Source organism: Microtus pennsylvanicus, chromosome 18 (genome assembly GCF_037038515.1).
Source record: "Microtus pennsylvanicus isolate mMicPen1 chromosome 18, mMicPen1.hap1, whole genome shotgun sequence".
Taxonomy (NCBI): domain Eukaryota; kingdom Metazoa; phylum Chordata; class Mammalia; order Rodentia; family Cricetidae; genus Microtus; species Microtus pennsylvanicus.
This window is the reverse complement of record NC_134596.1, coordinates 5,273,847-5,411,156: the sequence shown is the minus strand read 5'-3', so window position 1 is coordinate 5,411,156 and position 137,310 is coordinate 5,273,847. Positions and strand designations below refer to the sequence as shown.

Genomic DNA, 137,310 nt, shown 5'->3' with positions numbered 1-137,310 from the left:
GCACAACAGTAGAGCTCTCCCTGTTCTTTTGAGTGCCAGTGAGCCGGACCCGAGGGCATAAGAGCAGAACTGGCCCTGTGCTTTGATTCCTGCAGCATTGTTAGAGCTAGCAGAGAAAGTGCTCGAGCGCTCCCCCAGGTGGTGACAATGAGGGAACCAACCGAGCAGCTGTAGCTCATCCATGTTTCCTTGTGGACTTTAGATTGTGTTCTAGGGTTTTTCATAGGAACGCTGTTATCAACACATCTAATCTAACCTGAAGTTTAATTTTAAGGCTTTGTTTCAGCTATGACGCACACAGAATCTGTAAATGCATTTTTCAACATGAAGATCAAAATAATTTGAGCAAACCTTACTCCTAGGGACTCAATTGTTTTCCTTAGTTATTAAATTGAAGTGAAAACTATGCAGCACCAAATGTGACAATTGCTTGTGTATTTTAACCATCAAAACTCTATTTAAACTAATATTGTTATTATCAATAAGACAGTACAGTCTAAAAAGAAATTATTTTCGTAATAGTCCACAGGTAAATTTTCCTGGTAGAATGGGATGTTTTCATGAGATAAACACACGACACAGCAGAAGAAAATGACATTCTGGAGTCTGTGTTCTTGGAACTTGCCTGTCTGAGATTCAGCTATCAGGAATTCTCCTCCTGGTTGGCGGACATCCTGATGTCAATTGCCATCTGCTGCTCCTTTGATATGGCCACCAGGATGTTTTCTTGGACACAACCTTGTAAAAGGCACCACTCCCATTGGGAGGTGAGAACCCTACTCTCTAGGTAAAACCCCAGAGTGAAATACACTTAATTTTCCTATCTTGCATGACTTCTTCTGTTGAGTAATAATTCTTTTGTACACTCTGACTATGTGTTTCTCTCATTGTTATTAAGGGGCTGACTGGCCAATTGGCCAATAGCTAGGCTGGAAGAGGGCGTGAAGGGAAATCAGACTGAGAGGATGCTGGGAAGAAGAAATATGAAATCACACAGAGTGGACAGTCAGAAGCCTAGGATGCAACAAATGAATATGTCATGTGGAAAAAGGTACTGTCATGGGGTAGAGCATAGATAAAAATTATGGGTTAATTTAAATTGAAAGAGCAAGCGACTAACAAGCCTAAGCTATTGGCCAAATAATTAAAATGAATAGTAAGTCTCTGTGTGGTTATTTGGGAGCAAACTGCCAGGATGAAAACCTCTGCCTAAATTTTTCTTTGGCGTTCAGATCACCAAGCAAAACTTAGTGACAATGATGAAGAACAAATTAACATGGAATAAGCCTTGAATAAGCTAATGGATTCCATTCTTTGTTGGTTACTTCTTTCCCCAATATTATTGGAGATGGAATCCAGGGCATCCAGTATACTTAGGACATACTATACACATGAGTTTGCCCCAGTTCTTTTTTTTTTAATCCTTTCAAGAGTCTGTAAAGTACATAGTATTTGTATCCTTAGATATCAGATAAAAAGGGACAGGATGATCAGCATCCTCAAGAATAATAAATGATCATGTGGCAAATATGAGAAACTTAATTTGTGCTGCCCACTGCTTCCTAGATACATGGTTATTATGGATTTCCAAGAAGGTGAGTGATGAAGCTGAGTGTCCATGAGGGTCAGAAGAGATGATAAACCTTATTAGCTCTATGTTCTCTCTGGGAATATGGCCTCGATTTCTTGACCATAGATACATATACAAAGCAGAGATAAGTCCTATTTATGGGAATGCAACTATATTCAGGGGAAGAATGATATTTCCTTTAATCTAATAGTTGTTGGTGTGAACATTCCAATTCTGAAATGAGAAAAATCAGACTCATAGTCAAGAAGACATGCCCCAAGGAAGGCAGTCCCAAGAAGCTTCACCAAGTGCCCTGTACTGTAATTCCTGAAATCATGCCTGGAAAATCCTGGTCTGCTAAGTGGACAGGGAAGAGGGGTTGATTGTTTTTGTCCTCTTGATTCATAAAGACCAAATTATCTGAGTTTCTCTCAAGTACCTCTTAGCTGGTACCTCACCAAGGACAAAATCCTTTATTTATCCATGTCTAGTTATACCTGATGTCTAAGTAGTAAACATCCCAAGCTTTGTCCTTCAGCTTCTAACCTATCTCTGCTTTCCTCCTGCCAACAGTATACTCTGATTCCACTTTCACCAAGAGTTTCCAGGACTGCTTCAAACATCAGTTCTACAGCCTCTCTGGGTTCAATCCTGCCTTCAATCCTGCTTCTGGACCTGTGTGATTTCTCGCTATGTGAAGAGGACTCCCCTCTTCCTTTCTGATATGATTCTGTATGTACTGCTGTCACATTTTCTTACCCCTCATTCCTTCTGTCCCGTGCCTGCATAACTGGCTCACCAGACATAAACACACCTCAGAGTGGGCATGAACATTGCAGATGTTAAGGCACATAAGCCAGATGTAAAGGTCAATGTCTAACAATAGCATTTCAGGACACAAGGGGATAACTCTAGAGGAATCAAGGGAAAGATGGATATAGCAAGAGTGGATCAGTCTCAGAGGAAGGAAGTTGGAAAGCTGGACCAGGCTTCTGGAAAGTTCCTGTTTTCTTCTCTAAGTAGTGTACGCACATAGATGTTTCTTTAGTGAGTCATTAAACTACATTGTCCATGAGTGTACACTTACAAGTAAGAGATTTTGAAATATCAAGCATTTGTAAAACTAAAGGAAGTCAAAGAAAAAAAAGTAGAATCAAGAGTAAAAAAAAAAATCAACTAGACAAAACCATGATCAAACCATTTCTCAGTTCCAGTACATCTCAGGATTCTGTTAACACAGATCTTCAAAGAGTGGGCTCATCACCCTTCTTTCATCTAGGATTTAGGGCCTAGATATAAGCTTCAATATGGCAGTCCTGAAAGAATCCACAATAGCCATAAATTCATTAGATGATTATTTGTTCTCAAGCCATGGCCTTCCTGTGTAGCACAGGCTAGTGCCAAAGTTACCATCCAGCAGCTCCACCCTCCCGAATGTTAGGATTCCAGGACTGAGACAGTAAACTCAGCTTTCTATGGCTTCTTTAAACCTTGCAGTCTATGACCACCATGGCCTAAAACTCATTAGCTTAGATCCTAAGTGAACTGCAATTCCAGCATGAGATTGGAATCCTCTTCCTGCCTGTCGCTAGGTCAGATGCTAAACCCATTCTCCCACTATTCCTAGTGAGTGGCTTCTGTGAAAACGATAACCAGTTTGCGGGCAGCCTTGTGTCTCTGTCATCCCCCATGTGTTCCCACTGTCCTCATTAGATCTCCTTCTCAGTTGTCATGAATCACTTCTCTTGCATTGAGCACTGACAAATCACCAGGTTTTCTGTTCCAGTTCCAGGAAGAATCATCCCAGGTCCCTCTCCGGTCTTTAACTTGCTCCCCTGATTCTCACAATTGCTGGGATATCTGAAAAGTCCCTTAAATTCCACAAGGTAGGACTGAACTCCACTTGTGAAGTCAGTCTTCTTTTAGGTGCCATACTCATGCTTATGAAAGGATCCCTGGCATCTCCCTGAGCCCAAATCTAGGCTTTCCCTGTTGCAGAATAAACACCCTCTCTTCCTCAGCTCCTGGATCTCTGAAATCACACATTCCTGAAAACAGGGCCTTCACCCTCTCATCATCTTTGGAAGTTAACAGTTCTCAAACATTAACTGACTTCCCAACCTCAATCAGCCTTGCAACTTCTTCATTGTACCTTCTGGAGTCTGACTTCGGTTATATCATTGTTCTATTGAAAATAACCCGAAGAGCTCTTTCTTTAGCCAGATGCAGCACCGTTCTTCCTTCCCACACCCAATAATTGAGAGCAAGGCCCTGTTTTTACCACTGAAGAATAGAGGAGATTGCACTCTGCCCCATTGGAGTTGGTGCTCCTTTTTGGTATGATCTCCATTGATGTCCTTGCACAAAGGCTCATATTTCCAGATGCCATGCTATCTTATTGTTAGTCAAGGGAGTAAGAATTTATGCAACTGAAGCTTGAAGACACGGGAGAGTGCCTCAAGCATCAGTATTCCCAAGCTCGGAGTATAAAAGTACGTGTGATCTCTCAAGACCTAGAAATGATCATCTGAGTGTGGCTTACAATTGTCCCATTCTAAGAAAAGCTGATCGTCTTGTGAGTTTGAGGACTCAAAAATAAGAGACTCATTCGGAAGCACTCTCTAGTGAAAGAGATGTGTTTATGTGAACATTACAACAACTCTGCACATCATGTTCAACCACTTGAAAACCCTGCGTGAAGGAGCTCTTTGGGTGTTCCCAAAGAAAGGACTTCTTCATAAAGACAAAATTCTAACATTAGAAAGAATTCTCTTGACTTGAATTAGTTAAAATACTTTCATTCATACAACTTTTAGGTACATGGTCTCTATACCATGTTCTCATACATCCTAGGGAAGCTACCATTCTCCATCCACTCACCAGGAATTGAAACTTTGAAGAATTTCTTTGAGTAAGAGACAGAATTAGAAAATCTGGAAATGCACCAAGAAATGTGCCTTTGCCTCAACCCTGGCACACTAGTGACTGCATGTGCTCAGAGCTGGATGATCTGGAATGGATTGACTCTGTGCAGAGAAGGATGTAGGCAATGCACTGAGAAGAGGAGCCTGGAAATACAGAGGTCAACATTCTTATATGAATCCAACCTAATGTTAGAAGGCCCAGTTCTTCTTGTAATAATAAAAGTTCTTTCTCATTTTGAGCTTAGCATCAGCCTGGTCCTCTGTTCTGCAAGGAAATTAGTATGTGTTCATTTACTGTCTGCCAAGAGAAAACAACTTGGTGCAATTCCCTGGAATTGTCAATCCCATTCTCTCATAAACAAGAAAGTGAAACCCCCAAACCAGTGAATGACTCTCAGCCTCCTCTGTTACTTCAGAGAGGTACTGTTGGGGTACTGTTGAAAAGCACAGGTGATGGGATGAACCTTAAATGTATGTCCCTCTTAGCACATCCTGGGTCTAGGGTATTCCTGCAAAAGCCAGTTGGTTTGCTCAGTGGTCTTGAGGTGTTTAATTCATATTCCAAGGCTTACCAGACAGTAAGTACTCAGACCAAGCCACAAAACTGTCCCCCTCCTTTTAGAATTAGTCAAGGTGTGTGTCTCCTGCCTCAATCTTACCCTCTATCTGCTGCAAGAAGTCCCATAAAAGACCACCAGATACATAAGCAATCTGCAATACCATTTAATTCTCTGAGACAAAAATTTCAGCATGCAGATATCAAACCATTTGACTGAGTTGCCAAATAGTGACCCCAAGAGAAACTTGCAAACTTCTTTGAAGCACAGTTAGGGGAATTCCAGCTGTGCTTAAGTGCACTTTGAAATAATTTGGAATAGATCCTTCTTGGTACAGAAATCAATTTGTGATTGGCTCATGACATCTGGACAGCAACTGTGGATGCAATGTCAGAGGTTTGTTTGCTCTTCTAGGGGTCTGTTTGACTGAAATGAGCAAAAACAATTCCTTCTTGTGGTCAGGTATGACCCTGACTGGCTATGAGATTGGATGTACTTTCTGAGGGTCTGATTGAAGACAGACATAAATCAACATAGGATATTGTGATAATATGAAGCAGTGGTCTTAACAAACTGGCACCTGGAAAAAAATCAACTGGCCCTATGAGGGTCAGTCCTGTTATAAGTGGATGGCCACATCAAGTATTACCTCAAAAACCATCTTCACTTTGAGAAATACCAAGAATGGAAAGTAAAAAGAAGCATTTTAAGAGTGTCACAACCTGAGATTGCAAACTGTGGTAACTGATCTCACTCCTAAACCTGTGCTGAATCTTCTTCTGTGGATCAGGAAGGTGATGTGCCTACTCAGCACATGCAGTCTTCTGAAGATTAAAGAGCTCCTCCACAGTGCCTGAGATCCTTAGAGTCACATGAATATATCTGTTTTGGTTCTGTTTCACCAAACTCAGGGCTAGATATGACTGGTGAGACATTTACCATCATTCCCTGCCTCAAACACAGAAAGATTTTGTCATGGAGAATATAGGAACCATTCCCTGGTGACAGTTCTGTAGTCATGTATTTATTCTTCCTACCAAATTATGATGAACAGCCTATTGCCTGTGCCGTGCCACATTGACCCTAGGTAGTCCACCTCCGTCTGGTGATGCTGAAGCTACAGGATAGGCTAACCTCTTCCTTATAGCAATCAATAGAGATGAGAAGAGAAATCTGGGCTCTGCTAAACACAGCAATAATCCTGTGACTGGAAGCCTGGATCAAGAGAGAGAAATCAACAGACTCAGCAATGCAGAAATGTCCTGTTTACCTGTCAACTATTTGTCTAAAATGGGTGCCATGTAGGGACAAGCTCAAGAACTACTTCTCACTTCTGTTATTGATACCAGCACCTTTGGTCCTCAGGTCTTTGAATAACAATGAAAAGCATGTGTGTGAGCTGCCAGACATCTGAATAAATTATGTCTTTGTCAAATTCCATAAGGCCAGCAAGGTTGAGAAGCATGAAAAGGGGGACAGGGGGATGGAGGGATCAGTCACAGAAAAGGAGATGAAAACTGCAGGTTCTCACGTTAAAATTTATGGTATGTTATCAACGCTTCTTGTATGAGGCCCTGTTTCTCATAGTCCTCTGCCATTTGAAGGATGTTCTTCTTCAGTTTGACAACGGGGAGTGGGGACAGGTTTTCACTGATCCCAATATTTAGCCCTTAAAGAACTTAAAATTTGGAACCTCTCTTGTGGTGGGAAAGTTATGTTGTCAAGTCTGCTGATGGTACTCCTGTTCTGAGACAGAAAAGAGAAAATGGGGAGTATCAAGTCTCATCTCCTGCCATCTTGTCATCCAGCCATTCTCTCATCCTAGTAGTCTGGAACCCCCTCCCCTACACACACTTTGTGTGTGTGTTAGAAACCTCTTCTTAAAGGAATTGGAGACAAGTTTGTTCGCAGTCCTCTGGTGATAGTTTAGCTGCAGGAAAGGCTAACCTATTTCCTATTCCAATAAATGTGCTACAGGCTGAAGAGAAGAGTTGTCTGGGCTCTGCCACACACAGCAATGAGCCTGAGGTTGGATGCCTGGGTGGAGATAGAGCAGTCAGCACTCTTACACATGCAGACACCTCCTGTTTACAGGCAAACTGTTTTGTGTAAAAGCTGGGCCATTTAGGATGAAGCTCAGGTACTACTCATGAAATCCCTTATTGGTGATAACACAAATTTTTCCTCATGTCTTTGAATAGCAAGGGAAAGCTTGCATGTGAGTTGCCAGACACCTGATGAAAAGATATCTTTGTCAGGTTCCATAAGGTCAGCATGGGTGAGAAGCACGAGGAAGAGGACGGCATGATTGAGGGGTCAGTCACAGACAAGGAAATTGAAACTGCAGGTTCTCTCATTCGATATTTGTGTTATATCAGATGTTTCTTCCGCGAGGCCTTCTTTCTGGATGTATGCTGCCATTTTTACAAGGCAGGTCTTCAGTTTAGTATAAGGTTTCACGGAACTTTATTAGTGATGTCAATATTCCGTCCAAAGAGAGATTAAAATTTGGAACCGCTCTTGGGGAGGGAGACTTACTTTACCATGTCTGCAGCTAGTTCTCCTGTTTTAAAACAGGAAAAGATGGGGAACATCAAACTCCATCCATTGCTATTATGACATCCTTTCTTTGTAGCAGTCTAGAACACACAGTGTGTGTGTGGGAGGGGGCAAACCTCTCCCTAGAGAAATTAGAGCAAATGAAACATCTCCTGTGGTGATTCAGCTCAATAAATTTATTAAACAATCCCAGAACAGGATCCCCTTATTATTGAAGTAATGTGGTAGAGGAGTAGGCATCCCTGTGCCCATTTAAAATAATGTTGCTGCTTGGTGTTGGTACACACATTTAATTCCAGAAGTCATGAGGCAAGGGTAGGTAGATCTTTGTGAGTTTTAGTCCAGTCTTGTCTGCAGAGCAACTTTCAGGACAGGTCCCAAAGCTACATAAAAAAAAAAAAAAAACCTTGTCTCAAAAAAGATCAACAACAACAAAAAAGTGAAGGAGCTCTTGGGTATCATTGAACTTAAGGGGTAGATCTTACAAGCGGGTTATTTATTGAGAATAGCACTGGAAGACTTGACATACCCATGAGTTAATGTGCACACTTCGGATAGTTGTGTATAATCATAAGCTTGACAGTCAACACATAGGTATCTCCTGATATCACCAAGCCAATTAAGGAACACCCCAAATTGGAGGAAGACGTACTCATGCCTCACACAGTGCAAACCCACCTAGGAACTAAAGGATTAGTGATGGGATTCCCTCAGTATTTAAATAGTACCTATGATGCTCAAGGCTTCAAGAGTATTTGAGTGATAATCAGCAAGAAAAACTCAGTTCCTGCTTTTTGAGAATTTCAGGAATTAAGACTGAGAAGCAACAGATGGAAATAATCCTATATGGACCACAGTCTTGCACATGCCAGTCTCGAACATTTTCTAGAGATTAGGGTGTTTGAGAGCTGGAGTGCAATGCACTCTAATGAAAAACTGCTCACAGCATTGAACTATTTTCTGTGACCCCACTGCTAATTGTTAAGTAAATGTGAGACATGATTAGTGGGGAGAAAAAAATAGTGAGTTTCACTCATTTAAACATAGAAAAAGACACCAGACTTTTTAATTTTGCTAGATATAATTGCATGCAAATAACTTAAGTTTTCAACTGCAAATAGACTTAGCTCTTTGGGGAGCTCTAGCAGGGATATGTCCTCTATAGCTCTGACAGATCTATTGGTATGGTAGATGCGGTTTCAAACAATCACCTTTAACCAGATATACAAATAGGAAAGATGTGGTGTGATTCCCCTGTGAATATTTTAGTACAATTGGTTGATAAAGCATATGGTTTGGCCTATGGCACAGCAAAATATTGCCAAGGCTGCAAGAGATATATAGAGAGAGTAGGCAGAGTCAAGGAGAAGCCATGTAGCTGCTGAAGGAAACAGATTCCCGATCCTTACCAGTAAGCCACAACCCCATGCTGATACCTAGATTAATAGAATGTGTTGATTCAATTCAATACGTAAAAGTAGCTAGAAATATGCCTGAATCATTGGACAAATCATATATATATGCTGGGATCACACAAGCAGCCTCACTAGTATATATATATATATATATATATATATATATATATATATATATATAGATTCTGTGTGATCATTTGGGTCTGAACATTTGGTGAATAAACAAGCAGTCTCTACGTACAATGATGTGGGATTCCCCTCTCTATATTTTGAATGTCATTGGTTAATAAAGAAACTGCTTGAGCCAATGACAGGTGGGGAAAACTAAATTCTGGGAGAAAGAAGGCAGGGTCAAGGAGAATCTGCCAAGGACAGAAGCCAGAACTTTACCCGGTAAGACACAGCCACGTGGTGACACACAGATTAAATGGAGATGGGTTAATTACCCGATAAGCCACAGCCACGTGGTGATACACAGATTAATGTAGATGGGTCAATCTTAGCCAATAAGAAGCTGGAGATAATGGGCCAACCAGTGATTTAATTAATACAGTTTCAGAGTAGTTATTTCAGGAGTCTGGGCAGCTGGGATCACACAAGCAGCCTCACTACTATATACAACCAGATCCTTTGCTTCTCCAATAATCAATGTTAATGCCCACTATGTCCATGGAGATATAGGCTTTTAATCCTGCAGTTTAGTAGCTGAGGTAGTTGTCATGATCTGATTTACAGAGTGATACACTTCAAAACAATATTAAGTGGAAAGATGGGATTAAATTTCCTCAAAAAAACTAATTTATAAAGGAGATTGATTCAAGATAACAGTGACTGCTGGCATCCACAGAAACACGGAGCAACTCCAAGGAGCTTGAGAGAGCTATGGGGGCTCATAGCGAAGATGAGGTGGCAGAGGATGCGTCTGCAGAGTTCACAAAACCTCAGCAATAACTAAAAAAAGCAATTCTATTGGGAAGACACCTTTTAAAAGTGCTCTCATAAAACTGAAAAATAAATGGCGGAGGAGAGCTCCATGCAAGGATCAGAGAGAAGGGAAACGAGAGCTGCTGAAGCTCACACTAACGGAGGTGGAGGAGAGTTCCTCGAAAGACCTTCATGATCTGTATCAGGAGGTCATGTGGGTGCCCTCGGTCCCTGCTGCCAACAGAAACTATCTGTGCTGTCATTGTCTGTTCTGCCAAGGAAGTTTCTTTTGCTGTCCTATCTATGACTGCAGGCTGAAATCTGGAAAACTCACCTATACACAAATTGGCCAATAAATTACTTTGTTACCCAAGTTAACATTTGAGAAAATAGACATTGGTGATTGATGGAAATATGATTTACTCTTCAAAAAAGATTTTTGGACAGCATATTCTGACAAGAACCAAATTAGAATTAATTTATCTAATAAGAGAAAAAACTATATAAACTCTTTGGTCATTTTTGGAATCCTGGGAATTACTCAAAGAGATTCTATATGTGAGGTAAATCTCGCACCAATGAGCCACATCCTCCAAAATTTTTTATAATCTACCTCATTTTCTTGTCTTTAAGTTTTACTTTTATATTTTTCATATTTTAGTAATAGACTCTTTTCTCATCTAATGAATCCTAATTGCAGTTTCCCCTCCCTTTACGTCTCCACATCCCTTGCATTCCTGTTCCCTCCTGAACCAGCCCTTTTCTGTCTCTCATTAGAAAAAAACAGGCTTCCTACATATAAATAAAAATAATAAAATATAAAAAGAAAAAAAACAAAACCCATCACACTGACGTTAGAAAAGGAAAACTAACAGAAGTAAAGGAACCTATGAGAATCAGAAACACATCTATTCACAAACTCAGGAATTCAATAAAAATAGTAATCTGAAAGTTAGAATATGTTTGGGGAGGATCTGGTATAGCCAGAGCAGGTCCTATGCTTGCCTTTTCCATCTCTATAAGTTCATAAGAGCTATATGCTCAGTTGATTTAGGTGGCTTTGTTTTCCTGGTATCCTCCATACCCTCTGGCTCTTAAACTCTTTCTACCTTCTATTTTTAAGGGTTCCCTGAGTTCTGAAGGTAGGGATTGCTGAACATATCCCATTTAGATTTGTGTGTTTCAAGTCTTCTCTTTGACTGCATAATGTCTGACTGTGGTTCTATGTATTTGTTCCCATCTGCTGCAGGGAGGAAGCATCTCTGCTGATGGCGGAATGATGCTTATGCCAATTCTTTATTGTCAAATAAATAAATTTATAGCAGATGTTTTCATAGGCCTCATAGCTCCATTTTACTGGAAAACTTCCTTGAATTTCTTAATGGAAGACTATTTGGCTCACGTCTTATCATTCTTTTATATTTGAAATGTTACCTTCTGTCTTTCCTTCAAGAATAACTTTATACTATTTTTATCAATCAAAAGGCTTTTTCCTATCTGTTTCAGCGCTTTCATTCTGTGACATCTTGGCAGTAAAAAAGTTCCCACCTCTTTCTTTCTGCCAGTTATCAGCTGATATCTCTGTGCTACTGAGCAGTAATGAGTAGGACTGGGATTGTACTCATCTCCCTCATTCTGTCTCGGAATAATTTGGAATATGATATATAATGACTACATTGCCTGACTTACATAATCTGTAAGCATAACATCTATCACACTTTTTTTGTGGTGTTTAATCTCTCTAAATCACCTTCCCATTGATCTTCTTCAGCATCTTAGTATTCCTTGGAGTACTTACATTTTGTCCTTTTGATGGTCCTAAAATGTGTATACTTATCCCTTCCCTTACCCTTTCTCTGGGAAATTAAGCCAGATCTTGCCACAACTTTCAACCCTACCAGAGCTGGCAGGTTATGATACCTACTCCCTGGTTCTAAGTCACTAAACCTCTCCATTTTTGCCCTCTCTTGTTATTTAAAAACAAACATTATGCCCATAGCCAGAAAGGTATTGTTTGTCTTGTGTCACTTTTCAAATCATCGTCCCTTGCAGGTTCTACCCAGTTCTCTACCATGCATAGTAATTATCAGCACTTTGATGTGTTCCTGATACAATGGACTCAGTGTGTCAGTTTCACATGCTTCAAAAACTATGCAAATCTGGTCTCTATGTTCCTGTACCAGTGCATAATGTGGGCACTCTTGTCTCAATACACCAGTCATCAACTACTACAAGGTAGAAACACAAAGACAATGTTTCCTTTCTGTTCCAACAAAGAAGCTTTAGGATTTTATTTTTATTTTCTTTTGTTGTTGTTGTAAGTAATCTTAGGCAAACTTTGCCATTTGGAATAAACCACTGACCATCATGGACCTTGAATCTCCAAAAGCATCTCATACTGAATCAAACCAACACTTTAGAGCATACATTCCTCAGAATGCATTAATATAGAGCTTCTCATTTTATCCATTCTGCAATTCTAACTAAATCATTGAGAGCCCTGCTATTGAGGAACTGTGGAGTGGTGTTGACTTAAGAACAAGTGAACTTACAGACTGGCTGTATTCAAAAGGGAGATGGGTAAAGAAAGAATTGTTGAACATGTGGGAAGAGCTGATGGGACTGGAGTTATTATCTAACAGCATACTGGCTTTGAGATTTTGCTGGAGATAAGAATAAATACATAAAGAGTTCCTGTGGAAACACAGTGTTTTCATCAGCAAAGAAATACGTTCTTCTTTCAGACTCATAAGACACTAAATAACCCAAGTTTGAGATATTCAAACAGCAAACCATTATCTAATTGATTATTTATTAATAAGAAACAAAGAGGCAGACTAGAGGTGATTCAGTGGCTAAGACTCTTGCACAGGACCTGAGTTCATATCCCAGCACCCACATCAAGAGACACTCAACTACCTCTAAGTTCATGTCCTGAGAATCCAGTGTCCTGTTCTGACCACAGACATTGCACTCATGGGCAAGTGTTAACATATATGCAGACATACACATAATTAAAGAAAAAAGTTAATCTAAAAGAAAGAAACAGAAGCAGCGATGATCATGATCCATTACACTTGTTGTAGTCATTAGAATACAAAAGCCATGGATCTGATCTTGGCATTTTCAAGCATCTGCACCACAAATGCTCTCATAACCCATCTTTAATGGGTACAGGTGAGAAGCCATGGTACCCACATGGTAGGCTTCTCCTGCCCCCAATCAACCATGGGCAACAAACCAATCATGCCCCAGGACAGCAAGGGGACCAGGGAGATAGCAAGTACCAGGCTGATTCATCTCATACAATGCAAACCCTGTAACTCCCCTCTCACTTTGAGGTCTGTCTGGACTTGCCCAGATATGCCCAGACAATCAGAAATGTATTTACTCAGTCAATCAGGTTTGTTGGGGGTGGCCTAATTTTCCCTGTAATTCCCCTAGCTGTATATAAAAGAAGCCTGCTAGCTTCTCTGGGGGTCACCACCATTTTGTTTTGTGACTGACTTCAGTATGCTGGAAATAAACTCTCTTGCTGATTGCTTATATGATTGGTGGTCTTTGTAAGGTGATCTCGGGATCTTAACACTTTACTTTTAATGAATTAATAAGAACCGGCCTACACCTGTAATCAGATTGGTGACTACCCTAATTTTTATCATAGAGCCTTCATCCAGTACCTGATGGAAGTAGATGCAGAGATCCATAGTCAAGCACTAGGAGTCTAGTCAAAGAAAGGGAGGAGGTATTATATGAGCAAAGGAGGTCAAGATCACGATGAGAAAACTCACTGATGAGATTTATGGCATGGGGGACCCTGGCTGTTCCTCCTGCTAGTGTGGGGGACCACATGATGGGTAAGCGACAGATACATAAGCCATGCAGAGAAAGCATGGGTATGGAGAGTTTATTTACTGGGTATTGGAGGGTTTAAGCATAGTGGGTATGGAGGAAGAGAGAAGGAGTACTGGGGGAGATGGGAGGTAGAGGGCTGGCACCTCTTCATAAGAAGAGTGGGCAGAGAGAGAATAGACAAGAGAATGGAGACCAGCTTGCCTCTGCAGGGAGGGGAAAATTGGGAGTGTCGAGAGCATGTCTCTTAAAGGCACGGGGTACCCAAGTGACAGGCCAGGCCATGATAATTGTAATTTTAGTATTTCCATCCTTTTCTTATAATAAAGGCAAAAAGTTAGGCATGGCAGGTTAAAAGGATGAAGACACCTGGTTCTTGAGACTGCTCTCTGCTGATTTGTGAGCATCAAAGTCTTGGGGAATTTAAGAAAGCTGGTATGCTGGCTACATCCTAGGGTAGCTGGTTGCTTTACTCCTGTCTAGGATGTTTGGTGTGGAACTGTCTGGTGTCTCTTGGACCTGGTGAGGTTTTGGCAGGGAAAAGGACAAGGTTAAGTTTAGGAATAAAAAAAAATTCTTTAGGACCTGGTAATTAAGGTTGAGGGTGTCAGTACCAGGGAATGAAGAGATGGGTTTATCTGACATGTTTACGGTGAATCCTTCAATTTCGCTCCCTAGAACTCACATAATTTTTTAAAATGTGTGAAAATAAAAGTTTCAGACACATACATATATTTGTGTGCATATATATATATATGTGTGTGTATGTATGTATGTATGTATGTAATTTGTACAAATGTATGCATAGCAAAAGCTATAGTAAATGTAATAACACAGTACTGCCATAAGAACAGAGACATAGACACTGTAACAGAATACAGAACCAGAATTTACACAGTATAAACACCTGATATTTGAAAATACTACCAAGAACGTACACAGGACAGACAGACTTTTCAACAAGCAGTGGAAGACAAATTGGATATAAATTACCAGGAGAATGAATTTTTCCTTATCATAGTACATAAAAACCCAATAAAAATTGATTGAAACTCCATTTGTAAAATCCGAAACTATAAAATTACTATAGATAATTCATGGAAGACACTCTAAAATTTTGACATAGGCACAATGTTTGTGTAGGTTTCCCAAAACAGAAGCAACAAAGGTACAAATGAACAAATGTAATCCTATCTCAAGCTCAGAGCGTATGCCATGCAAAAGAAACAATCAATAAAGCTTTAAACCTACACTCCTCACTCATGAGAGTGATACACTCGAGAGAGAATACACAAAGAACTCAAGGAAACAAGAGCAAAACCACAAGTGCACAGAAAACAATGGGCTAAAGATCTGAATAAGCTTCCAAAAGATGATATTCAAAGAGTCAATCGATAATCCTGGAAATTAACTCTAATCATCAGGGAAACAAATCCCACCCAAATAAGATAACATCATTCCCAGGTCATATCACTCTCATCTCAATTACTGAGATAACAAATATCAGGAAAGAAAAAGAAATGATGAACTCTTCTGAATTTTAGACAGAAATATAAACAAATCCATCTATTATGGAAATAAGTATGGATAATTTCCTAAACATTAAAAATACAAAAATATATTTTTATTATGCTAAATGCATTGACATATATGAGTAGGTCATTAAGCCAGAGAGATAATGTACCCCTGAGGTTGTTTGATGTGGAAGTCCCTCTGTGTACTGTGATTAGCATTAATGAACAAAGAAACTACCTTGGCCTACTGATAGGGCAGAACTTAGGTAGGCAGGGAAGACAGAACTGAATGTTGGGAGGAAGAAGGGTGGAGTCAAGGAGAAGCCATGGATCCTCTGCCTGAGATGGATGCTGGTAAGAATCTTGCCGGTAAGACACAGCCACATGGTGATACACAGATTAATAGAAATGGGTTAAATTAAGATGTAAGAGTTAGTCAATAAGAAGTTAGAGCTAATAAACCAAGCAGTGGTTTAATTAATATAGTTTCTGTGTGGTTCTGGGTGGCTGGGACAAACAAGCGGTTCCTTGCAACAGCTATTTCTCCATTGGTCACATTAGCTAAGACCAGAAATTAATCTTGAATTTCATCACTGAGTATGTAATTTGAGTCACATTCACATTGGGAAAAAATAATAAATTCTTTCATTTGCAAAAAATAAGAATGGAACTGTAGGGTGTGATATAAAGTGGTCTTAAGAGACAGAATCTGAATGTAAACATTAGTGTCACCGAAGAATGCAGTTGAGCAATGGTCAGGAGAGACATTAAAGGTTCCAGGGAGAGGAGACTAGCAGTGGCTAGATAAGAAACATAAAAGCAAAAATAGGAAGAGTAATTTCCAGTTTTCTCACCCACCAAAGGACAACCACTGTTTCAAATAATCTGTGATCCATTTAAAAATGAGTAGAAGCATCCAGAATTTCCAACACATAAAATCCAGAACACCTGAAAAGATAGGACACCTTCTTACTCCGGGACCCTATACCTGATAGACATGTGCATTGGGCTGCAGGAATGTACTCAATAAGCACACATGTTACGTTTCAATTACAGGGAGATCTAGAAGGCAGGACAGATTGGCTTGCTATATACCGTGTCACAGTTTTTCCCTGTTCCCCTGGTAAGAATGATAGTCACCTGCACTGGCTAATTGCTTTTTATAGATGACATAATAAAACCCCTGCATCTTGATGGATACAGATCTGAGCAAAGTGATTAGACCACAAGTCTAATTACACAAAGAGGCAAGCATGCTAGCTTCTCTGATTCTTGTTTTTGAGAGTGATGAGCCCAGTGTCGTAAGTAAATGTTCCTGGCTTGTCCCAGGGATTTCTTAGGGTTCGAAAATATGACATGGGAGAAACAGGAACAGAAAGTATTTACAAACTCATTTCTCATGAGATGTTTAAGAAAGCCATAGAAGAAGAGACTTTTAGTCTTGGCAATCTGGACATCTCTACAGAACTTCCCATAGAACTATGACATCAGGGATCAGATGAAGACTGGTTTCACATAGGATCTATAAAGATGGAACTTGCCCCTTGTTTCTTCTGATAACATTTTCACAAGACAGTCATCTGAGTGTACTTTCTGGCACTTTTCTCTGGGGGCAGATTCCTAGACAACTGTTATATACAGAGAGATTTTTCTAATTTATTAGATTTCTCAACAGTAGGTACAGTTCTTGCCCCCAGAGAACAGGCAAGGAGCATCCATCAAACGGATATGAAGAGGCCCTGTGTAAGACATCTCCAGAAATGCTGCAGTCAGTGTTTGTATAAAACGTTTTGTGCCACTCAACTTCCACAAAAATGATTGTTCTTTTTAAAAGCTAATTGAAGTCAGGTGACAAATTACCCAGGTTATGAAAATAGCTCCCACATAAATAAAAGCGTTCTCTCTCAAAACCTCTTCTCGCTAATCAGAGCATCTCTGAGTTGCTACACTAGAGTGTTCACAGTTCTTCCGGCTCTCCTGAAGAGCCCCTGTCTCCACCTTCCTCCTCCTCAAGAGTGTCCTGCAGGTCTCTCTGTAGAAATAGCTTCAGAGTCTTCTGCTGATACCTGCAGTGCCTGATGGAGCCAACAACAAAGTAAATGATGCGGTTTGTACAGCTGTTCACACAGGATAGGAATACTTTGAAATAAATATTACAAACTTTAACAAAAAGCAAATACCCAAACTGCTGCAGGAACTCCTGCTCCTTCAGCCAGTCGCCTTTAAGATACCAGCTCAGTGGGGCAAGGTCTCTTATACTTTTAAAAAGCAGCAGGAACAGAGCATTCTCTTTCTTGCTTATGGCTCCCATTCTGGTGGCTAGGCTCTCTGTTTCCTATTTGCAATGAGAGGACTGATGTTTGGGATGGTGATCTGCAAGTTTTTCCCCTTAAATAAATAACCCCTTTTATTATCCATAATTCTTAACTGGTGTGGAATTGTTTTCGTTGGCTTCATCTGGAGCCCAATGTTTGGGTTTAGAACCCCCTGCTCTACTGCCCGTTGTCAGCCTGGCTCAGCACGAGCCTTCCCTCAGCAGGCCTCAGCCTGTGTGTGGAGCCAGCAGTTTAATATAGAATCTCGCACAGCATCTTTTCCACAGATGAATCAACTGCAGTTCTTTTCTCTTTACACACCTCAGATTGGCTTTAAGAACCCACACACCCTACCATTTGCCTCCCACCAGGGTGCACTGCAGACATTTCGGTGAGATGCAGACTTCCCCCATCTGAGCCAGCTGTTCTGCTGCATTCTAACGATTTCTTTGCATTTGGCTATTCCATTGCTCTAGACATCCAGAGAGCACACAGTGTGTGATTTATCTTTTAGCATTCTGCTCTAAAATCAGATTTCAGACCGGCCACAAGTGAATTCACGTGGACCATTATGCCCTGCTGGATTAGTTTTGTAGGTGGCCCACAATGCCTACTGGTTGGTAGGTTATGGTTATTGCACCTAATCCAGCAAATTGAACCACAGGTAAGATTTAATAGCCTAACTAGAGAGTGTAAGTTACTAATTTAAAAGGACAATATGTCAGACAATCTAACCATCCAAGCTATCAATAGCCTCCTTAATTATACCATGTGTGAGGTTTTTTCAAGACTTATATGATGTCTTGTTTGCATTACTATTTTTGTTTCTGGGGATTAGTCTTCTCAATATTTTTTTTCTTTAAAAGATGGTTTGAGAATAGAGCTACAAATCAGGCATTTTTAGAAATGGTATAATCTTTTCAGACTGAAACCACATTTCTCGGGAAAAAGATTGGAAATCTGAAGATGGATACAGCCAATTTAACTGACAAAACTCAGTCAGGTGAGATACTTTTGGAAATGGTACAGACTGATAGAAATTTATTTAAGGAAAGATTCAGCACTCTAGAGAAGGAAACAGCCGATTTGGCACATAAAACGCAGTCAATGACAGTGGGTGCTGAAATGTTATTTGAGAGAATTTGCACTGTTGAATGTCTTAATCAGACTCTGTCAAAGGGGTATGTCATATTGATTGATAGAATGTCTCTCCAGGAAGGTAATATGCATGCTATAAAAATTATGTCCAAGGACGAGACATTATCTATACTGGACAGACTTTATACCTTGGAATCCTCAATGAGGAGATCCAGACATTACAAAAGACAGTGGTAAACAGATTTGAAAAGATTGAGGAAATTATTGAATTTGATGACCAGGAACAAAAAGTAAAAAAGGCAAAATTTAACCTTGTTGGTATGTAAAAATCTCCAGGATAGCTTCCCCACAGTTCTGCCTGCCTTTCCAGTAATAACATTAGAAAAAGTATCTGACTCCAAGTACCCTAAAGTCAAGGATATACATGGGAGCCCATACGTATGACTGATCTAAAAGAAATTAATCAAGCAGTTGTAGCTTATGGACTACATTTTTTTCGTTAGGGAAATGGTCAAAACATGGGCTTTCAGTAACAAAGCCACACCTCAAGATTGAGCTCAGTGAATCTCAGCATGTCTAGAAAGTGTACCACAATTACTTTGGAGGTGCTTTTTAAAAGAGAAAAAAACAATTTTAGAGCAACAAGAAAAAGCAAACAGACTTGAGATTTCCCTAGATCAAATTCTAAGTAAAGGGCTTTACTCTGATCCTCAGGATAAAGCTCTTTATGATGAACACACCTTGTCCCTATGTAGCACAGCAGCTTTAAAGGCTTGGGACAGGATTCAGGAACCGAGAAAGAGCGCCAAATCATATCTTAGGCTTAAACAGGGTCAGAGAGATCATCCTTTTAGTGACTTTTTGCAAAGACTAACTAGAGCTGCACAAACAGGGGTAACTGACCCAGAAGCTAAACGTATAATAATTAAATTTTTGGCTTATGAGAATGCCAACATTGAGTGCAAACGGATCCTTGGGCCTTTAAAGATCATATCAGCACCCATGGATGAATGGGTCTTGATTCAATGAATGTCAAGACATTGACTATGGTACTGAAGTGTGGGTAGGAGAAGCAATTTCCAATGGTAAGAGATGACGTCAGAATATCAGATGTTTTAATTGTGGTAGAATAGGACATATGAAAAGGGATTGTAGACAATGGATTCCTAGGAATAATACTTCCTCTGGGAATGGCAGAAATAGGAGGATTCAGCCTTCAGGTATATGTAGGAGGTGTGGCAAAGGTCGACATTAGACCAAGGAATGTAGGTCAACAAAAGATAGACAAGGCAACCCATAACATTGGGAAATGCCATGGGGGGGGTCTCTCACAGGCCCTCGTGGCGAGTGTGATCCAGTAATTCCCAGTTACTGCAGAGAACATGTCTTGCCAGGAAAATTAAAAAATCCAACTGTGCTCTAAAAAGCAATACTGGTCTGAATGATGGGTTAAATGTGAAGGATGAGTCAAAAACTCCAGTGGGACAGAGGAAATGTATATTTTGGCAGACTTCTATAAATAGTCAAAGACCAAAGCTAAAGAGTTTATATAAATGGCATTTTTATTGAAGGCTTATTATACACAGGTGTGGTTGTAAGTATCATTACTCCAGAATCTTGGCATCCAAATTGGCCTCTTTAAGAAGTAGATGTTCAGTTCCTGGGGATTGAAACCCTATCTTTGGTAAAACAAAGCATGAGATGGGTTGAATGCATAGAGCCAGAAGTACAAATAGGAAGACTAAGGCCATATATAGCCAATATTGCAGTGAATTTGTGGAGTTGTGACCCATTGCAGCAATGGCATACTCAGATTAACATTCCTGAAGCCCCCAAAACTTATGTTTCTGAGGAAAATATCAGAAGATATTACAAACAACAGACACCAGGCATTCAGGTTGTAGAAGAACACAAAGCAATTGATAAACCGTCAGAGCTACCAACCGCCCTACCTTTAAAATGGTTAACTGAAAAACCAATATGGGCTAAGCAGTGGCCTCTAGCTGAGGAACAGCTGGTACAAGAGCAACTAGATGCTCAACATAGAGCAGAATCTACTAGCCCTTGGAATTTTCCTGTATTTGTTGTTTAAAAGAAATCTGGAAAATGGAGAATGGTGACAGATCTAAGGGCTATCAAGAAGGTTATTCAACCTATGGTCCTTTTTACAATCTGGAATTCCTCTGCCTTCTCTGTTACCAAAGGGATGACCTCTCATAGTTATTGATTTAAAGGATTGTTTCTTCACTATACCTTTACAAGAAAAGGATAGGGAAAAGTTTGCCTTCACAGTGCCTACTTATAATAATTCTCAGCCTACTAGGTGATATCAATGGACTATCCTCACATAGGGAATGCTCAATAGTCCCACCCTGTGCCAATACTTTGTCAGTCAGCCTTTGGAAATAATTCGTAAGCAATTCCCTAAATCTATAAGCTACCATTACATGGATGGCATTTTGTTATCTGATTCAAATATGGATACTTTAGAAAGGATGTTTGAAGAAGTAAAGAAAGTCTTGCCTAAATGGAGATTACAAATTGCTCCTAAAAAAGATTCAAAGAGGAAATTCTATTAATTACCTAGGTTACAGAGTAGGCTTACAGAAAATTAGAACACAAAAGGCACAAATTTGGAGAGACTGGTTGCAGACTCTTAATGACTTTCAAAGATTATTGTTCGGATAACACCTGATCTTATAATTCATTTAAACAAAACTTTAGATGATGATAAAGACTTGAATAGTCCCAGAGAATCAACAGCTGAAGTGGAAAGGGAATTGGCAATTGTTGAAGAGAAATTGCAGGAGACACATGTGGATAGGGTGAGACCAAATCTTAATTGTATTCTAGTCCTATTGCCTTGCGGAATTTCTTCTACAGGAATTTTAATACAGAGGGACAATAATATCTTAGAATGGATCTTTTTACAATATAAATCAAGTAAAAAATTAAAAACTTATATGGAAAAAGTATCTGAATTGATTATAAAAGGTAAATTGAGACTTTGTCAGTTAGCAGGTATAGACCCAGCAGAGATTATAGTGTCTTTTACTGCTGATAAAAAAAATAATAGGAAGACAATGAATCCTGAAAAAGGGCTTATGCTAATTTTTGGGAGTGATTAATAGCAATTATCTCAAAAGTGATAGACAATCTTATAAAGAGAACTTCTTGGATTCTTCCCTGAATTGTATGTGATACACCAATAACAGAAACCTGTACATTTTATACTGATGTGAATAAAACAGGGAAGGCTAGTTACAAATCAGAAGAATTAAGTAAGGTGGAACAATGCCCTTATAATTCTCTCCAGAAGGCAGAATTATATGCTATTCTTATGGTACTATGGGATTTTAAAGAACCTCTCAAAATAGTTACTGATTCACACTATGCAGAAAGAGTTACTGTCTTACATATTGAAACTGCTGAATTTATACCAGATGATACGAAATTGACTTCATTATTCATCCAGGTGCAAGACATAATCAGGAAAAAGCTTAGTCCACATAATACACATCTGATCCCATAGAAGTCTTCCAGGTCATCTAGCACAAGGTAATGCAGAAATTGATTAATTATTGATTGAAATTGTGTTCCAGGCCATCTGTATAGCTTTCTTTCAAATTATAATAAAACATACACAATTGAACAGAGTCTGAATTCAATTGTCCAGATTTACCACATCCTAATCCCATGATCTAATTACTTTTATTAGTAGTATCTCTGAATACAAACTTATTTTGCTTGTTGATATGTCCATATGAAATGGATCTACAGACTGTCTAAGAAAATGCAGAATCCCACACATGGAACTCATTCTTCTTCTCTCTCATTCAGGAAACTTGTTCTTTACTTATGTTCTTATAATATACATGCTCACAGATCATTTTCTATGATTTCTACTTTTGTTCTTAATGCTACAAACACGTTAGATATTTATTGTTAATTTGAAACTTAATCTCATAGGAAATGTTCAAGGGCATCAATTTGGTGGGTGTGGTGACAGTATCCTGATTTGAATTTGTTTCCTCCCCTATGCTTCAAGTTATTTGTGCTTGTTTCTCAAGGTATAAATATGGAAATTTTGTGTGAGTTTTATTATTTTTATTTATTTATTTTTTGAGTATAATAGAGGGTTATTTTTTGGGGGGTAGACTCACAGATCATAACGCTCTGCTGGAAAGGGGAAAAGCAAGCAAAATCCCACAGCCTGGAAAGAGTCCAGATGCACGCTTTAAGTCAACATATATAGTATAGGAGGCCACGCCCAAGTGGGTGGGTAACTTAAAGGCTACTGGTGGTAGGAATTCCTACAGCAGTTTGATTTGCATTTACCTGTCTTATTGCTCTAGCTAAGACTTCTAGTACATTTTAATATGTATGAGGGGAGTGGAGAACCTTTTCTGGTTACTGATTTTAGTGGGAAGACTTTTACTTTATTTTTGTTTAGGTTGATGTTGGTTATGACCATGCTACAAATCACTTTTTGGCATTGACATATGTACATTGTATTTCTAGTGTCTTCAGGACTTTCATCATAAAAGGATATTAGATTTTATCAAAGGCCATTTATGCATCAAATGAGATGATTGTGTATATTTTTCTCTTTCAGTTTGTTTATGTGGTGGATTACATTGGCTGGTTTTCATATGCTGAATCATCTCTGTCCAGCTCAGATGAAGTTTTCTTGATCATAGTGAATGATCTTTCTAATGTTTCTTTCTAATATTTCTTGGATTTGGCTTGGAAACATTCTATCAAAAATTTTTGCACCTATGTTCTTAATAGATATTGGCTAAAAGCTCTCCTTCACTGGGTTTTTTAGGTAGTTTATTATCAGGGTAATTGTCTTATAGAAAGGCTTAGCCCTGTTCATTCTGTTTCTATGTTGCAGAGTATTGGTGTTAATTCTTATTTGAAAATTTGAAAGAATTATTCATTGAATTCATCTGAACTTATTTTTTGTTTGTTTGTTTTTGGTTTGGGTTGGTTCTGTGTTAGGAGTATTAGTTACTGTTTCCTTCTTAGGGGTTATAAGTCTATTTACATAGCTTACCTGATCTTGATTTGAGTTTGGAAGGTCTTTTATATCAATAAATTTATAAATTTATTTTAGATTTTCCTATATGCTAGAGTATAGTATTTTTTAATTTTTATTTTTTTACAGTTACAATATTTATATTTATTTTATTTTTTACTATAATTAAGGAAAGCTATAACTATAACCATTTATTCATCAACTCCATCAAAGACTCAAGAAGGATATAATATTACCTAATCAAACAGGAAGTACATTGTAAGCAACTTTCAAAACTCTAGAATTGTCAGAGACATCTCACTATTCTTCCACACAGTTGGGGCATCCATCTTTGTCCTACAGGCCCAAAGTGTCTCTGTGGGTCCTGTATGTCCAGTTTAGTAGTCCAGGCAGGAGCAGTTTTTTGCCAAAATTGCTAGCAAACTCCATAAGGAGCCTCTTTGATGCCCATATTCCTCTTGAAGTAATTGGTGCTGCCAGGAGCAGATGTGTCTCATTGTCCTAACTTATCAAAATATTTTTATTTTATTTTATTTTTTATTGAAAATTTCCACCTCCTCCCCTCCCCTCCCCCCACTCCCTCTCCCCCTCCCCCTCCTCCTCCCTCTCCACTCCAAGGAGCAGTCAGGCTCCCAACCCTATGGGAAGTCCAAGGTCCTCCCTGTTCCCCCCAGGTCCAGGAAGGTGAACATCCAAACAGACTAGGCTCCCACAAAGCCCATCCATGCAGTCGGATCAAAACCCAGCTCCATAGTCCTTGGATTCTCCGTCAGCCCCCATCGTCAGCCACATTCAGAGAGTCCGGTTTCATCTCATGCTCCATCAGTTCCAGTCCAACTGGCCTTGGTGATCTCCTATTAGATCAGTCCCACCGTCTCAGTGAGTGGACACACTTCTCGCAGTCCTGACTTCCTTGCTCATGTTCTCCTTCCTTCTGCTCAGTCCAGTGCTCCAATGTGGGTCTCTATCTCTATCTCCATCCATCGCCAGATGAAGGTTCCTTCTGGATGGAACTCCTCAGCATTGAAACAGGGATACCTGGTAGTCCAAGGACACCACAAACAAAAGAGTAAAGGTGGGGGAAGGGCAGGGTCGAGTGGAACACAGAAGACCCTGCAGCAGGAGCTGGTAGGTGGGGGGGGGAGGCTGTGCTCTTGTGTGAGTTTTAATAGCCAAAGCTTAGGGGATGCCTCTGGGAATATTGGGGCCATAGTCTCTGGTGTCAGTTTGGAGAGATGGCTCACTGATTTAAGTGCAGACTGTTTTTGAAAATGAGGCCTTGGTTCATTTCCAAGCATGCATGTACAGCAGCTCACAACAACCTGTAATCCAACTGGAGAGGATCTGATGCTCACTTCTTATCTCATTGGGCATTTGCACATACCCCCACACATATAAATAATTTTAAATGAAACATGTCTTTTATAAAGAAGATGTATTTGGCTCAAGTGTGCATAGAAAAGAATTTTCAATATTATGCTATAAAGGACTGAAAATTAAAGAGAAACACAATGAGATACCAGAATATGTCCACTGAATTGTAAAAATATCAACGACACCAAGTTCTGGATAGAAGGTGCAGCTGGAGTTCTCAAACATAGTAAGTGGAACCAAGTCTACAGAGACACTTATATGATCAGGTAAGATTTCCTAACAATAATAATAGAGGCTTATCATTGGAATTATCAGCCAAGCTCCTAAGAATTCATCAAATTAAGTTAAAATATACTGCCATGTAATTTTCTACACAAGTACCAGGAGCTAAAGCCCATTGACAGAGCGTTACCTAGGAACTTACTTAGCATGCTTAAGGCCCTGGAATCCATCATCAGCACCTCAGAAGCATTATTTTAAAAGTTGCCACCTCTTTATTCCTTGGCCAATCTAGAAGTAATCAAAATGTTCCACACAGGTAAGTAGATAAGTACATAATGGAACATCTACATAAAGGAAAGATCATTTACTATCATTAATAAATGAACACACTATGAGAAGTCATGCAAGAAGCCTAAACAATAACAGAATGACATTGGTCTAATACAGCATGTAATCTTTCAATTAAGTAAATGCTGTGAGACAAAACTCATAGCTGTGGTTGGCAACCTGTCAGCTGGAACCCCTTGGGATGATGTATATCAGATATACTCCAGATCAGATGTTTACATTACAAATCATAATAGTAGCAACATTACGGTTATAAAGTAGCAACAAAATAATTTTATGGTTTGAGGGTCACCACAACATGGGGAACTGTATTAAAGTGTGAAAACAATAGGAATATTCAGAAGCACTGCCCTATCGTGACAGCAAAATGGTCTTTTCTGAGAGTGATGGCAGGAAATGAGAGGACACAGGATGGATAGAGTATCATCAGTGCTAATATACATATGAGTCTGAGAACAAATGCATGCATTTGCTTTTGTCAAATCTATTGAACTGGATTTGGGTCACCCAAGCCCTGTGGTGTCTTGTCAGGTACTGTTGCCTTCTCCCTGGCCCTCTCCCTCCCTGTGAGAATCATATCTCAGCCTGTTCCCCACAAGTGACTGTCTAGTCATAATGTCTGTCTGGAAGTTCAAGGCTCATCACAATTTTCACACACATATAACCTATAACATCTTGATATACTGCTTCAATTTATGTCCTGTGGTTTTTAAGATTTTATTTTTAGCCATATGTATGTGTCTCTATTCACCCATACATGTGGCTGCCTGTAGAGGCCAGAAGATTAGCAGATTCCCAGGATCTAGAGTAGCATGTGTCTGAAAGGAATCTCACATTAGGTCTAGAAACCAAATTTCAAGAGATTGCAAAAGAGCAGTAAGTGTTTCTAACACCTGAGCACTCTCTACAGCCCCGTATACTGTTTATGTTTAAAAAAATAAAAGGGGAAAGGGCAAATCTATAATGCAAGGAAAATGACTAGAAAGGGCAATGGGAACTCACAGAACCTTAAAAGAAGAACTTGATATCTCGTTTTGTTTGGAGTCTCTCTTGTTTGTACTTCAATTGATATTCTCAAATATTCCAACATTTAAAGTTAACATAGAATTCTATAGAAAATATAATTTAAATATAGGTAATCCACGTATTAAAATTTTGAGTCCCTAAAAACTATGTAAATGTGACAAAAGTTTTGTTACAACAAGAACAAATTTGACCTGAGGTACCCGATTCCCCAGAGATAAAGGAAGGGGAATGAAGAGGAAAGACATGTTATGGGATTATAATCAATGCTTTGAAATGGAGCCATGGGAAGACAACCCACTCACACTTCAACTGGGCTCAGATGTTGGACTTTAAAGTAGAAACTGAACATTTAAAGTATTGAAAATTTTCAGGAGTTTTGGACTTTTAAGGCTGGATTTTTTATCGTATAATGTTACTAAGATATTTTAAGGACAAGAATGGACAGGGAATGATTTAACAGTGAGTAACAGTGAGATTTTTTTTTATTCAACACTGACATTTTATTTTCTGAAGTTTATCATAATTTTACAAAACAGAACAAAACAAAAAAACAGGTATCAAAAACAGCAGTTTACAAAATTTCTACACTGGTTCTCACCTCAGTCAGTGACTCTGGAACTGGTGTCTTGTGTAAAGACTAGCCAGGCTGATTCCCTCTCGAACATGTGCGTTCACGTGATTGCTCTTGGAACTGCTTCATAATAGTAACTTTTTACAAGCACTGGTCATTTTTGAGAACCAATTTGGTTTGTCCAACAAAGTAAACACTTTTTTTTTCTGTGTGGCATTTTTCTTTCTTAAAAAACACGGAGCTGAAACACAGAGTTTGTATTTGTTTGGATCAGAACCAAATTTTCTGAGCTCCCCATTACCTCAAGAACACTGAAGACATCACTGGGCATATGAAATGACAGTGAATACCTGTGGAAATGTCTAAGGCCTGAAGTTTCTGAAGAAAGTAGGGTTTCGTCCAGAGGCTGATCGAGTTTGAATTACATCAGTTTCGATGTCCTTTCTCTGACTTGGGGTGGTTTCCCCAGACAGCCTTATTATCAGAAGGAAAATGTGATGCTTGTGTCAAAGAGGCGCTTATATTTTGCAAATACATTTATGTAGAGCAAGACTACTTGCTCTGGACCCCGGGTCACCACAAAGAGATTGAGAGGCCATGATAATCGGAGGCTAACAGGAAGTAGCATCATCTGGAGGCAAGCAGAAATATAGCTGGAAACTGGTAGTGGGGCTCACCCACTACTTGCTCTGGAAACACATTTTGCTTAAATAAGGGAAGTGTGGTCCAGTTTTGCAATGTTAATAGCTGCCAGTCTCTCATTTTTAAAAATAAAGATCACTTTCTGACTAGCATGAGTTAGGAAACCGGCCTCAAATTTGATCATATCGCTCAGTATTGGTTAAAAACAAAGTAAAACCCTTAAACTAGCTAAAAGAGTTAAAAATTGCACAAACTTGAATATAAATTACAGAATGGTATACATATTATCCACATGATTATGAAAGGATCAAACACCCGCATTAAAACAAAATTTTCTCCACATTATTTCAATTTTCATTAAGGAAACTGATATGTAACTTTCTTCTTTATAGATATGAAAAAGGAAGCAAGAAGGCAAAGCCGAGAGAAACAGATGCTACTCACAGAGCAGCGGTGCCTTTTGGTTGTTTTGGTCTTTGTACCAGCAACTCCCACTGCTGTGGACGCCGTCCAGTTCCAGCTGGAGGATTACACAGTTTTTCTTGCTGTCAAAGCACGAACGATGGACCCTACTCCTCCAGCAGCAAGTGCCTTTTCATGCCACTGTAGCAACAAAGCACTGCTATTGTCGGATGGGCTCTCAAAGCCTTTATAAATATACTTCATTAGCAGGTCCACACCATTCTTGTCCAGAGACTGAACGGCCTTTTCAATATCATTAGCTTTAAAAGAGATGAGCATTTTTAAGACAATGCTGCCTGCCCGGTCCTTCACGGCCTGATTCTTCGTGTTGATAGGGGGGGTTTTCAGAGCTGCCTGCAGCGCGGCCGTCATTGTTTCCTTGTCGCAGGCATGAGTTCACCTCAGCCTCGTTGGGCCCGGTTTGACCATTGCCGCCGTCCTCCTCGTCCACAAACTTGTTCTCATCATATTCGTCCACGTCCACCTTCCGGAAGCGGGCAGACGACACCGTGTTCTTCAACCTCCTGGATTGCGACGCGACGCTGGCCTCCCCTTCGCTGTGCCTCTTCGCCTTTCCCAGTGAGATGTTTGTATGTCAAATTGGCAAGAGATTAATTTTCCTAGTGAACTTCAATTGTCAGATTGATACAACCTAGATTCAACTGAGAGGATGCATGTCAATTAGCAAATTACTTAAATCAGATTGGGTTATGGACTTGTCTTTGGGTGGGTGGCCCGATCCCCTGTGACAGGCATGATTCTTAAGCTAGAGCCCTGAACTGTATGAGAATGCTAGCTAAGCATGCAGGAATGAGCTGTAAGCAGTCTTCTCTGTGGGTGCTGCCCCAGGTCCTGCTTGAGTTTCTGTCATGACTGCCTCAGTGATGGACAGTGACGTGGAAGTGGAAGACAGACAAATCCTTTCTTCTCATCAGCTGCTTTTTATCAGAGTAACTTACCAAGCTACAGTAAAAGAAACCAGAACATTATCCAAATGACTTATTTAGGAAACATTCATTAATTTTCAGAAGCACTCGAAAGACAGCTAAAATGTAAGAAGATCAAGGACATGGGATATACTATTCGGTTGTTCTAATGCAATGACACAGGTGTTCACACGGGATAGAAAAAGTTTCATTTCATAAACATTGAAAGAAAATGCTATAAACATTAAAAATCTCATCTAAGTCTCGCCAGCTGATCCCATACAACAAGCAAAAGAGTAGCAAGACCAGCACAGTTAGTGCAGTGATCACACACAACCTGGGCACCTTCGTGAATCACAGAGGACCCTGGAAAGCAGGGCCAGGCTGGACCCTGAAAGAAGCACAAACACAATTAAACAAGCAAAAATGATGAAATCTAGGCTCTTTTGCCTCCCAGACCAAAACCATTAGAGAAGAAACCATAAGACTTCCGTTCTTGGATGCCCATTGAGGGATTCATATGGCAGCTGGTATGTGTCTCCAACATCCTCAGAGATACCAGATGGGCCACATAACAGACAAGCGGCACCTAGCACTAATAATGTCAAGCAGGTTCAGACCTGCAAGGTAAGAAAAAGTGAACAAAACTTTCAAATAATTGGAGATGATGGTGTAAATCAGAATTTTCTTTCAACATTTGTGAAATGAAACTTTTTCTATCCTGTATTAACACCTGTGTCATTGCATTAGAAGAACTGAATAGTATATATTCAGTGATAATATATATTCTGCAGTGAATACAAAGTCTTAAAACAGAGAAAGGAGAAGTTGGCCCTGACCGGTCGAAGATGTACACAGATAAGGCATTCCTGTGCCTGTCGAAGCCCAGAAACCACAACATTGACATTTCCTGCCACCCCCAACCAGGGAAACGATGATGACGAAAAAATTCAGGGTAAGTTCCTGGTGTCACAAGATGTGGTTAGAATGTAGTAACTTCTGTTTACTGTGGTAATATCAGTCCTGCAGGTTGGGCTAGTGGGGCCCATGCTTAAAAACTCTCAATTAAATCTAGTGCAATGTAACCTCCTTGGAATCTATGATAAGGACCCTAGTAAAACCTCCTAGTAATGGCGAATATGGAGCCTGAACTGTTCCTCTTCTGTAACCAGGCAAGGCTTCCAGTGGTGGTACTGGGACATGAATCCAGTCACAAAACCTTCTACCTACAATTTGTCCTGCCTGTACAATATTCTGGGAGTAAAGGTAGCACAGAACTTGTGTTTGTGGCCAATCAATAACTTATCCAACTTGAGACTCACACCATGAGAGGGAGCCATTCTTGACATTGTCCAGATGACCAGAAAGCAGAGGTTGTATACCCTAGAGACTTAGGATAGAACCAAAGGCAAGTAGAAAAAAAAGCCAATGAAACATTTCCTAGTGACATTCTACTATACTCAGAGACCTGAGCCTAGCATAATATTCATCAGAAAGATTTCACCCAGCAACTGATGGGAACAGATGCAGAGACCCACAGTCAAACATTAGGCAGAGCTCAAAGAACCCTATTTGGTAAGTGGGGAGGAAGGATTGTAGAAGACAGAGGGTTTGAAGCTATCCCAAGAACACTCTGCACAGAATCAATTAAGCATGACTCATAAGGGTTCACAGAGACTGAAGCAACAATTAGGAAGAACGTAAGCTATGTCTTCTGCATATATGTTATGATTGTGTATCTTGGTGTTCTAATGGGACTCCTAAAAGTGGAACCAGGAGCTCTGAATCTTTTGTTTGATTTTGGTACCCTTTTACTCCTAGGTGGTTGCCTCAGTCAGCCTTGATATGAGGATATGAGCCTAGTTTTGGGGAATGGTTTTATGACAGGGTTTCTGAGCCTAGTTTTATTATAACTTGTTATACTGTGCTTGGTTGATATCCCTGGGAAGCCTGCCATTTTCTGAAGTGAAAAAGATTAAGAGTGGATCTGGAGGAGAAGAGAGATGAAGGGCAGGAGAAAATAGGAGGACTGGAACAAGGGGAAAGTGCAGTGGGGATTTAATATATGAGAGATTAAGAAAGGATAAAAAAGAACTTTCCAGTAGTGTTTCCCAAAAGAATATCAACACAAGAGCACATTTTCTGTATAATCTGACTTGTAGTACCACACTGACTGGTGGAGATGATTGTCCCTAATTCATAAACAAGGAAACCAGGAATGCAGAAATTAAGAAATTTATAAAACCCTGAAATTACTTCAAATTTCTTTCAAATCCAATTTAGATTGGACTTGGACTTTATGCAAACCATGTCTTCTACTGTAGTAAAGACTCCAGTGTAGCCACTCAACAGCTGAGAATGAATGAGAAGGAAACAGGACTCTGAATCCAACTTTCCTTTTCTCATTGAGCTCAGGTTTCTTCCCTGGTACAGGTGTATGGAATTCCCAGCATGACCAATGGCTGTCCTGAGTCACTGTGATAGATATCAAATGGGAAAATCAATGGTAATATTTTGTGTGTGATCTAACAAACAAGGCTTACTTGAAGATCAGAGTGTGCAGCTAAGCCACTAGTTAGGTGTAGAGGCCAGGCACTGGTGGTGTACACCTTCAATCCCAGGACTCAGGAGGCAGAGGCAGATGGATTTCTATGAGTTCAAGGCCACCCTGGGCTACGCTAGATTGATCCAGTCCAAAAGACAAACAGAGCTAGGTGGTAGTGGCTCATACTTTAATCCCAGTACTTGGGGCCACATTCTTTTAATCCCAGCACTAGGGAAGTGGAGACAGGAAAGGATATGGCTGGGCAGAGAGAGGAATATAAGTTGGGAGGAGAAAGGAGCCCATGGCATTCAGTCTGAGGATTAGTGGAGACAGGATCTTTCCCACTTTGGTCTGAGGTAAAAGGTCTCTCAAATGGCTGCTCCTTTACTTCTCTTATCTTCCAATATTTATCTTCCAATATGAATCCAGGTTTTTATTATTTAGACAAATTAGAAATTATGTAACAAAAAACACATGAAAATCCTTAATGAGAATTATATTTTTTACTTTTCTGTTGTGATGAAAGGCAACTTGTGGATGAAAGGATTTAATTGGGTTTATGCTTCCAGAGATATACAGTCCGCCAGTATGGGGAGGCAAGGCAGCAAGCAGCAGCCATGGAGGTAGGAAGAGAAAGCTGATCACTCACATTGGACATTCTTATTTAACTGAGACTTCTTTTCTCAAGAGAGCCAACACTATGCCAATATGACAGTTTGATTTCTAGAACACTGCACCACTTGTCAACTTGAAACACAATCACCTTACCTTAAGCTATCCTCTTTCAATTCCTTGTCCCCGAGATCTCATGTTAACATGATTACATGAAACTTAGCTAGATTTAAGAGTTCCACAACATCTAAATTTTTTTTTTTTTTTAGTTTTTCGAGACAGAGTTTCTCTGTAGCTTTGGAGCCTGTCCTGGCACTAGTTCTTGTAGACCAGGCTGGCCTCGAACTCACAGAGATCCGCCTGCCTCTGCCTCCCAAGTGCTGGGATTAAAGGCGTGCGCCACCACCGCCCGGCAACATCTAAAAATTTAAACATATTAAAAGCCCAAGGCTCTTCAAAACTACAAAGTATTTTAATTATGGGTTCCTCTAAAACTAAAAACAAATTACATGTCTCTTATTGCAAAATGAAAGAAGATAAAGTTTGTAGAAAAGCAACTCCAAATCCCACTGTGTAAATCCAATTTCTGCTGCTCAATATTCATCATTTGGGGCTTCTTAGTGGGTAATCTATCTCCAAAAGGTTTAAGCCGTCTCCTTTCTCTAGTTCTTCCATACAGAGAACACATGACTTGGCTCCTAGGCTCATGCTACCTCCACTCCACATTTGCCACTGCCCTTTTCAGAAATCCCATGGGCCTGACATCTCCATTTTGCTGGGATCTTCATTAAAATTAAGGTTGTAACTTTCCTAATGCCACACCTGATCTCACCAAAGAAATGTCCGACTGCCATGTAGTACCAAGACTCGGTTCCTATCCATGAATCTATTCAATCATGCGTTTTTTTTACACATTCAAAACTGGTATCACTTAAGAGTCTCTTACACATCACCAAGATTGGCTGCCAGATGAAGATTCAGCCTTGGTTCTCTTGGACTATAACTCCTGTCAGCTGACCCTAAGGAAAATGCATTCCTAATGCCCCAGTAGTTCTGAGCTCTTATTATTCACAGCTGATTCTTCAGTACCTGGTGACCAACACTCTTTTTGTTCAAGAGAAACACAGGTTTATCCTCAGTGATTCAGACCTAGTTTTAATCACAGCTGATTGTGAAGGCCCAGCTGACAACCAGCCACAGACTCTTTTTAAAAATTTTATTTTATTTAATTAACAGTTTTTTTGAGTTATTGTACATACCAACCACAGTTTTGCTTCCCTCTTCTTCTCCTTTTCCTCACACTCCCATCTGCTCCCCTCCCCATTTACTCCTCCTTTGTCTCTATTTAGAATGGGGCAGGCCTCCAAGTATGTGCTTGGACAAAGCATGGCACATCAAGTTAGGTAGGACTGAGCTACTCCTTCTGCATCAAGGTTGGCAAAGGTAATCCAGGATGGGGAATAGATCCCAAAAAGCCAGCTATGTGCCTGAGACAGGTCCTGATCTCACTGCTAGGAGCCTTACAACCACACCAAGCTACACAACATGCAGGAGGGCCTAAGTCAGTACCCTGAAGGTTCCCTAACTATGGGTCCAGAGTCCATGGTACTCCACAAGCTCAGGTCAGCTGTCTCTGTGGGTTCCCAAATAATGACCTTGACTCCCCTGTCTTACACAGTCCTCTGTCTTTCTTCAGAAGGATTACCCAGAGCTCAGCCCAGTGTGGCTGTGGATCTCTGCATCCAGTCACAGACTCTTAATACAAAATTTCACACAAATGACCTCTGGCCCGATTCTTAATTAAGTCCTTGTTCTTTCTGAAACCTCCAAAGTTCATCATCTAAGCTCTACAATAACTTCTTATTAAGCTCTGAAAATTCATCAGAATTCCCAACCAAAAGTTCTAATATATTTAAGATAATTTTCTTCTGCTTCTTCCCGGTGATGGTGATCAGTTCTTCCTGTTGTATGACCATGTTTCTTTTTAGACTGTTGAATGAATTTTTACATTGGCACCTACCCATGTCTTCCTCAAATTGGTGCCGGCATTGTCTTTGCTTCTTGATCCAATCCTTGCAGTTGCTGTTTGTGTCTTAGGGAGCTGCTGATGTCTCTCTTGGCTCACTCTCTTGTTTTGCTCTGTGCAGTTGCACCCTGTGCTTCAGAGTTCTGAGGTCGCAGGTGATAGGTGGGTTTAGGGACAGAGTGGACCTTGTAGCTTACAGGGTCTGATCGATGGTGGGTATTGGAGCAGCCTACCTGTAGGAAGCTTGCCTGCTGGCTGGCTAGTGAAGCTGAGGCAGGTGGGGGAGAGGCCTGGGGTTTTGCCCTGGTATTAAGGCTCTAGAGAATAGGGTGCCCAGCCGGCTGGCCGATCATTCACCTCTTGGTTCACTGTGACTATTTCAATTCTAAAGCTTCAGTATGTGATAATCTCAACTGAAGCAGAAATAGGACAGCACATTGTGAGCATATCAAGGGAAAGAAATCCACAGATTTTCTTAAGTTCATGTGTCTATAGGACTCAGAACCCAGTCAAGACACAAATCATTCTCTTACCTCTTTAAATATGCATCTCCCTTCCAGGCACAACTTTTTGCTTCAGATCACTGCTGTGCATATTTCTGTTCTAAACTAAACTTTAGAGTTCAAATTGAAATTGTATAGCATAATGCTTGATACACATGTGGTTAAAGGGTTGTTAGAGTTGAACAAACTAACTGATATATTATCTCATATAAATATTCAGATTTTCACCTTGGAGCAAAAACTTCAAACTTAGAAAAATTCCCAAGTGCCATCTACTGTTATTACAATGAGATCCTATGTTGTTTGTTACGGTTGTGGTTTGACTGAGAATGGCTGCCATAGGCTCATATGTCTGGATGTTTGAATTGGCATAACTGTTTGGACAGGGTTAGAAGGTGAAATCTTTGTGCAGGAACAATGGCATTAGGGGTCATCAATGGGGTTTCAAACACTGTAACTATTCTCAGTGCCCACACCCCATGTCTTGGATTAGATGCAAGCTCTCAACTACACCTCCAGTGCCCTGTCTGCCTACACATTGCCATGCTTCCTATCATGGCGGCCACACATGTTCACTCTCTGAAACTGTGATCACCCAAATTAAATGCCTTCTTTCTGTAAGTTGCCTTGGTCATAGTTTCTCATCACAGGAACATAAATGTAACTCAGACAGAAGCTGGTTGCGGAGTGTGCTATTGCTGTAACCTGCCTAACCATGCTGCTTTCCAAGGAATGCAGCAGATTATGGAAATTTGGATTAGGGAAGTAGTTGAAAGTTGTAAGTGGGGCTTATCAAGCCATTGTAGTGGGAACTTGGATGACAATTATGTGGAGATCACTGTAGACTATGGAGGCCCAGCCTAAGAGTTTTCAGTAGGGAACAATGTTAGCAATTATGCTACAGAACATTATTGGTATATTTTGTAAAGAATGTTGCCTCTTTTTGTCCTGTCTTAAGAATCTGCCTGAGTGTAAATGGAAGAGATTGGGACTAATTTTGTTTGCAAAGGATATTATGTCTACAGTGAAAATGAGTAAACAGGGCAAAAAGAATACAATTGTAGAGAAATTGGTCACCAGGTTATTTAATGTTGGAGCTAAGTCTTGTGCTTAGGGTAGTCTAAAGAAAGCCCTGATGTGCAATGGCATAAAGGAGTGCTGCTCTCAGGGCAAGAACTTACCCAGCTAAGGTTCCATCTCACAAAATGGAAATGCCTAAGGACTATCCTAAAACAAAGAAAAACTGTTCAACAATGAAAGCAACACATTAAAGTTTATGTAACAGTTACTCAAGGAAAAGGTCAGGCTACATACTAAGCAGAATATAGAACTTGGCAGTATCATCCATGTGGTTCTGGTCTTTTAGTCAAGAGGGACTGAGGAGTAAAGTCGCTGTGGAATCTTCCCTCTAGTTTACTTTCTCTCATAACTTACATTACCATCTAAAACTATCATAACTTACATTACCATCTAAAACTATCTCTCAACTTTATATACTTTACATTACCTTAGTGAAATTCTTTTCCAAGTCACATAAACAATGAAAACTATAACTCTCTAGTCTACAATTACCTCAGATACCCAAGAAGGAAATAATATTAACCGAGTAAGAAGAAATTTTAAGCAAGCGACTTCTAAAAATTGTGAGGAATGACAGAAAATGTTGGGTGCCTGGGCAGTCAACCAAAATTCCTCTGCAACTTTGGGGCATCCATCTTCAGCCTATTGGCCTAGAACATCTGACGAACTTTTCTATGAAGCAGAGTTTTTGAAGGACTGCCCTATCTTATCTGGGCAAGGTTTGGCAGTCACTCTCTTTTGTGTCCTACTTGTCCCACTAGGACAGCATACTCTTAGCAGTTGAGGCGAGGGTACTTTCTTGCCTAGTGGCTTACTTTTGCCACAAAGAAAGCAACCTCCATGTAAAGATTCTTCAATGTCCATTATCCTCTCTGAAGTAGATTGGTGTTACCAGGACCAGACATGTCTCATTGTCATTAAAAAGAACCCTTGTTATTAAAACATCTTAAATACCATATTCTGTAATTCTCTGAAATATTTGAGGATGACCTGTCTGTTTAAAATATATCTCTGCTTGACTCTCTAATGTGAGTCTACAATTTTGAATATAATAGGTAATTAATCACTGACCTGTATTTTCTTATTATCCTAAACAATTGGTAATAATAATTTTCAAGGACTAGACATTTGCATTACATTGTTAAATGAGTTGTAGAGGTACAATACCTTGAACAAGAGTAGAAATGCATGTACAATATGTTTTAACAAAATTAATCTCAAATTTGTATCAATATACAAAATTTGTATACAATATACAAAAGTCCAATCCAATGTAAAACATTTAAAACTAGTAGTTGTTTTCTAAAAGTAGATTTAATAATGCACCTTTTTATTTTATCATATTTACATCATTCCTTTTTTTCAAAGTAGATTCTACCCTTTTATCCTATAATATCTGTACCCCCTTTTTTCTTTTCAAAACAAGAACTTTGAATCTAATTTCTTTCACTTAGCTTTTTTCCTGACCATTGCCAATAACAATTTGTATGTAATCAATCCCTATAAACAATGACAATATTCATAACACATTGAATGATCTAAAACCACCCACCCTACCTTTTGGGGATGTAGGCATTGTGTTCTTAAATTTACTTCTTGCTGTATTGGGGCAATGGTATCTTTAGGGCATCCTGAAAAGAAAAAATTGCATTGTCAGATCCTGGGAGAGGTAGCTTAATGGGGGTTTCTGAGTACTATCCTCAGCACTCCATTAGGGTTCAGAGCAGGATGTGTGTAGCAAGTGAAACTGGCTAAGATATCTGAGGGTAAATAAAATAAATTAGCTCACATAAGTCTTTTTTTTTTACCATGCCCTCATTTATTCTTCCTATGCTTTCCCCAATGCTCTCTTGATGTTTCACTATCAATGGTTTTCCTTGCAGTTCCTTGCAGTACCCTTATTGAGTGCCATTGACAGCTCACCCTTGTTCCAAATTTGTGTTTTACTACTAGAGAGTCTTCATAACTCAACTCAGCACATAATCCTAATCCTAATTCCTGTCTTAAACTATTCCAGGTGACTATTATGACCATATATTCACTGGTAATTGCAAACATGGCAGCATAATCCCTATATGCTGGCATAAGTAATTTTTCCTTATGAACAATTGTTACACTGTGTATATGTATTTCTGCTCTTGCTTAAGGTATTATGTTTATACAACTCATTTAAAATGTAATGTGTAGGAGCTGAATTATACAGGCCAATGTTTCTACATTGTCTGGTGGTCAGAAAATTCTGAGGGACCTACAAGGCACAATTTGCACCTGCCACACAGAAGGTGGTCACTGGGCTTTTAATAGTAAAACAACCTGACACCATCTTAAACAGTTGATCAGGATATGCTAACGTCATTCTGCTCCTTCTATTGTAAACTAGGAGGTCACCTGGGGAAGAGGTGTTTTTTAGTACATGAAAAAAATGGACATGGACAGGACAATATTTATTTATGTGCTGGCTCAAGGAAGAATGTCTTGCATCCAGCCTTACAACCAGGGTTTAACTATGGATTTCACAAGGTATCGTTTGACCTCCAAGCTTTATCCATAGTATCTACATGGCTGAATTTTAAAAACACAAAAGCTTACACAAAATAAATATTTAAAACTTGAATTATTTATTTATCAACCTAGAGTTTTTATGACTATTTGAGTTCATAAAAATGGGGAGTTAGGCAATCTTTTAGCTTTGCTCAGTATGATTCTGAGTGACCATTTCTTCACTGTCTGTCACATGAAGATGCACAGCTATTGCAACATCTAAGGAAATAGGTAAGAGGCAAGTTTCTCATTGTAGTATGATTAAAATGTAGATAACATTAATGTAGATGGAAAGGAAAGAGTTGCTTGTAATATTTCTTCCAACTCTGAACACCATGATTTGTACAGGAATACAAGCTTGGGGAACTGACAGAAAATTAAGTCTAGGCTTTGATTCAAAGGCCACTACCAGATCTGCTTTGTGAAGTTCAGTGTTGGATAAAGACCCTGCTTGACTACCTCCAAATCTATGTTCACAGGAGAGTCACTAGAGCAGCACTAGCAAAAAGAAAACATCTCATCTTCCAATGGTGTGTGTTAGACTAAGGAAGGAGTAAGAATTTACCTGCTGTGCAGATGGCAAGGAGAACAGCAGGGAGTTTTATTTAGAGCTCAATGTCAAGCCTTTCAGAAAATGAACTCACACTAGCAGAAGAGAAACTGTGAACACAGATCAGGACTTGGGGAGAGCAGCATAAAGAAGCATCCCACTGTAACCTATGCACTCATTGGACAGGACTGGGTATCTGCAAATCATACTGTAGGTACATGGTCCCTTACAAAGAATGTGCATATTGCTGTGATTCTGAGGCTCAACACATAAGCTTGTTAGAAGTCTTGGTTTCCAAGGGAGTGTCACCATTACTTGCCCTCCATCTTTGAGTAACACAACAATGACCAAGCCAATGGTCTATACAAAACTATAAAAATGTTTTCAACCAGGCTGAAAACTCTGCTCCAGTAATACAGATCAGTGTTTTGATGGTCATCATCAACATGTCTCCTTCAAGATTTGGAACAATCCCGAGGTTCTTAAAATTCTTAAAGCTTTGGAACTCAGTGCCACTTTACCTAGAATCTATCTAGGAATCCAAGGCCACTTCCTTTATTAATAGTACATAAATCTTTGACTACATAGTGTGTGGTAAGGCCTAATCATTGGTTTAAGAAGCAGAACTCTTTGTTCTGGAACATTGTACTGAGTAGATAAATTTTTATACTGGGAAGATCTGTACTATAGCCTAAAGGATTATATATTACATTCAGGTAATAATAACTATTTTAACCAGTGCTTAGTGAAATATGCTGGGGTCACAACTCTGTCTCTACGGTATAACCTCACACAGTATGCATTTCTATTCTATTTCAGAACTATGCATATTGTGATAGGCTGTGAGTTCACATTCTGACAAGCTTGGTCTCACTCTAGGCCAGTCTATGCTCAGAAATGACTCGCATATCCAGGACTATTGCCAACCTCTCTGACTATAGAGCTGTTCAGGGCCACCTGTGTGAGACTGCACTGGTACTAGAAAGATGCTTGTCCTTCTGCGGGAAACTGTAAGACATACCAACACCTGCATGACATTGTAAAAGGCATGCTAAATAGTGAATTTCTGACACATAACTAAATCAAAAAAATCAAGACTATTTTTTCATAAAAAATAAAAGTTACCTATTAGGGGCAGTGGAAAAAATAAAAGAATTTGAAAATGGAGTGGAGTTTAGTAAAATGCTGCCCACTGACCATGGTGTGACCATTAAACAGTCACTATGAAAATCAGTATGGAGAATTCTCAAAATCCTGAAAGTAAGCAATTATATGGCTCAGCAAAACTACTCATTGGCACATTCTCGTAGGAGTTGACATCCTACTCCACAGATAATTTCCCAGTCATTTGCACTGACTCTCAATTCACAAGAGCTAGGAAATGGAAAAGGCCTAAATGTTCTTCAACTAAAAAATAGATAACACACAGGTGGAGAGTGTTCAACTAGGAAGAAATTGAAGTCATGAGATTTGCAAGTAAATGAGTGAAACTAGGCAGAAGAACACTATAAAATAGTACAGAAGAGGAAAGCTAAACACTACATGTTATTCATATTTGTGGATCCTAACTCCAAATCTTTATATCTGAGTATATAACCTGAAAGAACCAAAGAGCCAACATGTCCTAGTTTGCTTTTTATTGCTGTGATAAAGCCGATGTCCAAAAGTGAATATTTGGCTTACATATCCTTTGTCTAGTCTATTGTTGGAAGCCAACGCAAGGACTCAGTACAGGAAGCTTCACTTCAGAACTTAAAGAGAAGGCATGAAGAAGTGCTACTTGCTGGTTAACTCTCTATGGTTTTCTCAGTTTGCTTAGTTATATAACACAGGAACACCTGAGTGGAGATGGCAGTGTCCCTAGTAGTGGGGCTAGCCTAAATTAGTGATTAATCAAGAAAATCACCTGAGATGTTACGAACCAGATTGATAAAATTAATTCCTCATTTGGGAGAACTTCTTTCAAGATATGTCTATGTTTGTGTTTACCAATACTGATTCACAAACCAGAGTACTATAAAGAAATCACACCATTATGGCAGAGAAGGGAGTTAAGACAGGTGGAATATAGAACACAGGTTCTTTAAAGAGGAAATGAAAAAATAGAAGACTTAATTGCAGATGAAAAAAATTGTAGAGAAAATGGAGAGTGATGAAGAGAGGTTAAAAAACACTATGGATATTTGAAAAGGCAAAAAATAAATATCAGTTTATCATCATTCTTCAAAAGTATATTTTAATGGAGTTCCACTATATAGGATGATATTGCTCCTGTCAAGAGCACCAGACTCTCTTCCAAAACTTCTAGTTCCAGGCATGTGATACCTCTCTTTGAATAATTGGCCCTGATGGTCCAAGAGACTACCAAAATAATACAGGCTATTGACATTACCATGAAGTTAAGACCCTATTGGAAAACTTCATATATTTCAGACATAGGGCATTGAGGAATCAAGCTGGAACTGACTTGTGTGCAATATGAAAAGCTGAAAATGCAGAGAACCAAAACATTCTCTAAGTTGTATAATTCTGCTCCCTGTTTATCAAGAAACCAACCAACCAATCAGTGTAACACACTAACTCAAAAACCCAATGAATAATTCCATCACTTAAAAAGTCATTCATCTTAAAATAGATTGGGAAGATAAAGTTGGATTTTGTAAATTATAAAAATGTTTCTAGATAGTCCTGGAAAGATGGCTTAGGGGGAAAAATATTTGTCCTGAAGTTGTAAGGGCCTGATTCAAAATCCCTATTACCAACATTGATGCTGTTTAGTGGTCTGCCTGCAATTTCAGCACATGAGAATACCTAGAATAGATAAACTAGTATAAAAGGTACATCTTGTTTCAACTGAAACTAAGAGGGTGGGGAAATCTAAGAATAGGCATGACCAGGGGATTAGAGATAGGATCCAGATCAACTGTCAAGAACAGTCTCGTGAAGAGCGTGACTCAAAGGAATGATGCTCGCATGACACTTCAGATGCAAGATCCAAGTACAGGAAACCACAGTTCTCTCTGCTCTATTTATCAGCCTTTCTCAAGCACCAATTTCATTGCATTCTCCAGGCTACAGAAGTCTTTCATGGAGATGGCTGACTAAGTGGACACTTCACTTCATTACAGACCAGCTTGCCACCTCCCATATGAAAAATGGAAAATAGGTAAGAGGTTTTTTGAAACCTTTCTCCCAAAGATTTTATCTCTTTTTTTTAGTCTGTGACCATATAACACCTTGAGGTAAAGAATCCAAAAAGCATAGGTGTTTCTTAAGAATCAGAGTTACATGCAGGGATGGTAATGCCTCCAAAAGTTCCTTTATTGTATAAGATTATTTTGGCTATCCTGGGTTTTTGTTTTTCCATATAAAGTTGATTAATGTCCTCTCAAGATCTGTGAAGAATTTCGATGGAATTTTAATTGGGATTGCATTGAATCTATAAATTGCCCTTGGTAGAATTGCCATTTTTACTATATTGATCCTCCCAATCCAAGAGCAAGGGAGGTCCTTCCATTTTCTGGTATCCTCCTCAGTTTCTTTCTTCAAGGACTTAAAGTTCTTGTCAAATAGATCCTTCACATCCTTGGTTAGAGTTACCCCAAGATATTTTATGCTATTTGTGGCTATCGTGAAAGGTGATGCTTCTCTGATTTCCCTCTCTGCTTCCTTATCCTTTGTGTATAGGAGGGCAACTGATTTTTTGGAATTGATCTTGTATCCTGCCACGCTACTAAAGGTGTTTATCAGCTGTAGGAGTTCTTTGCTGGAGTTTATGGGGTCGCTCATGTACACTATCATATCATCTGCAAATAATCCATAGATGATATTGACCCTGACAGGACCGCAGGCCAGCTGCATGATATCAGGATGGTAGCAGTAGCAATGGGATAGAATGACACCCTTACAAAATGGCAACCTTTTGAGCAGAATGGGCAAGGGTATCATTAACATCACACCCCTAACAACAGCTGCAAGTCCCATTCTGATAATCCAAGGGGATGTTAAAACCACAGTATAGTGTAATGGATTACTAATAGCAAAGAAACAGTCAAAAGCCATGGCCAGTAGGATGGCTGACTCCATGGAAGAGAAGGTATGAATGAAGAACATCTGTGTCAAGCAAGAGTGGAACTTGATTGCTCTGTGATCCAGGAGGAAGACATTCAATACTGTAGGCAGAGTTGATACAGACAAACCCATGTCTGTAGCTGCCAGCATAGACAGGAAGATGTACTGAGGCTCGTGCAGGATGGGGGTGGTTTTGATAACAAAGAGGATGGTGCAGTTTCCTAGAAGGGCAATTAGGTACATGACACATAGGGGGATAGAGAACCATATCTGCACATCTTCTAGCCCAAGGATGCCTATAAGAAGAAGGGTAGTGGGTTGGAACCAGCTACTGTTTGTATTCTCCATGAAGAGATCCCTAATCCAGCCTATGCCAGCTTCCAAAGGTTTCTGCTGTAAAGACAAAAATGGTAGATTTTAAGATAAGACATAATTCATAATGTTCTCTTGAGTCAACAATAATTCTGACATATTTATATGAAAAAAGTCAGGTTTCCAAACCTATCTGAAGAACTGTCTGCAGCTTGGAAAAATGATAACTGCTATTATATGTAGGAAATAATATGATTCCCTTGACTTAGCACACTCAATCTAATGACAATGATTAAGTATAAATGAAAATTAAGGGCATAATTTATTGTGTCTCTCAATGGTAATATCAAAGTAGTCTCAAAATCACGATTTGATGTTATGTATTTATGTTTCTGTCTGCTTCATTTGCACTAAACTTATCAGAGTTCTCAAAATAATCCTTGTACCTTCCCACATATCAGCATCATATTTGGCAACACTCCAGTCTCTAGTAACATGAACATTTTTTTCTGATATTTCTTCTGAATAAATAAAATGCAGGGTTAAGTTAATAACTATCATAATATATTTGTCATTGACCAACTTCAAAAAAAAAAAGAATCAGAGTTCCAAATGCTACTCTTTAGCATCGTGTGCTAGTAGACATGACTTCAGGAGATTGGAATCCTATGAGTTAAGGCAGTGCCCACTTCTTTAATTTCTCCTCATCTCAAATATATAAATATTCTGTTATTGTGAGAATTATGCCACATTCCTCTACTTGGCAAGCCATATACTTACAGGCACCCTCTATATAAGCCAAGTTCTCTCAGTAACTCAGCCACCTGTGTTTCTGGAAATGGGAAATTTCATTTTGTGTGTGTGTGTGGAAACTCAGCTCTGTAGAACACAGATGGTCTAAAACTGAGTTACTTAAAAGAACATAATTAAGTATAGTTTACTGATAATATACATATTTATAGAATATAAAACATGATGTTAAACCCAACTCCAACCCAAGAACACATGGAGTATGTAGATGTACCAACAGTAATAAGCATCTGAATCAAGTGTTGAGTTCTACTATGGATGTAGGTGTAGTTGTGCTAAATCAGATATATAACTAATTTACTAATCTGAAAATTTGATTTCTGTGTACAATGTACTCTTACTACCCTCCCCTCTCCTCTCTTACCTCCATCTGATTCATTTTAACTTCCTTCTCCATCCCTCCTACACCCTTTCCCAGATTCATCACTTTTGGTCTTGTCTGTAATATAGCAAAAGACAAGAGATATGTACTTAATGTTTCATACCTGGAAGGGTGAGCAGTTTGATTGGAAACTGATTGCTCTCAGGACATTAAATACAAGTTTCCTTGGTCTCCTCGTTTTAGATATTTTCACATACGTGTGCTATTTATATGACAGATTTAATTTTTCAAGTAAAATAGCACATGCCCATTCAGCTCTGACCATCAGAATTCTTCATGTGCCATCTGCCCTTGACACTTATCACTACAGTTTGGTGTGTATGGGTTCACTTCTTGTCCTGTTCATTTGGAACTCTTCCTCTGTTTGAATGTCTGTAACCTTCCAGAGGTCAAGTAAAACCAGCATTCTAGTTCACAGAATTAGTTTTCTGATCTTTAGTCTGTTTCTCAGACCTATGCTTTGCATTAGGAATTTGTATGTTTGGTCTATAAAGTGAGTCTCACATTCCTTATAGTTTTCTTTTTTGTGCTTGCTTACCCTTTCCCACATCATGGGCATTTCTGGACTCACTATGTATCTCAGACTGTCCTAAATCTTACGTAATTCTTTCTTTTTGTTCCTAGAATACGGGTATTCCACAAATAAGGTAACATGGTTGGTAGAAGAGTTTCTATTACCTCCACCTGGAGACCATCTTTGTCTCCAAACCCTGTAGGAGAACCTATGTGTCACAATACCCTCTACTTAGCACAGTTTCCACTTCTTTCTTTCTCTCCCTTTCCCCCATATTAAAATTTGTACTCATGAAGAATGGTAGAAATTCAGTTCATTTCATAATTCTATGCCTAATTCTTCAAAGCCAGAAGTTCTCAGCCTTCCTAACGATGATACACTTTAATACAGTTCCGCATTTTGTAGTGACCCTCCAAACATGAAAATTTTTGTGTTGCTACTTTATAACTGTATTTTTCTACTATTATTAATTGTAATGTAAACATATGATTTGAAGAATCTATTTTTCACTTTATTTTTTGAAAAGCTATCTTTTCTCATTTTACACACCAAACTAATTTCCTACTTCAACTCCTCCTGCCCTCTCCACCTTCTCCCATCCCCATTCACTCCTTAGAGAGAGTTAGACTTATCCTTGGGGAGTAAACATTATCTAGGACGGTTTTTTTTTTTTGAGGCAGGAGCAAAGCCTTCCCCATTATATCTAGGCTGAGCAAGGTATCCCTATAGAGAATAAGTTACAAAAAGTCAGAACAAGAATCAGGAATAAATCCTGGTCTCACTTCCAGTGGTCCAACAGTGAGCCAAATCCATACCAGTGTCACGCACATTCAGAAGGCCTAGTTTGGTCCTATGCTGCTTCCCTTATTGTGAGGCCAGAGATGGAAGGCTTCCATTAGCTCACATGAGCTGTGTCAGGATCTTGACCTCTTTGCTCATATTCCCACTTGAATCATTTTTTTGACTGGACTTTGGGAGCTCAGCCCAATGATCCACTGTGGTTCTCTGCATCTGCTTCCATCACTTGCTAGATGTAGGTTCTATGATGACATTAAGATAGTCATCAATCTGACTACAGGGTACAGATAGTTCAGGCGCCCTTTCTACTATCATTTAATATCGTAGCTGGGGTCATCCTTGTGGATTTCTGGGAATTTCTCTAGTGCTAGGTTTTTTCCTAGCTTCATAATGGTTCCCTCAATCAAGATGTCTCTTTCCTTGTTTCCCGTCACTTTTCCTTCCTCCCTCTTGACAATGCTCTTTCCTCTAGTTCTCTAGTTTCTCCTCTCCTCTCCTCTTTTTCTTCCCTTCTCTCCCACCCCACCTTCTCAATTTTCTCAGGAGATATTGTTTATTTCCCCTTCTAAGGGCAGATCTATGTATGTTTCTCTTAGGGTTATCCTTGTTTCTTAGGTTTCTGGGGTGGCGGCCTTTAGGCTACTTCTCCTTTGCTTTACAGACAATAATTGCCTGAGTGTGGGTACATACCATACTCATCTTTCTGGTTCTGGCTTTTTTCACTCAGGATTTTTTTTCTAGTTCCATTCATTTGCAATGCAAATTGCAAGATGTCATTTTTTTTATGTTGCTGAGTAGGATTCCATCGTGTAAATGGACCACATTTTCTTCATTCTTTGGTTGAGAGACACCTTGGTTGTTTCCAGGCTCTATCTCTTACAAATAAAGCTACTATAAACATAGTTGAACAATTGTCCTTGTAATATTGTTGACCATTCTTTGGGTACATGCCCAAGCGTAGTATTTCTCAATATTGTAGTATGTTGTTTTGCAATTTTTTTTAAAAAAAAAACCCTCTATACTGAATTTCAAAGTGGTTGTACAAGTTTGTAATCCCACCCGCAATGGAGAAGAGTTCCATTTACTCCCCATTCTTTCCAGCATATGAAATTATTCATGTTTTTGATCATAGCCATACTGATAGGGGCAAGATGGTATCTCAGAATTGTTTTGCTTTCCATTTCCCTGATGGCTAAGATGTTGAACACCTCCTTAAGGGTCTTTCAGCCATTTGCAGTTCTTCTGTTGAGAACTGTTCTCTGGGGCCCAGAAGGGCTGTTGACCGCTATTGAAAAATCCCTTCATGAGCAGATGGGTCAAAGAAATGTAGTAACAATATGCATTTCATTGGTGTTTGAACATGATAGTGACCATATGAAATTCATATTATATTTTAAAAATTTCATTTTTTATAAAAATTTTCTCTCAGTGTTTGAAGGGTTAAATAGGTACATTTTATAATCCATGTTCTTATTAATTTCAGTTTTAGACAATTTATGGAGCAGTAGTTTTTCTTAGAAGAATTGCTTAGTAAACAATTATACCTTCCCAAGATAAGTATTTTTGTCTCTCTCTTCATCAAATGGAGTCTTAGTTCACTGGGTCTTTTTCCACAATTACTATTAGAAGATTATTGTCAGGTTTATAATGAGACCCATTAACATCTATGTACATCTGAAAGTGGACAAAGATTGGCCTCTAGAGGTTCTTTGGACAATCCTTGCTTACCATTCCATAGTCAAGTTTCTGTCTCTTTCCTTTCTTGGCTTCACAATAATTCTTCTCCTTCAACTGCTTAATCCCACATGACAAATTTCCAATGCAGTCCTCTAGATTAAGCTCTCTTGACATCAAAATTGCCTCGAATTATGCCATTTCCAGGAGCCAGCAGCATTTATTATTTTAATTATATATATTATGGTCCAATTTTTACATAATATTATTTCAATTCTAAAGTTGAAGGATGTGATAATTTCCACCAAAGTAAAATTAAGAGACCACAAAATGAACATATCAAAGGAAACAAATAAACAGATTTTCTTACATTTGTGTGGCTACTTGATTCAGAATCCAGTCAAGATAGGAAACACTCTCTGACCACTCCTAATTTGCATATCCCCTCCAGTCAAAACTTTCTGCTCCACAGGTCAGTGTTGTCAACATATATGCACCAAACTAAAAAATTTAAAATGCAAGTTGAAATTGTGTAATATAATGCTAGATATGTATGTTCTTAAATTGTTCTTATAGTTGAACAAACTAACCTATACATTGTCTCATGTCAATTTTCACTTTTTTCTTCTTTTGGAAAAACTTCTACTTATTAAAACTCTTGCTTTCAATGTAGCAAAGTAATGTTATCATACTAAGATCCCACACTGTTTATTAGTGTTTAATTTTGAAAGAGAATGGCTACCATGACCTCATATATTTGAATCATTACCTGTAATTGTGGGTCTGTTGGGCAGGAATAGGAGGCAAGGCCTTGTTGGAGGAGGTATGACACTAGGGTTTGTTTTTGAGGTATCAAATGCACAGGTCATTCACAGGGTAGCATTCCCAAGCCTGTGAATAAGATGTAAGATCTATACTAATGCACCAGTTCCATGTCTGCTTGCTTGTTGCCATGTTCTCTACCATGGTGGCCATGCACTCTAACGCACTGTACTTGTGAATTCCAAAATTAAATACTATGTTTTATCTATTGTCTTGATCATGGTTTCTCATCACAGCAATAGAAATGTAACTAAAGCAGAAGTTAGTTCCAGAGAGTGTGCTATTACTGTAACAGACCTAACCATGATGTTTTTGTGAAGACTGCAAGAGACTATTGGAGTTTGGGCTAGGGAAGTAGTTAAATGTTGTAAGTGGGAATTAACAGCCCATCCTACTAGGAAATTGAATGCTAGTAATGCTGAGAGTATTGTAGACTATTGGAGACCCAGATAAAGAGTTTTCAGAGGGAAACAATGTTAACAAATGGGCTAGAATAAATTCCTGTGATATTTTGCAAAGAATGTGGCTGCTTTTTGCTCTTGTCCTAAGAATCTGCTTGAGGGTAAATTGAAGAGTTTGTGAATACTTTTGTTGGAAATAATATTGACTCTGGAATAAAAAAGAATAAGCAGGGAAGAAAGAAAGAAAAAATGCAAAACTGAAGAGAATATAGCACTAAGAAATCTAGTGTTTGAGCTAAGTCAAAAACACATCAGTGTAAAGAGAGGCCTGGTATAAAATCAAAAAAAGAGTGCTGCTCTTAGGGGAAGATCTTTTCTATTTATTTTATCAATTCATGAAAAAGAAATGCCTAAAGACCCTCCTAAATCAAAGGAAAACTTGTTCAACATATCAAAGCTAATGAAAATGCAGTTGAAAGAAGAGTGTACGTTTCATACAAAGTAGGTAGCAAATCTTGGTAACATCCGCCATGTTGTCCTGGACTTTGAAACAAGAAGGACACAGCAATAAAACAATCATGGAATCCTCTCCCTTGGTTAAAGAACGTCATAGAGGCCAATCATGTGGCAAGGTTGTCAGTGAATATGTGTCTGGAGAGGTCACTGTGTGAAGCTGTGAAAGTGAAGTCTAGAATGTATGAAGATCCTGAGATGTTGGAGATGTCAGATCCGTGGCATACCCAGCAAGGAGAGCTCCAGAGCAGGAAAGGAGCCTGTCGAAGGGACAGAAGTGTTTTGCAGTCAGTAAAGCTCAATAGCAAAGGTATGTCAGCATTTTGACTTCAAAACATGGAGTTGAAGAATTTAGATTTAGCTCTGCTAGGTTTTGCTTTTGCTTTGGTCAAGTTTTTTTTTTCACTATTCCCCACATTTCTCTGTAGGCAGAATTTTTCTGTCCTGATCATCTGCTCCAAAATAACTGATATAAGCATAATATTATTTATAAAATGTTGGACAATAGCTCAGGTATATTACCAGCTAACTTTTACATTTAAAATAACCTATATTTCACTCTGCAGTATGCCAAAGGCTCATGGTTTGTTAACTCATTTACTATTTGTCCTTCTTCATCAGCACTGGTTTGCATCTTCGTTGACTTCACCTTCTGCCTTGTGTTCAGTTTTTGGCTGTCCCACCTATTCATCCTGCAAGGCTACCAATGAGAGTAAGGAAGGAAGCTTAAATGAATTAGTCCATTTCCTCCAGCCACACGTATGAAAACTGTCCACAGTTAAACTGATCATTCATGTTTTTCTGGTCCATTTTCACTTTTTTCTGCTTTGTGTTGTTATAAAACAGATTATTTAATCATACACTATATTTTTCATAGTTGTCTTTTATTAAAAATAGAGTTCTCATAAAATATTCTGATCATGGTTCCCCCCCAGCTCCTCTCAAATTCTTTCCACCTTCTCAACCAATTGAATCAATTCCTTTTCTCTCCCTTATCAGAAAACAAAGAGGAAACAAAGATAAAACAAAGGAGAATAAGAAAAAAACTAAAGAAACAGAAAAAAAGTACAAAAGAAAGAGCACAAGAAACACCAACAAATGCTGAGATACACATTATCACACACACACACACACACACACACACACACACACACTCACACAGGAATCCCAATCAAAACTGCAATGAAAACTATCAAAGACTCTCAACAAATACAGAAAAAAGGTGCCCAGACAAAACATTATCAGACAAAAAAACTTCAAAGTTTACCGTATTGAGCTGGTTTTGTTTTGATCATCTTCTGATGGGTATGAGGCTTGCCCTTGAGTGTTATTTGTGTACCCAGCGAGATTTTACTGAAGAAAACTAGTATTTCTGTTGCTATCAGTTAATAATTAGAGATAACTTCTCAGTTAGGTATGAGGGCTAGTGTCCACTTCTCTTAGTGCTGGGATCCCATCTGTCTAAGGATTGTACAGGCACTGTTCATGCTGCCACAGTCTCTATGAGTTGATATGTGCATCTCTCCTGTTATGTTAAGAAACCTCATTTCTCTGGGGTCCTCCATCCTCACTGACTTCCACACTCTTTCCATCCACTCTTCCACAACATTGCAGGGGATAGATATGATGGAAAATTTTCTTTCAGGACCTAGTATTCCAAGGTCTCTCATTTTCATCACATTATCCAGTTTGGATCTCTATATTTGTTCCCATGGACTTCAAGAAGAAGATTTACTACTGATTTCTGACCAAAACACCCATCTAGCAATGAGTGAGAAAGTTGATAAGAGTCATTTTATTGCTAAATTTGTAGCAGAGTATGAGTATTTGTTTCCCCTTAGTTCACGGCCTATCCAGTCCCAGGTAAATTCCATTTCATGGAATGGCCTTCATTCCAATCAGATATTGGTTGGTTACTCCTAAAACATTTGAGACCTTAGTGCATTAGAGTATTATGCATGGCAAGTCACTCTAGTAGAGCAAAGTATTTATAGCTATGCTTTTGTTTACCTTTCTCTTTGGGTAGTATACAGATTATCTTCCAGTACCATGAACACAAATCAGTAATAGTGAAGACTCTAGGTTGGCATCAGCTTCACTTCGTCATGTTAATTGAGCTATATGGGTGTTTTCTTCAGAAATAGGACCTTATCATCAGTTTGTGAAGAACAATAAAAAGTTTAGAAAAAGTCCATTTATTTGAGAGTCCCCAATTCAATTAGGATTAACCCATTCTTGGCAATGAAGGTTTAATTTGATGGTAAGAGATGTCTCGTAGTGTCTTTGTCTTCCATGTTATTTGCTGATTCTATTTAGATTTCTAGAATATATGTATATATTTTAAGAAGTTTTTACTATAGCAGGTTTCCATATGAGCCTTCAAAGGATACAGTTTTAGCTGTCTCTCCTCATATTTCCTCCCTTACCTCTCATTTTAATGATCTGTTTCTACCTCATGCATATGAATCCATTAGTTTCCCTTCTATTTTTTTCCTCTAGAGGAATTATTTCCATCCTCACTTAACCCACACTCTATACCCTCTGTGGTTATACAGATTATAGCCCATTTATCACATACTTAGCATCTAACATCCCCATATAAGAGGACTCATATGATATTCGTGGTTTTGGCTCTGATTGCCTCACTTGGAATAATTTTCCCTAGCACTGTTTATTTACCTGTGATTTTTGTGATTTTGTTTTACAGCTGAGTGATATTCCATTGTAAAATATTCCACGTATTCTTTATTCACTCATCCATTGATGGACATCTCTGATGTTTCCAGTTTCTGGCTATATTGAATGAAGAAGCAATGAGCAGGTGAGCCAGTGTCTCTGTAGCGGGATTTAGAGTTCCTTGGGTATACGCCTGAGAGTGGTATAGCTGAAGGTTAAGTGGATCTATTCCCAACTTCCTGCTGTACAGAAGTATTTCAGTTTTATGTAGTCCCTTTATTAATTGTTGTCCTTAGTGCCTGTGCTATCAGTGTCCTGTTCAGGAAGTCCTTTTCTGTTCCAGGGAGTTCAGGACCATTGCACCCTTTCTCTTCTATCAGATTCAGTGTGTTTGGTGTTATGTTGAGGTCTTTGATCCACTAGGTGTTAAGTTTTATGCAGTAATGATCTTGAGATTGGGCATTGTGATACATTTACCCTCTTGCAGATTTTTTTATTATTTATTTATTCTCCATTTTATGTCTATCTAGTTTTTTGATTTGTTTGTCTGGAATGCTTGCATTTGAACTTTAAAACTGTCTTTCCTATTTCTGTGAAAACTTGTGTTAAAAATTTGATGTAAATTGTATTAAACCTGCAGATTACTTTTTGAAGGATGGGCATTTTTATAATGTTGGTCAATTAGCAAGGAATATCTTTCCATTTTTGATATATGCTTCAATTTCTATTTTTAATATCTTTATGTTTTTATTATACAAGTGTTTCATTAGCTTGGTAAATGTCTAAGGGTTTCTATTTCTATGTAGAGACAATATAACCATGGCAATTCGTATAAAGGTAAACATATAATTGAATGGCTTACAGTTCATAGGTTCAATCCATTATCATAATGATGGAACTGGACAACTTTCAGGCAGACCAAGTGGTACAGAATTATCTGAGAGTTCTACATCTTGATATGTGGGGAAGAAGAATTGATCTGAGACATTGTATGTGTCTTGAGCATACCTCAGACTTCAAAACCCACCTTCAAACTGACTTGCTTCTTCCAACAAGATTATAATCTTTCCAAGAAAGACATGCCTCTCAATAGTGCAACTCACATTTGGGGACAATTTCTTTCAGACCTCTGTTGTAGGGAGCATGGGGACCTATGTTCCCTCCCGACCATCTGGCTTACTCACACTCAAAATAATCACACAGAAACTATATTCGTAGAGCCCTTTAGCTCTAACTTTTTATTAGCTAAATTTTACATCTTAATTTAACCCATTTTGATTCATCTGTGTATTGCCACATAACTGTGGCTTACCGGCAAGATTTTAACCAGTGTACGTCCCAAGCAGGAGATCCATGACGTTATCCCTAACTCTTCTTCCCAGCATTCAGTTCTGCCTACTCCAGCTACCTAAGTTTTGCCCTATCAAAAGGCCAAGGAAGTTTGTTTATTCAACCAATGAAAGCAACACATAAACAGAAGGACCTCCTACACCAGACCTCCACAGTTAGAGTTACCCCAAGATATTTTATTTTTAGAGAATATGTGCAAAATTTTGTTTCCCTGATTTCTTTCTTGGTCCATTTGCCATTTGTATGCAGAAGTGCTACTAATGTTCATGAGTTAATTTTATATTGAGCTACTTTGCAGAAATTGTCAGCATAAAAAGTTTCCTGATAGAATTTTTAGAGTAATGGAAATGTTTTTGAAAAACAATGGTCCCATTAGGCTCATATATTTGAATACTAGGTTGTCAGGGAATGTCACTACTTAAGCAGTATTAGAAGGCTTAGCTTTGTTAGAGGAAGTTTGTCAGTGAGGGTAGACTTTGAGGTTTCAAACATTCAACTTAGGCCAGTATCTCTCTCTTCCTACTGCCTGTGGATCAAAATGTAAAACTCTGAGTTGGTTTTCCAGCATCATGTCTAATTGTATGCTACTATTGTATAGCCATGATAAAAATGGACTAAACCTCTAAAACTGTAAGCAAACCCCAATTAAATGTTTTCCTTTGGTAATCATCTCTTCAAAGTAATAGAACTCTGAGTAAAACAGTCATTTATGAATACAATTCTTTCATTTGAAAATAAAGATATTTTGATGTTTCTTTCAAATTGGTTTTTTGTTCAGGAACTTCTGTTGTCTAATTTCTCCAGCTCAAATTTGAAATACTATATTGAATATATATAAAAAGAGTGCATAATATAGCCTTATTTCTTAGTTTTGTGGAAATGTTTTGAGTTGCTCTCTGTTCTAGTGCATATTTAGTGTGAGCTTTCTTATTGTAAGTTGTATTATTTTGAGAAATGGCTCTTGTGTCCCTAGTCTCCTAGGAGATATTATAAAGAGTGCTGGATTTTTACAAAGCTTTTTATGCCTCTAAGGATATGGTCATGTGGTTTATTCCTTTCTATTTTGCTTATATTGTAGATGCATTTTTTAAATTTTTATATATTGAACTATTCTTTTATCTCTGGAATGAAGACTACTTGATCACCATGGATGTTATTTTTGATTTATTCTTTTTTATTATTCTAAATGTGACTTTCTGAGCATTTTGTTAAATATATTTGCATCTTTGTTCATAAATGAAATTGGTCTGTAATTCTCTTTCTTTTTGGGTCTTTGTGTGCTTTGGATATCAGGGTTACTGTATCCTCATACAAAGAATTAGATAATGTTCATTCTGCTTCACCGAGGAATAGTGGCATTATTTTTTGAATTCTTTGTTGTATCTATCATGTCCTTATCTTTCTTTAAGTTTGGAAACAATTCTTCACTTCTTATATTGTAGGAGCCATTGGTCTCTTTAAGTAGCTTCTCTGATAATAATTTACCTATGGTAGGGGTATATATAGAGATAATTTTTTTCTTTTAGGTTTCCAATTTCATGGAGTATACATTTTGTTAAAGTATGTCCTTATGATAGTATTTCCTGATGTCTATAGTGATGCTCCTATTTAGTGCCTAATTTTGTGAATTTGGATATTCTGTCTTTGCTGTTTAGTTAATTTGGCTAATGGCTTCTCAATTTTATTGACTTTTCTTCAAGAATCTGGTCTTAATTTCATTGGTTCTTCTATTATTTTTCTTTATATTTTGTATTTCAGCTCAAAGCTTGAATATATTTTGCCATCCATTAGTTACCTGCATTACATTCCCTTTTCTTTAGAACTTTCACTTAAGGTTCTAACATGTGATCCCTCTAATTTTAATGTAGGTATTTACTTCAATGAAGTTGTCTATTAAAAGAGCCTCCATCGTCCCTCATAATTTTGGCAAGAAAGTATTTATTTCTTAATTTCTTTCTTGAAGCACTTCTCATTCAATAGTGCATTGTTCAGTTTGCATGAGTTTGTCAACTTTCTGTTGTTCATATTCAGCTTTAATCCATAGTTGTCAGAGAGAATGCATGGTATTATTTCATTTCTCTTGTATATGGTGAGACTTGCTTTAACCCATGTATGTAGCCAACTTTGTTTTTTACATACTTGTATATTCTTTTTTTTTATTTTTATTGAGAAAAGGAAAAAAAAGAAAAAAGTTTCCGCCTCCCCCCCCCCCAGCCTCCCATTTCCCTACCCTTCCTCCCACCCTTCTTCCCCTCTCCCCACTCCTCTCCCCCTCCCTCTCCAGTCCAAAGAGCGGTCAGGGTTCCCTGCCCTGTGGAAAGTCCAAGGTCCTCCCTGCTCCGTCCATGTCTAGGAAGGTGAACATCCAAACTGGCTAGGCTCCCACAAAGCCAGAACATGTAGTAGGATCAAAACCCCGAGCCATTGTCCTTGGCTTCTCATCATCCCTCATTGTTCGCCATGCTCAGAGAGTCCAGTTTTATCCCATGCTTTTTCAGTCACAGTACTGCTGGCCTTGGTGAGCTACCAGTAGATCAGCCCCACTGTCTCAGTGGGTGGGTGCACCCCTCGTGGTCTTGACTTCTTTGCTCATGTTCTCCCTCCTTCTGCTCCTCATTGGGACCTTGGGAGCTCAGTCCAGTGCTCCAGTGTGGGTCTCTGTCTCTGTCTCCATCCATCACCAGATGAAGGTTCTATGGTGATATGCAAGATATTCGTCAATATTGCTATAGGATAGGGTCATCTCAGGTTCCCTATCCTCAGCTGCCCAAGGAACTAACTGGGGACATCGCCTTGGGCTCCTGGGAGCCACTCTAGGTTCAAGTCTCTTGCCAACAAAAGGTGACTCCCTTAACTAAGAATTGTGCTTCCCTGCTCTCCTATCCAACCTTCCTTTATCCCAATCATCCTGTTTCCCCTAGTTCCCCCCATCCTCCCCTTCTCCCTTTTCTCTCCCCATCTCCCCTAACCCCCACCCCACCCCACCCCCAAGATCCCAATTTTCTTCCCGGCTATTTTGTCTACTTCCCATAGCCAAGAGGATAACTATATGTTTTTCCTTGGGTTCACCTTCTTATGTTGTCTTATTGCTGTTGCTAGAACTTCAAGCACTATATTGAAGAGGTATGGCGAGAGTGGACAGCCTTGTCGTGTTCCTGAGTTTAGTGGGATGGCTTTGAGTTTCTCTCCGTTTAATTTGATGTTAGCTGTCGGCTTGCTGTATATAGCTTTTATTATATTTAGGTATGACCCTTGTATCCCTAATCTCTCCAATACTTTTATCATAAAGGGATGTTGAATTTTGTCAAATGCTTTTCCAGCATCTAATGAAATGATCATAAGGTTTTTTCTTTCAGTTTATTTATATGATGGATTATCATTGATAGATTTTCGTATGTTGAACCAGCCCTGCATCTCTGGGATGAAGCCTACTTGATCATAATGGATAATTTTTCTAATGTGTTCTTGGATTCGGTTTGCCAGTATTTTGTTGAGGATTTTTGCGTCGATGTTCATGAGTGAAATTGGCCTGTAATTCTCTTTCCTGGTTGAGTCTTTGTGTGGTTTTGGTATCAGAGTAACTATAGCTTCATAAAAGGAATTTGGTAATGACCCTTCTGTTTCTATATTGTGAAATACATTAAGGAGTATAGGTATTAGCTCTTCTTGGAAGTTCTGGTAGAATTCCGCATTGAAACCATCTGGTCCTGGGCTTGTTTTGGTAGGGAGGTTTTTGATAACAGCTTCTAATTCTTCGCGACTAACAGGTCTATTTAGATTGTTCACCTGGTCCTGGTTTAACTTTGGTATATGGTATTTATCTAAAAAAGTATCCATTTCCTTTACATTTTCCAGTTTTGTGTTATACAGGCTTTTGTAATAAGATCTAATGATTCTCTGAATTTCCTCTGTGTCTGTGGTTATGTCCCCCTTTTCATTTCTGATCTTATTAATTTGCAAATTCTCTCTCTGCCGTTTGATTAGTTTGGATAGGGGTTTATCAATCTTGTTGATTTTCTCCAGGAACAAGCTTTTTGTTTCATTGATTCTTTGGATTGTTTTCTGTGTTTCTATTTTGTTGATTTCAGCCCTCAGTTTGATTATTTCCAGTCTTCTACCCCTCCTAGGTGAGTCTTCTTCTTTTTTTCTAGAGCTTTCAGGTGGGCTGTTAAGTCTCCAATATGTGCTTTCTCTGTTTTCTTTAAGTGGGCACTTAGTGCGATGAACTTTCCTCTTAGCACTGATTTCATAGTGTCCCATAAGTTTGAGTATGTTGTTTCTTTATTTTCATTGAATTCAAGGAAGACTTTAATTTCTTTCTTTATTTCTTCCTTCATCCAGGTATGGTTCAGTCATTGACTGTTCAGTTTCCATGAGTTTGTAGGCGTTCTGGGGGTAGCATTGTTGTTGAATTCTAACTTTAATCCATGGTGATCTGATAAGACACAGGTGGTTACTAATATTTTTTTGTAACTGTGTAAGTTAGCTTTGCTACCAAGTATGTGGTCAATTTTCGAGAAGGTTCCATGAGCTGCAGAGAAGAAGGTATATTCTTTCCTATTTGGGTGGAATAGTCTATAGATGTCTGTTAAGTCCATTTGCTTCATTACCTCCATTAATCCTCTAATTTCTCTGTTAGGTTTCTGTTTGATTGACCTGTCCATTGGTGAGAGAGGAGTGTTGAAGTCTCCTACTATTAGTGTGTGTGGTTTGATGGCTGCCTTGAGTTTTAGTAATGTTTCTTTTACGTACGTGGGCGCTTTTATATTAGGGGCATAGATATTCAGGATTGAGACTTCATCCTGATGAATTGTTCCTGTTATGAGTATAAAATGTCCCTCTCCATCTCTTCTGATTGATTTAAGTTTGAAGTCAACTTTGTTAGAAATTAGTATGGCCACACCTGCTTGTTTCTTGGGTCCATTTGCTTGATAAGCCTTTTCCCAGCCCTTTACTCTGAGTAGGTGCCTGTCTTTGTGGTTGAGGTGTGTTTCTTGTAAACAGCAGAATGTTGGATCCTGTTTTCTTATCCAATCTCTTAGCCTGTGCCTTTTTACAGGTGAGTTGAGCCCATTAACATTAAGTGATATTAATGACCAGTGGTTGCTAACTCTGGTCACTTTTTTATTAGTAGGGTCTGTGTGTTTCCCTTCTTTGATTTGCGCTGGTGAAGGGTCTCTAGATGTCTGAGTTATTGTGGTCATTGTTGGACTCCTTGGTTAGTGATTTTCCTTCTATTATTTTCTGTAAGGCTGGATTTGTGGCTACGTATTGTTTAAATTTGTTTTGAGACCCTTTCCCTAAATATATTAATTATTTTTCTTAGTCTATGATCACATAACAATATGTGTTATAGAATTCAGAACTGTCAGCTCAGAGATGGAACCACTCATAATGGACTGGACCCTTCTCCTCAAACGTTAAATAAGAAAATGGAGTACAGACTTGAATATAGCCTATCTTATGGAGGCATTTACTCAGTAGAGCCTCCCTCATTTCAGATGGTGCTAGTTTCTGTCAAGTTGGCATGAAACTAGCTAGTACACTCAATATAAAAGTTCTATTTTATTTTCTGAGAAATCACCACACTGACTTCTACGGTGGTAGTTTCAGTTTTCATTCTTGCCAACAACAATTCTTTCCCCCCTTTCTCTTTCTTCATTGGCATTTCTTGTTCTTTGGATTCTTTTTTTAAATTTATTAGATTTTTTTAAAAAAGAATACCAATCCAGTTCCCACTTCCTCCCCTTCTCCCATTCCCTCCACACACCCTCCCACCTACCCCCATCTAATCTTCAGAGAGGGTAAAGCACATTGCTTTGGGGGAAGGTCCAAGGCCCTCCCTACTATACATAGGATAAGGAAGGTATACATCCAACGTGAATAGGATCTTCAAAAGCCAGTACATGCAGTAGGGATAAATCCTGGTGCCACTGCCAGTGGTCCCTAACTATGCCCAAGCCATGCAAATCTCACCGACATTCAGAGGGACTAGTTTGGTCCTATGCTTATTCCTTCCCAGTCTGGCTGGAGTTGGTGAGCTCCTATTAGCTCAGGTAATCTGTTTCAGTGGGTGAACCTATCATGGTCTTGAAACTTTGCTCATATTCTCATTCCTTTGATTCTTCAACAGGACTTGGGAGCTCAGTCCAATGCTAAGATGTGGGTCTCAGCCTCTGTTTCCATCAGTTGCTGAGTGAAGTTTCTATGGTGATATTTAAGATAATCAGCAGTTGGACTACAGGGCAAGTCAATATCAGACCCCCTATCCTCTATTGCTTAGGATCTTAGGCGGGGTCATCCATGTGGATTCCTGGGAATTTCTCTAGAGCCAGGTTTCTGCTAGCCCTATAATGGCTCCCTCAATCAAGATCTCTCTCTCCTTGCTCTCATCTCTGTCCTTCCTCCATCTCGACTATCCCATTCCCTGAAGTTCTCTTCAACCCTCCCCTTCTTTGCTCCTCTTTCCCTCCTACCTTCACTTCTTCACCCCACCTACCCACATGCTCACAGTTTTATCAGGTGATCTTGTCTGTTTCCAATTTCCAGGTGGTTCTATATATGTTTTTCTTTGGGTTCACCTTATTACTTAGCTTCTCTAGGATCATGAACTATAGACTCAATGTCATTTGTTTATAGCTAGTATTCATTTATGAGTGAGTATATATAATATTTATCTTTTGAGGTAGGAGTTACCTCACTCAGAATAGTGTTTTCTAATTCCATTGATTTTCATGCAAAATTCAAGATGCCATTGTTTTTTTACTTCTCAGTAGTATTCTAATGTGTAAATGTACCACATTTTCTTTATCCATACTTCAATTGAGGGGCATCTAGATTGTTTCCAAGTTCTGGCTTTTACAAATAATATTATTAACATAGTTGAACAAATGTTTTTGTAGTATGATTGAGCATCTTTTGGGTATATGCCCAAGAGTGGCACTGCTGGATCCTGAGGTAACTTAGACTGTGCTTGAACTCACAGAACTCTCCATAGCCCATCCTCTACTGTCTGATATTTCGTGTTTTCCTCTTTCTACAAATTTCTTTTTTTTCATTAATGGGCTTAGGAAGTTCAGTTAACCTCAAATCAATGCCTAAATTTGGGCTGAAACTCCTTAAGGCCCTGAATATCATCATTTTTTTGTACATTCCTGGGTTTGAGATCACAAAACTCACCATTAGTCATCTTGTAGCATAAGTATTAACTTGCTCTAAAATTTATCCAAAACATTTACTCTCAATTTGAATCTACTCTTGGGTCTATGATTAATTTATTCATTTGTTCAGTCTAAAGTCTCGATTTCCCACTGGGTCTCAATAAAGAGAAGTATAATTGTGATATAGCAACAAACAACAGAAATATGCTTAATATCTTCAAAGAGTTTCATGATTTCTAGTTTCAAATCTGAAATGGAGACTTATTCGCCTTTGTCTGTAGGTTTGCTTCTTTTCATACTGGTCTTAGCAAGATTTGTGATTTCCTTCATGACTCTCTTTCATGATTTCCATATTTTCTCATTTGACAGCCTTCCCTGCCAGGAATGAGACTATCTGATGGTCATGCTTCTGGCTTCCAACTTCCTGTACCAGAGAAGGACCAGTTTTAGGAAAGAAAGAATTTTGGCTCCATGGTTCTGTTTCTTTCTCATGTGGTCAGTGACACTGAATGTCTCTACTGGACCATCATCTACTCTTATATGAGTACATGGCATGGGTTGTAGGTATCCCAAAAATACCAACTGGATTCAAATTAAGGCTTCATAAGTATTTGATGAATTATTTAATCTACCCAATCCTGTTTCTTCTCCTCATGAACCAGCTCAGTCATTACCACAGGGCAGGGTAGCCCTGGGAATCAGAGGTACAGAGCATGTGCTCATGTCCTTTTATTTTTTTGTTCCAGGAGCATTAGCAGAGATTTTCTAAGCGAGGATTCCAACATCTCAACCTGGGAGACTACCATCACAGCACCAAATGGAAGCATCTACTCTGATTCTTCACATTGTAAAATCATGGCCCAAGCCATATTTTATCTTTCCATCATCTTGGCCCTGGTTGGGATGGCAGGAAATGCCATCGTGTTGTGGATTCTGGGCTTCCACATACGCAGGAATGCCTTCTCTGTGTATATTCTCAACCTGGCTATGGCTGACTTTCTCTTCCTGAGTTTTACATTTGTAGATTGCCTTTTTTCTGTCATTTACATCTTCTCCTCCTATTTCGACTACTTCTCTTCATTTCTTTTTGTTGTGCAAAGACTTACTTATTTTTCTGGACTGAGCATGCTCAGTGCCATTAGTGTTGAGCGCTGTCTGTCTGTTTTGTGGCCCATCTGGTATCGCTGCCACCGCCCAAGGCACACATCAGCTGTCACATGTGCCTTGCTTTGGGCTCTGTCCCTGCTGTTGAATCTCCTACATTGGGGGACATGTGACTTATTTTTTAGTAGAAAAACATTTTTGTTGTGTGAGGCATTAAATTATATCTCACTTTTTTGGCCAATTGTTTTATTTGTGGTTCTCTGTGGGTCCAGCCTCATCCTGCTGGTGAGGATCTTCTGTGGCTCACAGCGGATTCCTGTGACCAGGCTGTTTGTGATCATTGTACTGACAGTGCTGTTCTTCCTGATCTTTGGTCTCCCCTTGGGGATCTACGTTCTCCTCGACAAATGGTTTGGATATTTGTATTATGGTAAAATTTGTGATTTTAGTTATATTACTATATTACTTCTATCCTGTGTGAACAGCTGTGCCAACCCCATCATTTACTTCTTCATTGGCTCCATCAGGCACCACAGGTTCCAGCGGAAGTCTCTGAAGCTGTTACTTCAGAGAGCCTTGCAGGACACTCCTGAGGAGGAAGGTGGAGAGAGGCCCTGTCCAAGAAAGACTGAAGAAGTGAAACACTGTAGTTCAGAGATGCTCTGATGAGACAGAAGCAGTTTTGAGAGAGAAATTTTTTCCCATATGTGTGGATTATTGCCACAACCTTGTTCACTTTGTCACCTGACTTCAACCAGTTTTTTAAAAAGAAAACCTTTTGTGTGGAAATTGAGTAGCCCAAAACTTTTTATGCAAGTACCGACTGCAGAATTTCTGGAGCTGTCTTACACAGGGCCTCATCAAGTCCATTTAAAGGGGCTCCCAATAAGTGCTCTGGGTTTATGAATTGTTCCCACTGATGACAAATACCTCCTTCATCATAAGACATATAAAGTACAGAAATGGATTACATTTCTTATGCACTAAAATTTATAGCAGATAAATAATTGCTATAGTTTACTAAAATTTTTCACAGCATTTTTCATTGTTTCATGAGTTAAACAGATATATCTTACAATGCCAGTTCTTATTAATGTCTATAGGTTTTGAAGAATCTATGTAGCTATAATCTTTCTTACACAAATTGTTTAGTAAACAAATATGCATTTTCAAGAGAAGTCTGTCTTAAATCCCTTCTCACCAAGTGGTTTCCTTGCCTTCAAATTCACTGTATCTGTCTTTTTCCACATTGGAAGAGTCTGGTCAGGTACTGTAATGAGATCTGTCAACATGCATGCACATCTGAAGGGAGAGGGAGAATGTCGTCTGAGGTTCCCTTCACAAGGCCTTGCTTAGCATTCCTTGGTCAATTCATTTCTTTTCCTCTCTTCTTTGCCATGATCTCCCTCTCCCTGAATGCCTAATTCGTTAAGGCAAATTTCCAAAGAAATTCGTTAGGACAGGTTCCCTTGAAATCAACCATGCTTCAAATTTATGCTATATTATGAATTATGCTTATTTTAGTGACATTTTTCTATAAAATGCTGTTCCAATTTTAAAGCTCAGGTATGTGATAATTTCAAATGAAGCATTATTAAGAGAGCAAAATATGGACATATAAAAGGGGAAAATCCAAAAAATTTTGTTAAGTAATTTTGAGTAGAGGACTGAGAATCAACAAAGACCCAGAAGGTCTCTTACTCTGCTTTATCCATTTCCTACTCAATCATAACTCTTTGGATCAGAGCACTAATAGAAATTTCAATCCTGAATTAAAATTTAGATTGCGAGTTAGAAGACTATAACATAAATATTGGTATGCATGTTGTAGAATGATTGTTACATTTGAACAAACTAATATATACATCATCCCTTGTAAAATATTTATTTTTTTCTCCTAGTAAAAAAAACCTTCATTTTTAGCAAAGGACTTGTGTGTAATGCACTGCCATGTCATAGAGATCTCATGCTGTTTATTACTGTGGTAGTTTAAATGACAATGACCCCTGTAGTGACATGTATTTGAATTCTTAGTCCCCACTTTGAAAAGCTGTTTGTAATGATGAGGAGGTGGGGTCTCATTGTTGGAGAAGCGTCACTGAGGGTGCATTTTAAGGTTTCAAAAACCCACTTTATTTCCATTTCATCTCTCTCTTTCTTTTCAGCTGCCTCTATTTTTCTTTCTCTCCCTCTGTCTTAAACTTGTGAACACACTCAGCTATTTCCTCAGTACCATGCCTGCCTACTTGTTTGCCTACAGCAATGCTTTTATGATACAGCTAAAGCCTATGGATGCCAGTGAGTGAATTGTTCTGGTTTGAATAGAATGAGCCAAATAAACTTTGATTGATGGGTTCAACATTGATGGAATGTTTTGGGAAAGATTATGAGATGAGGGCTTGTTGAGGAGATATGTCACTTGGGGTAGGCTTTTGAGGTTTTAAAAACCTGTGCCCTTCCCATTTTTTCTCTCTTCATCTCTACCCCTCAAGCTTGTGGATCAGAAGTAAGTTTAGACGTAGCTTTTACTACAATTCCATGCTTGGCCAAATGCCTGCTGCTATGCTCTCTGACATGATGGTCATGGACTGTACTATGAGTCCCCAAATAAAATATGTTCTTTTGAAAGTTGCCTTGTTCGTGGTGTCCTAAATGAACTAAGACAATGAATTTTGCTTCATTTTACACTTATATTACTCGATATTATTGACCTATGCTTTTCCGTTTCTGTATCTTATTCACCAAAATACTTAACTGTTATCACATTGTCATTCTCTGTATATTGACTCTTTAAAATAAAGTCCACTTGTAAACGAGATTATGTGATATTTTGCCTCACATTCATCCTGTACAGCATAGGACAATGTACATTAAATCACCCATTCTACAGCATATGTCCAGGACTCCTTGCTCTTAGCAGTTGAGTCATCAGGTTCTGTACATGACTGCTGCATTTTCATGATCAATAACCCATTATTCCTTCTTTGGTTTACTGTACTGCCTTAAATATTATAAAGAATTATTCAATAAATATGCAAAACATACATTTGTGTATATGGTATTTATTTGTCCACACTTAATATTAAGTGATGGCTTTGTTTTCAAATAGGCGTCTGGTGACAACATTTTTGTTCTTTATATTCATGTTATATTTTCTTTTATATTTTGAGATTATCATAATTTCCCTTCGCTTTTCTTCTTCCAAATCATTTTATCGTCCCTCCTTGCTTTGTGTCACCTTAATGGACTCTTTTATCAGTAAATGTTTCTATATACATATGTACACTTATATTTTTATAAATAATGAGTGACTTACTTGGTGGCAACATGGACTGTCTGTGTGCCTGGAAGTGAGGTGGTTTTTGTGGCTCAGAGGTGCAAGCGGCTCTGCCAAGCTAAACTGGACAGGGCAAGTAGAGTGTACCATTATACCCTCGTAATGGCACAGCTTAAGTTTTATGAAGTGGTTAGCATTTTACAAAGCAGTCCTGGACAGTAAAGAATTACAGATATGCAATAAAGAAAAATCCATATTGAAAAGAAATCTAAATGAGTCACAGTGTTGGATAAATGTACGTAGGCTTGGGAGAGAGAAGAAAACAAGTATAGAGAGTCATAAAAGGAAGTTAACGGTTTTTTTAAAAGGTAAAGTCTTTAAAGAGACAGAGTACAGATAGTAATGGATTAAAAGGAGTAAAAAAAATGAATACGCCACATAAAGATGAAAGATGGAATATACACAGAGAGGCTGTATTATGTGTACTATTTTATTTTCTTTAAATTTTTTGACTGTGAATGAGCTAAGTACAGAGAGAAATTTCATTGTATGGGCTGCTAAACGAAACCAGCATATGTGTTCTAAAGGTATCTGGACATTCAAATTTAGGTCAAAGAATATGTTTCTTTGGAAAAGAGGTTCTTTTCTTATTTCCACAGAGGATGAGAACCTGTGGGTTGCTACCAAACTAATATGGTTTGATGTACCAAAAGCCCCTGAAATGTTGCTGTGAACACCCCAGAAAGAAAATACTTTGCCCAATAAGCAGCAGGAAGCATTTTGGAGAAACTACACCCATATTCCCAAATATTGCTTATAAATGTTTATTTATATTTAAAGGGGGATATGCTATAGATATTTGCTTTGGTATAGATCTTGGTTTACTGATACAAATTTAAGGTCAATCTTATTATATGTATATTTCTGCTCTTGATTAAGGTATTGTTATTCTGTAGTTCATTTTAAAAATGTAATGTATAATTAATAAATATAAGTTAATAGATAATCATCTATAATAGTCAAGGTTGTAGTCATGTTAGTTAGATTTTTCTAGATGTATAAGGATATTTTCAGTTAGATGGGTATTCTTCAAATCTTTCAGAGACCTTCTGAATATGGCAATTAAAATGTTTAAAAACTTGAGACTTTTCATGACAATGGGACTAGCACCATCAATTACTTTGAAAGGAAGATGGACATCGAAGAGACTCCTCATGGAGTTTGTTAGCCATTTGAGCAAGAAACTGCTCTTGCCTGGATATGCAGGACCCACAGAAAAATGACTACTGAACTTGCTTAAAGGTGAGATGGTCCTTTAGGATACCTGCTTCATGAAAGAGTCTGCTAGACATTCTGTAGGATACAGAAGAAGTTTACTGACATACTGCCAATAGGTGGAACTGTCTTTGAAATTTCCTGCTTCATGGAAAAGTCTGCTGGATACTATGGGCCTGTAGGCTTAAGATGGATGTTCCAATGGTACAGAAAAACTTTTGGTTACTGTCCAGGCAGTGAGATGTCTCTGTCAAATCTAGAGTTTTGGAAGTTGCTTACAATGCACTTCCTGTTTACTTAGGTAATATTATATCCTTCTGGAGTCTTTGATGAAGTTGAAGAATAGAAAGATATAAGTATTGTAACTGTAATTCTTGCTTAATAACTGTTTTGTTATATGCAAGTTTACTATGTTCAGGTAAAATCCTTCCTTTTTGTTTAAACAGAAAAGGCAAATGGTGTTGGAGGTCTTTCTGTCTATCTGTTGGTTTTTTGGTTAATGAATAAAGAAACTGGCTTGGCATATAGCATGGGTGAAGGATGATGGAGTAAAGAGAAGCCATTGAGCTGCCAAAAACAGATGCAGGGAACATCACCCGGTAAGCCACAGCCACATGGTAGTATACAGATTAATAGAAATGGGCTAAATTAATATAAGAACCTCTAAGAACCTAAAATTAATGTGCCAAACAGTGATTTAATTAATATAGTTTCTGTGTGATTATTTCAGATCTAAACTAGCTGGGCAGCCAGGAAACAACAAGCAGCCCTCCTTCAATATACAAAGGCCACCACATCTGCTTTGTGAACATCAATGTTGGATGGAGCCCATGCTTGGCTACCTCCAAATCTATGTTCACAGTTGAACCACTTAAGTAGCATTAGTAAATAGAAAACATCTTTCTTTAATACCCACATCCAATGGTATATGCCAGACTGAGGGAAGACTAAGACTTTACCTGCTACAGAGAAGGCAAGGAGAATAGTAGAGGGTTTTGTTTACAGCTCTATGCCATGTCTACAGAAAATTATCTAGCACTAGTAAAAAAACGTTCTGAAAAAGGACCAGGAATAGAGATATAGCTGCATGCAGAAGCATCTACTTGAGACCTATGCACTTATTTGACTACCTTGAACACCTAATCATATCACTACCAATCATATCGACAAAGACTGTATATATTGTTTTGGTTATGAGTCACAGCTACACATAAGCTTTTTAGTAGTCTTGGTGGCCAAGGGGATATCTCTACCATTTACCCTCCATCTTTGAATAACAAAACTATGACCAAGCTAATGATCATATACAAAACTCTAAAAATATTTTAGTCCAAGCAGAAAACTCTGCTCCAGTAGTACAGATCAATGTTTTGAAGCACATCATCAATAAGTTTCCTTTATGTTGTGGGTTTCCTCTTTGTATGCTGTGGATATGTTTTATTAACATTGGTTAATAAAAATGCTGCTTGGTGGATATGGCAGTGCAAAATAGAGAAGAGTGGGAATTCCAAGCAGATAGAGTAGAAAAAGAAGTCAGAGTCAGGGAGACAGCAAGTTGACCCTGATGGAGACAGTTGCCAGACAGAACTTTGCCCAGTAAGCCACAACCATGTGATGGTGCACAGAATAATAGAAATGGGTTAATTAATAAAAATTAGTTAATAAGAAGCCTAAGATAGTAGGTCAACCCATGTTTTAATTAATATAGTTTCTGTATGATTATTTGGAGTCTGGGTGGCCTGCTCTCTGTCTACAAAATGGTGTGCCCAAACAGAGTTAAGCATGACTTTTTGGTAGCAACATTTTCTCTGGTGGGCTCCATTTGCTAGAATCAAGCAGAAGTGTGATTCTTTCAAGATAAGGCTTCCTGACTCAGAAGTAGCAGCAAAAACTCTATGGCTCCTTTGAGAAGGCTTTCTGGTTCATGCTAGCTGCTATAACAACTCTGGCTCTTTCAGGAGGCCAAGCACTTGAATGGTGTTTGTGGGCATCATGCTGCAATTTACCTGGTGAAAGCATGGGCCAACTGCTTACCAGGATTGACGTACTGAGCACAGCTTAGAGCTGGTGCTACACATACCTTTGCCATATTAAAAGACTGAAAGAGGTAGAGTCAGCATACATGGTCACTGTGACCAAGCTGCTGACATTTTCAAAGCACTCCTCATCAGAAAATGATTACAAATATACAATAAAAACAGATTCAGACAGAAATAAACCTCTGTAAGGGTCACGGTGTATTTAAATATGTATGCTGGCTTGGGAGACAAAAGAAAAAAGTTTAGACATTTATAAAAAATAGTTTTAAGGAATAAAACAAAATCTTTACAGGGACACAATACACAGAGTCATAGATTAAATGAGTAAGTATAATAAAATAAATATTAAAAAGTAATAGAGTAAAATAATAAGCCACATAAAGATGAAACATACATAGAAAGTCTGGACTATATATTATTGTATTTTCTTTTAATGTTTTGACTGTGAATGAACTAAGTACAGAGGTACATTTCCATGTACAAGTTGCTAAACTAAACCAACATGTATATTTTAACGGTATCTTGACTTCAGAATTTGGGTCTAAGGCTATGTTGCTTTGGAAAGATATTCTATTTTTGTTTCTACATAGAATAGAAAGCTGCGGATTCCCTCCAGGCTAATACAGATTTATTAAACAAGACCTTCTGAGGCAATGGCCCCAATGGTCCAACATCCATGACAACTTCAGGACTGCTGGCTGAGATGGTCCTACCATACAGAATATCCCATGAAAGACCTGGTTAAAAGAGTCCACAATCATAAGGAAGTATTCTAGAGAGCAATGCCCAAATTCATTAAGTGATTGTTTTATAAATGTTCATTTACATTTAAAGGGGGATAAACTAGATAGATGAATACTTATCATTGGTATGGATCTTGGTTTATGGATGCAAATTTAATGTCAATTTTGTTACATACATATCTGCTCTTGTTTGAGGTATTGTGTTTGTGCAGCTCATTATAAATGTAATGTATAATTAAAAGTATAGATTAATAAATAGTCTTTTATAATAGTCAGGCTTGCAGTCATATTAGTCAGGTTTTGTATATGTACAAATATATATTTTAGAGGGATTGGTATTCTTAAAAACCTTTCAAAGACAAACAGAACATGCCATTTAAAATGTTTTAAGAACTTATGATTTTCCATGATAATGAGACTCATGTGCTGCTGACAGCACCAATCTTCTTCACTAGAATAATGGGCATCAAAAAGAATCATTATGGATTTTGATAGCTATTTGGGCAAGAAATTGCTTCTGCCAGGACTGCTTGATGGTATGCTGTAGAAACTGAACATTCAGGAAAGAAAAAGAAATGTCTGCTGAAGTTTCCTAAATAAGATGTGATAGTCCTTCAAGGCTTCTGCTTCATGAAAGAGTCTGCCAGATATTCTCCAGGATAGAGAAGAAAGTGACTGACAAATTGCCAATAAAGGCTGAACTGTCTTTGAAATTTCCTGCTTTATATAAAAGTCTTCAAGAATCTATGGGCTTATAGGCTAAAGGTGGATACTCCAATGTTACAAAAGAACTTTGGATGGCTGTCCAGGCATGAAGAGTTCTCTGTCAATTCTAAAGTTTTTGAAGTAGCTTACAATGCAATTCCTGTTTACATAGGTAATATTTAATTTTTCTTTGATAAAGTTGAAAAATAGTTATAATTACAATTTTCCTTAGTCATGATAATAGACAGATAGATAACTTTAGACTCACAAAGATTGGATAGATGTTAAAATATTTTCTTTAATTTGCCAAATGTAAATGGACTAAATATTATAACTATAATTCTTGCTTGATAACTGTTTTGTTATATGTAATCTTGTTATGCTAAAATTAAAATTCTTCCTTTTTATTTAGACAGAAAGAGGGAGCTGATATGGGATTCTCTTCTGTATGCTGTATATTGTATATGTTTTAATACCATTGGTTCATAAAGAATCTGCTTTGAGCCTATGGCAGCACAGAGTTGAGCAAGTTGAGAATTCATCCTTGGGTAACACAACTATGACCAATCTAATGGTCATATACAAAACTCTAAAAATATTTTTGAACCAAGCAGAAATCTCTCTCCAGTGATACAGACCAATGTTTTGATGCATATTATCAACAAGTTTCCTTTATGATGTGGGTTTCCTCTTTGTATCCTGTGAATATGTTTTATTACCATTGGTTAATAAAAGTGCTGCTTTGGGGATATGGCAGTGCAGAATAGAGAAGAGTGGGAATTCCAATCAGATGGTGGAGAAAAGAAGGCAAAGTTATGGAGATGCCATAGAGCTACCAAGGAGACAGATGTATGACAGACTTCCTTGTAAGCCTCAACTTTGTGGTAATACATAGAGTAATAGAAATGGGTAGATTTAAGATGTAAGATTTAGTTACTAAGAATCCTAAGCTAATAGACCAAGCAGTGTTTTAATTGATATAGTTTCTGTGTGATTATTTCAGGTCTGGGCATTTGAGAAATGAACGTACAGCCTCCACCTACACCCTTATGCTTTGGATCAATCCCAATATTCTGAAAATTCTTAAAGCTTTGGGATTCAATGCCCCCTAGCCTAGAAGCAGTATAGGAGTCCAAGGGCACTGCCTTTACCAGAAGTACTTAAATCTTTGGTTATATAGTGTGTGGTAAGCCCTAATTTATTGGAGTTAAGACATAAGAATAAGCAAAACTCTTTGTCCTGAAACCTGTATTGTGTACATAAAACTTATACTGGGAAGATCTGTAGTGTAGCTGATAAACACCTTTAGTAATGTGGCAGGATACAAGATCAACTCCAAAAAATCAGTTGCCTTCCTATACACTAAGGATAAGGAAACAGAGAGGGAAATCAGAGAAGCATCACTGTTCACAATAGCCACAAATAGCATAAAATATCTTGGGGTAACTCTGACCAAGGAAGTGAAAGACCTATTTGACAAGAACTTTAAGTCTTTGAAGAAAGAAATTGAAGAGGACACCAGAAAATGGAAGGATCTCCCTTGCTCTTGGATTGGGAGGATCAACATAGTAAAAATGGCAATTCTACCAAAAGCAATCTATAGATTCAATGCAATCCCCATCAAAATCCCATCAAAATTCTTCACAGATCTGGAGAAGACAATAATCAACTTTATATGGAAAAACAAAAAACCAAGGATAGCCAAAACAATCTTATACAATAAAGGATCGTCTGGACACATTACCATCCCTGACTTCAAACTCTACTACAGAGCTACAGTATTGAAAACAGCTTGGTATTGGCATAAAAACAGAGAAGTCGACCAATGGAATCGAATAGAAGACCCTGACATGAACCCACAAACCTATGAACACCTGATTTTCGATAAAGGAGCTAAAAGTAAACAATGGAAAAAAGAGAGCATCTTCAACAAATTGTGCTAGCAAAACCGGATGTCAACCTGTAGAAGAATGAAAATAGATCCATATCTATCACCATGCACAAAACTCAAGTCCAAATGGATTAAAGACCTCGATATCAGTCCGAACACACTGAACCTGATAGAAGAGAAAGTGGGAAGTACTCTACAACACATGGGCACAGGAGACCACTTCCTACGTATAACCCCAGCTGCACAGACATTAAGGGCCTCATTGAATAAATGGGACCTCCTGAGACTGAGAAGCTTCTGTAAAGCAAAGGACACTATCACTAAGACAAAAAGGCAACCCACTGACTGGGAGATCTTCACCAACCCCGCAACTGACAAAGTTCTGATCTCCAAAATATATAAAGAACTCAAGAAACTAGACCGTAAAAGTCTAATCAACCCAATTATAAAATGGGGCACTGAACTGAACAGAGAATTCTCAACAGAAGTAGTTCAAATGGCCAAAAGACACTTAAGGTCATGTTCAACTTCCTTAGCAATCAGGGAAATGCAAATCAAGACAATTTTAAGATACCATCTTACACCTGTCAGAATGACTAAAATAAAAAACACCAATGATAGCCTTTGCTGGAGAGGTTGTGGAGAAAGGGGTACATGTACTCATCCATTGCTGGTGGGAATGCAAACTTGTGCAACCACTTTGGAAAGCAGAGTGGCGGTTTCTCAGGAAACTCGGGATCAAACTGCCCCTGGACCCAGCAATACCACTCTTGGGAATATACCCAAGAGATGCCTTATCATACAACAAAAGTATATGCTCTACTATGTTCATAGCAGCATTGTTTGTAATAGCCAGAACCTGGAAACAACCTAGATGCCCTTCAATGGAAGAATGGACGAAGAAAGTATGGAATATATACATATTAAAGTACTACTCAGCAATAAAAAACAAGGACTTCTTGAATTTTGCATGCAAATGAATGGAAATAGAAAACAATATCCTGAGTGAGGTAAGCCAGACCCAAAAAGAGAAACATGGGATGTACTCACTCATATTTGGTTTCTAGCCATAAACAAAGGACATTGAGCCTATAATTAGTGATCCTAGAGAAGCTAAATAAGGAGAACCCAAAGAAAAACATATAGGCATCCTCCTTAATATTAACTTTCATCAGACGATGAAAGGAGACAGAGACAGAGACCCACATTGGAGCACCGGACTGAAATCTCAAGGTCTAAATCAGGAGCAGAAGGAGAGAGAGCACGAGCAAGGAACTCAGGACCACAAGGGGTGCACCCACACACTGAGACAATGGGGATGTTCTATCGGGAACTCACCAAGGCCAGCTGGCCTGGATCTGAAAAAGCCTGGGATAAAAACCGGATTCACTGAACATAGCGGACAATGAGGACTACTGAGAACTCAAGAACAATGGCAATGGGTTTCTGATCCTACTGCACGTACTGGCTTTGTGGAAGCCTAGGCAGTTTGGATGCTCACCTTACTAGACCTGGATGGAGGTGGTGGTTCCTTGGACTTCCCACAGGGCAGGGAACCCTGATTGCTCTTTGGGCTGATGAGGGAGAGGGACTTGTTTGGGGGAGGGGGAGGGAAATGGGAGGTTGTGGCGGGGAAGAGACAGTAATCTTTAATAAATAAATAAATTTTTAAAAAAGTGACTGACAAACTGCCAATATAGACAGAACTGTCTTTGAAATTTTTAGCTTCATGGAAAAATCTACTGGATATTATAGGCCTATAGACTGAAGATGGATACTTCAATAGTACAGAAGAAATTTGCGTGACTGTCCAGGCAGCAAGATGTCTCTGTCAATTCTAGAATTTTGAAAGTTGCTTACAATGCACTTCCTGTTTACTTAGGTAATATTATATCCTTCTGCAGTCTTTGATGAAGTTGAAGTATAGTTATAATTATAGATATCCTTAATTATGATAAAAGATAAACTAAATATAAATATTGTAACTGTAATTCTTGCTTGATACCTGTTTTGTTATATGTAATTTTTTATGTTAAAGTTAAAATCCTTCCTTTTTATTTAAACAGAAAAGGGTAAATGGTGTAGGATTTCCTTCTGTATATGTGTTGCTTTTATTGGTTAATGAATAAAGAAGTGGCTTCTGGCCAATGGCTTAACAGAATATAGCCAAGTTGTATACTACAGAATACAGTAGGTAGAATCCAAGAGAAGCCATGCAGCCACTGCCAGAGACAGACACAAGCTGCCAGTTGGAACCATGGTGGTAGACCATGAGCCTCATGATACAATATAAAATAATGGAAGTAGGTTAATTTACGGTATAAGAGAAACCCAGAAATGTGCTTAAACTATTGGCCAAGCAGTATTGCAAATAATATAGTTTCTGTATGGCTATTTTAGGACTGAGCAGCTGGGAACAAACAAGCAGCCTCCCCAAACACTCTCTCATTCTTGTTATCTTAACATGTAAGCTCTTCTAGGCTAGTTTTCCAGCACCACAATAGCCTGCTGCCATGCCCCATGCCATGATAGACTCACCCTCTGAACTGCATGTGAGCCCCCAATTAAATGCTTTCTTCTGTAAATTGTCTCGGTCATTGTGCTTTGTCACAGCAGTAGAAAAGTAACTAAGGCAATGACCAAAAGTAACTTGTGGTGGAAAGAGTATGTAACCTACACGGATTGTAGGTTACATACAGTTTATTCTCAGGGGAAACCAAACAGTGATATTTCTATTTAAAAAAAAAAAACCCTGCAAGTTCAAACAAAATGCACTCATTTTACTTCCTGTTGTTTAGTGAACTGAAGCTTGGAAGGACTGATGTCAACTGCTTCTCCTTCCTCTGGCCTGGGATGAAATGAAAGCCTTTCCTGCGAGACAGTCAGCCATCAGTATGATGGAGCATGGCAGTTTCAATATGAAGTATCTCACGGGCTCTGCATTTGAACACATGGTTCCAGCTGGAGTGGCAGATGGAAAGGTTGTAGCATTTTCAGCAATTGGAGTCTTGTTGGCAGAGGTGGGTCTGATCTGGGATTCCCCTCTGTATGCTCTGAATATGTTTTATTACCATTGGTTATTAAAGAAGCTTCTTTGGCCTATGGCAGGGCAGAATATAGGTAGGTGGGAAAACTAAACTAAATGCAGGGAGAAAGAAGGTGAAGTCAGGCAGACACTATGTAGCTGCTGAAGGAAAAGGACACCAGAAACTTACTAGTCAGTCACAGCATCGTGACAATACACAGATTAATCAAAGTGGGTAAATTTAAGATGTAAGAGCTAGTTAGGAATACGCCTAAGCCATTGACCAAACAGTGTTGTAATGAATATGGTTTTGTTTGTGGGATATTCAGATCTGGGTGGCCAGGAAACAAAAGTTCGGTCTCCGTTTACATGGGTCACTGCTGGGGTACCTGTATTCTTGTTCACTCTCTGCTTCCAAACTGTCAGGGCAATGCGATCAGCCAGTCTTCCACTTCTTCTGCATTGTTTCCCCTACCATGAAGGGATAGAACCATTAAACCCCTAACCCAAAATAAACCAGCTTGATTTCTGCACTCTCTGTGACTCAAGTATGTAGTGTCTTCTTCAGTAGGGTTTTAGCATCATGTTCTAGAGAGTGACCAAGTACATTGGCAATAACCTGCAGTGTTAGGGGGATGGTAGCCTACAGAACTCCACTGATCAACAACTTCTATTATTTACAAGTAATGTGGATCAGTTAGGATGGGGAGGGAAAGTGATACGTGAGGCACGATGCGCTTGTGCTTCAGTTACATATTCTTAAAACTAAAGCTGAAACTGCAAGATGTTGCTACCAATGATGGGAGTTGGTCCTTAAAAGAGGGAAGAGAAATTTATTTGATGACAACTAGACCTAAAAGGTTCGGATGGGAGAGGCTGAAATGAGTGTAATTGGGACAGATGCCAAGAAACATCTTAGTGGGCATATGGATTCAAATCTCTCTGGTGTGTGACTTGTTCCCAGTATACGTACTGGAAGTCACAAGGTCTACTAAAATGTTTTTATAAGCATCACCTGGGTCAGAAACATTTTCTCAGCTCCTGAAGGCAAATCCCAACTCAAGGAAGCAGATTCTAGAATCAGTCTGTGAAAGGGTCTTCTTCAGCCTTGGTCAGTACTCCACCTCTAGATCTGAAAATGGAAGAAAGGTAAGAATATATTGCAAGAATTTTCAGAGAGTTACTCTCTAGGAGTTTTCTCTATGTCCATATCCCGGTGTTGCTACTACAAAATGCAGCAATTATGGTCTGGAGTTTCCTAATGGGAAGGCATGAGACAGCAGCTTTTTTGGAAGCAGAGAGATAGCCTAGCTTAGTCAGATTTTTCTTACTTTTCCCAAATCATTCATATTTATGTCTGTTATTTCTTTGAGGAGGAATGTTATCTGCATATTTTGTTTCCTAGGGCAAAACCCTGTACAACAGGTTCATTGTTTGTTGTTTCTAAAGGTCAATCTGCAATATTTGTATGATGCATTCTAGAAAACACAGATGGTTAGAATTTGGATAACTGAAGACTATCACAGGAATTGTTTATTTACAAAGACCACAGGTCTTAACAACAGAAGAAATGCATGGGGAATCATGATAAAGCAAGAGAGTGAAGGAAGTTGTCCATGTCCTAGCTCCAATAATCAGCAGAGGGAATTGGTACTAGAGAGAGATAAAGATAGATAGATAGATAGATAGATAGATAGATAGATAGATAGATAGATAGATAGATAGATAGATAGATGATAGATAGATAGATAGATAGATAGATAGATAGATAGATAGATAGATAGATAGATAGATAGATAGATACCCCTAGTTATAGGTAAGCTGTAAGAGGGGATAATTAGATGCATGGAGAAGCACTATTGTTGACAACAGACAGCAACCAGGAGAGAGATTAAAAACAAAAATCCCAAATCCTGCTGCTCTCCAGTGTCCTTGAAATGTCAACAATTGCCTCAAAACAAAGAAACTTAGAGAAAAGGACTGCTCTTAGGGGTCAGATAAGGCACTTCTGTAAGATATCAGAAAGCAAAGAGAAAGATGGAAGGAAAATCTTCCTCACTTGAAAGTCAGTCCTCTTCCACTATGAGGTTTCTAGATTTAATTGTCATCAGGTCATTTCTCCCCTCATCTCCACCAGAGTGATGTTGGTCTTGTTCGCATTTCTTTCTTCTAGGGATGCTGCTTTTGTGGAGGAATCACCCACACTGACTGAAAAAAACATGAGATTAGACTGAAATTCATACAGGGAAACATGTTTCTTATAGACTATACTGTGTGTATTAGCTACTCAAACACAGAAAGATAGAAGAATAACTTACAAAGAAAGTTGTTATGTGTGTGTTGGCAGCAGCACCAAGTCAGGACCAGCACTGCTGGTCCTCAGATCTACAGGGGCGGCAGCAGGCTGTGGTGAACTCTGAGCCGCATCATCATGTCAGTGTAGGGAAGATACACAGAGGAGCGTTTCCTATAACTGACACAGCCTTGTGGCAGCTATCCATTCATCTTTGAATCTTCAGTTTCCAGTAATTCTTTTGACATCAGGATCAAGAAAAAAATGTGAACTGGGATCCATTTTAATTTAATATGAGGTAATTAGTTAAGAGAGAAATTAGAACCTTAGGCTTGCTACATTGTGGAGAAAAAAAAAACACGAACTTCTGTTCTTCCTGCTGTCACCTACTGAGCACTGGGGTTACAGGTGAACACTACCATCGCCATTTTTATGCTGACTGTAGCTGATGTCAGCTCCACCCTCAGCCCCATTTGATCACGTCTCTCCTGCTGTTACAGAAATTATTAGCTAGAGTTTTCATTCATCCACAGTTGTGACTGCTATCTTGTTTGTAGTGTGGGTAAATCTCCTGAGCTCTTTCATTATTCGCTTCTAACAGACACACTACTTGTTGTGGTCTACAAAGGATTTGTTGAAGGTTGATCTTGTCCAGGGTAGATGTCTGGGTTTGTAAAGCAACTGTAGTGCAAGAATGAGAACCTGAATTCCAACCTCCAGAATAATCCAGGCCTGGAAATTCATAGTCATCACTCCAATGCTGTGGATGCAGAAACGGGAGGATCCCTGGAGTTTGCTGGTTTGTGGTTGAGTCTGTGAACTTTATATTTAGTGAGAATTCTTGTCCCAAAAAGTAGGGAAGTGATCTATTTGAAGAAAAACTTAACATCAGCTTGTAACTTGTAACTTCTTCAGACAGAGAGAGAGAGAGAGAGAGAGAGAGAGAGAGAGAGAGAGAGAGAGAGAGAGAGAGAGAGAGAGAGAGAACACTAGTCTTTTGGATTGAAATTCAGACTGTCAGAGTTAGGTATAACTCATCCTTTGGTGCAACAATTCTGTCCTCAGAAAACTAGCAAAGACAGTCATCCTTTCACCAGAGGCTCTGTGGAATTCAAAGTGACAATATAGGAAAGATTTAAATAACTTTAAAGAACTGATGCATTCAGTCCACATATGAGCTTGTCCTGTTCTTCTAGTTCCAAGTTCATGTCCACTACTATTCACATTTCAAGTGCACCTTCTTGCCTTCTCTTTAGACAATCAACACAGACACTTTGGCATCGGAGAAAACTCCCTATCTCTAGAAGAGTCTATGGAGAAAGCTTGTGTTATTAGGTTGTCCTTCTCATTTACTGCACTCCACTTAAAAGTCCTCCATTAGACATGCAGCAGCACTCAGAGCTCACCTTGACTTCCTTCCTCCTTCCTCTGCTGATCAGTCATCTCAGATGCACATCCCTTTGTCATTCTGTGCACCTAACTGTTCATCAGTACCTAACCAAGAAGTGTTGGGTCCTTATATCAATGTTTCCTCAATGGTCAACATCAGGTACTTGGGCATTCATCAATAATTCTGAATATAACCAGGGCTGTGTACAAACATTCAGGACAATAGAGAATTTCTTTATCATACTGTCTATCCCCATACTAATTTTTATTTTCTACAAAATCCATCATCTGTCAGTATATAGATCTGTATAAACATATTTATTCTGAAAGTTATAATAATATCAAGGTCTCATGGATCTGAAAATATTTGTATGTCATACAAACAAAACATGAGGATGTAAAAGGGTTTCTGTTTTCAATGTCTGATGACATGGGATGTTTCTATCTTCATATTTTTCAAGTAAAGAATTCTATTTTCTGCTAAAGGGGGCATGTGAGTTATTCATTTTAAGTTTGGATCTTTTCTTTCTCTTTATTTATTGCTTTTGTCAAGATTTAAGCACAATATTGAATAAAAGAGGGGTAAGGGGATGAAAGTCTCACTTTTTGTTTGAAAATTTTTGTTTTTCTGGAGTTGGCAAGCTGTAATATATTTCCTTCACTATGTTACCTTATCAAGTTCTATTATAAGTTTTTAAAGAATTTTCTATCTTAAGAAGGCATTCAATTTTGACAATATTTTTTCTGCATAATTTCTCAAGGTTGACTTTACTTATATGCAATACACATTCATGATTTTTTCATGTGTGTTGAATCATCTTTGTGTTTATAAAGGAAATCAACTTTATTACCATGTATAATATTTCTCAGCTTCTAATTTCTGCTGTTGTTATTTTATCTGTTTCATATATGTAAACAATTTGTTGTGACCTTATTTACCCCTTAATAATTTTCTCATCCACCTCCACCTCCTGTTGACCCCACTATTCCTCTCAATTTTTCTTTCCTTTTTGTGGATAATTTTGAAAATGAACTGGTTGTTCAATCTTCATTATTTTATATGTCTACTGTGGCTTTTGTTTGTTTGTATCTTCAATTTTACTTTTATTCCACTGTGATGCCATAAGTTATATAACATTTTAATTTGTTTTGCATTTGTTAATACTGTTGTATTAGATTTTCTATTTTCTTCTCTATTGTTGTGGCAAAACACCATGAGCAGGCAAGTTATAAGAGAAAGTGTTTAATTTGGTTTATGGTCCCAGAAGCTTAGATTTTATGATGGCAGAGCAAAGGCATGGTAGCAGGAAGAGCTGAGAGTTCACATCTTTGTTTGTAAGGTTGAGATAGAGGAGATGGAAATGTTGTAGCCTTCTGAAACCTCAAGGTACAATCTCAGTGACACTCCTTCTCCAACAAGGTCACACCTAAAATCTTTTCTGGTATATTCTTTAATTTCATTCTTCAAAGACTTAAAATTCTTATCAAATAGGTCTTTCACTTCATTGGTCAGTGTTACCCCCAAGATATTTTATGTTATTTGTGGCTAATGTGAATGATGATGTTTCTCTGAATTCTTTCTCAGCCCCTTTTTAGTATTTGTGTATATATAGGAGGGTACTAATTTTTTTTAGTTGATCTTGTATCCTGCCACATTGCTAAAGGTATTTCTCAGGTATAGGGGTTACCTGGTATAGATTTTGAGGTCACTTTTGTACACTATCGTATCATCTGCAAATAACAAAAGTTTGACTTCTTCCTTTCCAATTTGAATCCCCTTGATCTCCTTTTGTTGTCTTATTGTTATGCTAAAACTTCAAGAACTATGTTGAAGAGATATGGAGAGAGTGGACAGCCTTGTCTTGCTCCTGATTTTAGTGGAATTGCTTTGAGTTTCTCTTCATTTAACTTGATATTAGCTGTCGGCTTGCTGTATATTATCTTTATTATGCTTAGATATGTTTCTTGTATCCCTGATCTCTCCAAGGCCATTATCATGAAGGGGTCTTGAATTTTGTCAAATGCTTTTCCAGAACCTAATGAGATGAGCATATGGGTTTTTTCTTTCCGTTTATTTATATGATGGGTTATATTGATAGATTTTTTTCATATGTTGAACCATCCCTACATCTCTGGGATGAAGCTGACTTGATCATGATGGATGATTTTTTTGACATGTTCTTGGAATCTGTTTGCCAATATTTTATGATTATTTTTGCATTTATGTTCATGAGTGAATTTCATATGTAATTCTCTTTCTTGGTTGAATCTTTGTGTGGTTTTGGTATCAGGGTAACTAGCCTCATAAAAAGAGTTTGGCAATGTCCTGACTGTTTCTATTATGTGGAACACTTTGGAGAGTATAGGATTTAGCTCTTCTTGGAAGTTCTGGTAGAATTCTGCACTAAAACTATGCTGCCTTGGGATTTTTTTGGTTGGGAGGTTTTTGATGACAGCTTCTATTTCCTTACAGTTTATAGGTCTATTTAAATTGTTCATCTGGTCTTGATTTAATTTTAGTATATGGTATCTACCCAGAAAATTGTCCATTTCTTTTACATTTTCCAATTTTGTGAAGTACAGTATTTTGTAGTATGACCTAATGACTCTGAATTTCCTCAGTGCCTGTTGTTATGTTCCCCTTGTAATTTCTGATATATTAATTTGGATGTTCTCTCTCTCTGCCTTTTGATTAGTTTTGATAAGGGTTTGTCTATCTTGTTGACTTTCTTGAAGAACCATCTCTTTGTCTCATTGATTCTTTCTATTGTTTTTATTTCTATTTTATTGATTTCAGCCCTCAATTTGATTATTCCCTGTCCTCTACTCCTCTTGGGTGAGTCTGCTTCTTTTTGTTCTAGAGTTTTCAGGTGTGCTGCTAATTCACTAATACAAGATTTCTTTACTTGCTTTATGTCGGCACCTATGCTATGAACTTTCCTCTTAGCACTGTTCTCATAATGTCTCATAGGCTTTGTTACGTTGTGCCTTCATTTTCATTGAATTATAGGAAGTCTTTAATTTTTTCTCTATTTCTTCCTTGACCCAGGGGTAGCTCAATAGTTCTCTGTTCAATTTCCATGAGTTTGTAGGCTTTCTGAGAGTAGTGTTGTTGTTAAATTCTAACTTTAAACCATGGTGATCTGACAAGATATAGGAGGTTACTCTAATTTTTTTTGTATCTGTGGGTGTTTGCTTTTTTACTGAGAATGTGATCAATTTTAGAGAAGGTTCCTTGAGGTGCTGAGAAGTTATATTCTTTTGTGTTTGGCTGGAATGTTCTATAGATGTCTGTTAAATCCATTTGAGTCATGACATCTGTTAGTTCTCTTATTTCTCTGTTAAGTTTCTGTCTGGTTGACCTGCCCACTAGCGAGAGTGGAGTATTGAAGTCTCCTACTATTAATGTGTGAGGTTTGATGTGCACTTTAAGCTTTAGTAATGTTTCTTTTACATATGTGGGTGTTCTTGTGTTAATGGTATAGATGTTTATGGTTGATACGTCTTCTTGATGATTTGTTCCTGTTATGAGGATAAAATGTCCTTCTCCATCTCTTTTGATTGATTTTAGTTTGAAATCAATTTTGTCAGACATTAGAATAGCTACACTCACTTGTTTCTTAGGTTCATTTGATTAGAAAAACTTTTCCTAACCCTTTACTCAGAGATAATATCTGTCTTTGAGGTTTAGGTGTATTTCTTGTATACAGCAGAAGGCTGAATCTTGTTTTCATAGTTATTCTTGTAGCCTCTGTTTTTATACATAAATTGAGTTCATTGATATTAAGAGATATAATGACCAGTGATTATTAATTCCTGTTATTTTCAGCGGTAGTGGTTTTTGTTTCCCTTTTGGGGGTTTTGCTTGTAGAAGGCTGTTTCCTGTATTTTTGTGGGTGCAGTTAGCTTCCTTGGGTTGGAGTTTTTCTTCTAGTACTTTCCGTAGGGCTAGGTTTGTGGATATGAATTGTTTAAATCTGGTTTTGCCACAGAATATCTTATTTTCTCCATTGATGGTGATTGAAAGCTTTGGGTATAGCAGTATGGGCTTACATCCATGCCTTCTTAGTGTCTGTAGCACATCTGCCCAGGAACTTCTTGCTTTCATGGTTTCCATTAAAAAGTTGGGTGTAATTCTGATAGGTCTACCTTTATATGTTACTTGACCTTTTCCTTTGCAGCTCTTAATATTCTTTCTTTATTCTGCATGTTTTGCATTTTGATTATAATGCTGAGGGGACTTTTTTTTAATCCAGTTTATTTGGTGTTCTATATGCTTCTTGTACCTTCATAGAGATATCTTTCTTTAGGTTGGGAAAGTTTTCTTCTATGATTTTGTTGAATATATTTTCTGTGCCTTGGAGCTGGAGTTCCTTTCCTTCTTCTACCCCTCTTATTTTTAGGTTTGGTCTTTTCATGGTATTCCAGATTTCCTGGATGCTTTGTGTTAAGAATTTGTAGGATTTAATGTTTTCTTCGACCAATGAATCAATTTTCTCTATAGTATCTTCAACCCCTAAGAATCTCTCTTCCGTCTCTTTTATTCTGTTGGTTATACTTGCCTCTGTAGTTCCTCTTCATTTACCCAGATATTCCTTATCCAGAATTCCTTTGGTTTGTGTTTTATTTATTGCCTGTATTTCAGTCTTCAAGTCCTGAACAATTTGCTTCACCTATTCTATTGTTTTTTTTCTTGGTTTTCTTTGAGGGATTTATTAATTTCTTCCAATTTTTTGGTTCTCTTTTTCTCCATTTCTTTAAGGGAGTTTTTCATTTCCTCTTTAAAACTGTCCGTCATCTTCATAAAGTTATGGGTTTTTTTTCCTGCTTCTTTCCAATTAGAATTATCAAGTCTTCCTGTTGTGTGACCACTGGGTTCTGGTGTTACCATGTTCCTGGATGAATTCTTGCATTGGTGCCTACCCATCTCTTGCTTCAATTGATGCTGGAAGTGTTTTTGCATCTTGGTCCAATCCTTTCAGTGGTTGTCTGAGTCTTTGAGAATTGCTCTTGATATGCTCTGTTCTGTTAATGTCTGTGTCTCAGCGAGTCACTGAGATCTCTCTTAGCCTTCTCTCTTGGTCTCTCCTGGTTCACTCTCTTGGTCCACTCTGTGTAGTCACAGCTTGTGCTTTAGAGTTCTTCCCTTGGTCCTCCCTCTTGGTCCTCTCAGCAAGAAACTTTCCTGCTAACTGACTAGATAAGCTGAGGAAGGTGGGGAAAGGGCCCAGGGTTTTGACCCACTATGGAGGTCCTAGAGTGTGGGGTGTCCTGCTAATTGGCTGTTCACTTACCTCTCGGCCCTCTCTGTATTGTAGCAAGCTGTGTTTCAGAATTCCACCGAGGTTGCAGGAAGATGGGAATGTTTGGGGGCAGAATGAAGCTAATAACTTCCAGGATCCAGTGGATGGGGGTGGGTATTGGGGCAACCTACCTGCAGGAAACTGTCTTGCTGGCTGGCTAGAGAAGCCAATGCCATTGGGGGAGGGCCCCGGGATTTTACCCCACTATGGAGGTCCTAGAGAGTTGGATGTCCTGATGGGTGGCTGCTCACTTACCTCTTGGTCCTCTCTGTATTGTAGCAAGTTGTTTTTCAGAGTTCCACAGAGATTGCAGGAGTATAGGCAAGTTTGGGGGCAGGATGCAGCTAGTAGCTTGCTGAGTCTCATGGATGGGGATGGGTTTGGGGGCAGCCTACCTACAGGAAACTCTCTCCATTACATTCTTTAATTCAGACAAATATTCTTGCTATGACCTCACCATATCCAAGATTACAGGAGTGAGTTAAAAATTCCTGTCTATCTTTTTTTCTACTGTAATCTAAAGCTAATGATTTCTCAGCTTCAAAATCTTCAGCTCTCTTCTGCCTGATCTCATCTGCTAGATAAGCTTCCCCTTGGGTATTATATTGACTCAATGAGTTTGTTCTTCCCATGATTTTCATCCTTCACAAACTCTATCTCAGATGTGAATTTATCAATTAAAGCTTATATAAATTTGTCACTAACCCTGTTTACTTCGTTGAAATCATTCATGACTTTAAAATTTAGACTTCTGAGTTAATTGTCTGGTTTTACATGAGTCTTATACTTCTGGATTTATTATTGAAGTGATATTAACCTTTGGCAGAGTCATATTGCTTGTTCTTTGAATTTTTTTGTTTCTGAATCACAATTTGTGCCCCTTTGTGTTCTTTGAAATTTTTTTGTTTCTGGATCACAATTTGTGCCCCTTTGTGTTGGATAGCACTTTGGTGAGTGAATAGCCTTTGTTCAAGATCCCAATCCCCAGGAACACTCAAAGGGAGAAAGAAGACCAAATCAACACAAAAACCAACCTAATATTTGCATGAGAAAGAAAAGAAGAGCAGTTTTAAACAACTGCACTCCTAATACTAACAAAGATATGATAATATAGGAAAACTGGGAAGTTCAGGTTAATTAAGAAAGAACTGCAAAGCAGTTGTGTGCCTTGTGGTAAAGAGAGAAGCAGCAAGATTGGAAGGAGAGAAGTGTATGGGATGAGGATAGATGTTGCAAAGAGGAATGATGATCATGAAGAGCATAACCCAGGTATGGAGGTACAGAAAAGCACAATAAATGTTGACAATAGTCCTTCATTGTTGGTAAGCTGAAGAGTGGATGCTTTGTTGCTCTTCTCAGTCTTCTGCTTCTGAAGCTCCGTAGGTTTGAACAGTTGGGTTCTGATCCTTTTTCATTGTCAGCTCTCGACAGCCCAAGCCAGGATCAACCGTATTGGGCCTAAACTGCACCTTACATCATTCCCAGCCACTGTGGGAGGGATAACACAGGGAACTTTGCTAGTCTGCGTTCTCACGGTGATCTCTCTGATCTCTGTTCCGGTGAAAAAGCAGCAGGTACAGGAACAGTCCTCATTCAAATCCCACTGGCCAGTGTGGTAATGGGAAGTGAAATACCAGGGCATATGTGCTTTCTCAGAATTCCTCTGTGGCTCTCAGAAGGGGTGAGAAGAATCTATCAAAAATATATGGACAGGTGAGAGTGAGGTAAAACACTAAGTGATCCTGCCTGCCTCAACCATGCTGATATTGGTTTATGGGCCTGCTTGTATCTACATACATCTTCACTGATCTTCCTAGAGGATGGCACGGTATTCTAAGACCAGGTACTTTCTATTCCCTTTTTTGTCTGGCCCACACATCCTATCCCATTGGCCTGTGCTGTTTTATCTACACAAAACCTCAGCTAGCTCTCAGTGCACACATTGAATCTATCAAATGTCTAACCTCGTGTCCGAAATGCTTCTGGCTCACAGATACAACTATATATTGGACATTTCTGGGTTGCAGAATGATAACAGCTGTCATTATTCATCTCTGTAGCTTAAGAAACTCTTCAAAATCACTAGAGTTTTCCCCTGAAGAAATTATTAGTGATTATAATATCTTCATATTGACGTGTTTCTTGGTATTGAACTTGTTTTAAAACATTTGTATAATGATTACTTTAAATTTTCAGCTACATTTGAGCTCTTTTTAAATATTTATTTATTTATTATGTATACAATATTCTGTCTGTGTGTATGTCTGAAGGCCAGAAGAGGGCACCAGACATCATTACAGATGGTTGTGAGCCACCATGTGGTTGCTGGGAATTGAACTCAGGACCTTTGGAAGAGCAGGCAATGTTCTTAATCATTGAGCCATCTCTCCAGCCCCTACATTTGAGCTCTTGATTCATTCATTAATTCATTTATCTGTTATATTTATTTTTTTCTTTTTATTGATAATAGATTCCTCTCTCTTACAATGCATCCTGACCACAGTTTCCCTTCCCTCTGCTCCTCTCAGCTCTCACTAATCCCTCTTTCCCTCATATCCACGCCCCCTCCATTTCCTCTTTAGAAAATAACAGACCTCCAATAGAGACATCCAAATAGGACAAAACAAAATACAATAAAACAAGGCAAAAATCCTCCTATCATGGCTGGACAAGGCAATCCAATAGGGGAAAGAGTCCCCAAAACAGGTAAAAGAGTCAGAGACACACCTGCTCCTACTTTTAGGACTCTCACAAAAACACCAAACATTCAGAGCACACGTGCAGAGGAGCTGGTACAGACCTATTCAGGGCCCACACTTGCTGCTTCAGTTTCTATGAGCTCATGTTAGCCTTGCTGAGTTGATTTGATGGTTCAAGTTCTCCCAAAGTCTTCCATTCCAATTGACTCCTGAAATCTTCTGTTCTCCTCTTCTCTGCAGTTCCAAAATCTCCTAGTAGAAGAAACCAATGGAGACTTTCCATTTGGACTCTTTCTCTGTATATTGCCTGGTTGTGTGACTCTGCATCTCTCCAATCTGCTGCTGGAAAAAAACCATCTGATGATGACTGGACAAGGCATCAGTCTATGAGTATAGCAAAATATGATTAGGAGTCATTTTACTGACTTTTTTCTATCATGTTTGGTTCTACCTCAGGTCTCTGGGCTATCCAGGAAGTGTAGGCTATGAGTTCCCTCTCATGGCATGGGTCTCAAGTTAAATCCAAACTTGGTTGGCCACTCCCACAAGTTCTGGGTCTCCATTGCCCCAGCACTTCTTGCAGACAGAACCAATTGTAGGTTGAGGGTTTTGCGGCAGAGCTGGTATCCAGGATTCACGTTCAGTAAGCTGCAAAGTACCTTTCACACCAGAGAGATGATAACGTAGGGGTGAAGTCTCCATGTATGAACCAGCTAGACCTCTCTACATTCAAAGAGCTGTGTTGATGTTGTCCTTGGCGATAGAGCTCTACTGTCAGTTTTCAGAGAGTGACTTGTCCTACACCTGAGGTGTTTAGGGATTTCCATCAGATCTCCATGGCCAACAATTAAACTGGATGCAACCCAGTCCCACCATGACTAGAATCCTTGCCTGGCTATAAAAGATAACCAGTTAAGATTCCATGTCCTTCATTACTAGGAGTTCTCATCAGGCTCACCTTCAGAGCTTCCATGAAGTTTTCATTGCAACAAGTTTCCACAACACCACCAAATGCCTGCAACTACAGATGTCTCTCCCAGCATTCTCTCCTTCCATCCCTTCCACACCCAACCTAATCCCTACTGCTCTCTTCCACAACTGTCCTCAGTCTACCACCAAAACTCTATTTTATTTCCCTTATCATGGGGTTCCATGCATCCTCCTAGAGCCCTCCTCTTTGCCCAACTTCTCTGAGACTATGAATTATAGCCTGGTTATCATTTACTTAACAGCTAATGTTGAGTCCATTTGCCTGAAAACTTCATGATGTCATGTTTTAGCAGTTGTGTGATCCAATACATTCAAGGCTGTTGCCCACTTAATCCTTCATTTGTTACATTTCTTAACTGCCCACTGTGGCCTCTGTAGAGAGGCAGACACTTGTGATATAGTAACAGACCTCAGAAAAGTCTTGCTGTCCTTCAAGGCCTCTCTGCTTTCTAGTTTCAAAAATGTGAAATGGTGACCAGCTCTTCTAGCCCAATAACTCTGGCTGGTCCCACAGAGGTCATAGTAACCAGCCCATTCCCTTCTTGACTCTCATACTTGATTCCATTTTTCCCCATTGGAAGACCTCTCTCCCAGTGACTAAAGGCGGCTATTGTTCATGCTGGGACTTCTACACTTCTCACCTGAGGAAAAAACCTCAGCCTCAGGACAGAAGGCAAATTGTGCTCAAAGCCCTGTCTCATTCTGATACAGCATAGGATGCTGAGTGGCTGTACCGGAGCAATCAGCGACTCCAGCGTGGGTAGATGATCTGGTTTGCAGGTAGTCCAAGTCAATGAAAATGTTATTTGGAAGTAGTTGCTAAAATTTAAGATTTGACAAATGTCTGTAAACCTGTTTCCTCCTCCTCATGAATCAGGGTCAGTCATTCCCACAGAGCAGAGTTAACCTGAAAACCAGAAAGTATACAGCAAATGCTTATGTCTTGTTTTTCATTTTAGGGACAATATTAGAGAATTTCTAAGCTTGGGTTCAGCCACCCCAGCTACCAACTGGACTAACAACACAGCAGTGAATGAAAGTGTCTACAATCAATATTTAAACTGTTCTACGAATGGTACACTGTTCTACACACTGAATATCGTTACTGTCATCGTTTCCCTGGTCGGGCTGGTTGGAAATGCCATAGTGCTTTGCCTTCTTGGCTTCTGCATGCACAGGAATACCTTCTCTGTCTACATCCTCAACCTTGCCGGGGCTGACTTCCTCTTCCTCTGCTTTGAGACTTTATATTCCCTGGAGAAGCATTTCGATATCCATGGCATCTACATTGATATACCCAACTCTTTGAATATTTTGCTCAATTTTGCTTACCTTGCAGGTCTGAGCATGCTCACTGCCATTAGTGCTGAGCGTTGTCTCTCTGTTGTGTGTCCCATCTGGTATCGTTGCAGACGCCCAAGACATACATCAACTGTCATGTGCACTCTGCTCTGGGCCTTGTCCCTGCTGTTGAGCCTCCTGGAAGGGAAGGCATGTGGCTGGTTTTATGGTTTTGATTATGGTTGGTGTAAGAAACTAGATTTCATCACTTTTGCCTGGTTAATTGTGTTAATTGTAGTCCTCTTAGGGTCAACCCTGACTCTGCTCGTCAGAATTTTCTGCGACTCAAGACGGATACCAGTGACCAGGCTGTACGTAACCATTGCCTTCACAGTGATGGTCTTCCTGCTCTTTGGCTTGTCCTATGGCATCTACTGGTTTTTCTTATTTTGGACTGGGATAGTTTTCATCTGCAATGCTTTTGAGATGTCATCATTTTTATCCTGTGTTAACAGCTGTGCCAATCCCATCATTTACTTCCTTGTTGGCTCCATCAGGCATCACAGGTTACAACAGCAGACTCTGAAGATGCGTCTGCAGAGAGCCATTCAGGACACTCCTGAGGAGGAAGTTGGAGTGAGGGGCTCTTCAGGAGAGCCTGAAGAGCAGGGAACAGTCTTGTGCAGCAGTTGAGAGTTGCTTTGCTCATACAGAAGTGGGGATGAGAGACAACTTTGTTTTTATCCATGTGGGCAATTTTGATAACATTTTCAATTGAATACCTTACATTATATATGTTGAAAAGAACAATTATTCTTGTGAAATTTGAATGAGACAAGACTATTCAATCAGGTACTGCTTGCAGCATCCCTGAAGTTGCAGCACAGGGCCAGAATAGCTCCCACTGTGGAGAATCACAACCCCTCGGGGGAAGTCTTAAGGCCATGAAGGAAAGGTCAATTTTTGGGGGTATTGAACTTGACAATGATTAAATTAATGTTATATTTTGCACTAATATTCTGTTTGTAACACTTTTGTCTCAAAATAATTGAGTAAAATTGCCCACAATCCCAGTCTCTTTTAATTTCTGAAGGCTTTAGAATATGTGTATAACCTTAAAAATATCTCTTGTATAAATTGCTTAGCAAACAAATATGCAATCTTAAGACAACCTGTTAAATTTGCCTTAACCAGATTAGAATAATCACATTCAAGCTGGTTGTGCCCACTATTTAAAGCAGGTTTTATAATCAGATATATTAACATCTCTGCATGCTTGAAGGTGAATGTAGACTGCCTTCCTGTGGTTTCCTTTCACTATGCCTTGCTTATCAATCCAAGGACATGGTTCCCTCTTCTCTGTATGTATTCATTTTGATCCTCCCTCTCTGGGGAACCATATTTCATAACAAAAGTTTTCAATGGTTCCACTAGCCTTCATTTCTTTTCCACAGAGTCCCTGTCAGATTTACATGGTTCCCAGGTGCTGATAGCATTGTCTCTGTTAGCCTTTCTTCTGCATCTTTGATTCCTGAAACATAAGTAGCTTAGGCCAGACCCATTGTTACCTGTATTCCACCTTGACTGATGTCCAATGGCTCTGTCATCTCCACTATCCTGAAATTTTCACTGCAACTAAGACATCACCTTTCTTTCTTCACACAGTCACCCAGGAGCTCTTCTCAGGTACTCCAGTCCTCACCACTGCTGACCTCTATGTCCCCTCCATCTTACTTCTTCCATTCCATCAAAACCAGCACTATGTAGAAACCAATGCCAAGTTCTGACACCAATTGGAGATGTAAAATGGTCTCTTGAATTACAGTGTATGAAGTCCTTTACATGGCCCCTCAAAAAACTCTTCCCTATTTTTCCAGTGCAGAGCTCAGGGCATTCTGTAATGACTCATCAATTAATGTTTCTTTAAAATCTACATTCTGCTTACCAAAATTTGAAGCTTGCCCATACACCTTTCCTTCATCAAAGAAGCAGTCCGTTATCTTTAAATTCAATTTCTCAGAACAAGAGTAAAATGATGTCAGTATTTTCAAACAGAGTTTTCACAGGCATAGTCCCTAGCCCAGATTCTGCCAGAGTCCTTGCTCCACTCTGAGACCTCAGAACCTGAGTCTTAACTTATGTACTATTCTCATAATTTATTTTTCCCATGCTCTTCTATATTCCTTTCTGTTCCCATGATACAATGCTCTTACCAAAAGAATATTAGAGAAGGAAAGACTATATGGCTTATACTTGTGGTCAGAGTTCGTTTTTGAAGGAAGTCAGGGCAGGTATTAGAAGGCAGAAACCACTGAGGAACACTAGTTATTGGCTTGCTTGCTCACTCTTTTATACAGCCCCAAACCACTTGCATAAGGTTCACAGTAAGCTAAGTCCTAACCATCAATTAACAAATAAGATAGTACCTCACATACACACCCATAGCCAAACTGAATAAATAATATTCAGTTGAGTCTTCTGTTTTCACGAGATCCCATGCTATGATAATACAATAGTTTACTAACTTGGATATTTCAGCACTTGTCAGCTTGACACACAAACACTTCACTTTTAAGCTACAATCTTTCAATTCTCTGCTGCTGAGATTACATATTAGGCTCACATGAAACACAGTTAGATCTAAAAGTTACATAAAAATTTAAATGAATTAAAAGTCTCACTAAATCTCATTAAAAGTCCCTTTAACACCCTAAAGGCTGGAGAGGTGGCTCAAAATTTTAAAGCCCTGGCTGCTCTTACCGAAGTCCTGAATTGAATTCTCAGTAACCACATGGTGACTCACAACCATATATTATTAGATCTGGTACCCTCTTCTGGCATCCATACAGACAGACAGAACACTGTGTGCGTAATAGATAGATAGATAGATAGATAGATAGATAGATAGATAGATAGATAGATAGATAGATAGATAGATGTCTTTTAACAGTGGTTTCTTCTAAAATTGAAAACAAATTACATGTTTCTTACTCTAAAATGGAAGAAAATAACATCAGAAAGCCAACCCAAATATCTAACAGTATAAATTCAAATCCTATTGCTCAATATTCACTGCCTGGGGCTTGCTTACTATGTAATCTATCTCCAAAAAGCTTAGCAATCCCCCTTCTCCAGTTCTGCCATATAGAGAACACATTATTTGTCTCACCGACTCATGCTAACTACATTTGCCACTGTTCTTGGCAGATATTCCATAGTCCCAGTATCTTAAATTTCCTAGGTCTTCACTACAATTAAGGATGCACCTTTACTAATGATTCCCATGGACTCTCCAAAGGGATGCCCAATGCCCACCTGCCATATACTGCAAAGATCATGTTCCTATCCATGACCCATTCAGTTAGGCATCTTCCACACTTTTTTATCACCTTGGAGACTCTTATAAATTGTCAAGTTCGGCTGCCAGATTATAATACAGTTTTGACTGCTTAGACTACAACTTCTATGGGTTGACCCTAAGGAAAAATACATTCCTATTGTCTCAATGGGGCTGGATTCTTTTTAAACACAGCTGATTCTTCAGCTCCAGGTGACCAAGAATCCCATCATCCGAGAGAAAAACAAGTTCACCTCTATGAAGCAGATCTAATTTTTGGTTTTGGTTTTGATTTCGGTTTTTGGAGACATTGTTTCTCTAATTAGCCCTGGCTGTCCTAGAACTCACAATGTAGACCAGGCTGGCTGCAAACTCAGGAGTCTGCCAACTCTGCCTCCCCAATACTAAGATTAAAAATGTGTTCCATCACTGCCTGGCCTGCGGATCTGGTTTTAATTACGGCTGATTCTACAGTCCCAGTTGACAATAGACAGACTCTTAATACAGCATTTCACACAAATGGCCTCTGGTCCAATTCTTAATTAAGTCACTACACCCTTCTGAAACCTCACAAAACACACCTCCATACTTCATCTTCCAAGCTCCTAAAATAACTTCTTATTAGGTTTTTAGCATTCATAAGAATTTCCAACTCAAAGTTCTAAAACTCTTTGCAATCCCCCAACATAATAATCCAAAGGCATAAAAAGCCACATGGCTATGTGTGTCCCAGCAATGACTACCAATCTATGCCAATCTCTGTTCTAATTTCCTTTCTGTTGCTGTGATAATGCATTCTGCATAAAATCATCCCAACCAGAAAAGAGGGTTTCTTGTTCTACCCATCCTCTCCCAGTCTATCAGTGATGGAAGTCAGGGTAGGAATTCAAGCAAGACCGTGAAGCAGAAACCAAGGAAGAATATGGACTGCTGCCCCTCTCTCTTGTTTGCTAATGTTTAACTAGATTTCTTATACTGCCTATACCATCTATCTAGGGAGCTGGGCCTGTGATTCAATTAATAATCAAGATACTCACTGATAGGCATGCCCACAGACCAACCAAATCTAGATGGTTCTGCTACAAGGCTTTCCTCTCACAGGACTCTAGGTTGTGTCAAGCTGACAATTAAACCTAACTAGAACACTAGCTTAACAGAGGTGTTGCTTAAGAGTATGTATAACAAATTACCTTTTATTCTAGATATATTAAAACTATTAATTTAATTATGAATTGCAAATTATTGGTATTATCAAATATTATATTAATGCAAAGTGCTATAGATACCAATATTTTTAGTTTTTCTAGAGTTTAGTAGAGCTAACTAGAGAGTCATATCCAAGTTGTAGGTGTATAACACATGGCATTTGGAGGAAATACACCCATGTTGTCAGAATACCATCAATATCAAAAAAGTTTGACTACTCTGAAAGACTCCATGATACTCAATGTCAGTTCCCGTACCAAAAAGAAAACCATTATTCCTATTATATCATCATATTACTTAGTATTAACTTTTAATTAATTTAATAAGAATCATATTGTGTAAACATTTTATTGTAATCAAGTTTAATGAAGGCATGATATTGTTATATATTGTTGTCATTCATGTATATATAGTGTAGAGTTGATATTAAGAGTAAGCATGTGCATCTACCCAAATGCTCATGTATATATCTTTATTTCCCAAGTCATTCTCACACAGCTCGATGTACTTTAGGGATTTTTCAATGTTATTATATTTCTTGAATCATCGTATATGATCCTAAGTACTATATAAGTAGATAAAAATGCCATGTTTTAAGTGTTTCATATTGGAATTGTAGTGTATCATTGTTAAAGATTTTTGTATGTTCTGAATAAAGAATCTAGAGTAAAATATATGTGGAAACTGAAGATGAACACACAGTAAGAACTTTTCCTATACTTGTCATCACGGTATTGCTGCTTCACTTCCCACCAGAAACATATGGGAAATATAGCCATTCCGATGTAACAAAGAACTATGGCGTCTTCATTCTCTGAACTTAGACCTTGTTAAGGAGTGTGAAGAAGTATGCTCTTATGCTTCTATCTGCATTTTCTTAGTGTCTTTGGAAATTAAGTATCTGAGTAATTGACTATGTATTTAGTGGTTATTCACAAGAGATTTGTAATGTTGTCTCCAAAAGTTTTAAGTCTTCTGGTTTCAACGTTGATTTGTAAATTTTTTGATTTCTAATTATGTTGATTGCATGCATCTATGTATACATATGTATATGTCTATGTGTACATATCAGCGCAAATGACCATGGGGGCCAGAGTTGTCAGATCTCATTGGTTGTGAACTATCTGACATGAGTGTTGAGAAGGGAACTCAGAGCCTCTGCAAAGAGCAGTATGTGTTCTTAACTGTTGAGCTATCTCTAGCTCATGACACATTTTTATGTAAACTGTTAATAAGTAACTGATGACAGTAATGCCCATCATATAGACTTTCTCACTTGGTCATGTGACAACCTTTGGCTGCTAGGACAAATAATTTACATAAATAATTGCAAAAACATAAAACAATATTTTTCTTCATAGCTTCACTGAGATCATTCTGGTTGCTGACTCCATTGTTTCAAGTACTGAGTGAGACAGAAACATCATGATGGAATGAAATTGTAAAGAAAATCTGGCCATGTCATGATTGTCAGGAAACAAAGATTGAATGAGTCACAAAAACATCATAGAGTTAGTGACCTGTCCTGGAGTAATCTACTTTCAGTAGCCAAGCCCTACCACATTGCTTGCATCCTATCCCAACAATGCCATCAAACTGAGTCACACAATGATGAAATTGGAGACCTCATGATACAATGACTCCTTTGAAGCTCTATTATCTTTCAACCAAGCCTTGAACACCTGATGCTTTTAGGGAGTTTTCATTTTTAAACTTTAATATATTTCAGCACAGGCCCTAAAACATATATCCCTACCACAATGCAAAATATATGTGTTTAGCTAATTTACACATTCCTCCCAACCCTGAAAAATGTAATAGCTTCACCAGATCTCAAAGACCAAGTGAAATCTCTCTTCTGAGATGAACCCAAGCTCCTAACTGCAAGCCTTCAAGGATCAAGACACAAGTTACAATCTTCCAACACAAAATAACAGTACAAAGGGCACACTGCATTTTCAGAAAGGAAAAAAAAAACATCATTGTGCCTGTGCCCCTTTGATTATGTAACTCTAAGCAGATGGCAAGGATCCTTCTTGAAGATGCAAACATCTACTTCAGGTTTCAAGGTGCAATAGAAACCCAAATAGTAGCCGGGTAGTGGTGACACATGCCTTTAGTCCCAGCACTCAGGAAGCAGAGACAGGCAGGTGTCTGTGAGTTCAAGGCCAGCCTGGTCTACAAAAGTGAGTTCCAGGACTTAGAACTGAATAGTTCTAAGACAGTAACCCTGGTGGGAAGGAGTCTTTCTGTTCCTCATGACACCGCTAGCATCAAGCTGAGGGCTCCTGTTGCCTTGTCTTGGGTCATGTGCACAACTTTGAACCAATCACTGCCATCCAGGGAGAAAGGGCACCTGCTCATCTGCTTTGTGTGTACTTTCAAGAATCTGGTGGGGCAGGATGGTTTGATTATATCTACGGTCTCAGAATGGACACCAACAGGTATCCAGGAAAAGAAAGGGGCTGATGCCCAAATGGAGGGAGAATGGATGCTGGGCAGAGATCATGATGGACGGCCTTGCAGGTTGCTATCCTTTATCATCGATCTACGTGGGGTCGTTGGATCACAGTTGTAAATCTCACCAACTTCCCATTCATTAACTCCTTTAACGCAGTTTTCCTTTACACCTTGTGATTATGGGATTGCCAGGAGAGACCAACTCTCCACAGTGTCTTCGGCCAGTCTTCAGGATCCTAGCCGCCCCGCCCCCCCCACTCCGATTGCTTTCTTCTGTGACTCTATTCTCAGTTCTCCTTGCCCTCTACCCCAACACCGACCTTACTACTACTTCCACAGCAGTTCTCTGGACCGTCCAAGGCTCGCTGCATCGAGAGCCTCCTCCAAGCAATCCATTTTCCTCAACCACTGTCAGATGATATCCGGGCTGCTCCCATCTCCTACCACGTCCGGGTTGCCCACGAGAAGGAAAAGGTATCCTTTCTTTCCCCCTTTGCTGGCCGTTCCACAAACACTTTCTGAGGATCTTAAACATCTTAGGAACTTGGTGTAACACTAGATTTACAAAGTTCAGAGATCCGTGCCACGCGGAGCTCCCATTTGAAGGGGTAGGTGGATGGGGTAGGGATGGGGTGAGGAGGCATGACAGTGGCAGAAACTACAGAAGCAAAAAGGATACCAACAAAACGGCTTCTGTTCTGCCTTGGAGGAGCATCAAGGACTGAGAGAAGGGTCTTGGCACAGGAATTTTCCCGCTTAAGTGAAGGCTTCTTGTTTTTATTTTTGTTTTTTTGTCTTTCGAGACAGGGCTTCTCTGTAACTTTGGAGCCTGTCCTGGCACTCGCTCTGTAGACCAGGCTGGCCTCGAAATCAGAGATCCACCTGCCTCTGCCTCCTGAGTGCTGGGATTAAAGGCATGTGCCACCACAGACCGGTGATCCCCAAAGCCTTGCTGAGCCTTTTACAACGCTGCTCCATCACAGAGGCTAAGGCACGCCTGGCTGCAGCTCCTTCCGTCTGCGAGGTTATCAGGAGCGCCCTCTCTGGGCGGGGTCAGAAGCACACCACCCGAGCGAGCCCTTGGGGACCCAACAGCCTATAGTGCAGTAAATTGATGTTTCTGGGACTGTGAAGAGGCTCTGCCATCGGTCCAGTCCCATGAAGACTTGTGCCAGCGATACACGTGGTGGTGGGACAAACCCAATTTCTGGGGGTGGGGGTGGGGGCATTAACAGCCCGGGATCGGGGAAGAGTCACTGGCATCTTCTGATCCCAGAAATAAAACTGATTGTCTTGTTTTGGAACCTAACCTTGCCAAAAGTCAGTTATCAGACTCAGTACACACAAACACGGAAATGGTGGGGCCAGGTCATTCCGGGCAAGGAGAAGCTGTGTTTCAGCTATTATCCACTAGAGAAAGACAATCCCGATGAGACAAGAGCCTTCTGACTAGAGTGAATGTCATACCCCCTCAGAGACCAGAGAGCAGAGGGTTTTGACGGCACCCTCTCCTTGTGTATGCAAGAAAAAGCAAAGGAACTCTGGCTGTGCTGGGGACTCTTTGGTGGTGGGACCCTACAAACACTAGAAACTTGTCTGCGCAGTTTTAGACTTCAGCAATCACGGTTTTGATAAATCAAAGACACCTGGACTCATACCAGGTGCAGTCTTGAGTACCTGCAGCCAAGGCTCTTACTGAAGAGATCTGGCTCCCCCTTGTGGCAGAGAAATAGCCAGTTAAGAGATCTCCCCCACACACACACACACACACTCACCTCCCCTTCCGAGAGAATTATTTTGGGATATGACTGGGGAAGTCAACAATCAAGGAAACTTTTGGAACAAATAAGATTAAAGTGAAGCAAATAAAACCTGAGAATGTTTTGAAGGCTTACAGAGTTACTTTGCTAGGGTTCAGCCTTGTCTTGGGTTCAGGTCCTGAGGCGGGAAATAGACATCGGCCAAGGAAAAGGAAACTTCTGACCACCAAGTGGGCTGCACTCAAGTGGCCCCGAATAGCGCAGACTGTCTTTATTTATACACACCAGAATTTTGCTTACCAGGGTTACGTGAACAACTTTATTATTGGCTTCTATTTTTGACTTTAAGAAATACATCACAATTGAAGGAATACATTGTGAAAATCCCCATTGTTCCCCTTCATGCTTCCCCAAATACACCATCCCACCCGCTACAATACCTTACACTAGACGTAGAGTTCAGCATTTTTGCAGGCCTTAACTAAACATGGAGCCAGACACAGCCTGCTCTCCTGGCGCGCGTGACAGCTGCTTGCAGTTACGAAGTTAAAAGTAACAGACATGGGAACAATGCTTTAAGGACAATATTCAAACCCAGACATTGTTTCATGTCTGCAACGTGTATTTTTTTTTTATTGAGAAAAGGAAAAAAAAAAGTTTCCGCCTCCTCCCAGCCTCCCATTTCCCTCCCCCTCCTCCCACCCTTCTCCCCCTCCCCCCACTCCTCTCCCCCTCCCTCTCCAGTCCAAAGAGCAGTCAGGGTTCCCTGCCCTGTGGAAAGTCCAAGGTCTGCCCCCCTCCGTCCATGTCTAGGAAGGTGAACATCCAAACTGGCTAGGCTCCCACAAAGCCAGAACATGAAGTAAAGCCAAAACCCCGTGCCATTGTCCTTGGCTTCTTATCAGCCCTCATTGTTCGCCATGTTCAGAGAGTCCGGTTTTATCCCATGCTTTTTCAGTCACAGTCCAGCTGGCCTTGGTGAGCTCCCAATAGATCTCTATCTCCATCCATCACCAGATGAAGGTTCTATGGTGATATGCAAGATATTCGTCAGTATGGCTATAGGATAGGGTCATTTCAGGTTCCCTAACCTCAGCTGCCCAAGGAACTAACTGGGGCACAACTGGATGTCAACCTGCAGAAGAATGAAAATAGACCCATATCTATCACCATGCACAAAACTCAAGTCCAAATGGATTAAAGACCTCAATATCAGTCCGAACACTCTGAACCTGATAGAAGAGAAAGTGGAAAGTACCCTACTACAGATGGGCACAGGAGATCGCTTCCTATGTATAACCCCAGCAGCACAGACATTAAGGACAACATTGAATAAATGGGACCTACCAAAACTAAGAAGCTTCTGTAAAGCAAAGGACACTGTCACCAAGACAAAAAGGCAACCTACTGACTGGGAGAAGATATTCACCAACCCCGCAACAGACAAAGGTCTGATCTCCAAAATATATAGAGAACTCAAGAAACTAGACTTTAAAATGCTAATTAACCCAATTAAAAAATGGGGCACTGAACTGAACAGAGAATTCTCAACAGAAAAAGTTCAAACGGCCAAAAGACACTTAAGGTCATGCTCAACCTCCTTAGCAATCAGGGAAATGCAAATCAAAACAACTTTGAGATATCATCTTACACCTGTCAGAATGGCTAAAATCAAAAACACCAATGATAGCCTTTGCTGGAGAGGCTGTGGAGGAAGGGGTACCCTCATCCATTGCTGGTGGGAATGCAATCTTGTGCAATCACTTTGGAAATCAGTGTTTCGGTTTCTCAGGAAATTCGGGATCAACCTACCCCTGGACCCAGCAATACCACTCTTGGGAATATACCCAAGAGATGCCCTATCATATGACAAAAGCATTTGTTCAAATATGTTCATAGCAGTAGTATTTGTAATAGCCAGAACCTGGAAACAACCTAGATGCCCTTCAATGGAAGAATGGATGAAGAAAGTGTGGAATATCTACACATTAGAGCACTACGCTGCGGTAAAAAAACAATGACTTCTTGAATTTTGCATGCAAATGGATGAAAATAGAAAACACTATCCTGAGTGAGGTAACCCAGACCCAAAAGGATGAACATGGGATGGGATATACTCACTCATAATTGGTTTCTAGCCATAAATAAGGGTCACGGAGTCTACAATTGGTGAACCTAAAGAAGCTATATAAGAAGGTGAACCCAAGGAAAAACATATAGTTATCCTCTTGGCTATGGGAAGTAGACAAAATAGCCGGGAAGAAAATTGCGATCTTGGGGGTGGGGTGGGATGGAGGTAAGGGGAGATGGGGAGAGAAAAGTGAGAAGGGGAGGATGGGGAGATCTTGGGCAAACAGGAGGATTGGGATAAAGGAAGGTTGGATAGGGAAGCATGGAAGCACAATTCCTAGTTAAGGGAGCCACCTTAGGGTTGGCAAGAGACTTGAACCTAGAGTGGCTCCCAGGAGCCCAAGGTGATGCAAGGTGTATTTTTATACAGTTCTTTTTCCTACAAGAGGGCCCCATGTCTCGATCTCTCTGTATAAGGCAGACTGTGATAAGGCGCTCTTCCCATCTCTCTATACCATGCGTCTCCCATCAATATAAGCTCCTGTGCATGGTAAAGATGAATCTCTCCATCCCATAGTTTGCATTGTCTGTTTCCTCTTGGCGCATACCAAATCCTACCAATGCTTCTATGTGTGGTGTCCAGGGAACTTACTCTCAACAGTTGGCACTGTGTGAATCCCTAAGGCTTTCCCCCATTCTGTGTACGTATGCCTCACTCCCCTTTCTAGAACCGTGAGACAGAGTGAGCATTCGAAGTGTTGTTCTCTCATGTGTACCTGTTTCTATTGAATCAGAAAAGTTCCCAGGATTGGACGTTGTAGTTAGCAATTCCAGAGAAGAGATCTGAGAAACATTAACCCCCTGTTGAATATTAGGGGAAAATATTTAAAAAGGAGCATAATTTCCAGGGGAAATTACAGCTGTTGCACATGTGGCTGACAGAGTAAAACTAAAAACCACCCAAAGAATCACCAAAATAATGAGAGAGAAAAGAACCTGCAAGCTGCCTGAATTTTGCAAATTCCTACCCTGGTCTTGCCGAGTGAGAGTCTGTTTCCACAGGTGCCTTGCCCTGGGGAAGCTCATAGAACACGGAGTCTTATGCTGATCCGAGACTAGGCTGCACAGCTCCCAGCGTGCGGAGTGAACAACAGAGAGTTGGGTCCTTCTTAGGGGATTCTGGGCTCTAGGCAGAGCTAAAGCAGTTCGGAGATAGGCTAGAACTGAGTAAGGCGTGGTTGTTCATTATGTAATCCCTTCATCTGAGAGGAGCAGTAGGAGATTGTGAATTGGAGGCTTCATATCACGAGCGCTCTCTCTCTCTCTCTCTGTCTCTCTCTGTCTCTGTCTCTCTCTCTCTCTCTCTCTCTCTCTCTCTCTCTCTCTCTCTCTCTCTCTCTCTTTCCCAAAGAATTATCCAGAGACGGATGGGCTACAACTTGTCTCCAAATAACTAGCACTCTTTGGAGAAAGCAAACATCTGAGGAGAGGAAAACAACCAGAGAAGGCAGCGGTGATCCCGAAATGTTGACAGAAAGCTGACCACTGGATTGAAGAAGAGAAAAGCAAATGACCTCTTGGGTATCCATTTGCTGGATCAAAGCCAAGAGGATTTGGCTTCGGAGGCAGTTGGATACTGACTGTACATGAAGTCTAATATACTAAAAATGGAACTCCATTCGTCCAGGTCAGCTAGCTGTTATTTTCACAACGTAGGTGGTGCTGGGTTTAGGCAGCCTTGTATAGACCTGTTAAAGAGTCTGTAAGGTCAAAGAAAGGAATTTGAACCAGATAGGGGATGAAAGTACCAGCCTGGTTCCATCTATGGGCTCATAAACACAGCAAAATGCCCAGTATCCTATCTAAATTCAAGGCAGATTAGATCCTGGATCTAATCCTAGATCCATTTTGGATTAAACACATGGATTAGATCCTAGTGTTGTGAGGACAGACATTATATATGGAATCTAGATAGTAAAGCGTTCCCTTCATGGGAGAGGGAAGAACGGGGTCCCTTTGTTAGTTAGTAGCTGTGGGTTACAGAGTGAGAGAAAGACACAGGAAGATGAGCTCTGGTTTATAGGGTCCCCAAACTCCAAAATGATGGAACATATTAAAGACAAGCAGGCAGAAGAGCTTCTCAGAGCTAAAGCTGGAAAAACTGAGCAACAAAACGAATAACAATAGTATCGAGCCATAATACAAAGTACAAAAGAAATATACATGCATCCATGCCAATAAATATAAATGGACAAATAGAATCTGGTGAGAGGGAGACACATCTTTCTTACTCACGAATTTCAAATACTATGTGTTGTGTTATAGTATTCTTCCAGGAGATGGAACTTAATCATGCCAGCTCCCGTACCCCCAAGAGGAGTTAGATTTATAGATTTGCCCCTTCCAGAAGCAAAGTAGGAGCAAAAGAAAATAATAACTTCAAGTAGAGAAATGTGGCATGCACTACCCTACAAAGTACTTGAGACCAGTATCACAAGTTAATAACAGGTCCCTCTTGGCATGCTGGAATAAGAAGGAAATGCCACGGCTGTGTATTCTCCACTTCCACCCCGCCCCACCAACATAATCTCAGTCTAAGCATACTGGGAACATCACAGAGACACAAATTTAGGGCTGTTCTTCTTCTATTATTGGCACAGTGGTTGAGCGCTGGTGGAGCCCTCAGAGGACTCTGGGTTTGGTCTCCAGCAACACGGTACTATGGGTTGGATCCTGAGCATCGGTGGGAAAAGATGACATCCAAGTGAAGGCTGAGGCTCAGTTAATAGTAAATACGCCAGTGTTTTTATTTTATTTTTTGAGATAGGATTTATGTAGCTCAAGTTTGCTTTGAATTTGCAGTATAGCCAAGGATAACCTTAGATTCTGGATCCTCCTGCCTCCACCTTCCAGGTTTATCTCATGGTGTTGACAAGTGCACTAAAGTTCTATAAGATATTTAGAGTGGGGCTGGGGTTGGGCAGTGTTGGCGCAGCACCCAGGAGGTAGAGGCAGGTGGATCTCTGTAAATTCAAAGCCAGCCCGGTCTACAGAGTGAGTTCCAGGACAGCCAGCACTGATCCACAGAGAAACCCTGTCCCAAATAGCAACAACAAAGACTAAAGCAAGCAAGCAAGCAAACAAACAAACAAAAGAGTGAATTTGGAGAGATGGTTCAGTGTTTAAGATCACTGGCTGCTCTTGCAGAGGACCTAGGCTGAGTCCCAGCACACATATGGTAGCTCACAACTGTCTGTAACTCCAGTTCCAGGAGATCTGATGTCCTCTTCTGACTCTCTTGGGCACACATGTGGTAACAGACATATATGGAGGCAAAATATCCATATACATAAAATAAATTTTAAAAAAGGTGTTAAGGATAGAGGAGCAAGGGTAAATGGGGTTTACTATACATTTATTACAGCTTTTGTGATTACTCCAAAATAAAAAGTAGAATTCCTGCCAGGCAGTGGTGGTGCATGATTTAATCCCAGCACTCGGATACAGAGGCAGGAGGATCCCTGAGTTCAAAGCCAGCCTGGTCTACAGAGAGTTTTAGGGTGGGCAGGGCTATACAAAACAAACAAACAAACAGCCGCAGTCCTGACTATAATAGCATGTTATGCATGGGAAAGGCTAAATGAGTTTAAATGATCTAAGAACCCTGAATCATGCATAATAGAATAAATGTTTGATGATTTAACACTCTGATCATTGTGTATAGCACACTGTAAAGATACCCAGGGCTGGTGAGATGACTCAGCAGGTAAAGGCCCCAACTTCCAAGCCTGCTGACCTGAATTTGATTCTCAGAAGGGGAAGAGTGAAGGGATGAAGAGCGGGCTCAGTGGTTAAGAGCACTTCTTGTTCTTGCAGAGGACCTAGGTTCAGTTCCCAGTGCCCACAGGCAACTCACAACCATCTCAAACTCCAGTTCCAAGAAATTTGATGCCCCTTTCTGACCTCCTTGGGCACCAGGCACACATGTGGTACAGACACATACAGGCAGACAAAACACATAAAAAGAACTAAATCTAAAAAATATATATTTGGAAATAAGGAGAGAGTTGACTTTATCAAGTTGCCCTCTGACCTCCGTATGTAGGAGTCAAGCCACAGTCAAGAATTCACACAACTAACTCTCTCTCTCTCTCTCTCTCTCTCTCTCTCTCTCTCTCTCTCTCTCTCTCACACACACACACACACACACACACACCCCTCTCTCTCTCTCTCTCTCTCTCTCTCTCTCTCTCTCTCTCTCTCTCACACACACACACACACACACACACACACACACCCCTCTCTCTCTCTCTCTCTCTCTCTCTCTCACACACACACACACACACACACACACACACACACACACACACACCTCTCTCTCTCTCTCTCCTTTTTTAAGGTGGCAGCCAAGACAGAGGTACGTGATAACCACTCTTTCTCAAGCCACTTCTCCCCATGCTGACATCCTATATAGGTTTGTCTGAATGCCTGTTCTCTGGGCCATAGGAGGACCTGGATGGAGGGCAGAAGGGAGTTGAGACATTACTAATAGATGCTTCCTCTTCTTTCTTTCTTTCTTTTGATTTTTCAAGACAAGGTTTCTCTGTGTAGCCCTGGCTCTCCTGATTTCTGTAGACCAGTTTGGCCTTGAACTCACAGAGATTCTTCAGCCTCTGCCTCCCAAGTGCTGAGACTAAGGGCATTGGCCAGCACTACCTGCCTTGTCTTTCTCTTAATTCACTTCAAGAAGCCTTAGGATGGGTATGATGGTGCATACCTTTAGTCCCAACATTTGGGAGGGAGAGGCAGGAGGATCTCTCTGATTTCAAGACCAGCATGGTCTACATAATGAGTTCCAGGACAGCCAGGACTGAACAGAGATTCTGACTCAAAAAATGAAGACGAAGAAGAAGAAGAAGAAGAAGAAGAAGAAGAAGAAGAAGAAGAAGAAGAAGAAGAAGAAGAAGAAGAAGAATAAGAAGAAGAAGAAGAAGAAGAGAAGGAGGAGGAGGAGGAGGAGGAGGAGGAGGGAGAGGAGGAGGAGGAGGAGGGGAGAGGACAAGGAGGAGGAGGATGACTAGGAGGACAAGTAGGCGAGGAGGGAGAGGAGGAGGGGGAGGAGGAGAACGACGATGAGGAGGAGGACGAGGGGGGAGGAGGGGGAGGAGGGGGAGGAGGGGAGAGGACGAGGAGGAGGAAGGTGAGGAGGAGGATGACGAGGAGGATGAGGAGGGGGAGGAGGAGGGGGAAGAGGGAGGAGGAGGGGAGGAGGAGGGGGAAGAGGGAGGAGGAGGGGAGGAGGAGGGGGAAGAAGAGGAAGAAGAAGAAAATGAAGAAGAAGAAGAAGAAGAAGAAGGAGAAGAAGAAGAAGAAGAAGAAGAAGAAGAAGAAGAAGAAGAAGAAGAAGAAGAAGAAGAAGAAGAAGAAGAAGAAGAAGAAGAGGAAGAAGAAGAAGAAGACGACGACAAGGAGAAGTCAAAGGGGAGGAGAAGAAAAAGAAGAAAGAAGTAGCTTCGGTAGCTTTAGGATCTATTATCAAATAGACACTGAGGAAGAATTACTAGTTATAGAGGAAGTACTGTCTAGGAGTTCCAGCTGAAATGGAGCATTCATATGACTTAACTCTGGGGAAGTTAGGGAAAAGAATGTGGTAAGAGTGGTGTGGATATTGTCCATCGCATGGATGGGAGGTGGATGGTAGAGTGAGCTTGTCTTATGAAGAAAGATTTATAATCATATGACAAGACAAAGAAGGTCTCAGGGAGTGAATTGCAAGTACCTATTTCCAGTGGGAGAGGGATTGTCTGGTACATTGTTCATGTGTTTGAAACATCAGTAGATCACGCCTCTTCTTAATTACTATTTACTTTCTACAACAATGTTTTGTAGTTTTCTATCTCATGACATAGCTACCTCCTAAAGACCCCACCTACTAACACTATTACCTTGGGGTTAGGGTTTCTACATATCAAGTTGGGGGATAGCACTGGACCCAGTGTATGTCGGGGGAAGTTCCCTGGTATTTCTAATTTGTTGGATGTTTGTTTTTATTTTTCTGCACCAGTGAGATGACATGACAGTTTCCTACTTATGCAGTTAGTATAGTGTAATGTATTGATCCTTGTGTTATGTTTAAATAGCTATGCATTATTTTAAAAAATCATCTTCACGGTGTATCTCTGTTGTATATGGCATTGTTCCATAAGAATAATTTCCTAGAGTAAGTGTTGTACATTGAGCACAATCCCCCTCTCCTCCCCACTCGTCTTCACTGTCTCCCCATTGGTTCATTTCCTCTTGCAAGTAATTACATTTCTGCTTTAGCGGCATGGTTACGCTTATGATATTTTGTATCTATATAAAATCTAGGAACTACAAATGAGAAAGATCATTTGGTGCTGGTCCTTCTGAGGCTGGCTTAGCTGGCTTCAGATGAGCCCCAGCTGCATCCCTTTTCCTGAAAACTGTGTAACTTCTTCATGACAGAAAAAAAATCCATTGAGTATACGGACATATTTAATGCCCATTCCTCTGCGGCTGCTCACATATGGCTCCATAACGTAGTTGTTATGAATGGTGCTTGCGGTAAATGCTGATGTGAAAGTGTCTCTGTCACATCAAACATCCATACATTGTTTGAATAAATTCCAAATATTTATATTCATCATCATTCTATAAGATCTCGCCTACCCAGTTAGGTGTACTATGTTTACGTTCAATAGCAATTTCTCTGCCATATCTTACATTTTTGAGTAGTTTTGCAAAGTGTAAGTCAGGATGGGCGGTTGTTTTCTTTTAGCACATTGAAGAATTTATTCTGCTATTTTCTGATGCCTGATGTTTCTGAAAACACACCAGCTCTTCGCCTCACTATTCATGTGGCTATGATAGCTCTCTTATTCGGGGACAAGTATTAGAATTCTTTCTCTTCCGCTTCCAGCAGTTTTGAATATACTTAACTCAGCTGTTCTTCGACGTCTGCCGTCACAGCTCTTATACGTCAGTGCTTCTCAGTTCTCACAAGTTCCTAGTTATTAAGTCCAAGGACAGACTGCTTCAAAGCAGTTTTCAGAGCTGCAGAGATCAGTAAAGCACTTGCTTGGCAAACATGAGGACCCGACTTTGATCCTAGAATTATGTAAGACATCTGTGTTCAGGGGTACACCCTTGTAACCTCAGCACTGGGGTTGGGGGTAGGGACAGATGCACCCTTGGGGCTCCCTGCCCAGTTAGTTTATAAACTTCTTAGCAATGAGAGGCCCTGTCTCAAAAATCAAGGAGGATGGTACCAGAGGAATGACACCAAGGCTGACTTCAGGCTTCCATGTGCACCCGCCACATAGGCAGACACACCCTGTACACTTGTGTACCCACAGGGACATGCATACCCACGCGCAAACATACATAAAAATAAAGCAGGTTTCAGAGTCTTGGAAAACTGAACAGAAAATACTGATTTTCTATGTAGTTCAGTGTTACTGATCTTCAAATAATGTCTTGCTACATTCTTGCTGCCCTTGCCTCTGGGGCTCTTATTGCTGTATCTCCTATGCTCGTTGGCTCCATTTTACCTCTCTAGGCTGCATTGTCCATACCCTCTTCAGATCTTTCACCACATGGGAATTTTAAATTGACTAGGAGAAATTTTTAAATAGCCATTTCGCTGGGATTAAAGGCGTTCATCAGCCAAGTTCAGATGTTTGTTTTGAAGTGGGGTTTCATTCTGAAGCCCAGGCTAGCTGGGAGTTTGCTAGATATCCTAAGATGGTCTTGAGCTCATGGCAATCCTTTCAGGTCACCCTCCAGAGAGGAGGGTTTCCGGACGAGCCACTGTAATCTGGCTTTGTAGGGGTTTCGAAGCCTAGGAATTTCCTCAAAGGCATTTCATTTGCCTTCAAGGATGGCACCATCAATCCAGAAACACTTTATAATTCACGGTTTGAATGTAGTTTGAGGAACACTCAGATAATGTGAACTTGACGCTGTCTCAAGTCTCCTAAGATAAGCATGCCCGTGAAGGAGTTTGTAGACTGTGTTATTGAAGTGGGAAGACCCACTCTAAATGTGGGCAGCATGGCTCCAGGGACTTTGGTGTCAACAAGCTGACCGCCACTCATCTCTCTCTGACTAGGGCTGGAATGTGACCAGCTAAGGCCTGCCTTCCCCACCGTGATGGCCTGACCCTAAAATACACCGTTCCTTCCTCATTCCTCAGTCCACTTTAGTGCAGCTGACGCAGCAATAGAAGTAACTGATAGAAACTGAGAATCATCAGTCTGCAGCAACTTTTCAGTGTGAAGCCGAATCAGCTGGCAGCTTCCAGGGCCTAGGAATATGTGGTAAATTTGTCATTGAGCACTTCTAAATAAGCATATGGGGTGTCTTCTGCTGGATTAAAAGTGATATCAATTGGTGAGATTGCTTAGTGATTCAGGGCACCTGCTTGTTCTTGCAGAGGACTCAGGGTCAATTCCCAGAATCCATAGAGATTTCACCATCTGTAACTCTAGTTCCAGGGAACCTGACACCAACTTCTGGACTCAGAAGAGCACCAGGCATGCATATGGTTCACATACATACAAGTAAACACTCATACACATAAGAAAATGTTATTAGCAAATACATATTTATGAAGCATAATATGTTTTGCTTCGTGCATTGCATAATAATTAAATCAAGCTAGTTAACACACTTTTCAGATTTTTTTCATGTGTATGATAAGATCTATCCTTTTGGCAATTACAGTTTTTAAAAAGTTTTCTTTCAGCCGGGAGGTGATGGCGCACGCCCTCAATCCCAGAACTCTGGAGACAGAGGCAGGGGGATCTCTGTGAGTTTGAGGCCAGCCTGGTCTGCAAAGCAAGTTCCAGGACAGCCAAGACTGTTGTACAGAGAAATCCTGTCTCGAAAACAAACAAAAAAGTTTCTTTAATTAGTTCATTGCCCAAGATTGTAGGGCTTTAAAAAGAACCACATATTTATTTTCTCTGTTCCAGTCTTCCACACCTGAATTCTTTAAAATTTGCAGTAGTAGCCGGCGGGGTATTGGGGAGCTCTACGCCTTTAGTCCCAGCACTCAGAGGCAGAGGCAGGCAGATCTCTAAGTTTGAGGCCAGCCTGGTCTACAGAGTGAGTTCCAGGACAGTCAGGAACCCTTCTCTCTTGGAAAATAAAAAAGAAAGAAAAAAAACAAAAATAAAAAAGAAAGAAAACAACAACAAAAAAATTCACATTGTTTTTCACATTTGAATTTAAAAAAATAAGAATTGTTTTATTTTCTGTGTATGAGATTTTTGCCTGCCTGTGTACATGACAACACATGTTGCCTGGTGCTTTCAGGGGTCATAAGACAGCATCAGGTCCCTTGAAACTGGAGTTACAGTTAGAAGACACAGTGTGGGTGCTGGGAACCAAACCTGGGTCCTCTCCAAGAGCAACCAGTGCTCTTAACGCTTGAGCCACCTCTCCAGCACCCCAAATTTGAATTCACAATCCTCTTAGCGTCTGTCTCCGCATCCCATATTGAGAAATGATACGCTTTTATTTTTCTCTTTGTTATTTGCCACTGTCTTAGCTCCTTTCCTGTCCCCTGACTGCTCTAACAGAAGTGACTTAATTAGGGGAAAGGTTCAGTTCTGCTCAGTCTCCCAAGGTTATGGTCCACTGGGGAAATCGTGGCTGTGGGCGCTTAGGGTAGCAGTAACATTGCTTCTGCAGTAAAGAAGAGATCAGCGAGGAGTCCAGACTGCAACTCACTTCTCTTTCCCCACGGACACAGTCTGGGTTCCCAGAGAAGGGCGCCTTGTTTCCTCTAAGCATGTGACACTTTGAGAACTTTTTTTTAAAAAAAAAATAAGGTCTTAGTTACTTTATACAGGGCATTCTTTGTCCCAACTCTTTTGCTAACCCAGATTTTTCTAGAGTCTAACACTGGCGTGACTTAGGATTTCAGGGTGGCCTCTGAGGTTTCACTGTTGCTCCTCGGGTTTTTGTTTTGTTTTGTTCCCATACTGGATACTCATTGACACGTGAAAATCAATTCAGCCCGAATCTGTAAAATTAAAAGAACATATTTGAGTCCTATAAGTAGCAATCCAAGAAGCATAGATCCAAGAGCCTTTGGATCCATGTTCTAGAGAAGACGGGGAAAGTAGGGATTTGTATGGGCAAGCAGCACTGACTGTTGAATGCTGGGTAAGAACAGGATCCATGTAACCAATAGAAGACAAAGACAAAGAATAAGAATCTGCATACTAGTAACATGTCCATAAAACCGAGTTTCTTGCCTGAAAAGCCACTGACTCTTTGATATCTACCCCAAATGGCAATTCTTCCATTCTTTCTTAAGAAATTAATCGTGGTCTTCTGTATTCACTGATATATTTCTTTCTTTTCTGTTTCTTTTCTCTCCTCTTCTTCTTTTTTTTTTTTTGAGACAATGTTCTCTGCGTAGCCCTGGCTATCCTGTAGCTTACTCTGTAGACCAGGCTGGCCTTAAACTCATAGAGATCCACCTGCCTCTGCCTCCTAAGTGCTGGAATTAAAGGTGTGCGCCACCACAGCTCGGCTGATATATTTCTATGACATTTACCCCACCCCATCTTTATTTCTATATTTAAAAAAGAAAACAAACTGTCTCCCTTCATTACACACACCAATCCAAATTCCCACTCCCTCCCTTCCTCTCACTCCATCCACATACCTCCCACCTTACCCCATCCATCCTCAGAGAGGTTAAGGAACATTGCTTTGGCGAAGGTCCATGGCCCTCTCTACTATATCTGGGTTGATCAAGGTATCCATCCAAAGAGAGTAGGTTCCCAAAAAGCCAGTACATGCAGTAGGGCCAGTGGTCCCGCAATCTGCCCCAGCCATACAACTGTCACCCACATTCAGAGGGACTAGTTTGATCCTATGCTTGTTCCTTCCCAGTTTAGCTGAAGTTGGTGAGCTCCCATTAGCTCAGGTAGACTGTTTCAGTGGGTGAACCCATTGTGATCTTGACCTCTTTGCTCATATTCTCATTCCTTCCACTCTTCAACTGGACTTTGGGAGCTCAGTCCAGTGCTCCAATGTGGGTCTCTGCCTCTGTTTCCATCAGTTGCTGGATGAAGGTTCTATGTTGACATTTAAGATATTCATCAGTCTGACTACAGGGCAAATTAAGATTGGGCTCCCTCTCCTCTATTGCTTAGGGTCTTAGCTGGGGTCATCCTTGTGAATTCCTATATCTAGAGCCATGTTTCTTGTTAACCCCATAATGGCTCCCTCAATCAAGCTATCTCTTTCCTTGCTCTCATCTCTGTCCTTCCTCCATCTCGACTATCCCATTCCCTCAAGTTCTCCTCACTCCTCTCCTTCTCCCCTAGCCTTCCCCTTCTCCCCTCCCTTCTCTATCCACCCCGTGCTCCCAATTTTGTCAGGCAATCTTGTCTATTTCGACTTTCCAGGTGGATCTATATATGTTTTTCTTAGAGTTCACTTTATTACTTAGCTTCTCTAGGATTATGAATTATAGGCTCAATGTCCTTTGTTTATAGCTAGTATTCGCTTATGAGTGAGTATATACCATATTCATCTTTTTGGGTCTGGGTTACCTCAAAAAGATGCTCAATCATACTACAAGGGCATTTGTTCAACTATGTTCACAGCAGCATTATTTGTAATAGCCAGAATCTGGAAGCAACCTAGATGGCCCACAACTGAAGAATGGATAAAGAAAATGTGGCACATTTACACATTAGAGTACTATTCAGCAGTAAAAAATAATGACATCTTGAATTTTGCATACAAATGGATGGAATTAGAAAACACTATCCTGAGTGAGGTACCCCATTTTTTAATAATTACATTTGTAAGCACTCAGGAGGCAGAAGTGGGACCCCTGTGAGTTCCATATCAGCTTAATTGAAAGAGCGAGTTCCAGGACAGCCAGGTTTCTCAGAGAAACCCTGTCTCAAAAAACAAAGACAAAACAAAATGAAAATTATAGTGTGTGTGTGTGTGTGTGTGTGTGTGTTTGTGTGTGTGTACATGTGTGCATAGGGCATGGGGCCAGGGGCATGTGGAAGTAGAGGACAACCTGAAAGAGTCTTTTCATGTACCATACTGGTCATAGGGATTGAACGTAGGTTGCCAAGGCTTGGCCACAGGTATCTTTAGCCACTGAGTCGTTTTGCTGGCTCCCACATGGCATCTTACCTGTTTGGTTCGCTATTTTCCTTATGAATGCAAGTCTCTAGAATACAGGACTCATATTTATCTCTAGAGTCTCAGTACTACACACAATAATCTAGGACTAATTTGTATGTGTGTACATCCATGTACAAATGCCCATGGCATGCGTGTGGAGGTGAAGACAACTTGTGGAAATTGCTTTTCTTCTTTTACTCTGTGGGCTCCAGAGACGGAACTCAGGTCATTAGGCTTGGTGTCAAACACCTGTGCCTACAGGGCCATCTTGCTGGTCCCTTAGTATATTTAATAAATTATTCACACGTAATTCGATGAGATGGTAACTAATAATATGGTTACAGATGACAACCATGTTGATACCTGATATAAAATGTGTCAATATCCCATAGATAAGGTGAGAAGTGTTGTCCATAAAACCCCCAATCCAGAGCATAAACCTGACTTTGTTTCTTTTTTGTGTATGTGTGTTTCTCTAGATTTCCAAGCAACATGTAAAAGAAATCAAAAAACTGACCGGTCAGAATGATTCTCTCCCTTACTGATCAGCTCAAGGCTGGTGACTGATCAACTGTGGGCCATGCTTTCAAACTCTAGTCTTGAACAGCAGGTGGAAGTGGAAAAAGAGGGTGTTCCTGGAGAGTACCCCCATCTTTCTGACATCTTCACTTCCAAAGACATGCAGACAGCTCCATAATTCCTACATTGTTTGCTTTCCTCGTGCTTCTCTGTCCCATACATTTTCATGGAAAGCCCAAAATATGGGAAAGGAGAATGGGCAAAAATTAACTACAAGAGTTTGGTGAGGGAGGTCCATCTCCTTATTCCGCTACCACGGATGTGGATGTGGGGTAGACATCTTTAAAGGAAAAGATGTATTGGGAACCTCTGTGCCCCTCACTACTGCATTCCGGGGTCACTTCTAGTACATGATGAAGACAGTATAGTTTGCTTGCAAAACAAAACTTGATAGCTGGGCCGTACCACTCATCAGTTTCACGATGTGACTTCATCTTTGCTCCCCTAATTGTTAGATGATGTCAGTAGTAACTATGCTCACGGTCTCTTTACTCCTGTTACAGTTTCACAGCTGAAAAAAGCTTGAATATCATTGAAGCTGATCTAACATGGTAAGCAGAGTCTGTCTTCAGACTGTCTGATGGCTGGTTTCATGTCAACATGATCCAAACTGGCATCATTTTGGAAGAGATTGCCCTCTCTAGGTTGCCCTGTGGAAAGCCTATGCTGCTTTTAAAAAAAAAATATTTTTTTTATTTTTGGTTTTTGGAGACAGGGCTTCTCTGTGTAGCCCTGGCTGTCCTAGAACTCACTCTGTAGACCAGACAGGCCTTGAACTCAGAGATCTACCTGCCTCTGCCTCCAAAGTGCTGGGATTACAGGTGTGTGCCACCACTGCCCAGCTACATTTTCTTAATTGATGATTGATATAGGAAGGTCCAGCTCACTGTGGGTGATGCCACCCATGGACTGGTGGTTTCAAGTAGCACAAGAAGGCAGGGTGAGCAAGCCATGAAAGCAATCCAGTAAGCAGGGTTCCTCCACGGCCTTTGCATCAGCTGCTGCCTCCTGGGTCCATCTTGCCCTGAGGTCCTACCATGACTTCTGTCAGCAATGGAGTGTAACCTGAGAACTGTAAGCTGAAACAAACCCTGTCCCCCTAAGTTTGTGGTCATCGTGTTTCAGCACAACAATGGAAATCCTAGCTGCAACACCATCTTAACCATAGATGCTGTATGTAAAATCCTGGTACTTTTAATTTGTTTACTGTGACAGCAATTGCATCCTTCCTAAAAGAAAAGTGAGTTTGAGCAATGAAGAATAATATTTTAAGCTTTATTTATTCCATGTTTTATATGGGTATTTTACTTGCATGTGTGTTTGTGCACCACATTCATGACTGATGCCCACAGAGGCCAGAAGAAAGCATTGGATCCCCTGGCACTGGAGTTACAAATGTTTGTAGACTACCATGTGGGTGTTGGTAAGCAAACTTGGGTCCTCTGGAAGAGCAGACACTACTCTGAACTGCTGAGCCATATCTCTAGGCCCCAAAGTGTGTGTGTGTGTGTGTGTGTGTGTGTGTGTGTGTGTGTGTGTGTGTGTGTGTACATCACGTTTATTTAGGTATTTATTATTTTTGTGCATGTGTGCACATGTGTACCACATCATGTACATGGTGGTCAGAGGAGAAGCCACAGGAGTGGCTGCTCTTCTATCTTTGATGTTGGGCTGGCAGTGTTCCTTATGCCAACTTTGTAAAGGTATTTCTTGGTATGACAATTAATATGGCTACAGCAAGAGGGAAGTGGGCTTCATCTCCTAACTGACCTCCAAGGGTATAAAACCCTGGATCACTCACCACAGAAACAACATGAGAGCAAGAATGATTCTGGGCTGCTAAGGAGTCCTTGTCCTAACTTATACCCAACACTGAGCATCTCCCTCACAGTTTCCATCCTCAGGGATCATCAGCCATGCTTCCTCCTGCATCAGATGAGAAAAATATAGGGACATACAATGGGACAATGTGCAGAGGGTGAGAGAACTTGGAACAATCAGTCTTAAATAGGATGTCTTCATTAAATCCCTATCCTCGGGGAATCCTGTAGAAGAGGAGGCAGAAAAATTCTAAGAGCCAGTGGCAATTGGCCTTCTAGACATAACAGGATTGATACACATATAAACTCACAAAGGATGTGGCAGCCTGAACAGGGTTGGCTGCACCAGATAGAGTCCTAGAGCTGACAGGTTAAGTAGCCCCAAACCTCCATCTTTAACCCAGAAGCTTTCTCCAACTGATAAACACCTGCAAATAAAAATTATTTTTCTCCAAAGCTGTGTCTGTCATATATAAATCACACTAAAGTGCAGGTCTCTTGCCCAGCAGTGGCTGGCCTATAAAAACAAAACTCAATGGTATTTGGAGGTTGTTTTGTCTCATGACATCATATGCTTTTCTGGGATTCTTCTCTTCTTATTTTCCTTCTTCTTCTTTACCTTACAGTTCTATTTGCTTACATATTATTATGTCATGTTTCATGTTTAATAGTGGATCTGTAAGAAAGAATGTGTGTATCTCAGGGTCTAGTGTCTGTATTTCTTTCTTGTAGCCTTTCTTTGGTTTTACTTTTTTCCTATTTGTTTGTTTTGCCCTGTTCTTGTTTGTTTTTATTTTCTTATCTTATGTTTTCTAGATGCCTGTTTGTTTGGGAGAAGAAAGAAAGGGCATGGATGTGAATTGGTGGGGAGGCAAGGAGTGTATAGTAGGAGTTGGCTAGGGGAAACCTAGTCAGAATAAATTGTATTGGAAAATGTATTTCAATTATAAAAGGTTGTATTATCATGGAAATGACATTGTCCCACTTCTCTAGTGGCAATTGCATGCCTATCACTATTCAAACTTCAAGTCTGCACCTTCTCAGCTTCTCTGCAGAGAGTCTGCACAGAAAGCTTTCATCACAGACAAAATTTCCCAATGGAGAAGACTATGGAGAAGGCTATTTTATTAGATTTGTCCTTCTCATTTACTGCACTCACTTAGCTGTTCTCCATTATGAATGTCCGTGTTTCCGTTCCCTTTCTGCAGCAGCACTCGGAGCTCACCTTCAATTATTTCCTCCTTCCTCTGCTGAACAGTCTTCGAAGATGAACATCCCATTGTCATGCTCTGCACCTAAGTGCTTCCTGCTGCTCAACAAAGCTGTGTTTCATCTTGATTTCAATGTCCTATCAACAAACATCAGTTATTTGTGCATGCATGAATGATTCTGAATACAATGATTCTGAATCTCCTTGTCCACCAAGGAGATTTAGGAATAGAGAGAATTTCTCCATCACTTGTCTGTGCCTGCTCTATTGTCTTCTGTTGCACTGCATTTTTGTTTTCTACATTACCCGACACTATAAATCTGCATGAATACATTCATTCCTAAAAAAAGAAAAAACCAAAGCCTAACACAAACTAAATATGAAGCTATAAAATGTTTCCCATCTTTAATTTCCTGATACTCTGTGAGATGCTTTTATGCTTTTTTTTATTTTTTTAAGATTTTTAAAATTTTTATTTTATTTCCTCATTAAAATACAATTACATCCCTGCCCCACACTCCTGCCATGCCCATCACTCCTCTCACACTCATGGGCTCTTCTTCTTTAATTATTATTGTGACATGTATGTGTGTGTGAATAAATGAATAGCTATACGAACACAACCTGCTGAATCCATTTAGCATTGTTTGGATGTGTATATTTTCAGGAATGACCACTTGGTACTGGGCAGCCAAATGGGAAGATGATTCTCTATCTCCCAATAGTCACTAATTGCCTGTACCTTTTCATAGGGGCGGAGCCCTCTGCCATCCCCCCCCCCCCATCCACATAGACATGACAACTGGTGTTCAGGTCTTGTTTAGGCAGCCATATTGTTGAGATTTCATGGTGGTAGCTTCCTTATCATATTAAAAAAAAAATCCTGCAGCAGACTTTCTGGTATTTTACGATCCTCCTGCCCACACCTCTGTGATATTCTCTGAGCCTTAGGTGCAGAAGATATATTGTAAATGTACCTGTTGGGGTTCGGCACCCTACAGTCAGTCACTCCCCACATTGTGACCAGTTGTAGTTTTCTGTAATGGTCTCCGTCTGGTGCAAAGAGAAGTTTCTCTGATGACTGGAGAGCAGTACATTTAGCTGTGGGCATAAGGACAACTATTTAAAGTGCGGTTAGAGATTATGCTGGTCTAGAAAAATGGTAGTGGTAGGCTATTCTCTACCACAGGAGGTTGGCTAAGTCGATAATACCAGGCATAACTCTCCTCCTGTTGAGTGGGCCTCCAAGTAGACAGCTGTCAATCACCACCAAGCTGTAGGAGCCACTATTGACCCTTTAGGGATATCTTGCTATGTGGGGGGCGGGTAGTGATTCACAGGTGTCACAGCTGGTTAGGACTCCTGGGTGTTTTCCTCCCTTGGCAACTTGCTCAGCACCTTTTAGAATACATTGGTGGAAACATCCAAGAGTTGGGGTGCAGCCAGACAGAGTGTCTCAGCTATAGGACTCAGGTGCTGTCTAATAACACTCTTAGCCCTTTGGTTGGTGGAAAGCTAGGGTTTTTGTTATGTTTATACATTCCAAAAAAGGTTTTATCCTTTAGGAAGTTAGGTCCAGCCTTATCTGTTAATGTCAGGGTGTTGGGGCCCAGGTGATAGCAATTTGGGAGCTAAAGGAAGCCCAAGATAAACAGTAATTGGGCTCTTGGCTGGCAACATTCCATTCTCCCCACATCCTTAAGGTCCTAATTAGTCCATCAGCTTCTTTCCTGGAGTTCTCATTCACAGATGTCTTCCTCTATCTTTTGAGGCAGGTCCCCCACCTAAACCTAGAGATCAACCCCTCGGCTAGTCTAAAACACATGCTTGCTGTGGGATCTCATCTCCGCCCCACCAGCTCTTGGATTACAGACAGGCCTCCATGCTCACCTGCACTTACACAGGTGAGCAAGGGATTTGAACTCAGGTCCTTCGACTTGTGCACCAAGCACTTTACTTGCTGTGCCATCTCCCAAGACCGACCTCTCCATGCTAATTCAGGATTTGTAATGCCAGCCGGAAGAGACATCTCCTTTCAGTTCGTACATTAGGAGCGCCTCCCATGCAAAGCTCAGACATTACTGCCTCTAGGGCTTGGCTCTTGTAACCACATGGCTTCTACCTGTGGCTGATTCCATGAATTCCTACAACTTTTCTCCACAGACATTCCATATTCCTGTCCTCTTCAAAATCCCTGGGTCTCCAATATAGCTTAGAGTTCACCTCATGGCTTTAAATAGTACCTGTTGGAGGATTCTTGAATGAATCCAACCATGCTGATCATAGCCAAGAATCCCAGGTCTCCTTTAAAAAATCTATGACTGCACCTCTTGTTAATTTAAAATCCAAACAAATTTGTTCTAATGCAAACCCATGCACTTCTCAAATACACAGGCTCGTGATGATCTGACAAGAAACATTCAGTGCTCCGTTCTCAAACCAGGAATTAACAGGCATGACACAATTCACAGCCTAATAGTTCCTAGTTATGAACTCCAGAACCGATAAGATCAAATCACAACCACAACTGCAGGGTAAACACTGTGTCCCTCAGTTCCAAGTACAACATCTGAAGTTTATAGTCACTTATGCCCCCCCAAAAGCTTGGGGAGCCCCATTCCTCCAAACCTGCTGCTGGGAACACACATGGCTTCCTCAACCAGCTCCATTCTGTGCCTAAAGCCCTTCTTCATTGATATCCAATTGTCTTTGCAACTCTACTCTCCTTGAATTTCCATAGCAACTTAAACATCACCTTCACAACTCCACACAGTGGCCTTCCTGGAAATACTCTCAGAGTCCAATCCCACCACACAGTGCCTGATCTCAGCTGTCTTCAATGTCCTCCTATATGCTTTGTCTTTCATAACTTCAAAACAAGGACAGGGAAGTTCTGATGCCAGTTTGAGATGAAATCTCAACTCCTTGGCTCACAGTTGTTAACAGCATCTCTGTACAGACACCCAACACTTTCTTATTTTCCCAATGCTGAGCCCCAGGTTTCTGCTTAATGATCCTAATCTCTCTAATAGTTACCGCTTCTACGTTATCCACGTGATCCTTTCCAATAATTTAGGCTTGCTTAACACATTTTTTTCTTCATCAAACAAATTTGTCCATTGTCTTGCAATTCAGCCTCATTAAATCTCAAAGGGCAAGGAAAGAATGATGCCAGATTCTTAAAGAGAATACTGCAAGAATTGTCCCTAGCCCAGTTCCTGAAAGAGTCCTTGCTCCCCTCAGAAACCCTATAAGCTGGGCTCTACTGTTTGCACCTTCCTTAGACTTCTGTTCTTCCAAGGTGTTCAATATAATTTTCTGTTTCTGTAACAAAACAGTCTGACCAAAGGTCACTTAGGGAAGGGAATTATTTATTTGGTTTTTCCTTCTAGGTAAGAGTCCATCTTCAAAAGAAGCCAGGACAAAAATTCAAGCAGGTACTAGAAGACAAATATCATGCTTTATGGCAACAAACATAAGACAAGTGTGAGGTCTCTGGAAGAAAACTGAAAACTTAAAATTCTGTCATATAATTTCCTGGGACCTGGGGAACCGAAACTCAGAAAAGGACTGATGTCAACTCCACCTCCATGCTCCAAGTGAGAAGGGATACTTTTCTGAGAGATGTTCATCCATCAAACTGTTCTGATGGGATGCGGCAGTTTCTTCTTATTGCATGTTTAGAAATTTTTATTATGATTATAATAAATAAATGTAAGCATAATGAAAATACAAAATAATATTTTGCAATTATAAGTACAATTCACAAAATACCATTTAATGAAAGTGGTTTTAAAATTTTTTAAATGGCGTTACATACGTTTCTGGATTAACGCGGTAAATAATGAGATGCAGATGTCAGGCTCAAAACTGATTTTAAGGTAGAAATGAGGGTACAGGACATGTAGCATCTGTATGAGAACTCTAGATGTCTGCATTTTCTCAGTGAGTGGAGTGGTGGGTGCCACTCCAATGACTTGCTTTCTGCCTTTGTCTACTTTAAAAGGGTTAACTTGATTTCAAATGGAGGCGTGGCAATCTGATCAAGGGGAGCTTCTCTACATCTAGATTCACTGATGCTGGCCCAGACTGAGATCCACTAGGGTCTGTGCAATGGAGCTGACTGAGAGCAGCAGGCAGGGCTGATGGGTCCCACTTATGTGTGTTAACGTTCTCTTGCCCATCTGTGTGGAACAATTATGGGTGCCAGAGCAAGAGCAGACAATGCAGTGACTCTAGTCCTTCATTACATTGTATTCTCTTTGCTCCAAAACTGGAGGAGGAACTTGAACCACAGCCAAGACAAGCTGGGAAGTCTGTTGATGAGAATTTACATCCCTGACTCAAATGTGAAGTCTCCCGCAGGCTCTGCATTAGAACACTTGGTCCCAGTTGGAGTGGCAGATGGGAAGGTTGTAGCACTTACAGCTGGTGGAGCCTTGCTGTTAGCAATGAGTCACTTCTGGGGGTGCCTCTCTTCTTGTTCACGCTCTGCTTCCAAACTGCCAGTTCAATGTGACCAGCCAGATTCAAACTCCTGCTGCCATGTCTCCGCCACCATTGTGGGAGCCCTTCAAACTCTAAGCGAGAATAAACCAGCCTGAGTTCTCCATGCTCTGCGACTCAAGTATGTGGGGTTTTCATCAATAGGGTCTTAGGGGCTTAGCATCAAGTTCTAGAGAGCAATCAAGAGAAATCAATGTTTGGGGATGGGGAGTCTATAGATTCCCACTGACCAACAACTTAAAAAGGGGTAATCTATAACTAGCACTGGGCAGTGTATTTGACAGCATTAACCTATATTGTCTGGGGAGACATTGTCTCCTCCATTGTAGAGAGAGTAACTCCACTTACAAATGTATATATATATATATATATATATATATATATATATATATATATATGGATATGATTACCGTAGTGGGTTTCCATATGCTGTTTTCAAAAGCGTTTGGTATTAGGTACACTTTCCAGTTGCCCATCTCTATCCTGACCTCTCATTCTTTATCTCTTTTAAACTTTCTGCCCCATTCATAATACCTGCTCTTGAATTCTCCTGCCTCATTCCCTGCACAGCCCCTTACCTGTTTCCTGACTTATGTGGATACTCTGATTTAAATACACATATCAGAAGAATCGAATGTATTATCTACATATACAGAAACAGAAAAGGTGACATTTGACAGTCTGTGTTGGGGTTATCTCCTTTAGAAGGATTATTTCCAATTCCATCCATTTTCCTGAATTTTACATTATTCATCAATTGGCTGATATCTAGACTTTTTCTATTTCCTAGCTATTGTGAAGGGACCACCAGTAGACATCAATGAGCTACAATCTCTGAAGTAAGATACAGAGTCTCGGGGTATGCCTAAGACTGGAATATCTTGATTTCTGTCTTTGTGTTTATGTATACAGAAGAATTTAAACATGGATGAGCTTCTATCTTCACATAAGTTAAAAAACTTATTCTTTAGATAAAAATGAACTAAAAAATTTTATAGACATGATGTAGTGGATGAACTAAGGGAACATGTTATGAGATATCTCAGATTTTAATTCTGTGTGTCATTTACACATAGTTATCATTTATACATCATTGAGCTAGTTTACGGTGCATATTTTTTCACATTCTAGTCAAGTTTCTCATCAGTAGAAGAAATCAGCTCTACGCTATCTCAATATTCATAAGGAAATTTTCTTTTAACATCCCGTTGCATGTGGAAGAGAATAATTCCTATCAAGTTTAGAAATTCTAGAGATGGCCATGGAAGAAGAAATGCAAGTGAGTGAAGATGGATACTTAAAAGAAATCCCACACTAGCTCAGAATTGAGTACAATAGAATGTACTCAATTTATTTAGGAATACACTCACAGATAACAATTCTCTGCTGGAACAAGGAGCAGCAACCAAATCCTGCAGCTGGAAAAGAAGCCGGATGCATGCTTTACGTTGGCATAAATACTATAAGAGACCACATCCAAGTGGGCGGGTAACTTAAAGGGTACTAGTGGTAGGAATTCCTATAGCAAGTGAGGCACTATATCTGTTTCTAAATTTTATTTATCTTTTTCATAGGACTATTAGAAGTAAATATGACAAAATTTTAAATTTTGCTTAATTGTAGTGGGTGGAATACTTATATTTTCTTTGTGGTATGGATCTAGTAAGCCACCTCCTCCACCACTCAAATAACTTTATTCATAGTGATGGGGACATACATGTAGGTATCAAGTCACACACACTGACTTTTCCGTTGTTCTGTAACATTTTAATCTAAATTAAGCATAGAGTAAAACAAAGTTGAAAAAGCAATAGAGAATGGATTGGTACAGCCTCTACCTGCCCTGTAGCAATGTGAACCCCCATGTTGATGTAATAGATTAACAGAAAGGGTATTTGATGTTAGTGAAACAAAATTACCTATACTGTAGACCCCACCAAGACTGCATCATTTTGAACATCTCTTGTGTTGTAGGGTTCTGGACAGGGCCAAGGCTGGATGTTGGAGCATGTGCGGAGGAGAGATCCTGTCTGCAGACAGGAAGCAGTGAGACCCAGGTAAGGCCAGCTATAACAACTCTCGAACACCACTAGGGGTCACAGGTGAACCCAGGAGCAAGTTCCCAAAGGGCCAGCCTTTAGTATTCACCCCTGGAAGACCCCACAAGTCCTCTCAAAGCCATAGTCCTGGCTGAACAAGTGTCCACTACTTGGTGGATGCAGTTAAGGCACATCCAAAGCACGGCATTTTTCCTTGGCCTCCAAGGTTCTCATCCCTCTTGTCTTCCAAATGAAATCATATTTTTAAAACACTGGAAATGAACCCAAGGTGCCTGTGATTTGAAGACTGTCAAGATCAATCACAGAAGAAAAAACTTAAAAATCATATGTTTTAGGCCCTAAGCACATAAAGATTAACAAATTTTAAGAAGCAGGTTATACGAACTGTTACACATTCTGAAATATGCATTTCATGGGCGAGTAGACCAACACACTTTTTTACCCCGATGAAATAAAAACTACATTTCTGTCCAGAGGTGCTAGTGTTAATTCCAAAGATTGAAGGAGAAAAACTGCTGATCTAAATCATCATGGCCAAAATAATAAAGAATGTTCTCTGTGAGTTCAAGGCCAGCCTGGTCTACAAAAGCTAGTTCCAGGACAGGCTCAAAAGCTACAGAGAAACCCTGTCTCGAAAAAAACCAAAATAATAATAATAATCATTATAATAATAATAATGAAAACAATTAAAGTAAACATTTTGTTTCATGTCCATGGGTTGCTGCCCCCTATGATGGTGTTTGAGAATTCAGCATTGGATGTCTTGAGGACAAGGCTTTTACAGAGCTTAGGTATATGGAATTTCCAAATAGGGGGAACAGGCAGTGTTACAGGATCAGAACATAACATGTGATTGAATCAAGGTAATCATAACAAGTAGTCATAACAAGGTAATCGCGGGTGTTCATGTGACCTTTTGAAACAGAGGTAGTGTTGCAAGATAGCTATAAACAACTTTTTTTAATTTTTTTATTAAAAATTTCCTCCTGCCTGCCTCCATTTTCCTTCCCCCTCCCCCCATTCCCTACACCCGACTCCCCTCCCACTCCCTCTCCAGTCTGAAGAGCAGTCAGGGTCCTCCCTCCTCCATCCAGGTCTAGGAAGGTGAGCATCCAAACAGGCTAGGCCCCCACAAAGCCAGTACATGCAGTAGGATCAAAACCCAGTGCCATTGTCCATGGCTTCTCAGAGGCCCTCATTGTCCACCATATTCAGAGAGTATGGTTTTATCCCATGTTTTTTCAGTCCCCATTCAGCTGGCCTTGGTGAGCTCTCAATAGATCAGCCCCACCATTTCAGTGGGTGGGTGCCCCCCTCACGGTCTTGGCTTCCATGCTCATGTTCTCTCTCCTTCTGTTTCTCATTTGGACCTTGGGATCTCAGTCCATTGCTCCAATGTAAACAACTTTTTGAAACAAAGACAGCATTACCATTACTGGAACAGTCAGTACAGAAACATTTGTACTTATTACAAGTGAGATATAACCCAATCCTTGAGAAGCAGAGGGTTAATCATAAACAGGGTGGAACCTAGTTTGTCTTTACTATAAATTGACCTTGAAGATTAAGATAGAGGCAGCTGGTTCTTCGCCAGTAATAAAATTGTGAAGATGTGTAAGAGGTGGAACTTAGGACAGCTGCAGAAGACTCAGGACTGTCAGCTTGAATACCATTTGGACGAAAACCACCCTGAGTGCAGCACTGCCGTAGAAGAAGGACCAAGAGTGACACATCATTACCGTGAGAGCCCTACAAGGTTGCATGGCCTGCTCAAGCTTCAGTTATACAGTCACAAACCCCAAGCTGACATGCTTTGATGTTGCTAGCTGTGTGGGGATTGGCCCTTAATGGAGAGAACAGTTATTCCAGGTAGGTTGACCAGTTAGGATGGGATGGTAGAGTCTGATATGTGAGGTGTGATATGATGATGATTCAGTTACGCACTCACACAATCCAATTGTTGATGTTGCAGCCTGTGATGGGAGTTGGTCCATAAATGAGGGAAGAGTAATTATTTGGACACAGGTAGACCTAAAAGGATGGGATGGGAGAGGCTGATATGAGAGTGGAAATGGGGCAGATGCCAAGAAACATCTTAGTGAGCATCTCTACTCAAAGGTTTCTAGTGTGTGACTTGTTCCCAGTAGACATACTGCAAATCACAAGATCTTCTCAACACTTTAAAAAGCCTCACCTGGGTCAGAAACGTTTACGGCAAATCACAAGATCTTCTCAACACTTTAAAAAGCCTCACCTGGGTCAGAAACGTTTACAGCAAATCCCAGTTCCAGAAGAAGGAAGCAGAGTCTAGAACCAATCCAGGAAGGGGTCTTCTTCAGCCTTGGTCAGCTCTCCACCTCTAGCCCTGAAAATGGGAGAAAGGTAAGAATATATTCCAAGAATGTTCAGAGAATTACTGTCTTGGAGTTTTCTCTGTATCCATATGCCTGTGTTGATACCACAAAATGCAACATGTAGGGTTCAGGGATTCCTCCTAGGAAGGTTTGAGATAGAAGCTTCATTTTAAAGCAAAGAGATGGCCTGGCTAAAACAGACTTTCCTTATTTTCCCCCAAATCATTCATATCCACCTCTGTTATTTCTTTGAGGAGGAATATTATGTGCACATTTTCTTTCCCAGGAGAGGGGATAAAGAGGGGGAAGAGAGGTCATAGTTATAGGTCAGCAGAAAGAAGGGATAACTAATGCCTGGAGAAGCATAGATATTGTCAGCACACAGTAGACCAGGAGTAGGGTAGAAAATGCAATTCTCAAACATCTTGTCTTTTGCTTTCTTGTGTCCTTGAAATGTCACCAATGGCCTCAAATACAAAAAAAAAACTTAGAGAAAAGGACTGCTCTTAGGAGTCAGATAAGGCACTTCTGTGAGATGTCAGGGAACATAGAGAAAGATGGAAGAAAAATATTCTTCACTTGAAAGTCTTCACCCACCGTGAGGTTTCTAGATTTAACTGTCATCAGGTCATTTCTCCCCTCTTCTCCACCAGAGTGAAGTTTGTCTTGTTTGTATTTCATTCTTCTAGTGCTGCTTTTGAGGGAGGACTCACCCATTTTGATCAAAAATAAGATTCGACTGAAATTTATGCAGGGAAATACGTTTTGTATCTGCTATAGCAATAGAGTGACTTTTCAAATACAGAACCGTAGAAGAATATCTTACCAAGAAAGTTGCTACCGGTGGCTTGGCAGCTGCACCTTCTCAGGCACTCACACACACTCACACACACACACACTCACACACACACACACACACACACTCACACACACACACACACACACACACACACTCACACACACACACACACACACACACACACTCACACACACACACACACACACACTCACACACACACACACACACACACACACACTCACACACACACACACACACACACTCACACACACACACACACACACACACACACACACACACAAACAGCATTAGAATTCTACAGCCCTAAAGGGGCGGCAGCAGGCTGTGATCATAGACTCTCGGCCACATCAACGTGTCAGAGCAGGGAAGACTCACAGAGGAGCTAGGGGTTGTTCCTTTAAAATCCTTACACATCCTTAATGTATTTCTCTACTCGTCTCTGAATCTCCAGTTTTGGTTAATGCTTTGCCATCTGATCCAGGCAGAATGCAAACTGGGATCCCTTTTAATTAAAAACTCAGATAGTTCATTAAAAGAGACGTTAATGGACTTGGTCTCTCTGGCAGTCTATAAAGGTCTTGAAAGTCTCTCAAGCGTGGGATCATAAGGAAATTTTGGGCATCTTCTCAAAAGTAGGGGAAAGTGAAGCAGAGAACAGAGAGAAATAACATCAGAAGAGATGAAGAGAGAAAAACTCAAGGATATGATAGCAATGTGATATCGTGAACCGCCTTTTGTACATTTATCCCTGCTTTCCCCAAGGGACATCACTACATATGTTGTTCAAGGAAAGTATGTCCACCATCACCACTTTTATGCTGACTGTAGCTCATGTCCACCACCTCCACTCTCAGCCCCATTTGAATCTCTCTTGCTGTTTCACAAGTTTTTTAGCTAGGGGTTTTATGCAGCCACACTTGTGACTGCTATGTTGTTTATGGTGTGGGTAAGTCTCCTGTGTTTTTCCATTGTTCACACAGAGTGTTGTGGTGGACACAGATTTGTCAAGGAGGTAATCCTTTCCTAGTAGATGGACTAGTTTATAAAACAACTGTGGTACAAGCATGAGAACCTGAATTCCAGCCTCCAGAATAATCCAGACCTGGCAAGTCATGCCCATCACTCCAGTACTGGGGATGTAGAAACCAGACGATCCCTGGAGTTTATTGGTCTGCTGTTGAGTCTTTGATCTCCATGTTCATTCAGAAAGCCTGTCTCAAAAAGTAAGTTAGTGATCTATTGAAGAAAGCTTTGCCATCTGCCTGAAACATCTACAAACACATGTATACACACATGTGCACACACACGCACACACACAGAGTGGGGGCGGTATCTATTACTGATGCAGTTTTTTGGGATTGGGGTTCACACTATGAGAGGCAGGTATAATCTTTTATCCTTTTATGCTACAATTTCATCCTCAGAAAACTGGGGGGGGGGGGGACATCCATTCTTGCATCACATACTGTAGGGGGATTCAACATGACAATGTAGTTAAATTTATAAAGAATGAATTCATTCAGTCCACATATGAGCTTGTCCTATTCTGTCCTGTTCTTCTAATAAATAGAGTCTAGCTCCAACTGCCTATCCATCCCTATTTGTATTTCAATTGCTGTACCTTCCCAGCTCCTCTTCAGTCTGCACAGACACCTCTTGACATCAGAGGAAGCTCTCCATCCTCTACCATCTTCTAGAAGAGACTATGGAGATGGCTCATGCTATATTAGGTTTCTTTCTCATCTCTGCACTCCACTCAGCAGTCCCGCATTAGACATATCCATTTTCCGTTCCCTTTCTGCAACAGTACTTAGACTTCACCTTCCCTTCCTTCTGGCTCCTTCCCCTGCATAGCAGTCATCTCAGAACCACATCCATCTCTAGGCTGTGCACCTAAGTGTGTCCTGCTGCTTAACTAAACTGAGTAGGGTCTTTACCACAATGTCCTGCCCATGAGCAACATCAATGATTTGTCCACGCATGAGTCATTAAAAATAATTAGACAACTCAGGGCTGTTGACAAAAAGAGTTAGGATTATTGAGAATTTCTTTATCACTTTGCAGTGCTGGTCAATAAATTTGTTACAATTCCCCTTTTAATTTATATGTGATTCATCATCTAATGCTGTAAAGATTTGCATGTGTGCACTCATTCATGATTAAACAATGTCAAGGTCACACACACTCTGAGGATGAGGATATAAATACATTCCATCATCACCATCTGATGCACTGAGACATTTCTAGGCTATATGGTTTTTAAATAAAAGATGTAAAGTGAATTTCTACCCTTTAAAATTTAAATTTGGATGTTTTTCTTTCTCTTCTTATTAAGAATTTTTTAGTATAATCTTTTCTCATTTTACATAGCTACCCTCATTCCCACTCCCTCACCTCCTCCTGCTTCACCTTTCCCTCTACCCCACCTCTATCCACTAATCAGAAAGAATAAGCCTTCCCATGGGGAGTCAACAAAGTTGACTGCAACAGGTCCTAGGTGGGGTAGATGTTAGTGTAGAACAATCCCAGGTCCAGCTGTGGGCCTGGATGGTAGTTGAGCTGGTCATTCCAGGCCTCTGGGAACACTCTCTCACATAAGGGGTGGAACCAGCTCCCCTACACTCATGCATTCGGGGTCAGTTTTCACTTATGTGTGGGGAGGGATGGGTCCCTACTCCACCTACCATTCACTCCTCAGAGAGGGTAAAGCCTCCCATGGGGAGTCAACAAAGTCTGTCACATCACACCGAGGCAGGGCTATGACCCTCACCCCTGTATCTAGACTGAGTAAGGTATCCCTCCATAAGGAATGGGCTCAAAAAAAGTCAGTTTATGCATTAGGAATAAATTCTGATCCCACTACCATTGGCCCCACAAACTGCCCCAGCCATACAACTGTCACCCACATTCAGAGGGCCTGGTTTGGTCCTAGTCAGGATCCCCAGCTGTCAGTCCAGAGTCAGTGAGCTCTCACTAGCTTTAATCAGTTGTTTCCATGGGTTTCCCCATCATTGTCTTGACCCTTTGCTCATATTTTCACTCCTCCCTCTCTTCAGTTGGACTCTGGGAGCTCAGCCCAGAGCTTAGCTGTGGATCTCTAAATCTGCTTCCATATGTTATTGGATGAAGGTTCTATGATGACAATTAAGGTAGTCATCAATTTGATTACAGAAGAAGGCCGGTTCAGGCATCCTCTCCACTATTGCTTAGAGTCTGAGCTGGTGTCATATTTATGGATTCCTTGTGAAAGAAATTGAAGAAGATATCAAAAAATGGAACGATCTCCCATGCTCTTGGATAAGAGGGATCAACATGGTAAAAATGGCAATCTTACTAAAAGCAATCTAGAGATTCAATGCAATCACCATCAAAATCCCAGCACAATTTTTCACAGTCCTTGAAAGGACAATACCCAAGTTCATATGGGAAAAAAAACTAGTATAGCCAAAACAATAATGTACAATAAAGGAGCTTCCAGAGGCATCAAGCTCTACACTAGAGCTATAGTAATAAAAAGAGTTTTATATTGGCATAAAAACTGGAACATAGATCAATGGAATCAGATTGAAGACCCTGATAATAATTCACACACCTATGAACACCTGAATTTTTACAAAGAAGCTAAAATTTATGAAATGTAAAAAGAGAAAGAATCTTCAACAAATTATCTTTATCATAATGCAAAGTGCATTTAGTATAACTTCGGAAGTCCCCATAGTCTATAACAGTCTCAAACTTGTTCGTAAGTGCAAAGTCTCTTCTAAGACTCATGAAAATATTTTAACTAAAACTCCTGTAAAATCAAAATGAAAGTGAAGATTTCATACTTCCAACATAAAATGGTACATGATAGGCATTACCATTCCAAAATGGGAGAAAAGGAGCATAGTGAGGAAAAACTGGGCAAAATCAAGGTGGAAAACAAGCTGGGAAAACTCTAAAAATTTCATCTCCATGTTCAATGTCAAAACACTCTTCAGGTCTCCACCTCTGTTCAGCTTTGTTGACTACAACACACTTCTTTTTCTTGGTCTAATTCAGTTCCCCATTAGCTGGTTTCTTTGGCAGATATCTTACAACTCTGGCATCTCCAACATTTTGGGGTCCCCAAAGCAATCCAGGTTTCACATTCATGACTTTACACAATGTTCTCTCTTGACCTCCATTCAAGAACATCCCTGACACACGCCAGGCCTCAGATACTTTCTGATTTTGCAAAAGGAGATGCCATAACCTTTCTTCTATCCTTGACGCTAAAGATGGAACCACAAGGCCAGAGCTACCAAGTTCTACTGCTTGCTAGGCTATAACATGACCCTCTCATTCAATTATAACTTCACTAGTTTTCTGACTTTTATAGTTTCTTTCACTGCCTAATCTTGGCTATCCAGAATCTCAATCTGTAGACCAAGCTGAACTTGAACCACCTATCTCTGTCTCCCGAATGCTGAGATGAAGGGCACATACCACCATGTTTGGATCTAAGTGGTTCTTTAATTCCTTTTCACAAGTTGGAAACTTAGCTGAGGTTAGCAGTCCCATCCATTATTTCTTTTAATATCAGTATTTAATTTTTTTATATCCTTGAACACAGGACTTAGCTCCATTCCACTTTCTGGTGCCCTTTTCTCCTCAAATTGTACATTTTGTAGGTTTTCTTACTCAGCTTGCTTCTTTTCATTCTAGGTTTTCATAAGAGTAAACTCTAATAACCACAGGACAGAGTTGATACAAGGCTGTTTTGAGAGTTCCTCTGTCAATGCTATTAATCAAAAACTCTTCAATTTAGACTTGGGCATATTTTTTGGACAAAGGCAGAAATTAGTCATACTCTTTACCAAAATACCCGAAGAATAATTTCTAGACCACATATTAACATTCTTCTCTTCTGAAACCCCTTGAGCCAGACCCCCACTGTCTTCCTTTGACTAGAAAAACACTGGCTAGCAAAACCAGTCACAATGAGAGCTGAAGCTGAAATGATCCCATTTTACTTCCTGGTTCCATATCATGAAGGAAAATGCCCATTGGTGAGCAATTGCACCCACTACTGTCATGCTACTATCATCAGCCAACTCGATTTTGGGGGGCTAGCTGCTTACCTAGTGCCAGTCTGCCTATTTTAAGCTGTTGATTGTAGGAGGAGAGAGCCATTTGTTGTTCCCTGGCCACTTATCCCTGAAATAATCACACAGAAACTGTATTAATTAAATCATTGCTTGGCCCATTAGTTCTAGCTTCTTATTAGCTAATTCTTACATCTTAATTTAACCCATATCCATTAATCTGTGCATCACCACAAGGTCGTGGCCTACCAGCAAAGTTTCAGCATGTATATCTCTGGCAGAGACTCCATGGCTTCTCTCTGGCTCCACCTCCTTTCTTCCAGCATTCAGTTTAGTTTTCCCCACCTACCTAAGTTCTGTCCTATTAACAGGCCCAAGGCAGCTTCTTTATTAACCAATGATATTCACAGCACACAGAGGGGAATCCCAGATTAGTTGATGCCCCAGATAGTCCCCTAAATGAAAAATATGTATTCCTATGGGGTGATCAAGGCTTCAAGAATGAATGGTAGAATCTTGGTAAAGACAATCGAGTTTGCCAGATATTTTTCTTCAAAGACCAAGTGTGAGGTTAGCTTTTATGGCTTCTGGATGCTTTCCCTGAGCCTGGATCTCTGTCTCAACACTCTCAGATGTTTTCTCCTTCATGAAGGCCTGTCTAGAAAAAGAAGTTATCCAGAAGGATCCTGTGATGCAAAGCCGCCTATGCATATACTGTTCAGGCTAAGCTACTGAAAGCACAGGAACAGGCCTCTTTCTGCAGCCCTGGCCAGTGTGGAAAAGAAAAGCTGTCTTTTCTTCAGATGTTTGTGTAGCTTTAGAGGTGAGAGACAGAAGCCTATTAAGGATATCTGTATGGAGGAGTGGAGTGGAAAGGAAGCTCTATTTAGATGCTACCTGCCCAGCAATGCTGCTCTCTTTTCCAGAGCATTTGTGTCCATGTATAGACCTCAAAGCTCTTCTCAGTTTTTCTGAAGCACAGTCCACACTTTTCATGGCAGAGACCTGTGCCTTTGCATGACATACAAGTAATGGCCAGAACATTTACTACAAATTTTCAATAACCCTTGAAACTGTGGTTCATTTGCTCATTTGTCATAGTTGTTAACTTTCCACTGTAACCCTATAGATAACAGGATGATGGTGACATAATTACAAACAGAAGAGTGCCTCATGTCCTTCAAGGCTTCTCTGCCTTCTAGTTTTTATATTGTAAAATGAAGGCTTAGCCATTCTAGTATAGTAAGTGTGACTGCTCACACACAGATCTTCATAAGAAAATCTTCATTATTCCATTTTTCCCATTTAATAGACCCCTTACAGAGACTGAGTGCAGCTATGGCTTGGCCAGGATCTTCCATATTCCTACACCTAAGAAGGAACCTCAGCCCTGGAACAGCAAGAAATTTAGTTTTGAAATTCCGTCTCTTCCTAACACAGCATAAGATGCTTAGCAAATATACTGGTATCAGCTACCCCAATATCACTAGAGGCATTGCTCTGCAGATAGACTGAATAGTAAAAACTGGGTTTAAAAGAAGATTCTAGAATTTAGGAGTTTTGATAAATTGCCTCATCTCTGCAAGCCTGTTTCCCCTTCCTTATGAACCTGTCCCAGACACGTGGTCTTGATAGAACGTGTCATGTGTTTATATTTCAATTTACTTTGCAGGAACGCTAGTGGAAAATTCCCAAGTATGGATCCATCCACCCCAGCCTGGAGCACGGACAACACAACAATGAATGAAACTTACTGCACTGAAAACTTACCCTGTATTGACTCCATCACCATTATCCTGAATATTCTTAAAGCTGGCATTGCCGTAGTTGGGCTGGCAGGAAATGCCATAGTGCTGTGGCTTCTGAGCTTCCACATACAAAGGAATGCCTTCTCTGTCTATGTCCTCAACCTGGCTGGGGCTGACTTCCTCTCCCTCAGCTTTCTGACTGTGCATACCCTGGGATATATCCTTTTTCATTTCCATGTCATCTGTTTCAATATTCCCAACTACCTCATAAATGCATTCATCTTTGTTTACCTTGCAGGTATGTGTATTATTGCAGCCATCAGTGCTGAGCGCTGTTTGTCTGTTTTGTGGCCCATCTGGTATCACTGTCAGCGACCAAGACACTTATCAGCTGTCATATGTGCCCTGCTCTGGGCCTTCTCTCTACTGTTGAGTCTCCTGTTAGGGCATGATTGCGGCCTTCTAAATCACTATTATAACCGTTCTTTGTGTAGGAGTTATAATTTTATCACTGTTGTATTTGTTATAGTATCATCTGTGGTTCTTTGTGGATCGAGCCTGACCCTGTTGGTCAGGATCTTCTGTGGCTCACAAAGAATTCCTGTGACCAGGTTGTGTGTGACCATTACCTTCACAGTGCTGGTCTTCTTATTCTTTGGTCTGCCCTTTGGTATCTATTTGTTCCTCTTAAGTTGGATTGAGGAGTTCAATGAAGTTTTCTTTTGCCTTGTTGTTGAAATGACAACTTTTCTATCCTGCATTAACAGCTGTGCCAACCCCATCATTTACTTCCTTATTGGCTCCGTTAGGCACCGCAGGTTCCAGAGGCAGACTCTGAAGGTACTACTGCAGAGAGCCATGCAGGACACTCCTGAGAAAGAAGGTGAAGAAACGAGTTCTTCAAGAAATCCTGGAGAACAGGAAGCAGTCTGGTGTAGTAGTTGAGTGAGTCCTTGATCACACACAGTTGTTTTGAGAATCAACATGGCCTCTATTTAGATGGGCCAGTTTCAAAATCTTCTTCAATTGGTTGAGAAAACGGACATTTTGTAGAAATAAGGTGAAATGGGGCTTGTTAAACAGAAACTGACTACAGCATCCTAAAACTCTTTTATGTTCTCACTGCATCTACTTGTGATGTAATCTTTTTTTTTGAAATTGAACAGACATTTATTGAGTATCTTTTAGATGCCAAAATCTAAGATGAATATAGCACAGAATTAGGGTAATGTCTTGGCAGTAACTGAACTTGCTTCCTAAAGCCTCTGTGTTCTGTTTTAAAAGAAACATTAAATTCTAAATGAGTTACTTGCTGAGTGCAACACAGAATGAGTTTAACAAGCATTTTCCTTGGCCTATGTATCTTTGTAACCAAATCACTTGAGGCCAGGATCGCTCCCACTGTTTAAAAACCCTTCCCTCCAAAGAAGGCCCAAAGCAGTACAGGGAAGGTCGGGATTTCTTTGGTCATTGAACATGAGAAATATTAATGAATATTATATTCTATAGAAATGACCCTATTTTCCACAAGTTGTTTTCTAAATGTTAAGAGAAAATAATTGAAATTCTCACAATCCCAGTTTCCTTCAATATCCTCACATTTTAGAATAAATATAGCAAACAAACATGCATTTTTAAGACCGCCTATTCTAAATCTCTGCCCACCCATTTAAGTCTTGAACTTCAAGTATCTACCATATTTAGCAATGAAAGAATAAGATCAGATTTTATACATTAACATCCAAGCACACTTAAAGTTGGAGAGAGACTGCCTTCAGTTTCACTCTTTCCTAAAGCCTTGGTTAACTTTCCTTGGTCATGCCTTCCATATTCTTCCCTTGTCTTTGCCCTGAATCTTTCTCTGTGACTCTCTAACCCCTCAAGAAAAAAATTTCCAATAAGTGTTGTTGAACTTATTTCCTCTTGAATTGAATTTCTGACAGATTTACGCTATCCCCTGGAGTGCACAGCATCCATGACTTGAATTTCAAGTGTTTACATTTTTTCAAATGATTCATGACTATTGAAGCTTGGTATGACTGCTTAATTGCTTCCTTCCCTTGGCAATTTGTACATTATTTTCTGGGACCATGGAAGTCTTACCACAGGAAAGAAATTACATCAAGCTCAGATCATCTGAGTCCTTTGTCCTAAATGTGAAGCACATTCTGCAATAGGGGTGTAACCTCATCCACTAAGAAATGACCATTGATTACATGTATAATCCATATTATTTTGGGAGTCACAATGACTACACTGACTAACCATTCAAAAGGAGGCTTCTCATGCCAGAAACTGGTTCTGTATGTAAATATATATATAGAGAGAGATGATATAGATATATACATAGATAGAGATAGAGGGATATAGATATAGATTAGATATAGATATAGATAGTGTGTATACATACATATATGTATGCATGTAAATATGTGCACAGATATACATATGTAATCAAGTATTATGTATAATTTCAAGGAAATATAAAATATTACAAACCCTTACAGCCTAAAAATCAACCTTCCTATTATTTGTCCCCATCCCTCCTCTTCCTTCTGTTTTGACCTTCCACCCTCCTCCCCAGTCAGATTCCCTCCTCATTTTTCCATTTCCCACTTATATCATCTCTATACTGCTATTCCCTCCCAAGCTCCCCAACATATGGTCTCTTTATGCATTTCTGGTTTGTTGTATATGCACATCTGAGAATTTGGAGCTAGGAATTACAATGAGAGAGAATGTGTAGCATTTGTCCTTATTGACAGGACTCAATTTGCTAAGGATTGAGGCAAGCAATTGATGAATGGGTCTTCATAAACCTAAAAACCACAAAATGGGAGAGAACCTTTGTCTGTTATACACCAGAGAGAGGGTTAATACTCAGAATATATAAAGAATTTTAAAAATTACGAGTCTAAAAACCAAATCACCATTTGAAAACTGGGTCTGAGACCTACACAGAGAGTTCTCAAGAGAATAAATAAAAATTGCTAATAAAATCTTGAAAAGGCCTTATCATCCTAAGCAATGAGAAAAATGCAAACTAAAACAACTTTGACATTTCATGTCATGCCAAGCAGCATGCTTAAAATCAGTTTAAACTCTGACACCAAATGTTGTCTAGGTTGTGGAGAAAGTGGACTCCTCACTCATTTTTGGAAGGAATGTGAACTGGTGTAGCTGCTCTGGAAAGCAAGATGGAGAATCTTCAAAAGACTAAAACTGTATCGACTATATGACCCAGATATACTACTCATTGGCATATGACCAAATAACTAAACATCCTAATCCACAGAGACTTGTTCACTAGTGTCTGCTGATGTCTTATTCACATTGTCCAGGAAATGGAAACAAGCCAAATGTCTTCCACTGGATGAGTGGATAATGAAAATGTGGTACATATACACAATGGAATACTACTCGTATGTAAACAAAGAGAAATCATGATATTTGTCAATAAAGGGCTGAACCTAGAAAATATTATCTTGAGTGATGTAACATTTCTTGTGAAATAATATTTCAATTTTAAATGTTGCTGTATTTGATACTTTATAGTTTAATTAATGAAAAGTATTATGTATACATTAAACAAATGCGTATTTCAATAAATCGACGTGGGTAAATGTAACTACTTGACTCCAAACCCAATCAAGATACAAAATACTTTCTTGCCTCTGTGAGTTCCCACTGTTTCCTCCAGTCATAACTGTTGGAGGTCATTACTACACATATTTCTAATTTAATGTAAAATTAAGAGTGAAACTGAATATATATATATATATATATATATATATATATATGATGTGGAATTCCCCTCTGTATGCTATGAATATGTTTTATTGCCATTGGTTAATAAAGAAGCTGCTTTTGGTCAATAGATTAGCAGAGTAAAGCCAGGCAGTAGCTGCGGAAGAAGATAGATGCTCCGGAACCATGCCCGTAAACCACAAACCTCATGGTAAAATATAAAATAATAGAAATGGGTTAATTTAAGATATAAGAGCTATCTATGACACACTCCTAAGCTACTGGCCAAACAGTGTTGAAATTAATATAGTTTCTGTGTTACTATTTTGGGTCTAGGTGACAGAGAATCGAATAAGCAGACTCTGCCTACATACGTGTGTGTGTGTATGTATGTATATGTGTATATATGTGCATATATGTGTATGTATGCATATAATGTAAAATTCCTTTGCTCCAAAAGCCGCTTTAGAAAAAACTCCTGAATGAAGTGCACTCTTAATACATAGAGATCTTATGCTGTAAATTTTCTTTATTTCACCTTGTATATTTGTTACTTCATATTTTTTATGTTTTCCCACTTTCTATTACAGCACAGGTTTAGTAACCAGTATCATATCATGCAGTCTGTCTATACATATGGACAGAGTATCAAAAATCTTCATAGGCTTATGCTTTAAATGCTTGTTGTCCAGCTAGCAGTTCTATTTTAAGAGATTATACAAACATTAGGGCCTAACTATTGAACATAACTCCATCCATTTTGTAACGATGGACAAGAACTCCTCACTTTTAACAGTTGAGGAATAACATGCTATGTGTGACTGTCACAATTTCACAATCTATTTACCTGTTATTGCATGTCTGTGTCTCCCATGTACTGAATGCTGAAACTAATTCTCCAATAAACATACAACTCTTTTTACTCATGGCAAAGAGGACTTCGTCCACTATTTTGTTTCAATCTAATGTCTTTTTTTTTCAAAGTGGGTATCTGGTAACGACACAAATTTAGGGTGTTTTGTTTCCTTTTGCTAAAATTGACTACTACAAGTCACTCTGTTTCAATTAGAATGTGATACCAAGAGAAGACAGATTATTGTGGCTTATGGTTTGAGGGCTTGATACATGATTTAATGGATCTATGCATCTATATAGACTGTAATGAAGGTTGGGGATGTATGGAAGAGGAGGAAAGCTCACATTATAGAAGACAGAAAACAAATTTGACAGGAAAAAGCCAGAAATATATATATCGAAGTACACTTTTTCAAAGCCTACCATTGAGAGAAGTCATGAAAAAAACTCAAGCAGGAACTAAGAAACTATTGAGGGGCCCCTACTTGGCCTCTCAGAGGCAATTATTTAGATAACATTTTTATAGATTCCAGGACCACAAGACCAGGGAATGGCAATGCCCAAAGTAGACTAAGTCACCCTACTTAATGACAATTAAGACAATCCCTCTGAGACGAGTCCATGAGATAAACTAATAAAGTGTTCAATTGGGACTGCTCAACTTGACAACAAACATTTCATTTCAAGCCTTGATTTTTCTATTCTTTGTCCCTGCACTCTACTTTTAATATTACCACATAAAACACAGTCAAAATTTTAAAGTCTCACATTCTTGAAATTTTTAAACAATTAAAAATACAAGAACTTTTTAAAAAACAGAAGTCTC

At 39.7% G+C, this 137,310-nt stretch overlaps 4 protein-coding genes and 1 pseudogene across 4 annotated transcripts; 3 read left to right on the top strand and 2 right to left on the bottom strand.

Moving 5' to 3' along the window:
• Positions 1-28,259: 28,259 nt before the first annotated feature.
• On the bottom strand, positions 28,260-28,923 carry LOC142837429 (actin-related protein 2/3 complex subunit 5 pseudogene; annotated as a pseudogene).
• On the bottom strand, positions 28,879-43,616 carry LOC142837849 (olfactory receptor 51G2-like). Its single transcript, XM_075953215.1, has 3 exons — positions 42,965-43,616; positions 29,678-29,731; positions 28,879-28,985 (listed from the first exon to the last, which is right to left on the bottom strand). Exons 1-3 carry the CDS (start codon positions 43,614-43,616, stop codon positions 28,879-28,881), a joined length of 813 nt encoding a protein of 270 aa, XP_075809330.1.
• Positions 43,617-49,626: 6,010 nt separating this feature from the next.
• On the top strand, positions 49,627-62,450 carry LOC142837848 (mas-related G-protein coupled receptor member B2-like). Its single transcript, XM_075953214.1, has 3 exons — positions 49,627-49,804; positions 51,336-51,357; positions 61,427-62,450. The coding sequence occupies exons 1-3, from the start codon at positions 49,627-49,629 to the stop codon at positions 62,448-62,450; spliced, it is 1,224 nt and encodes a 407-aa protein (XP_075809329.1).
• Positions 62,451-84,941: 22,491 nt separating this feature from the next.
• LOC142837847 (mas-related G-protein coupled receptor member B4-like) lies at positions 84,942-89,387 on the top strand. The gene is made up of 3 exons (XM_075953213.1): positions 84,942-85,046; positions 85,146-85,339; positions 88,373-89,387. The coding sequence occupies exons 1-3, from the start codon at positions 84,942-84,944 to the stop codon at positions 89,385-89,387; spliced, it is 1,314 nt and encodes a 437-aa protein (XP_075809328.1).
• A 42,395-nt stretch (positions 89,388-131,782) lies between these two features.
• On the top strand, positions 131,783-132,827 carry LOC142837846 (mas-related G-protein coupled receptor member B4-like). Its single transcript, XM_075953212.1, has one exon. It carries the CDS (start codon positions 131,832-131,834, stop codon positions 132,825-132,827), a length of 996 nt encoding a protein of 331 aa, XP_075809327.1. The 5' UTR covers positions 131,783-131,831.
• The last annotated feature ends 4,483 nt before the right edge of the window (positions 132,828-137,310 follow it).

Coding starts and splice junctions, on each gene's coding strand:
- LOC142837849 (XM_075953215.1), bottom strand. CDS start 43,616: ATGGAGAATACAAACAGTAGCTGGTTCCAACCCACTACCCTTCTTCTT. Junction 29,732..42,964: donor GAGCGACCCCATAAACTCCA/GCAAAGAACTCC, acceptor TGCTTCTTTCAG/GGTCCAGCCTGGCCCTGCTT. Junction 28,986..29,677: donor TGATTCACGAAGGTGCCCAG/GTTGTGTGTGAT, acceptor TCACTGGGAAAG/GCGAAGAGGCACAGCGAAGG.
- LOC142837846 (XM_075953212.1), top strand. CDS start 131,832: ATGGATCCATCCACCCCAGCCTGGAGCACGGACAACACAACAATGAAT.
- LOC142837848 (XM_075953214.1), top strand. CDS start 49,627: ATGTGTCTGGAGAGGTCACTGTGTGAAGCTGTGAAAGTGAAGTCTAGA. Junction 49,805..51,335: donor AGTAAAGCTCAATAGCAAAG/GTATGTCAGCAT, acceptor GTTTCCCCTTAG/TTCACGGCCTATCCAGTCCC. Junction 51,358..61,426: donor CACGGCCTATCCAGTCCCAG/GTAAATTCCATT, acceptor TTTTTGTTCCAG/GAGCATTAGCAGAGATTTTC.
- LOC142837847 (XM_075953213.1), top strand. CDS start 84,942: ATGAGGATAGATGTTGCAAAGAGGAATGATGATCATGAAGAGCATAAC. Junction 85,047..85,145: donor ACAATAGTCCTTCATTGTTG/GTAAGCTGAAGA, acceptor TTTCATTGTCAG/CTCTCGACAGCCCAAGCCAG. Junction 85,340..88,372: donor AAATCCCACTGGCCAGTGTG/GTAATGGGAAGT, acceptor TTTTCATTTTAG/GGACAATATTAGAGAATTTC.